This window comes from Cottoperca gobio, chromosome 15 (genome assembly GCF_900634415.1).
Source record: "Cottoperca gobio chromosome 15, fCotGob3.1, whole genome shotgun sequence".
Taxonomy (NCBI): Eukaryota; Metazoa; Chordata; class Actinopteri; order Perciformes; family Bovichtidae; genus Cottoperca; species Cottoperca gobio.
In genome coordinates, this window is record NC_041369.1 from 3,425,706 (window position 1) to 3,569,884 (window position 144,179).

Sequence of the window (144,179 nt, forward strand, 5' to 3'; positions counted from 1 at the left end):
AGCTTGTATGTACAGAACATGTAAGTTTTTTAGAAACATGTTAATGGATTCTGTGAAAATAACACACTTTGATTTATGGTATGGTCCACAACAGACAGATCTTTTGACAATGTGACTACAGATTGGACTAAAGGATGTTGGCAATTGTAGAAAAATATCAGTATTTTGTATGATCTAGCCTTGTCATGTCAGACCTGTCACCCTCACTTGTTACAAATATGTTTTCCCCACTACTTTTAACTCTCTAAATGTACAGTCACATTGGTCCTTGGGGACATGACATCACAGCTCTGATGTGTATAAACAAATGTTAAAGAGAGTGAGCCAAAGTCTTTGAGACTTAGTCTGGTAGCCTGAAGTTATGGTAATGAAACAAACTAGAACAATGTCTTCTCCATTGGGTTGTATCAATCGGCTGTGCACAGCTGCATGGTCAAAGCTGAAAGTGCACCAGAGATGGCTGAAGGCATAGAAACGACAGGGCGCCCCAGGTACAAATGCTACGTCCCTACTGCAGCGGACCAACTGTAACAAATTACTTAAACTAATCGTTTGGTCTAAAAAATATCATAAAATAGTGAAAAATGTAAAGTCCAAGGTGATGTCTTTAATCGTCTTGCTTCGTCAGTCCAAAACCAAAATATATTTACTTTACTATGATATAAAACAGAGAAAACAAGAATATCTCCATATTAGAGAGGCTGAAAATAAAATATAATATATAATATATTGTTAAAATAGTAGTCGATTATTTTTTGGCCGATGAACTAATCTTTGCTGTAGTGAATCTAAAAGAGAAGTTGAATAGGATTAGTCTATTTATAATACAGCCCTTCACATAGAATGCTTAAGTCAGTTGTAAGACTATAATGAAACGTACGATTTTATCATAATGTGTTATTTGCTGGATTTCTTTCCCCACCTCTGAATCTAAACCTATGAAATTGTTTGTGTCTCAGTATCTATAGTTTGTCTGTGTGTGTGTGTGTGTGTGTGTGTGTATGTGAAAATGCGTTGGTATGGTTGTACAGGAAGTAGAAGGTGGAAACTATGTCTTTATCGGTTGAGGGAGAGCACACACACACACACACACACACACACACACACACACACACACACACACACACACACACACACACACTCACACACACACTCTCTGAGCAGAGGCAGCGACGGCAGCTATGGCCTCTTCTCTCCACACACAGCATTCCAAAGGGAGATGTTTTCAATCCATTCATTATAGGGGGGTCGCACAGGGTCAAGTTCAATGCCACGAAAAAGAGAGCGACTGCACTGAGGGGAGTGCCACCCACACACATGCACTTACACACACACACACACACACACACACACACACACACACACAAACACACTCCCATGCAGTGAGCACAGTACAAGTACAATTACCACCAGCAGAGTTTGGGACTTTGGGTAAATACACCAAAATTAGCCTCATTGTGTTGTTTGCATTTAAGCAGAAGATAAGAATAAAAAGGATAAGAAGGAGAGATGGTGTAAACAAAAGGATCCAAGCAAATGGATGGATGGAAGGTCGGGGCAGGGCATTGGTGGCGAAAGGAAACTAGCTGGGCAGTAAACATGTCGGGTTGGGGTGGGGGTGTATTGATATCATTAGTATGCATCATGGCCTCTCTGTTTTACACACAACCATACACACACTCGTGCCTCTCTTTTTCTGTCTCTTTCTATTCGTCATACTATCTCTTCTTCTTCTTTTTTCCCTTTCCCTTCTTGCTTCCTTCTGAGAGTTGTAGACTCTATTCAAAGAAAGAGAATCCAGTAGTAGGATGTGTATGTGTGTGTGTGTGTGTATGCGTGTGTGTGTGTGTGTGTGTGTGTGTGTGTGTGTGTGTGTGTGTGTGTGAGAGCAGTAGAGCATGATTTGGAGAAAATGCACATCAGCAAATGGACTGTTTTGTCCGATGCCAGTGACATGTAGATGGTAATCTGACCTGCTGTTACAAACCTGAAAGAGAGAGCAACACTTTGTCTCCATCTCTGTTGGTCAAGCTTAAACGTATTATTAGATAGAGAGAAAGAGAGAGCAGGGGTGATAGAAAGTATAAATTAAATTGGTCATATCCTTTCAGTGTCCTATTAATGAGCCCTGTGAGTTGCATCTTAGCACACTCAAACAAAGTGTGTATAAAAGATATGAGGGTGGTATGTGTAGCAGTTTCATATTAGAAAAAACATTGCAATTACTGTAAACATACAAAGACAGTCACAGAGGAGATAAGCAGTTTTAGCAGATTGTTTTACAGCACAGACAGGCTAGATCATAGTTCAACAATCATAATCAAACTTTCTTAGCAAAGGTATATGATAGACAAAGTGCACGGCCAGTGTAACATAATGTCTGATATGGAGCTATTTAACATACTAATTGTCATATGTGTGGGAAGATGTTTGACCTGGGTGTGCTGCCATTGAATATGTAAGAAATGTTACGTCACTTTGTTCAATAACCTTGACTGCAGCGATAATTTAGCTCAATGGCACACATTTTCCCCTTAGAACTATATAATCTACACATTTACAATATCCAAACTGTCATTCTAACATACAAGAACGTCCTCTTGTAGAAACATGGACTGTGCATCCATGTTTCTCTTCATCTCTTCACATGGATTACAAAGGCGTCCGGTGACAGTGTATCAACCAGCCCAGATTAAAATAATTGAAACCAGAAATTTAGCGAATTGCAATAATGATGCAATTGAACACTGCAAGAGGACAAAGGGGAATGACAATGACAGGGGGAACATATTATAGACATATATATAATATATATATATATATATATATATATATATATATATATATATATATATTATATATATATGTTTATCTTTGACGGGAGGGACATGGTTTTGGAGAAGCTACCCCTCCCTCTCCCTTATGGCCATGGCAGAAACGTATGCTAGCGTATATGCAAACTAGCATATATAATGTATCTGAACGTATACAGAGCCTATTGATAGCGTATCACTTACTAATTAAAACGTATCAGAGCAAATGGCCAACGTATTCGACGAATGCCCAACGGATGCATAACATATTCCTAGCGTATTGGCCCTGTCACACAGTTCCGTATGGCGGAAACGTATGCCGATGTATACGAAATATCGGCAATACGCTGGTCTACGTTGTTGAACGCTGAGGCCGTGAACATTTTTTGAACATGCTCAAAACAGATTTGCTAAGTACTGCAGTTGTATAAAGCCTTTAGTGTCACCAGAGGGAGCTGTGTGAAATCTGGTAAACTGCCTCTACTGAAGTCACTTGAGTCAGCGTCGGTTGGGGGCTTAAAGTTTAAAATTAAAAGAATCTGTGGGGGTGTGGAGTTAGAAAGAACTGAGCTTAGCTACTCAGGACTGACACACCTGATTCTATGAAATATAGGCGGCAGGTATGACAAGGAAGAAGAATGCGTACAATAAAAACAGATGATATCTCTGGTTCTGCTGCATTGATTTTGATTCTATCTTTTAACTGTCCATCGTGAGTTTGACAATGGTATACAAGTTAAATGAACTGACGGAGTACTCCTTTACCATATTTATCTCCAATGCCTTGTCCTACACTGGTCGCATTGTGAAACCATCACATCAGTCCTCCATCAGTGTCTGTCCTGGATACATTCCTTAACTGTACTACTGTGCCATCCTAAGCGTTTTGGGACTAAAAAGATGCTTTGAGCAGAGTAGACAGATGTTTTGTTTAAAATAGAAGCCCTTCAGACCGACTGGATGTAAGACAGAAAGTCATGTGAGACATACATTCATACAAAAATATTTTCAAGATGGTTTTGAGAAGTTAAAAGAAACATAATAATCCCCCAGAATCCAAAATGCCATGAACATCATAAACACATAATTTAAACAGGTACATGCTCCAGGTTGGAAAACGAAAGTCCATCGAAAATCATCCCCCTCCTTCACCCTCTTATTCTTCTGCTGGCTGGATTTCACAGTTTCATTTGTCTTCAGACGGCTGTAATGTCATCTGGTCAAACATCTTGTTTCTCTGCTTGGTCCAGTAATAACAGTCCGCTGCCATAGGCACATCCCCAGCCACAGATGGTCAGTTTGAGCATCCAGCCGGTGGTCAACAGAATGGCCAGCGAGCAGCCCCGGCAGCAGCAGTCACTCTGGTGCTTTCTGAATAACCATTGTTGGTTTTGAGACGTCATTATGGTGACAAAGTCAACCACAGACTTGTGGGAAGCGTTTGGACGACTACCAGCATGTATAGAAAAAGGGAGTTCTGTTCTCTTGACATCTGTTAGGAATCTCTTGACCACAGTTGCTTTCAAATACTGGCTACAGCAGGCTATTAAGAGTCTTTGTTGTGGCCTTTTTGTGGTATTAAAACATGCAAAGCAGGTTTCTATTAAACAAGATTCATAAATAAAGGTGAAACACAATGGTTAAGCTTTCGAAAGTGCCCCAACAATAACCTGGGAAGGATTCATGCATGAGTTCACTGCTAAGGAGTGAGTCAAAATGTGCTTTACTCAGCCTCTGTGTGCTTTTCCAGATAGTTAATGGTCCATTTCCCTGCTCTCTGCTGCACCATCTCCATCAGAAACAGAAAAACAGGAGTAATTAAAATGTCTTAACTTGCAGCTTAATTACGAGCCAGCCACTGAATCTCTTTGTCAGTGGAACTCTTTTTTCCCAGTTCCCCCGTTTGCATAAAACAATAAAACCTCTGTTAAAAAAATGTAATTTGCTCTTTGTTAAGATTAGATTCTGCCTTTTTTTTCTTGTCTAAGTTGAAAAGTTAAATCAAATCAAAGAAGAATAACGCGTCTCTGCTTTTTCTTCCGACCACCCTCCCCTCCTCGAGATTCCCCTGCACTATAGACATGGAAATGGGACTTTGGGGATGAAAGGAAACCATAATTTTGTGGCGGGATTAATTTGGAGACATGAGCGATGCCAAATGAAATCCCTGTCAAAACCTCTGCTGATTCTTTTCATCGCCTGCAGATCCCTGAGAAATCTGTTCCCCATGGCGTTTATGATTTGACAGTCCAGTAGTTTTGGACTTAGTTCCCCCCTGATACCTCTGACATGTTGACATTAAGTGGTTTCCGAGACAGGCAGCACCCATATTTCAATCACCATTAAGCAGAGGAAATTTGGTGTTAGTTTGGATGGAAAGAAGAGCCGGTGACAAACAGACATTCACAGATACAACGGCAGACAAACAACTGTAATTACATTAGAGGGTGAGCGGCAGCCATTTGCTGGGAGTGCAGGAAGGTAAATATAGTTTATATCTGACCCTAAGATCTATCAAAAATGCGGAACTGATTGTTTACAGGTGTCCTTGTCGACTGTCCTTTTCTTCACTTCAGTCCTGTCACCTCTCGCTCTACTTTTTACTTTGACATAAACTAAAGGCACAGAACCCCACCGCAGTAAAGAGAAAATAAATACATATTGTCATCAAATAATGTCGCCTATACACACTGGTTACATGGAGCACGGTGAGTTTCACTCTCTGCTTGTTTTTTTAATTCAATTACTTGATCATTTTCTAGATAAATATATAAATTCAATAATTTGATTTAAATATTATCTTCTTGTTTTTTCTTTTTCAGCACAAACTGGTTTGTTTGAATATGTAAGCTAAATTGAGGTCACATGTTAGTATACAAAGTCCCTTTGGACTTTGGTCTTTACTAAAGAACCAAAAGTGCAAACTTAAGAGGAACGTATTGACATTTTTCAATATTTCATTTACATTACAAAACAACTATTTAAAGTATTTATTGTACTCAAATAGAGACCCAAAGCCTAAATATCAACATGGCAACATGTCACTTTTACAATGCATGGTTGGATTCCAATCTCCGTAATAAATGAGTAATGTAAAACACCATTTATTAATTATATTAGTTTTCAAAAGGATCACTAAATCTTTAAATAGATTACAGGTGTCAGTGATGCATTGTTGTAACAGGACCAGTGTAAGACAGTTTTTTAAAGTACGTCTCTACACAAGTGCAGAAATATTTATAGTCTTAGGTAAGAATTCCACACATGGGGGGTTTCCAGCTTCTTAAATATGACTATTTATGTTTTGTTTTTTTTGTTTCAAATGGGACATCTTTGGATTCGGAGTGATGGTTGGAAAAGATAAGAAATGTGTGGATATTTATAGAAAACAACTTATTGTAATAAGTATTGTGTGATATCATGTATATCAACAAAAATATGTTTATGTGTAGCACAAAGATCAATCCCTCAAATGTTCCAAGAGCTCATTGTTATCTTTAGGTTTGTCTAAAAATGTTGCAAGAAGAAATGCAGTTTTTCCAACTGAGAAATGTTCATATTGCCTTCCTCATCCCTGCGCAAGCCCCGGACGCCCACAAATCACACCTTGCATGAACATGTCCACCTTCTTGTTTTTGTACAAGAAAGAATTAGCATGATTCTCCCTGCTCACTACATTCAAATTCAACCTGCATTTTTGTGCACACAAACACACACACACACACACACACACACACACACACACACACACACACACACACACACACACATGCACCCAGACAGAGGAAACCCAAAAACAGAAACCCACAGCAACTGGGAGTTTATGAATCTCATATCTTCCGGATATACCTGCATACTAGATGGCTTACTGCCTATCCACCTGAAATCCAACCAAACAAAGAAATATATTCCCTCAGTAGAACTCACTCTTACTGGAGGCTTTGCAACCACCAGCTGAGCTCCATGTAAGCAAACTTCCAATGTACGAGCCCGCATTTAATTTGATACCTGGAGTAAACGGATCTAACAACTAGGCAAGGAAGCCATCGCTGTCAGAACTTTATGTGGTGGTTTAGCGGGGCGGCTGTGTGTGGATTCTGTTGTGATTTATTTATATTTTTTTATCCCCTGGGTCCTTGCTGCCTTGTCCAGCTGTGCTTTGCTGCCAGAAGACAGTTTTCTGTGAGGTGAAGGTGTCTGCTGTTCAGGAAAGAAAGTTACATGAAGAAAACTTCCATAGAGAGCTAGAGAAGAGTTCCTCAGTTGGGAACTCTGGGGGGAAAGTGGGACTCGAGGATAAAAGGTGATTGTTGTAGAAGATGGGAGAGTAAGGTCAGTCGAGAGCTCACCAACTCCTGAAATGTGTGGCAAGTTGCCCTCTTTATGCAAGATCAGAGCAGCTTTTTCTGAAAAGCCATCGCCTTCCCCATCCCTAAACTGACATCCAGCCCACCTTTACACACCCTCCTCCTAAACACAGATTAAAGATTTGCCTGTCAAGGGTGCACCGCCGGCGCTAGACAAGCCAACAACTCCCTTCGGATTTCATTTTCACAGCTTTTTACAAATCTGATGCGATACATTATTGATGATCTGGAAGGTCAGGACAAGATCACAAACGGGAAAACCACTGTCCACAAACTCATGTCACTCCCCGCACCGAAACACACACATACATATGGCGGATGGTCTATGTCTTCCGTTGCAAGACGGGAACTTTCAACTGGACTTTTTTTGTTCTGCGAGTGCAACTCTGTCCATTGGTATAGAGTTTGTAGGGTGAAGGGGGCTGTCTCTTTGAAATGATAAGTAAAGTCTTCCTACACTGAGGGACTATCATTGAAGTCTTTGTTTGCCCATTGGTGGCTCAAAGGCGTTTGTGAACTTGAGGGTCGGCACAGAATAGAAATGACCATGTAACCTACTTCGAGGTCACCTAATGAAGGAAAATGTATTCATATATTTTCCTGGTTGTATTAGTTGGTGCAATATGCTTCCCTTTGAAGCCCAAGGTTGCAGGTTCATTTTTGAAGTGGTTTTCAATCATGGCTTGGTATTGAAGTTTCTTTTGTGCTTGGAATCTGGGCTTCACAGGGCTACAGGTCCTGTTCATCCTTGGAATACCTACATACGATGCATAGCTCATGATATTGTTTTAATTGCTCTGTATGTCACAGATGAGTATGTTTCTAGGAATTCCAATACCTAGACATACAGGTGACCAGACAGAAATAACACTCAGAAACTCCAACAAGTGAATATTTACAGGATGCATCTGTGCAAGGCTCTTTTTTTTCTGTTCTACTGTCCATCCCTCGGGCTGCTGCGGTTCGTCCAGACCTGCTGCGGCACTGTTGCCTCAAGCTATTTTACCCCTCCATCACCACCTGAATTAAACACTCTCACACACCCCATCCCCGCTGATATACCACCCCCCGCTACCTCGCCACATCCCGGACCCATTTCCCCACATTTTCGAGGCTCGTCCTAGCTGGACCCCCCTGTCGGATTCACAGCGGGGACCCCTCCAGCCCATCAGAGAAGTAATTCACACTCTGCCTCATTTGAGTTATTTACTCTATTACCACTATGGCTGGCCCATTCCCCGTAGCTACCCACTGAGACCTGGAGCTCAGGCTGGGTACCCCTGTTTCTAGCAGGACTGGCAATGCCCTCCAACAGCCCCCCCACCCCCACCCCCCCAACACATTATGACGGGTGCTGCCACCTCAATCTGCAGCTGGCACAGTATGTGAGGGTTTAGGGAGGACATGAGTGTGAAGATTGCTCAGCAAGCTTGGGGTAGAGAGCTGTGGATGGTACATTTAGTGTGTGTTCATGTGCATGCATGTGTGTGTGTGTGTGTGTGTGTGTGTGTGTGTGTGTGTATGTGTATCAGGCACGTCCTCTCCCCATTGGTAGTCTTCTGTAAGTCATTATCACACCCAAAGCCTGTGCTTTTCTCAGATGACTAGATAGATTTACATGACTCCGTCTGGGGACCTGTGAACAAGACAGGGTCCAGTGGAGAGATGAGAGAGAAGACCGCACTATTATCCTCTCCAAAATAAAAAGAGGCAAAGCACAGTCACACCTTAATATAAAATGTCCCTTTTTGTGGGGGATGGATGGCGCTCCTCATACTTCACACAATAGGCACAAGTCTGAATTTCACCCATTTTAGAATTGAAATAGCCCTTCTCATCAAAGATCCCCTCGAGCTCATCTGCCTAGGGTAAGAAATGAGTGATTTTGTCCATCTTCTTCATCTCATTTCAATTTCAAATCATGTCACTTTCTTTCACATATTACTATTCAGTATTATTCCGGCTTTTATGGATTTACCTGACTAATACATTGTCTTTAGTGCTAACATGGTCCCAGAGATAGGCACATAGCCAAATGGTGAGACTAATTGTGATGCTGTTAATATATCTATTTGATAATATGGGGAAAAAAGTAATTTGCAGTCTATGAGTTTAGATACCTTTGACTTTTGTCTAACTGCCAGCATATACAACACACACTTGATTTTCAAGCCATCAAGAACCAATTCTAATATGCATGCTGCTGGGACCTGGTAGTGATATCAAGCTCAGCATACTTATCACTTTCCACAGATACAATAAATTCAACTGTATGGAAAGTCAAGAAGGAAAGAATTTCCATCACATCACTTATTGTATATGTATAATCGTATAGCTCTAGCTGACCGCCCCAGCTTCCACACACAGAACAAAGACAAGAGAATGTATTGTTGTCCCGTTAGACTTGAATATTGAACATTTCCCCAAATGTTCTAGAATTTTTTACCTTTTTAAAAAAAATCTGTGTCTTCTGAGTTGTCAAGCTAAAGGGGCACTCCTTTCATGTAGTGCTGCACTTCGATAAAGTTAGAAGATTGATGAAAGAGAGATGAAAAAAGGGAGTCTTGAGATATCCTTATTGTTAGTCCGTATTATGAGTCAAGACGCAAAAACACTGGATCTTACTGGATGTTACCCAACATCCAGTAAGATCCCCAACCCAACCCGCCGTGTAGACGCCAACTCCTTTCAAACTTCCTGTTTGTAACACTGGCTTTTTGATATACATTTTGTTCACAGGCTATATATATATATATACTGTAGTACAAACCAAGATTGGCAAACAAATATTTTACTGCAACAAGTTGTTTTCCCAAAAAGACCTGAGCCCTGTTTTTCGAAGTGTGTTCAATCAAAGATGATTTTAGCTCATAGACTTAGAATGGGACAAAGAATAAGTCATTCCTTTAAGACCTGAGCTTCCTGGTCTAAAATGAATGTATATTTTAGAGGTAAATGATATCAAAATAAGCAATTTGAGCAAGTATAATAAAAATGACAAATAAATATTGTATGTTTGAAAGAGAAACTAATAACTGTGCAAAACAGCTGAGTGTGTCCTCACTTTTTAAATGGTGTGAGCAACACTTTGAATAGAGGCAGCATCAACACCTGCTGCCACAACTCAACCAAGGAGAGTTGGAGAGACAAGAGGGCAAACACCAATTGTAACACTCTGGAGCTGTTCTGACACACCCCTGCACATACTGGCACACACACACACACACAGAAATACCATAACAAAAGTAGTTTTTTTCAGTTGATCCCATATGGAGTGACATGAATATGTCTTAAAAACAGAACAAATCTGTTACAGTCAGGATGGCACATAACACATTACTCTGAAATGAGATATGTGAGATAAAGTATTGTTTCTCTAGTTATATAATCAGTTATTAGTTTCTCTTTCCCGTTGTTTCTCTGCTTGAAACCCGTTGGGGTTCTGGGTTCTCAGTGCACTGAAGTCCGTCTGGGTGGGATTCGATCGTTGACACATCAAATTGACTTCCTAACAGTTTTTTGTGCTCTTTTTTTCTCGTTACATGTTTGCATATCTCCATCTTACACTCATTTATTATTATTATTTATGTCCATGTTTATAGTTGCGGAATATAATAATACATTTATATTAATATTGGAATATTGTGAAAGGTAAATCTACTTGTAATGTCCAATTATTATTGTTTTCATTGTAGATAAATGTGTGTGAAACATCTCCATCAATACAGACAGGAAGCAAAGAGGAGTTCATTTTTTCGTTATTAATTGTAATCACTCAAAAACAATTTATATTTATAGTAGGAGCAAAATAAAAAAACAAATAACAAAACATAACTTTAAAACAGTACTTATAGGGAACCCCTTTGTCTTAGGGTTTAAGAAGTATGAGTCCGCTGACATCTCTTCTCTATTGCTACCTAATAAAGGCAGAACATGCCCCAAAACTAATAGAAAATCAACAACAAAAAATGGAAGCTATTTATAATTAAAAAACAAAAACAAAAAACTTTTCCAAAAGTGAGGAGACCAGGCAGATTATTTTCATTATTGATTAATCTGCTGATTATTTCCTTGACTAATGAGATCATTATTTTGTCTAAAAATAGCAGAACATTTGTGAAAAAGTGTGGTTGAGTGTGTGTGTGTGTGTGTGTGTGTGTGTGTGTGTGTGTGTGCGTGTGTGTGTGTGTGTAACTCCCCTCTGAGGTATAACCCACCCTTTCATACCTGCCGCCCTGCTCCCTCCCTTTTTGAACAGGTTGAATACATTGAACCTCTCCCCTCACTGTCTCTGCTAGAAAACTCCAATGGGACCACCTCTCATCCTTCCCTTCATTATCCATTCTTTCCACTCCTCTTTTTTTTTCTCACAGCTCCTCATCATCTCTTCCCCTCCCTTCCTCCGTCTGTCGGTCTATCTGGCACCTCGAGCCCTGCTAAGCCTTCAACCAGTGTCAAAACGTACGGAGCTGGAACAGTGGCTCTGCTGTGTTTAGGTGGTGGCATTCACACACACATGCAGAAGCAAATGCGCACAAATACAGCCATTCTCACTATGAATACACACTTGTTTATACACACACGTACACTCACACATGAATACACACATGAACAACAAGTTCAGACTTGTACGAATATGATCTGTCACACACGTGGATAATAAACAGCAGAGCAGCAGAACATCAGTCACATGTGTTTGCATTAAGGCATGAAGACAGATATGACACAAACCAACCCCTTACCACATTTACACACACACACATATGGTGATACTGTGAGTTATTGAGTCAGACAAGTCAAAGCCTTCCAAAGTTGGTGTATGTGTGTGTGCGTGTGTGTGTGTGTGTGTGTGTGTGTGTGTGTGTGTGTGTGTGTGTAATAATCCATTGGTTCTGTTCTGTGCTGATTCCAGGCACTAAGCCCTGCCACAATTATTCAAATCCAGGCTTTTAGTTGCAGCACACCTCTCTCCATGGGCCTATGAGCCGGTAATCTTGCCTTTGGCCCTGCATTTCAAATGGCCTTAACTCCCATAAGGAATGCATATGAAGAGGAGCCACTAGTGGCTTAATCCGCCCTGTTTAAGTTGCTGAAACATACACCTGTCACGCCGTCTCGCGCCGAAGCTTGTGGCTACTGATAGCCGGGCTGTAAATCCAAAGGCATGTAGCTTTTTTAGCTCTTTAAAAAAATAAATATTACCATGCTGTTTTGGGGGAGGTGTGGGGAGTAGAGGCAGAACAGTCCCCCTCCTGTCCTTACACCATTTCATGTTTTCTCTCTATTTCTTGCTTTTTTTCTGACTCACTTATATCACTCTCTTCCTTTCAGATGTTTATCTCTCTTTTATACTGCTGTTGCCATTGTCTTCCTTTTTCTGATACTTTTCAAAAGAATACAATGAGTTATTGGCAACTTTTATTGTACAGCAAACAAGAAAACAATTCATCCATACAACATATTTGTATGTATATACAGTAGTTACAAAATACCTAAATAATAATTCTAACTCAAGTTCACTTACTAGTTTTTACAAGCTTTCAGCTGCATCTCATCTTTCTTTGAATGCATTTGGGTTTAACACTCAGTGTGCAGGAATTAATCTTATTTCAATAGATGAAAATGACAGCAAAAATGTGGAAAATAATTTTGTATAAGGATAACAGACATGGTTTAAGGAAGCAGAAAATATAATCTCCATGATAAGGCCGCAGCTGCCTATTGCATCTAAAAAGCAGCATACTCCCTGCTTGGCTCACACACACAGTCACACACATTAAGTCACACACTCAGTGTCTGTGGTAGGGACAGCGATCAGCTCAGGACAGCTGCACAGCAGCCTCAGGTAAGACAGAAACTCCCATCCTCTTACACAAGGGACCTGCATGTACTCGACATCTGTCGACACAAACACACGCACACACACAAACACAGACACACACACAAACACGGACACACACACACACACACACATACACACACACACACAGTCTTTCAACTTTTTTTTCTTCTTGGCTAACAACAAGCTTTTGTTTGAGCCGGCCAAAATATGCTTCAAGTAGACAACTTTGCAACTTCAAATCTCCCAAACTCTCACATGTGCTGATCAGAGCATGTGTTGCCCAGAGAAAGGGGAGTTCTCACTCACACAGTCAGCCTCCCAGCGCTCTTCAGCTGGCATGCGTGAGGCCCCGCGGCTGCTTGCTGCCAGGCTGTCTGCGCACTGCCGAAGCTCTACTCGTGGCCCAGGCCTGAAATAAGGCCTTCAGAGGTTTAGTCCCGCCGGTGTGTGTGTGTATGTGTGTGTCTTTAATATCACTGTATGTGTTGGCAGTAATGTGCTGGCCATCTGGTTATCTGGCCCCTCTAGGACCACACATAGCATTACAGTAGCGTTACAGCTGCCACAGCTATTTACAGGCCCACACACTCGCAGGGACACACATACAGTGCGACCACAACAGCCACCCGTATAGGTATACACACCCATACACTCAGAAACATGAATACACAGGGGGAGGCAAACTTTACTCTCTGAACACTGAGACATATGGCATAGGGATTCAAATGCACACACACACACACACACACACACACACACACATACACACACACACACACACACAAAGGTTTCTAAGACGACTGCCACAAGGATAAGGACACATGCACACAGATGTCTACACACACACAGATGCATGCACACTGAGATGCTCCCACTCTCTAACTCCGCTGCCCTACATTTTGCTCACTTCATTGTCCATATTCTTATGTAATTTATGAATATGCGATGTGCTTTTTGTGCTGCTATGTGATCCATGGCCACCTAATGTTCATAGCCACCTGCTCAGTGTTTGGAGTCGGGGTCTAAATGCAACAGCGTGGGCGACACCGGACAGATCGAGAGCTGTACAGCCAGTGACTCATCAGGCTTCAAAAAGTGATAAATAATTAAAAATAAGAGGCATTTGTGTAAGGTCAACGTGGCTAATAAAGACATGTAATTTCTTTCATTGGTATCTGCAAACCTTCTTTTGTTCCACTTCATGGCTTTCTGCTACTGTGTCTTTCTTTTTCTTCGTTACTTAAAATTGATGCTTTGGAGTTTGTTTTTTGGGGGTTTGGCAGCCAATACAGCATTTTGTGCACTGTAAGAGTTGGTTTGGCACCGGAGAACAGGGTGCAAGGGTGTATAACTATTGTGACTGTTGGCTGACTTCTTTCCTTTAGAATTGTTAGCGCAGTATAGTTTTCCCCAGCAGCACTTGTTCTTTACCAGGCTATTTGCAGTCATGTATACTTACAGATGGTTACTTATCATCTTGAAGTGTGCTTGCCTGGATGGAGGGCAGCTAACCCAAAATGGGAATACCATTCCATGAGAAATCCTGTTCTACTTCTTTACTCGGGGGCGTCCACACATTTACAACAAAGGGTGAGTTGAGATAAAAAAAAGATTCAAATGTTTCCATGTCACGTCATAGGGGTTGCATTGTTGATTTATATGTGTTAAAAGGCTACTTGATGAATTCAGATTCTGGTCGGGAGAGTCAGATTGTTATGGTTTCATGGATAAACAACTTCCCGATTTCTGCCTACGGAGATGTTTACAAGTATCTTTGGGAAAGTATAATTCAAGCTTGATTGTGAAGCATGGTGTTACTGCAGGAGAGCAGAACAACCTACCATTTGCGTGATTTCTTTTTTCTTGTTTCTTGTTTGATCTGCATTTTGTAATGGTCCTACTATCAATCAAATCAGTTGAGGATTTCAGTCACAGACAAGTCATTCTTAATTAATCGGTTAAATTACATTGTGCAAGGGCTGAGCTTTGTGTACAAAGTTTCACAAACAAACTAAATAAAGTCAAATATGTTTAATTGGAAGGTGGGATCACTGGTAGCTACACGTACAACTGGAGGTCTTTTTTTCTAGTCGTGTTCAGTTTCAGTCATCTGCCAGTACAATAATACCCCCCATAAAATTAACATTATGATTGAGCTATCATATAATGGCTGAAACTCCAAGTGACTGGATTTTCTCTCTTCCCAGGGATGAACATCCATTTGATTAGAGGAGATATGTGGACTGAGCGAGGGGATAATAGCCCAACCAAAGGAATCATCATACAAAATGAAACGTCTCACGCTTCTCTGACACACACTGGAAGCAAATGGTGTAAAGCCAAGGGCATATCGATTTTCAGCTATATCATATCCCTACTTCTCTGTATTTTCATTGCTCCGTAGCTGTGAAATGTCTTCCAGTTACAGTTTACCTTGGACACTGGAAACCTGCCAGATAGAGAGAAAGACAGAATAAACACTAGTGACCTTGTCAAAATTCATGAATCTCTAAAGTTTTGAGGAAATGGTAGCAGGCCTTGTGGTTAGAGAAATCAACCAGTAAATGACATGTTTCACATTCAATACCTAAGTTAAAGAAGTTAAAGTAACTCTAAAGGCCCACTTTCATCCTTTAGAAACCTGCTGGATGGAACAAACAACATTTCCTGTTCTTACAGTATTAAGAGTATAAAGTTCTGGTCACACCAGAAAATGGCCGAGTGTGTGTCCTCATGAAATAGCTTTATGGTTCCAGAAGCTAGATGATGTACCCACAGGGCTAGCCAACTGCTAATGCTAATATGAGAATATGCTACCTTAGTTAGTCACAATAGCTCTCTTAGCTAGCTAGCTTGCTAAATGTCAAGTTAAAATGGGTATTTGTACAAATTCACAAATGTTCTGCTGTGGAGTAGTTTATACAGAAGAGGATTGAATAAAAGTGGTGAGTGAAACAGGCTGTGCTAGCTTCCTATGTTTTGGACCCAAGATAGTTGGCTAATGGTGTATGTGTTGTGAAATATTCACTTAGAGACATTGCTCCCACAAGCAAATGTGCTTAATGTGGCCATTACATTGACTTGATTTAGCTTTAACGGGACTACAGATGTAAAGTCTGTGCTGACGGTTGGGCTACAGGATAGGGTCAAAAGTGACAAAGTCAAAAAGGTTTATTTACATGAGAGAATGTGTTAAGAACATGTCATGCAATCTTACACACACTGGTTACAAGAAGAGACTACATACATGCTTAGGTAATGTCCTAACTGAACTGTTCTGTTCTGTTTCATTTCTGGTCAAGATTTTTTGGGAATGTAAAGGGGTGTGATGACTCGTGACTAAAGCTGACTCATGATCATGTATTTCTAAAATTATGACTACAGCCTTGGTTAGAGGAAAGTTCATGGAGTGTCCGAAATGGAAAATGTTCATTAACTTGGGATCATGATTGTGCTAGGTAAATGTCATGGTAATCTGCCCATGAAATGTTTCCTTACTAAAGCATTGGTAAACCTATTTTCGTCCCTCTAGACAAATTAAGTTACGGTTACCTGACCTAACAGTAGGCAGAAAATCTATACATGCACACTGATTTTTTTTCCCCTGATGTAAATTTGACAATTTATAGTGGTATAGATTTTAGGTCATATCATTCAGCCTTATAACTATAGATGTGCTGATGAACACAAGAGTGTCAGGCTAATCCTAAAGGTAAAAATATAAAAAGTACTACTACTACTATGGTATCATTTGTGCATTTGTTTGGAAATGATCACCACCATCTGCTTTTCACAATTGGACAGCCAGTAGGATTTGTGCATTTTACTCCTCCCCCACAGCCATCACTACACACACACACACACAGTCCCTCACACAGTCCCACACTTCTATGTCCATACTATTATCCATTTTTCACGTCCAATTGCTCTGTTATGGTAATCGTCGAAGGCTTGCCATGGGCTGATTACTCACAGCTGACTTCAGAAGCTTCTCCCTCCTCTCTCCCGCCGTTCTCCTGCTGGCTCTTAATGCACTATTAACCCATTCCTGCTTATTAATTCCTTCCCAGTCATTGCAAGGCGTCCACTCCATGATATCTGTCATCATTCCATGCCTATTAGCTCCTCGGCCAACAGTTATTCCTAGCATGCCGCCACACCTCTTCATCCTCCCTTCCTCCCTCCCTCTCCTAACAGTCTGTTTAAGGAAGTGTAATTGCCGCGGGGGGGGCCTTAGTAAGTATGAATTTAAGATACTGCCACTATTAGGCCGAGCTACAATTGTATTCCTGTTACTCTTGTGTGATTATAGTGTCCATGATCCTTTATGATACTTGTGCTTTTGTATTGTTGTTGGCTACAGCAGCTAATTCTTCTTTGTGCAAGGTTGATGTTGGTGTTTAGTTATTTTCAGGACAGAACTAGCTTTCAACTGTCTTATTCAAATGTGAGTAAAATACCAAGATTACATTAAAAGCATGGTTTTCCGAAGGGTTCCGCATGACTTGAATGAATTTTCGAATGTTTGACATTTTCACAACTTAGTTTTTGGGTCCAGTTGTTTTGATAAACACGCCGTCGGTAACCAACGTTTTTAAAAGTTTTGTTCAGGTCCAGTGCTTTCCTTGGTGTACTGCTGCTGTCATAAGTCTGTCTGTTTGGACCTTTTCTGGACAGGGATTCTCTCGGAGTACTTTATGTTCCCCTGCTATAAATCCTAATGGAGCGCTCTTGGATAAAGAACAGGAATATTCCTCACAGTGGATCTTGGCAGCCAGCTCTGGAACCGCTGCTTGTGTCAGGGCCTGTGGTTTTGGACTATCCCGAGACATATGGAGGAATGCTGGAATCACACAAAGCCCTTTAGCTCGCATGGCTCAACCGCACATCGTCTCTGGTTTCCTTACGACCACAATAAAGTGGAGCGGTAGCGCTAAGTGTGGTCTTTTTGATGGAACTTTTACTGATTTTTATACAGGCTGGTCGCACATGACTCCAAAGCCGTCAATCAATCAAAAGCAGTGTTTGTTCTGCATTTTTTCACACAAATGTTAGTCCCAAAGCAAACTTGACTACGAGTGGCCCAAAAGTGCCAAAGCAATGCAAAACTAAATTAAAAAGACAGCTGTTACTGTAAATGATCTAAGACAATAACTACAGACTGGGTAGCAACCAAGATCTATTGGTTGTGTTGACATTATATGATCGTGCAGTCTACACAATCCAATTGTGGCTAAAACCAAGAAAACACTGTAAGACCAAGATATATCTCAGATAAGTCCACTACAGCTTTCATAGGGAAATGCTTATGACTTAAACATAAAGCTATGGTTTGCATGGTGAAATCTTCTGATGTAAATGTATCTCAGATGGTGCTGTAATGTCTGGAAGGCACAACAAAACGGTGGCGGAAGATTTTGGGAGTGTTAACTTGGCTGTATTAGCCCAGGGACCAGGGGCAAAGTTATGCTTTTGGGCACTTTTTGACCACAACCTGCTGCTTACTGTGCTTCATTTATGTACATAGAAGGCTTTACATGACCGTTACATTATTTACTTAGATGTTCCAGCTACACCCTGATTCTGACATCAGAAAGTTTAGGAAACTAATGGACGATTCTCAAGCGCTTCAATATAACCATACTGGGGCCTTAAGGGTCAACAGTCTGAAATTTATTTTTCACAAATTACTATACCATGTGATTCTATTCATCAGTTCATCTTGTGCTTGAAGCTAATTCTTCTCGGATCGAAAAAATCACAGACTCTCAGGCCATTAGGGTAAACGACTGTGATTTCTGGGCTAACCCAGCACTTTGCTGACTGTAGAGAGTTTTTAAAGTGTAAAGTAGATCTGTACTGTAATTGCTGACAGTATTTAAGCCTCATTACAATGAGACCCAGCCTGCTCTGAAACGGCTGAACACCATCCATTGTTTCCTTGCCCCCCTCCCCCCGTTCCCAGTTCCCTTTTTAGCTTTCCATCTTTTTCAATACTAACCCTGACAATTTGGCATTCACACCAATTTGCCATTCACAACTCCGCTAATAACTCCGGCCTTTTATTGCATTAGCAATTCACTGCTTGGCTGTGGAAGTCATAGCTTAGCTGTTTTCTCGCTAACGTGTTAGCCCCCTTTGATTTCCAGTTGCATATATCAACCTGCAATTACAGGACCTGGTCTGGAAACTGTCAAGCATGACTGCAGAGGTATTGGAGTTATTGCAATTACACTCAGGTAATTGAGCTGCTATGCGTGAAGATGTTAAACGCTGTGTCTATAGTGGGAGTCAATGTCGCCACTGTCTCATTCCATTTCACTCCTTTACTCAGCGTAACACACTGTGTGAAATGTTACTTTTTCCTCCAATAAGCCAGCGAGAGATTCTGAACTGCAAAACAATGTGTGAGTTTCAGTTATATGTCACTATTTGATACATTGTAATGCATTGGCATTATGAAAAGCTACTTTGTTCTTTAAGCTATGAAACTAGACAGTGAAATCAGCTCACAACTGAGAAATGAGTTTGTTTTCTAAATAAACTATAATAATAATAATAATAATAATAATAATAATAATAATAATAATAATAATAATAACAAAAATAAATTGTATTTATAAAGCACCTTTCAAAGCTAAAAGCAATCTCAAGGTGCTAAACTAGAATACATTCTAGTAAGATGTCAGAGAATACTGAAAATCTGATTCATAGTTCGGAGCTAAAACCTTCACACTGATATAAAGAAAGATTTAATGCTTTTGGAATATGTCAAATTATGAATTTAACATGAAAGCTATATGTTTATTCTACATGTTTACAGATAATTCAACAAATCAGTTAAACCTGGTAGATGTGTGGTGCACCATACGAATCACGGAAACTATGGATCATAGTTTATGTAAGTTACACCAGAAGCCAGCATCATAACAAACAAATAGCACAGATACAAATATTCAATCTTCAATAGCCAGTAATCTGTCTGACAAAAAAACAAACACTTCCTGTGCAGTTCAGCACCTGTTGAAGTGTCTAGCTTTTTTGCCCAAAGTCATAACTCTGGATAGTTTTTGCTTCTATATCAAAAATAATCAAGGTGATTATTGTCTGTACATCTATGGTTACATTAAAACTACAACTGCTAATGTCACATGACTTTTCAACGGTGCAAATTCATGTTAACAGTAATCACAGCTAACTCAATGGCAACACCACATCAATACAATGTTAGTACTGTCCTTAATAATGTCTTTATATACCCGGGATTTTATACACACTGACGCTCCATTCAAATAAAGATGGTTTGTAGGAAACCTGTCGATATGCAGGCAAAAAATATATATAGCCCAAGTGATGTGAAATTGTTTGAACCTTCGGCTTCTCTTTGCTGTACCATGGGGTAGAAGTGGGGAGGGGAGAGGAGAGCGGAGCGTAGAGGAGAGAGAGAGAGAGAAGAGAGAGATAGAGAGAGAGAGAGAGAGAAAGAGAAGAGAGAGAGAGAGAAAGGGAGAAGAGAGAAGAAAAGACGAGAAGAGGAGAGAGAATGAGCGAGGCGAAGAGAGAGCGAGCGACATAGACATCGTGAAAGATATGTAGCTGAAGGAGGAGAGAGACGAGAAGAGAGATCTCGCGCTAGATCGCCTGTGTCTTAGAGATATATCTCTTCGCGATCTCTCTATGCTATCTCTATCTCACTATCTCTCCCTCTCCCTCTCTCCCTCTCCCTTCTCTCCCTCTCTCTCTCTCTCTCTCCCTCTCCCTCTCGCTCTCTCGCTCTCTCTCTCTCTCCCTCTCCCTCTCTCACTCTCTCTTTCCTAGCTGCCTCATTCCAGATGTTTTGGATCTGGAACTTCTTCCTCCAGTGGAGTCAGCCTCTCCTCTTGACCCTCTCTCTCCCTTGAGTGCATGTTGTCCTTTTCTCTTCCTCCCTCTGTGTACTTGTTTTCTTCCTCCTATCTGAGTGAATGGTGTGCTTGACCTTTGCCTCTTGTTTGTTTGTGCAATCCGTGCTCTTTCCAGGTCTCCGTGGTGGGGGAGGAGGCTGGGTGACTCTGGTCAGTTTTGGAGACACCTGAAGCTGCTAGTCGTCTTCCCGGATCCATATTATTCCATAATTTTCCCTGTTAAAAGTATTTTTTTGAGGGGGAGTTTTTCTTTATCCAAATCAAGGATCTAAGGACAGAGGGTTGTCACATGATGTGCACATTGTAAAGCCCCATGAGACACATTCGTGATTTGTGATATTGGGCTATATAACTAAAATGAACTTGACTTGACTTGATCTTAAAACTGTCCTAAGTAATGTATAGTATAGTACCACTCAAAAGCTTAAAGATGGCTCTGCACAGCCTAACTTTTGTATACTGTGAAAAACAATTTAAAGTTGTCGTGACTATGCCATATCTGTAGATAAAGGGGATTAGAATAAGCAAAACCAACAAAGGGTTCAAAGGCTGAAACAGTAGGCGGATAGGGTTAATATGTGGCAAACTGTTAAAAGCATTAACACACATTTAGCAGAAACCCACATCTATTTTTGGTGTCCTCTCATGAACCCCCCCAACTTGTACAGTTCCACATCCTCTCACATGAGCCACAGTGTGAGGGAAGAAGTTGCTTAGCTCAGTACTTTCCCTTGTGAGGCTATCACTGCTGTAGAGTCCTCCTATCAGCTGGCTTCTGTCGACTTCTATCTCTACACTTCTCTTCCATTCTCACACTCTCCCTTTCTCCCTCTCTGAACCCGGCTTTACCTTTTTCGATGCATCTCTTTCGCTATGTCTCTCTGTCTTTCTCTCTCTCTCCTCTGCTCTGTCCTGTGTGTGCCTCTGTCGTTCAGTCTGTCTATGTACACTGACCCTGTCCTCATTACCGTCACAACACTGCAGCAGCTGGTTGCCTGAGTCACAGCCGCCATTGTCGATTCCTCACTCGTCCCACTTTCACCCACTTAATGAAGTGAGGTGGAGAAAGAGAGAGATAGATAGATAGAGAGGAAACAGGTGGAAAGAAGAGGGCAGGATAAAAAAATGAAGGAAGGTGAGAGAGTGGAAAGGAGGGAAAGAAGAAAGTTCTTCAAAGGTGTAGAATTATGGTGTTTTGTTTTAATATTAGAAATGTTTTTCTTTAACATCTTCACATGTATACATCTTTTTGGTATTCTCTACCTTCACAACGCAATAGCTAATTAATCCGCAGTCAGGGTCAGGGTTTTTTTTTTCTGGTAAGTCTTTTTGGAAGTATGCATACAAATCAATGTCTTCATAATAAGAAGAACTGAGTTAGAATTGCCATCATGACTGAGCAGACAGAGAAAAGAGCGCCACCTACTGAAAGTTCACCAACAGAATATTGAAGTTACCAAAGTACTTACACTCTGATTGACAGGTGTGCTTGAGTAAGTGAGGGGCAAAAACAGCACAGCAGTGAATGCTTCACTAATCATGTTTAGGAAAATTTACCAAATATTTTAGGAAACTGACAATCCAAAATCATTCCAATCATTTGAATTCTGCTGCTTTGGCATATTCCAGCATCATCATATTTTTCTTTAGTTAAATGTCTTATGGGTGTACTGTGCATGGCATGATTACACCTGCAGCATTGCAATGTGCTGAAAAGCAAAGACTTATTCAAACATCCCAATGAATAATGTTTTCTTTAGCTCGTGAGGAGCTTTGTCATCGATGGCAGTAGTTTTCCCATCAAAATTAGATTTGCACATGTATAACTCAAATCCTTACACCATAGTATATGACATTAAATATACTTCATACAAAAATATCTATATAAAACTTTTTTTTACATATATTTCTTGTTTTCACAAAAAAATAATAGGCTACTTAGTAGGCCACGCCTCTGACCTCTCAACATCTATGACCGCGCTGTCAATCACTTTCATCAGGTCAGCTAGCTAGCAGCTCATCCTCGTTTTTCCTCGAGTCAGAGCATCACTATTTATTGAATAGTTTTCTGAGAAACGTAAAAGTGCTTATGACTCGAAAATAAGGCTTTTGAGAGGAAAAAGCAGTTGGCACAATCAAAAAGATCCTCAGACATCAGAAAAGCATTTCAAAGAGCGAGCAGTTATTGTCAAAGGGTGATGATGTCACAAAATATGAAAATATGGCTAGCAGGTGGTGTTTGAAAGGCGTGTGTTCAGCAGGCATTGTGGGTCATTTAAAAAACGCATCTCATTGCATTATGGGAAATGTAGGAATTGATCAATACTGGAGGCTAAAAGTCACATTTATTTTTTTCTTGCAGACAGATACTAGATACAGTGTGATTCTAAAGCACCATTACACCATACTAAAGTAGCGTTGTAACATACAGTTACCAAGTGTTTATTAGAGGTAGCAGTGGTAGCAACAATGCAAGCACAAGCAAAAACCCTTTAAACTATGATTGTACATTTAGGGGTTTTGATCATACCGATAAAACAATTAGAATAATTTCTAAACAACTGGCACCGCTGCCTAGGTGCTATAGAACATCTCTCTATAAGGCTTCCTTATGCCACCAAAGCCTGATACAAAACTTACAGAGCCAACGTTGGTCTGGTAGAATCACCTTTATTAAGAGCGTAGGCTTGAAGCGAGCAGAAGAACAATGTAGATAGAGAAAGATAGTGAGAGAGCAGAGGAGATAAACTAGGTAAGGCTGCAGCGAAAGGCCGGTGAGATAGTGACTGTGTGTTCTTGTGTGTGTGTGTTCTTGTGTGTGTGTGTTGTGTGTGTGTGTGTGTGTGTGTGTGTGTGTGTCAGTGAGAGAGAGTAGGGGGGGGGGTGCGGGTCGAGCTTAGCCAATCCTGTGCGTGGCACTCTCATCTGAATTAAGCTGTGCAAAACAGGCCCCAGGGCTTGGTTGCTAAGCAGTGAGATGGGCTTGCCGATTTCCACAGAGACCTCAGTGGCGAGAGCCTCTCTGATGGCCTGAACCAGACACCCCATAATAATGAGCAGCGCCACTGCAACAATAGAGACCCCAAATAACGGGGTTCACACTGCTCGTTTGCTGTAACGAGGGGAATTATGCATGTAACGCAGGATAATTCCATTGTACTGGTACACCCCATGTAGGGATACTGACAGTGACCTCCCAAATATGCCATATGGAGAGTGTTATCTCAGTCTTTAGGCTCTTTATTTTTTAGCCAAAGATATATCCAGTGAAATGTTTCTTTATGTCAGTGCTGGGTAATCTACTCAGCAAGGGATACCAAGTTCAGTTCCTCTTCCTCTTTGTTTGCCTATCTAGCTGAGGGGGGGGGGCATTTCAAGCTATTTTGTAATTTGTAGCCATAGAGACATGTTGGTAAACTTGGTAACCGTGGCAGCAGGGAATCTATTTGTTTCCCTGAGAGCTCTCGAGGTCCGCTCGTAAGGGCATTTTCCTGAGGTCTTGTTTTTTTTCTTTTTCTTCTTTCGAGGGGGGTAAGGCTGGATGAGGAATTGCGGGTGACCTTTTGGATTTTAGAGAGTGGAGAAAGCTAAACAAGCCAAAGTCTGTTAGTCTGTCAACAAACACTTAAAGGTCTCAGGAGGAGTTGGGAGCCTCCGGGGGCCAGGGAATGCTATTCATCTGGAGTGTAGGCAAGCACGGCCAAGGATGCTTCAACAGGGCACGTAAACAAGGACAAATGCCTAGCCATTCTCGTAATAATCTGGTACCAATATGCAGACGCTGGCTGGGGCACTGTATGGGACTGCATGTTAAAGGTTAAGTGAAACATATGAATAATTATGTGCTGTCTCACTGATTCCCTTGTTTGGAGGTCCAGAAACATCCGCAAATGTTAGCAGTGGCATTGTAGATGTAGATGCTTTTGTAGATGCAACAGCAAAGTCATATACTATCTTTGTATGTGTGTGCGTGCTTGTGTGTGTATGCATGTGTGAGAGATGGGATGACTGACAGGGTTGCTGTGGCATTTTTGGTGTGATTATAATAGTTTTTGTTTTCATCTGATTAATATAGATTTGGACATTGCTGCCCGGAGGCAAACTAAAATGTCATAACTGAATCATAACTGTTATTTTTGCATTACTACAATTGTTTCCTTTTTGTTTTAAAGATTCTTCATTTATATTGGTTTATGTTTGAACAGAAGATTACAGATTTGTCTCTTCTCTATCTCTCATCTCTTTCTTAAAAATAGATAATTGTTTCTTTTTCAGGGTTACTTCCATGGATTCATTCATGTATTCATTGGCTCACTGATGATGCATTAGAAGGCACTTTTCCTAGCCTTAAATGATGCCTCTTATGTTGTAAGCAGCTGCTTTTATACCTTTAAGCATGAGCATTAGCATAATGCTGCATGTTCAAACCTCTCAAGAGCAAAGTTTAGTCTTTTAAAGTAAAAGTTTGTTGACCTTCACCTGCAACTCTCGCCACTTCTCCAAACACGAGCATGATCTGGCATGTACAGTGCACTAACTTTGCTACTATTTACAGTCTACCTTTAGAGACATGTTAATTAACCACATTTAAAACAGCAGAAATGGAAGAAAAGCACATTTTAAATGACAGTATTAGCGGTGGCCCGATGTGGCCAGGCAATTAGCTGCTGCCAAGGAAGGCGACTGTGGCGATTTTTCTTGCTTAACTCATTAGAGGGGTCTCCGGCAGTGTGCTCACTCATGTCAGGCCCACATAATTACTTTAAAACAAGGGGGAAAAAAATCAAAGTAGCCACTGTCTGGCATTGTTCGCTGCCCCCTCATCTTGGAATTTAATTAGGCGTTCATTTTAATAAAAGCCCATTTGGGATGAAACGTGGCGTTAATAGTATTCTGGTCCCCTAAAGGCTGTCACGTCTTCATCTGTGGCTTAGATGGACAGTGACAGGTGATATCATGGCTTTTTATAAGCAGATATCAAAGGGCTTTGATAAGGTGGAGGAACAATAATGTACAAATTAACAAAGAGCTGAAATTCACTGGGCATAAAGTAAAAAACCTAGGTTTAATCAGTAAGTGACTAAATTGGATTTAATAGGTGAAATCAATGAGATTGTAGCTTTTACTTCAGTGTATTTCTGGCCCTAATGGTTTGTACCACATGCACTTTAGAAATACCCTCAGACAGATTTAATTGTGCAACATCTTTTTTTTATTTTCTTTTTTACCATTTCTCACTGTTTGGATAGGGGAGTAATACTGTTTATCTGGTCTGACTGAAGGGTCATTTTTTAACATTTTGCTGCAGGTCAGTATACAATCAATTTGGAATTGGGTCTTCAGTGGGTTATTACTCCCTGATGCTGTGTGTTTGTGTGCTTCAGGAGGTCCAGAATCGTGACACACCTTCCTCTTAATGCCATCGCTGCGTCCTCGCACAGGTCCTCGCATCAACAAAAACTCGGCCACATGGGGTCTCACTAACCAATCAGGGCTTTTTATTTACCGCCCTGGAATCTCGTAACTAATTGGTCACTGGTGAGTTGCCCTCTTCCCAGGAATGCTGATGACCGTGGGATGGTCCTCTTTCTGTGAACCTTTGCTGATCTGTGAGGAATTCCAAACAACTTCCATCCTAACTTCCCCACCTAATACTCAGATAATAAATACACATTAGAGATGTGAACCAGGAGAGGCTTACCTCCATGATGACCCAAAACCTTTTATTTTCCTGACTTCTGCAGCCAGGTAAACAAGGAATGGAAGTTTAATTGCTGTGGTGAGAAGCAGGTTAGGGGGGTTGAGAGACGGGTTCATCAAATTCTCTTTTCATTGGGTTTTACTTCATCTCTGCTGAAGCAAATTCTTCTTGTACTTGTACTAAACGATTGAATTGCAAAACCATATTTGTTCTGGACAGAGCCAAATAGGAATAGTAAGCATTGATTGAGATATCTGTACATGAATGAAGAATCTGTAGGCAATCTATTGGTATAGAGAGCACTCTGGTTTCTGTTTGGTCAATACTACTTGGACTACAAACGGAAAACAATCACGTTTGAGCAGGTTTTGGTTGAATGCTGGCAAATGTCCTTGTGGTGAGAAAAAAAGGCGGAACGCATTGTCCGAAATGCAATCTCAGAACCCATCCTGACAAAGGTATCACTTTTTAGCTGAAAAATAAACAGTTAACTGAGTGTAAACTGCCTTTTTGTAGAACAATCCTGTCGTAGACGTCGTCTCTCAACTTCAACTCCATTCTCGTGTCTCAAGCTGCTAATCTAATTAACTAGCACACAGAAGAGGAAGTCTTGGCCCGGATATCTTTAACAACAGAAGGATACGTCCCCTACTGACCCAGAAGGCTTCTGGTCCAGGCCCTTGTCATCTCTTGCCTTGACTACTGCAACTCCCTCCGAGTGGGACCCAGATTCCCCTCAAATAAAACCCGCCTGTTTGCTATCCTGGCTCCAAAATGGTGGAACGACCTCCCCATTGATGTCAGGTCAGCAGACAGTCTTTACACCTTCCGTTGCAGACTGAAAACCCATCCCCTTTCGACTGCACCTTGGCCAAAAAGTGTCGGCTAAATGAATTTAATGTAATATCTGCTATACCCTATAATATTGACCATTTCCCCCAAAGGCTAAATTGTCGTCAGATCAATAACCGATGGCTTCCGAGATTGAGCAATTGGCATCTGTTTGCTAGACTTGTGTTTGGTCCTCGTGACTGCACACATGTCCAACGCACAACCACCTTCATTCACTACTCTCCCATCAGATTATGTGTGTATTTGTGCACACACACAAACCTTGCACACACTCACAAACACAGTGAATACAAAGAGAGAGGTGTACAATGAGGGTACCTTCGATCCATTCTGCAATATAGAAGAAGATTAAAGGTCAGAACATATTACAAATGGCCTTGCAAATTTACAAATCAAATGAATCATACAGTAATTATAGCACAGTTGAGGGTCACAGTGTTTGCAAAAAATATATTTGATTTGTTGTTGATTGTTGATCCACGATATGTCATTTCTGGCCGCGATCCATTGTTTGTCGGTGTAATGGACTTCATAGAGTGATTGAGAATGCAGACGAATAGAATAAGAATTAAGGTGATCCAAACTAAACAGAAAACAGAGAAGCAGACTTTATAGCTAGAGCCAGACTCACTGATATAATGATTTACTGATGTATTGAGCTGTTGCTGGACTTTCAATACAAAACAGGAAATCAGCCAGTCTTTGATACATTACATTACATTTAGCTGACACTTTTGTCCAAAGCAACTTACAATTTTTGCAAACAATCATGAGGCTACAACATTGAACAGCAAGAATCTTGCAAGTACATTATCTTCAAATTGGTAAAATCACTTTAAGTTCAGAACACTAGCTTCAAATAAGCCAAACCAATTGAAGTGCTACATACAGAAAGTATAGAATAAAAACTCAACCATTACCTTCAAATAAGCCAAACCAATTTGAGTGCTACATACAGAAATAAGATATTTTTTTACATATGTATTATTGGCCAAGGTACAGTCGAAACAGATGGGTTTTCAGTCTGTGACGGAAGGTGTGAAGACTTTCTGCTGACCTGATATCAACGGGGGGCTTGTTCCACCATTTTGGAGCCACGATAGCAAACAGGCGGGTTTTTTTGTAGGGTATCTGGGTCCCACTCGCAGTGAGCGAGCTTGTTGTCTGCCATTAAAGATCCTATGAAATGGGCACTTGAACTATAAGAAAACTGTTGCTTCATGGGAAACACTGCATCGTCAGGTTACCTCATGCTGTACTAATGGGTGCAACTAAAAAAGTCCAATCAATAAAAACTCACATATTATTAAACAAGCTTTTCTTTCTGTCTGTTCTATCACATCAAACTATCTTTATTCTCATTTAACAGCCAATTAGTTTATCCGTGGACCCAAAGTATGACTGAGCAGCCACAAACACAGCAGTGGAGGGAGAACTGGCCATAACAATGTGGGAAAAAGGGGAAATACATGTAGATGACGCTTCATTCACTTAGGATGGTTTTTGAAGGTACACATGGTCTGGGCCTATAAATGCACTTGCAAGAAAGTGCACCTGATAAGATTAGTTACTTTTTGTATTCTAAATGACCATACAATGGAGATGATGCCGTGTAATTAGTTATGTTTTGATTGAATACTTTATATATTGTCTTTAGGAGGCCTTTAACCTGAGTGGATTAATATGTTTAGTAACTGGATCCGATTCCACGCACCTATAGTTTTTGTAACCCTTTCTTATGATGGCAAAGTTCATTACAATGTGAAGGAGATGAGTGTGCAAAAGCAACATTTTCACGGAAATCTGCTCAGAATTAGTGATGGGGGAGAAAAGGGGGAAAACAGTGGGAGAAAGGGGAGTGCAGGGAGGCTGAGGAAAAAGCTAATTAAAAAGATAAGTGACCAGCAGTCGTGGCCTGTCAGGGTGCAGAGCCACCGCTGAAGTTAACCCGCTTTGTGCTGGATGGCAGTGGCTGACAGGCTCGACCGAGGCTTTGTATGGCCTCACCTGTGATGGAGGCGCTCTCTGTTCGCAGGTGAAGGGCTACACAGGCTGGGGTGGCACTTAAATACACTAATAGAAGGACACACACACACTTCTTCTCCGCCTTCCTCTTTCACACTGTCTCGAAACATCTCTCCCTCCTCTCTCTCTCCCTGTGTTTCTTCCTCTTTCTCGTCCCAGCCTCTTGTGACAGATCCAGGCGGTGGGTGGTGGCGCTGGCACATTGTTTCCTCCTCTCTCTCTCTCTCTCGCCTCTCTTTCTCCCTCTCCCTAACACACGCACACAGATCTACACCCACACATTGGGGTTATAATTAATACTTCTCCCATATCCATATTTCATACTGTTTGCTTAGAAAAAGCCAGGGCTGGGGAAGGTTGAGAGAGAAGGGATGCTAAAAAAGATCTCTAAGATTAATTAACGGTGGAAGAGGGGAAGGAAAGGGATGTGTCCCGGGAAAGCAGCAAGCTCTGCACAATGCGGCACACTTCATTTGAATAACGGAGCAGTGGGTTTTTCTTCTGTGTGTGTGTGTGTGTGTGTGTGTGTGTCACCGCGACACCACTCTACCTGAAATGAAGGATAACTAGCCCACTGGATTAGAAAACGCACCATCTATCCTCCGAGTCCCTCCCCTTCTCCCCATTATTTGTATTCAAGGTTTTTTGAAATGACATTGCAATCTGATGATGCACCAGCCCATTATATTGTCTAGCAGGACAAATACCCCGGCGTTTTTCTGTGTAGAACTAACACCATTTTTCCATGTCAGAGTGTATGTGTGTGTATGTGTGTGTGAGGGGGTGCATAGCGATAATATTCTGGCGGACCGGGGTGGAGGCGAGGCCCTAGGACTGCTGTCATTAATCCTGGAGGAGGGCCGTCGCGCACTCGGATTATTAGAGAAATAAATTTGCATGCTGCATATGAGCCAGGTGAAAAGCACTGAAGGCGCAAATTATATTTCCCTGACAGGCTGAGCGGGAGAACGGAGTCTGCCACTGTATCGTTCCAATACACACACACACACACACAGACACACACTCCTATGCATTGACATTGCTGCTGCTCTACACAGTCACTCAGGAAAGCTGTACAAATGCACATATACAGGACACACTCTGGGATTATACATGTATGCACATATTATGAAGAAGAATAGGTTGGAATGCATTGTGTAACTATCTCAAATTCTTATTCAGAGAGAAATGCGCACACACACACACACACACACACACACACACACACACACACACACACACACACACACACGCACACACACACACACGCACACACACATAGTACTTAGTTTGTGTGTAGGTATAGACAAACCATTAGGAAAGAATGCCAAGTGTGGATATCCTTTCCTTCCATGTGTGTAGACCTCATTTTTACGTGTGTGTGTGTTCTGCGGGGTCCTCTGGCTCTGGGCTGTCCTCTCACCCTGCCTGTAATGGTCCATGCTAGCCCAGCCTAATGGGGTGGACAGTGGTGTCAACTTCATTACTTTACATCTCCCGCCAAGATGAAAAGTCTCTCCCCTCTCGCACTTTGACCACGCTTCGTTAGCGTTCTCACCCCCTTTTGCCTTTCTCTAACCTCAACAGGAAATGTGAAATATTTCCTGAAATGTATTGATGAAATAATATTGTTTAAGAGGTGGCGGGGAGGAGAGTTGTAATCACTGAAAATGAGGCTACTCGGTGGTCCTGGCTGTCACTGAGGGCTTTTACAGTGTAGAAGATGTTTCTCCTGAAGTCCATGTTCTTCTTTTAAAGGGCTTTGATCAAGGTGGAAATGTTTGAAATAAAAAATCACACAAACTTAAAAAAGAAAAACATTTGAGACGTAATACATATCTTTATTATAGTATTAATGAAACTAAAATGGAAATCAATTAAGTAAGGCATTTCTTTAGAAGATATCATGCTACTTTAATAGGCTCCTGCGTAAGAAACACTGTATTCTTCTGTATTCCCTAACCCAACATCGCATATACATTTAGACACACGACTCTTAAAGTCCCAGCATGCTTCAAACTAACTAGAATTGTAGATTTGTTGTTCATTGTCTAAAATTAAAAAAGTGTTTATACCAGGGGGAAAAAGATTGCATCCCATTGCTTGCATGATCCCTTTTCAAGAATTATGTTTTTTTTTATTTTTGTGAGAGATTAAAAAACGTGTTCACACCCTCCCTTACCCTTCTCATCTTCTCACACCTGGTTAATCATTTCATAAGGTGGGTGGGCATGTTTGTAAGATTGTAAGTTTAAGAATGTTTGAAACATTTTGGGATGTAGTGACCCCGATTCCAACATCCAAAAGAAGGTTTCAGAACATTTTAGATTATGGCATCTGATCAAGTCCACTTTAGTTTGCTGTCCTCATTTATTTGCTGCTGGAAATCAGGTAGGACTTGTCAAAATAAAACCTTAATCGCCCATATGTAAAGCAGAATCAGTGTTTCTATAGTGTACTGGCAGCTCTTAGGATACAGTACAGATGTTTGATGTTCCTTCAGACTGTACAGATAGAGACACATAGTTCTATATGTCCACTGCAGCGTCTTTGTCAGTCAGCTTTCATCTTTTGGCCTGCGCCTATAGGCAGAGAGTGAGCAGCAGGCGGTGTAATTCTGTTCTAAAGCCCCTAGTTAGGCATGCATATATTCCTATTATAGTCAGCGCTCCCGGAACAAGACAACAGAGAGCAAACAGAATGACCTTGAAATATTTATCCCCAGCCTCGCTTCGGAGAATTAAGTTTGGTGTCAGGGGCAACTCGCAGCTATCCAGATCCACTTTGTGTGGAAGCACGCATGCCCATACACACTTGCGCACAAACTCACACGCACACGTCCTCCTTTAGCGGGTTATGTAGACTGAGACAAACGGCTCATGTACCATCTTGCAGTGTTGAATATTAAAGGCGGTCAGGGAGGCTAGGCTTTGATTGGGACAATAAAGGATCTTAGAGCATGGGAGAGGAGAGGGTGCGTGTGTGTGTGTGTGTCACAGTGCAAGGGATACAGCCAAAACCCTGAAGTGGAAGCCAGGAGCTGCCGGGCCCAGAATGCTGTGTGTGTGGAGGGAGAGGGGGAGGGTGAAGAAGGCTAAAAGTGACCCAGTCCGAGCAAATGTGGGTCAGAAAGGATGATAAGAATGAGGTAAATGTTAGTAAAGTTTATTTGCACTGTTCTCTGTTCTGTACTTCCTCATGCCTTCAGTTTATAACTTATAGTAAGTAGTGATGGCCGAGAATATCGTTAAACTGTTAGCCAAAACTATCGAACATGTTAGCAAACACTTGATCCAGCAGACACAGAGCAACATTTGCATTTATTTGGTGTCGTGTTTCTGGCCATCTGATGGAATTATGTTACTTTTATCTAACTTTGTCTTTGTGCTGTTTGGTGTTAAGCAGTTAGCGTATAATAGATTTATGAGAGCTTTTAGCTCAAAACAGCTGCCTGCTGGAGTTTGCAGGCTGGAAAACCAAAACTATTAATTAAAAGATACTGAAGGGCTTTGAAGATCTCAGGGGAGCTGCGGACATGGGTGGTAATTTTATTTCTTATTTGTATTTTAGCTTCATCACTCAGACAACATCTTTCACTTGACACATAGTTTTAATTTATACATTGTTAATCATTATATTTTATAACTAAAACATGGCCACTATCCAAAATATAAAGATGCCTTTCCATATTCAATATAAGCATCTACTTCTCCCAACTAAGTTTGACGTTTCTATTGTTCTTCTTCTTCAGCCAGAGATCAAAAAGAATCAAACACAACTTTTTGATTTATTTGGAGATATTCTGGTTAGTGATCCATTACAGAATATCTGAAGGGACTACTGTATGGGAGACATGATTGAGGCTTCGCCAAAAGCCTCTTTGTTGTACTTATGTAATTGTCATGTTCATAGGGAATTTTTATTGAAACAATAACAAAGCACATGTCCACAAATTAGCTTCACTTTCTCCCATTCAACTTCTCATTGTCTGCAATGCCTGTGAGGGCTTAGAATAATGGATGATTGGAGAGGAGAAAGGCAAAGCAATGGGCTGTGTGTGTGTGTGTGTGTGTGTGTGTGTGTGTGTGTGTGTGTGTGTGTGTGTGTGTGTGTGTGTGTGTGTGTGAGCATGTTGGCAGTGGGGTAAAGAGAAGCCTGCTGGATTGTTGGAGCACAGTGGAAGGATGCCTGCCAGTTTCTACGCCACCGGGACTCTCTGACCTGCGCTTGTGTTTGTGTGTGTGTTTTTGATTGCGTGTGGGCAACTGAACTCAAAAACAGAAAACCTCCGCCTGGTCCTGCAAGCGTTCAACACTGTGTACGTTTGCTCCTGGACTGTGTGTGAAACTGCGTGCGTGTGCTTCTGCCCTGTATTCAATGTGTGTTTCAGCGCATTGTGCGCGTGCATAAGTATGGTGTGGGAGGCAAGCAGATGAAGACGGTGCTTGCCTCATATTCGATGTGATCTGCAGCCTCACCTCTGTCATTATATATAGCATACGATCCAGCTCTGGGTTTCATTATGCATTCCCATCTACTGCTCTGTAATGTGAATCTTACATCTCAATTAGCCTCTCTGTTCTGGACATAAATTATATTATTTGTGGGAAGAAATGGAATAGCAAACTTGCAACTTAAGTGCACATGAATGACATATTATATTCTACTCAAACGCAGCAACAATACACAAGTGTAAGAACATTTTGTGAGGATTATTTCCTGACTGTACAAATGCACCTATGTGCAGATGATAAATTATCTTTCAAATGACACATTTAGGATTTCTAATTTCCGTGCAGATAATATTTATTTATGTGCAGGTTCCACTATCTACACTTTATTAGATCATTTGTAGCATAAGACTCATAACAGGTGACGCTTGAGGACTCACAATTGTGATTTGTACAGGAGCAGAAAGTAGGTTCTCTGTCAGTTTTTATCTTATTATTTATAAAGATATGTTTTGGCTCTGTTCTGTAGTTTAGGCAAACGTGTACTATACTAGATCTTTAGAGAACTGAACACAGAGCTTGATAAAATAAAGGCCTTAGAGAGAGAATGAAATGCTCTCTCATTGGAACACCCTGAATAAATAAGGCTCCAATAAATTAGAGAGGCAGTTCAAGGGTCAGTTCAACAGAAAACAAATTCTGAAGTTTTCATAGGAGCTATATCTTAAGCAGAAAGAAGTTCCAGTAACTGTGGCAGTTCTTGAAACAGATGTCACTTCTAAATTAGTTCCATTTTTCAATGCCCGGGAACACCCACAAATGAAACGTCATTCATTTCCATATGTTAGGTGTACGCAGAAATCTCAAAGACAGATATCTCCAAACCTGGACAAATGAAACCAAAACTATGTGCATGACGAGTTTCAGTCACAGTCACTGTTTAGTCTGTTGGGGCAGTGAACAGCTCCGACTGGAACTGCAGCAGGGGATTGACATCTTGATCAAGGGCACCTTGACAGTAGTTGTTCAAGGAGTGAACAGGCTTACTTACTCTCAGTTTAAAATGCTGCCCACATCATGTCAACATAATATTGGATACTTGCCCAGACAGTTTTCCTTAATCTTACATTACCATATCTGCTACACAGGGCCATATGAACCTCCTGTGAAATGGAATTGGAATCCTAGATCTTCATACACACACATTTAAACACATTTAGGCCCTGCCTCTTGCCTGTAAGTTGTCAGTGTTGTCCATACCTGGACAAACTGGGGAGGTATGATTTTAACCCGGCATTGTCATACAAATGACTGGACGCTCAGGCGTTCATACGGAACGCTGACTCTTGGCAGATCAAGTTAGTCAATCCCAGACTGACAGATCACTCCAAAACGTATCAGGATTCAAGGAGAAACCAGAGCATTGGTAGCAGTGTGGGCTTCTGTATGTAGAAGAACAATTTCTTTAGCCCAATGTCATAAACAACATCTCATATTCCTGCAACTGTAATGGTTTCTGACTCACTCACAAGTTATTTAAGTGTGTGTTCAAACATATTTCCCCTTGCGTTTTTAACACATATTTGACGGCTGGACTGTTTTGGAAGTGCCTATTTTCAGCCTAAACAGCTAAGATAATACTTAAAGGACAGATATAACTCCACACCTAATATATTTACCAATATAGGAAAAGAAGTTAAAATGTTCTACAAAAAAAGTCCAAATAAATAAGTCCAGTGGGAGTCCATTTAGGTCCAATACCCAGAAGTCCAGGAGAAAGGCTCCAATCTGGAAAGACCTGGCAACTCCAAACCGGCCACCTTATTATAATGCAAACGATTGCACTCCAGTATATTAGTTTAATTTTGTATTGACAGAGTGGAAGCTTCGGATTACTTTGTTACTATAGGAACATTACAATCCAAATTACTATATAAATATGACGATGCTAAATGTCACTACTCACTACTGAGGTCAATGGATACATGATCAGTACCTGTTGGAATATCCCTTGGAAAATTATGACCCAAAAATGTGAGATTGGAAAGTGAGAAGGTTACTGCCATAACCATCTAAATTACTGCTTTCACTCTTCCAACTCTACAGCAGTCGTCATGCATATTATGCAAAAGTTAGTGTTGCCATTTATTGGTTTCAAAAACAATGAAACGCATGCAGCTTGTTTGATGTCCAAGATCAATATTCTTAGGGGTGTGGAAAGAAGTCCATAAATTAAAGAATCTTTGATATGATTGTCCCCTGAAGGCCAGCACAGTGGCCACTTCCATTACTTTTGATACATGTACATATTTGATACACACTGCCCATGTGTGTTACTTTTTAAAGAAAGCTTAATAACTGTACTTTAATTTACGAAGCATGTCTTGTCAAGCACTTTCTTTGCAGTTTAGCATATATAAGTCAAATCACAACCTAGCCTCAAGGGGTTTTACAATCTGCACAAAGTCCCTGTATCCTTAGTCCCTCGATTTGGATAAGGAAAATGTCCACCAACTAACTCTTTAATGAAAACATTACAATTGGCAAACTTAAAATTTAGAGGTTCCAAGGAGCAAAATAATGCAGCCTATGTCTCCATTCACCCTCCTGAGCCTTTGGCTAGTGTTGTTCCCTGACCTGTCACATTAAGCCTGGCTTGCCTTCTCCAACAGGGCCGGACAGCTGACACTAGCGCTCCCCTCCCCTTCTCTTCCTAATGTGTTGTGATAAGGAGCTTATGTGAGGTTTCCCCAGCATATTACCCCCTCAAGCTATTCTAACAGTCTGGTGTATGTGGGCGTACATTTCCCGATCGCTTCCATGGAAAGGTGATGCTGGCAAGCAGAGACTTTGACCACGAGGGGGCGAATGTTTACGTGTTAACCTGGGCTAAAGACAAAGCTGGGAGAGGCCAAAGCCTGAGGACATGACAGCAGTGATTTCCATTGTTTTTCTGACATGGGGACATGTCGTAGCCTGTAGCCGGAGCAGGGATCAGCTGTCCTCATAGTTTTTTTATTGCATGAGCTTGCCAGTAGATGATATTGAGCAGGCTTTGATGAGGTGAATACAGTTATTGAATTGAATTGGGTGCATGCCTTTCCAAACCAAAAAATGACCAAAAGCAGATGTGTGGATGCAGAGAAGAGCTATTTTCCTAACTCCATGTCAATCACACACAATAGGAGGATATTGTAGAATTCTAATCTTTGACAACATTTCAGAAGAAATCAGTTCCACATGTGAGCTGTGGGACTAATGCAGTGTTTACATCAACTGATGCTGATGGCATTCTCCTTTGTCTATAGGTTCTCAGCAACTGGTTACTACCGTGTGTGTGCGTGTGTGTGTGTGTGTGTGTGTGTGTGTCTTGATGCAGCTACCTCACGTGTGTATGATGCTGGCATGTGCGTGTCAATCCCCTGAGCTCAGACTGTAAAACGTCGATAGCCAACCTGAAAATGACAGGCACAGAGGGAGTGTGTTTAGCAGTTTGGCTGGATCTTAAAAAGGTCACACGCACACACACAGACACTCACATATACAGAAAAGGAAATAAAAAGGCTGACCTCCTTTGTCACCTTCTTCTTAAGCTAAATATTGGAGCTTTGTACAGTTATCCAGGTAGTTCATTTTATCATTGCAAGTTTTACAGTTACTTCTTACAAAAGTGTATCATTCAAATTAATATCCCTTTACAAAGGTAAACATACATCTTTGTGCATTTCTACTGCAAATGTCAAAATTGCTGGTGTCAAGGGAGAATGTGATAGCTCAAATGTTGATGATTTGACTGCAATTGAAGGATTAGATGGTTAGTCCACTGGTTGAAAAAATGTGTCACCCTGGGGCGTATGGAAGTTTTTCAAAATCCACAGGTTGAGCACAAAAATGCATTCTTACTAAAACAAAACATACACACAGTTGTTCCTCCTGATGTCTATGTTCTTTCCAAAATGTTAACAATGTGAAACTACAAGTAAACTGGGGTTGCATAACAAGTAAGGGTTTAGGTAAGATATTCATCCTTGATTTGATGTACAATTTTGTTTCAAATAGGGCAACTTACTGATCCTCTGACTTTTCTTCCCATGAAGTTAAATCAACAGTTCAAAGTGAATGAATTCCCATCACCCTCCACTATACTTTATCTTGTGATAATTAGCTAATAGTGAACATAGTTTACAAGTTAGCATTTTCGCTAGCATGGCTGTAGAGCTCCTTTTAAAGACCTCCTCCAAACTAAATCACAATACAGGTTTGTCATTGGAGTATTTTCTGATTTGACGCCTCTTTAGTTAAGGTATGGTTAACTTTTGGCAACAAATGGTTGAGGTAGACAAGTCAAAATAGCGTTGTATTTCCCCCATCTCATATATGCTAAGACATATATGCATTTGTCTGTGTTTTCTCCCATGTTTTCCACGTGATAGCATATAACAAATGGAATTTGTGGCTGCTGCATTTGCTCATGTGTTTGCCCAATCACAGTACACGTATACTGAAGGTTCCTCTTGTGCTACGAGAGTACTTACTCTGAAATAGGAGCTAAAAAAGTCCATCAAGCGGCGTTCTGAGAACTACGACCATTCTTAGTTCTTGCAGTGCGGACAAGATAAAAAAGACGAGTTCTTAGAACTATGTTCTTTGAACTATGAAAAGGTTCTTCTGGCCAGAAAACCCAGATTGATAGCATTCATAATAGTCAGGTTTATAGGTGTACTTGGCATCTTTACTGTTTTGGTTCTGTCTCACCGCTCTCATCGTCTCATTTTCAGCAGCAGCAGGCAGCTATTTTCAATGACATAGATCTAAAAAACCCACTGTACACAACCTGCTTAGCACCAAAAGATAAACATACACATAACGAGATAAACATACAAGAGCCAGATATTTCCCCCAGGAGTTGGTGGAGACCAAAAACAGAGCGAAAAGAGATAAATAATGGACTTACATTAACCAGGTGGCCAGAATCATGGTTCTAAATAAATTATATATAAGCTCCTTAACTGCTGAATGTGTAACTAAGCAACTGTTTGCTTTCAAGTTCACCATATCAACTTGATAATGTTGATGATTTGTCTATGTTGTGTTGACAACTCGTATATGCTGACCCCATGTGGCCAAAAAAATCACTTATTGCAGGTTTAACAAAGTGAAAATGCTTGCCCTTGTTCCTAGCAACTCTATACTGGTAAGTATGTCGAGGGGTGGCATGTTAAACTTTGCTGCTAATTAAATAATAGAATATAAAGAAACAGCCGGCATCTACACCATTCAGCAGCCAGCAGAGGTAGCAGTGATTGTGAGGAAATTCCACTTTAAGTGAACATAATGTTCATCAGCTGCATTATTAATATATCTATTCACATCTTTTCCAGCATTTGAACTTGTGCTCCAATGTCCCACCACTGAACAATGGAAAGAGATAATTTTCCAGAACCAACACAGATAAGTAAGTGAGAACATTTAATCAAAATCAATATGAACCAATGTCAAATGATTTCATATGACAGTAGAGAACAGTACAGAACCCTCTTTTCACCTGCACTTGTGGCATAAACCTTTTACACTTCGCGGGTACCACATTTTACTCTTGGCCTCCTTTTGCCTCTGTTTCTTTCTCTTTGGATCTCCTTCTCTCACTTCACTATCCTCTCTCCATCTCGCTGGTGCCAGGCCTGCCAGATTGGAGGAAGAAAAACAGAAAGAAAAGAGTGAGAAAAAGAGTGAGGGAGAGGAAGATCGTATTTCCATTCCACGTTGGATCACTGGAGTGGAGTCTAAAACCACAGAGAGTGCTGGCACTGGACAAAGAGGCTGGATTCAATAAATATGTGGACTAAGCTCTCCTATTCAGACCACGCAGTATTGAATTCCTTATTTAGGTCATTTAGACTGGGCAAAATTGATACAGTATGCAGCTCAAATCTACGGCTCCGTTTTTTTCTTCTCTTTCTCGCTCTCTGTCTTTGCCCTTCTAAATAAAAAAAGATGAGAGGGACGCCAGTGTGAGTGGATGTGCAAGGATAGTGCGAGTGAAGGAGTAGTAAAAAATAAGCCTTGTATGGCTGCAAATGTTTGTGTATTTTGTCGGGAATGACAAAAAGGAAAGAGAGGCACCAAATTACAAAAGAGGGCATGAAAAAGCGAAAACAAATTAAATGAAAGAGATTGAGGAAGTTAGCATATTTAGAGACAAAGGACCCTTTAACACATGCAGTCTATCCCTGAAATGTGAGGAAACGTTTCCTGCATGGGCTCATGTGTGAATGGGATCGATAGTCAGGGAAATCTGTACCACTTATTTCCCACCTCAAGACTTCGTAACCTTTCAGGAAAACGCCTGTACGGTCGTGTTGTTAATGCAGGGACAAGCATGTAAAGGGTCACGTCTGTCTGACAGACAGACTTTTTTACGTGTAGTGAGTGAACCACGGTTGATACTGCACACGTGCGTCTGGGAGCCATATTGGAGCAGAGAAAAACGTGAGAAAATTAACGCGATACCATGCAGACATGTAGCGGCAACAAACACACATACATCCGGACTTGCACCATCATCTTCGGTTGAGTTTTATGGCGGTTTGCACCCATAAGTGTTGCATTACTGCCATACTGTGAAATAGCGCAAGTTGGAAATCTTCCTGAATGCAGTGCGTGTTTGAATAGTGAAAATCACTAGCGGTGAATGAAAGGTTATACCCAGTAATTTAATGGGAACTGTGTGTGAGCTAAAGTGTGTGTGTGTGTGTGTGTGTGTGTGTGTGTGTGTGTGTGTGTGTGTGTGTGTGTGTGTGTTTGTGCGTGTGTGAGAGAGAGAGAAAGAGGTGGTATTTTGACATTTTATTAGAGTCTCAATGAGGTCTGCACTAGACAATGCTCTCCTGCCTCCTCGTTTAGCCTGATCTTAATTGGCCATTAGATTGAAAAATAGCCTACACCTCCTCTCCTCCTCCTCTCCTCTTCTCCTCTGCAGCTTCAGAGCTGATTAGACCTTTGATTTACTAATAAACACAAAGAAACAGATTAGTGGCGGAGCTGAGGCAGCATCAGACATGCTTAACTGTGTCTAGAATAGGAAAATACCAGACGAGGCCTTAACACTTACTCAAGCCATCTGATCTTAGTTGAAAGTGTTCTATTTTTAATTTAAGGTGCCTTAACACTAAAAGCATTGCTGACAAAAGACATGCTTTTGTGTGCCTGGAATAGGGATAAACTGCTCTACACATCTAGTAGAAACTCATCTGGTTTTCTGTTTGAGTGTTCTACTTTCTCTATTCCATGTTTCTCGAAACTGTGAATTATTGACAATATGACAAAATAAAAGTATATTTTGGAACCTACCACACAGCAGTAAGTTACATTCCCTGATGCCAAGACATCCCAAGCTTATATTGACCCGGTGTTTTGTTTTTCAGCCCTTATCTTCCCTAGCTGCACATAACTACACTTTACGCCTGCTCTATATTTTTCTTTTTCTATAAAACTCACACTGGGCTCTTATGATAAATAAGACATTACGCACAATAAGAGGAACTCAATCAGTGCTTGTGTTGGCTGAGAGTGAGAAAGACAAGGATAATTAGTCACTAAATAGGCAATCACCGAGGTGGCACCCACACAATCAAGCCTGCATGTGTATTTTGTGGAGCTTCCACAGAAATGCCGGCCAAAAGCCTCAGAAAATAAAAAAACAGAGCAATAAAGTAGGCGAGCGTCGGTCCCGTCGGGCTAATGCTGTAGGCTGGGTCACAGGTAGAGTTTGGATCCGGTCAGTAAAGGCCCTGTAACACATATCTGTACAGACAGAAACATATGCCGGTGCATAAGAAATATCGGCAATAAATTGATATAAATTAAGGGTAAGTTGTGATCGTTTGAAGGACGCAGACGATACGACGAACACGCCAGACATACGGCCCTGTCGCACAGTTCCGTATGACAGAAACATGCTGGCATATATGAAAATTAGCTCAAAATGTGTTAGAGTCCAAATACGTCAACTTTTCCACAGCGGTGTTGTAGCTGACGTATACATAACGAATACATAACAAATTATTATGCGTATGTCAAACATTGATAGCTTATCACTTACCTATTTAAAACGTATCAGAGCCTCTGGCCAACGGAGCTGGAAAAGTGCCACTTGGTTGACGTCATGCTGATGTTGGAGATCGGCTAACATGCTGAACGCTAGCTGTACTGTAGAAACACGTTTAATAAGTGACTCCGTCGTCAGGCATAATCTTAACATAGGGTAGGAATAGGGTATCCACTCGTTATCAATAAATTGGCTGATTCACCGTCAGCCGACGTTGCCTTTATCTAATGTACCTCTAACGTAGTCACGTAGGTATTCACGTAGGTAAGTATTCACGTACCTATTCCGTATTCACGTATGTCTAACGTAACGTAACGTCTGCATATCTTATGAAGCACACGTCGGGTACATCCGGTAATTTTGAACATGCTCAAAACATCAGCGTTCAACAACGCACCCCAGCGTAACACAGTGAGCTCTTAATGAATACTACTTATACCTTACCTTATATCAACGTACACCAGCGTAACACAGTGAGCTCTTAATGAATACTACTTATACCTTACCTTATATCAACGTACACCAGCGTGTTGCCAATATTCTGTATACGCCATATTTGTGTATATCTTATGCATTTGTTGGGCATTCGTCTCTAAAGGGGTTAGACATGCGTATTTTTATATGTTCACTTTTCCGATCCGATCCGATGAAAAGTTGGATGTATTTGGACTCTGACAAATTTTCGTACGCGCCGGCATACGTTTCTGTCATACGGATATGTGTGACAGGGCCTTAAAGGGCTGTATTTCAAACTGAAATCACATGTCCTCTGCAAACTGAAAGGAGGCAATCCTGTGCCGTGAGTAATGAAAGAACAGTGCATGTTCTCACGTCATTTATTCCACAAGTATTCCCTCTTGGTTTTTTTGTTCATTTTCTTCTCTGACATCTACTGTAAATTAATTTGCTTTTGTGGTTTTGAAGGGATTTCTTTGAATCATAAACTTGACTCATGACCAGATTTGCTACTAAACTAAAACAAAAAGACATTCAGCTCAAAGAATGTAATGTGTGCAAAGTTACTGTCTGTTGATATTTGAATATGCTCTGAATCAAAAAGGTTTTGGGCTTTCCTATAGCTTTCAACATCTATGAAACACCAAGTAATTGTCAAGTCAACTCAATTTTATTTCAATAGCCCAACATGACAAATCACACATTTTTCTCGAAGGGATTTACAATCTTTTCAGCCGAAAACAACCCCCTCTGTCCTGAGACCGTCCAGATAAGGAAAATCTCCCCGAAACATATTTTAACAAGAAAGAAAGTGGAATAAACCCGTTGTGCAACAGAGCCATACGTCACAGAACAGACCAACATAATACAATTATAGTATGGACAGTCAGGATGTCAAAATAATAGATATATTGTAAACATATATGAAGTGTTTGATCTTTAAAACTATAGACAAAGTCATGTGAAATGACCTGGATTTGCACTTTACAACTCAAAACACATAACTGGCCTCTATTTATCTCAACAACAAAAAAACTGCTTGTGCTCGACACAACCTTTATCACACTAAAGTAAGACACCTCACTGTTTTCTGATGTGCTCCCATTTCACTTTGCTGCTGATGCTGTTTGCTGTTAATGCAAACTCAACACTTTCTTCATGTTTACCTGTTGCCTTGATAAATTCAGGATCATTTCACAGATGTTTCTCATTAAAAGCCTTCCAGTGGCTCAAAGGGCATAATCTAGTTCTTTGATAAGCTTTTAATGTGAAACACCTGCAGAAAGTGATCTGATCGAGAAAAAAACGGTAAAGTACATCTGACGGGAATTAATGATGGAAAAAAACATTTCTGTTAGAAAGAGAAACTCAGGACTCAGTGGTGAGTACGGCATAACTGTGTTGTACTGATTGATTTTGTGCTGACTAAAGGTACATTATGCTGAATTCCCCTTTATGAATACCAGCTTTTTCTTTCTTTTTCTTTTTTTTTATGATATTTGCATTGGTAGGAGGCATTATCATGAACATTTGAAAGTATAACTGTTCCCAATTTTGGCACCACACAAACATTGTTGTTCAACAAACCTTCGGAGAATCCAAAAGAAAAGTGAAACCTTGTATCCAGTGGAAATTATTTTCATTCACTATACAGCAAAGTCCATCTAATCAACTATAAATGGGGCTTAATTACTTTGACTAAAATATGAATCTATCAAATACAGACTCAATATCTGCCTTGAACAGATATTTAAGTGCACACAATTTAATGACAGTATCTGAACCGAAAACATATTTGCATACTGTAATATACATTGTTACTTAGCAATTATTAATTGGCATGTCGCCGGAGAAGACAAGCTCGTCAGTGTGGGCTGTAGTGGATGTTGCTCATTTAAGTCTGTAAGAGACATTACATTTGGCATGAACATATAATTCTCTAAATGGTTATTGATTTCAGAAAAGCTGTATCAGCAACAAAATACCTTTCAGTGAACTGCGACAATGCCGATGAAGTTTTGATTTGGACTTCAAAGCTGCTGACATAGAAAAAAACCTCAGTTCAAGGGTTTACATCTATGTTTAGCAAACGGGTTGGCAAAACTAATGAAATAATGAAATTACAATACTTTTCTTCATTCCGATAAATCACGCTTTGGAAATCTTGCTTCCAGCAGATAGACATAATTTACAAACCAACATAAGGTTTTCCATACAGCAGGAATAATGTGATATTTATGTGTTTTCTTTGCCTTTTCCCATCACTTTGCCTATTTATGTTTGTTATTATGAGACGTGCTGTCAAATGTTCTGTAATGATTGGATATAGCCCTCGGCAAGTACATCTGGTGTGTGTGTGTGTGCGTGCGTGCGTGTGTGTGTGTGTGTGTGTGTGTGCTGGAGGCTCTTATAAAGTAGCATCCTAGCTAAGCTTGTCTCAACGGTTGTTAAACAGGTGATTAGTTTTACAAGGCAACACCTTTTAAACTTTGATGACTGGAAAATCCTTGGGTTTAAATAGAGCAGCAATGTGGCAAATATAAGTCATACTCGTGTGTGTGTGTGTGTGTGTGTGTGTGTGTGTGTGTGTGTGTATGAATAATGTGTCTTTGTGCTTAAATCTAGCAACAGAAATGTGCAGCATAATGAAAAGAGATCTTGCCGTTGACTTTCAATAATTCAAAAGTCATGACATCATAGAGATGTGATGACTTCACGTACGGGCTAGTCTCTATTTCACTAGCTTCTTCAACTCTTCTTCAATCTCTAACTGAGCAGGATTTTAACAAAGTCAAAAAAAAAAAAACTAAAGATCCTATAAAGATTCTTCATCTGTCTGATAACTGCTGCCTCCCCTCTGGGACTGTCCTCTCGAGTGGTCAATCCGTGACCTTTAACCCGCGATGGTTATGGAACATATCAATAAAGGCTGCTAAAAACTGTAATGAATAAACAATCCTATAAGATGTTTGTGTTTTTATTACCAACCTTATGTGAAACACATGGCATACTTTTGAAAAAGATTCTGTTCTAAGGCTGGATTTTTTATTGTGTTACAAATGTGGGCTCTTGAATTGACTACTTCTGCTCTATATCAGCACCACACCTTTAATTCTGTTTTATTAATAATACAGAATATACTTACTATAAAGTAACGCACAACAACATTAATGTAACAAGCAGTCAGTGTTGTCCACCAGACATATTACAGACCCTTGTGTGTACAAACTGTATGTATATTTACCTGTGTGCATGTGCTAATGCTCCGTGTGTGTGTGTTGGAGAAAGGTACAGCTGCTATTGAGGAGATCCTTCCTGAGAAACAAAGGCCAGACCCTGGAATGGTTTAATCAATAAAGGAATGTTCTCTGTAATGAAGTGTGTCAGCTTCTTAACGGGACTAAAACCTTCATCAAGTCAATGAGGAGAGGAGAGTTAAACCTGAGGCCCATTGGAATAATCACCCTGCCTTATTGACTGGCAGCAAGTCTCGGTGAATGCCAAACACTGGCATGGTCAATCACACACACAAACAGACACAAAGGCAAACATTTAGAACTAATACCTCAATAAACACACAGAGAATAAGACGTTACACAGACACGTACTGTCTGCAGTAATCAGGATAGAAATAAAGAGATGCAGAACCTGGATGATACTTCCTAATTGCTTGTCACTCACTAACATTTTAGATTTAATGATATTCTTCAAAACAAACAATGACCACAAAGTGACTTATATCCAGATTTAAAGTATTATATCTGCATATACCTGAGGAATTTCATTACGTCACTGAAAGCCCACAATGACCACTTAGCGTAACTGATAATCAATCATTATAATGCAATATAAAAAGATGGAAATATCCTTGCAACCAAAACATTAAATTCAGTGACAATCATGAAGTATTATGATACTTGATCTTATAAGTCACTACACAATGCTTTATAATGTGTTATGATAAAGTATTATAAATATGTATCACTGCTTATAACTCAAATGATACAGTTCTATAAAGGGATAATAATGCATTACAAGTAAGTTTGTATTGCATTACAGACAAAACCAAACATTCCAGCAATATTGAAACTAATTCTGTGCTAAAAAAAAATTAAAAGAAACATATTTGTTATATTCCCCATGTACTGTACTGAACCCAGACCCCTAAACCAGGGAAACGATCCGTGTCGTCTGTCTGTTACAGTCAAGACGCTTTGTATGTCAAAGTTCAGTAAGTGAACATCTACTTCAAAGAACAACACAAACTGAACCACAACAATCACATTGATCATGGAAATGCCATTGAGATACATTGATTTTAGTGAGTACACACTGACAGTGTACTATGATAGTAGTCAGCATTCAAGAATTAAACATCAATTAAACGACACTGCCAATTTTAAATTTGAAAACGACAAAAAGCTTGTTGGAGCCGGAGCACCTTTTCTCAGTAATTGTGTCTATCAACACCATATTCCAAAATCATACAAATGTAGGTATCACACATTTTTTGAGTGAGGCTGGTATTGTTCTGTATGTGTCGTATTCTCAGCAAACGCCATAAGATGTGTAATATCAAACATCAACGCATCAGTTTGTCGTCCGTCCCTCTTCAGCTCCTCTTGGCTGCTTGAGGCACGCAGCTCCAACTTCCTTGGAACCCTCTGAGGACAAAGGGACATTTGTGGGGACTATGTGGAATAATCCACATTTGCACCTCCAGTGAGTATTTGGGGCAGCAGGACAGTGTATGTGGGAGTAAGTCAAAATAAACTACAGTGTGTGTCCATGGTAATGAAGGAACATGTCACCCAGTGCAACAGTCTGGCTCATTGGTGTGTTTTAATAGTGTTTGGACAAAAATAACGCTCTATGGCTCAAAGGAATAAGATATTCCAATGCTATGGAGACACACACACAAGAAAAAAACGGAGCATTGCCAACCTTGCTCCGTAAAAAGGGGTGGCACATGCTGCTGGCTAGTTAGCTAGATTCTTCCAGTCCTTCTTTTGATATTTATCACTCTTAATGCCGATATGTTAGCTTAGTGAGCAGATGGTAGTTATTCAGACCAAAATAAATCCACTGTCTAACCAGTGCTCTTCATAAACACAACCTGCCTGCTCAGGAGCAAACCTCCAACATGGCTGCCAGAGATGGTGTTGTGTGACATGAAAGCTTTAATCCACGACTGTATATTCACATAAATAAACATACACCAAAGCTTTTGAGCAGCGAACGATAACACCAACTGATCTGCATATGAAAACAGTGTAATACATAAGCTCTCACTTTCTCAGCATGCAGTGCACACACACACACACACACACACACACACACACACACACACAGACAAACACACACACACACACGTTCTGTTATCCACACATCCAGAAAAGCTGGTCATCACTCCCTCTGTCTTCACTCATCTTTCAGCACCCTCCCTCTCTCCTCTCTGTCTTTCATTGATCTCTCTCATTGGACTCATCACTCTGCATTCTCTGCAGACAAAGAGCAACCGCAGGATGACAATCACATTAGAGAACACAATCTATTTATGGTTTTGCCTCATATTTCAACTCCATTCTCCCTCACACACACACACACACACACACACACACACACACACACACACACACACACCCACACACACACACACACACACACACACACACACACACACAGTCCTTCCCTCTCTCTCTTTTCTCTCGTACTCTGTGATAATATAAACGCAGGGATTTTAGTGGTAATGAGTTTTTAATGAAAAATGAATTATTTACAGTGGCTGGGGGACAGAAGATAAAAATGAGAGAAGTGCAGGTGAAATCAAAGCTGTGAAAATAATGGTATCACAATGCAGTAAACTTTATTAGAGTTTATTTTAGATACACAGATGACTACATAGATTATATGTAGATACAATTGATACATTTAATTAAACAAAACACACATTTTTAATTGATATTTAACAGATATTTGGGTTCATCTAATCTTCAATCAAGTTAACTGCTGAGGTACTTGAACAGCCTTCCTCCGGAGACATCGCAGGTGCCAGGTGGTAAACGCCTGTCTATCAGAAGTGGCATGATTGTAGCCCTTCATGTTGCCGGGCAGCTTTTTAGGATTACACATGTTCAGTATGAACTAAATTGTTAGGCATAAAACTTTCCCTTGTCATATATGTACATATAACAAACACTGAAGTTCAGTCAAGGAGTCAGCTCAAAAATATGAACTCAAGCTGCTTTGTCAATTCCCAGCATATTAGTGTTAGCTTTAAGAGAAGGAAGGAAAGCAAGAACTCTGAACCAATGAGAGACCAGACCACATTGTGATGGTGTTATCTGGAAGCACATCACGTTTTTAAGTAAACTTCACACTTGAACTCCAAACTTCACGGAGGTCAGAGCTAGCTTTGATCCAGGACCTTATACCACGTGTCACGGTCCTGCATTGTTATCTGCTACAACTTTGCTATTTCAATCACAGATCCACTCATAAAAAATGTTAGGGGAAGAATGTCGATACAACATCAGGCGGATGTAAAGGAACAATAAAAGTGATTTATTCAGATAAAGAAAAGTCTTTTCTTCTAACCTCAATACAAACCATGCAAAGTCAAACGTGCTGCAGGACCTCTATCTCGCTCATTTCCATTTTACTATAAGCATTAGTATTACTGCAGATCTACTATTTAACTATCCATTTCAGTGTTTCCACACATTTGGGTAGAGGTAATTAAAAAATGAAGGATAAAAAACATACAATGAAATCCTAGGTGAGTGTTACAAACAAGTATCTTATGTACAGCAGAAGCCTACAGCCTATTGTGAGCGCTCTCTAGTGTATGCTGCAGCTGCAGACTTTGACTTTGATACTACCCCCGTATTTGTAGCAGCATGGTTAAATGGCTGCACGTTTAATGCACATGACGGATGACAATGTCCCATCTCGAGCAAGTCGCTTCCTGGTCTCAGTGTTGTCGAGGCCGATTAATGAGAACAGACGCTCTGAGTCAGCATTTGAGTGTGGTAAGCACAGTACTGGCTGCGCTACCTTCCAGAGACATGAGTTTACCTGTAACACGGCTTTTCCGCATACTCAAGTGTGCCCACACCATGTCCATGCAGTGGAACTTCCTCGCTCACATTGACCAAGGCACTTTTCCAAATGGTGTCAGATATGCCCTGCAGATTCTGGTAATCCAGGAACTCGTAATCCTGTCCTTGTCTCTTGGGTATTTGATTAAAGCGTAATATGATAGATGACATTAAACTAAATTGTGATAATGTTAAACCTGAATACATTTTCTTTACTGGATGACAATGTTTTTAATTTTTCTTTTTGCAGAAGCACACAGTTGTTCTAATGCACCGGTCTCATTGCAATGAATGAGGCTTTGCTGTCTGATGCCGTGCTAATGCCAGTGCTGAACACAGCCTTACTGACACAGAAGGAGTGCTGCCTTGTGGTTTCACTCGTGAAAAAACTCCAAAACTTTCCTTATAAATATTTTGTTATAGACAAAGAAGCATTTGGCCAGTAAACACAAGGTCAAGGGCAGAATGGGTGCATTATTAAATTGTATTTTTAAAAACTTTGTATTCTTCTTCACTGTAGCTGTGCACAAAAGGTCTTGACCTCCAATAATAGTGAGTGTGAAGAAAAAGATGTTTGAAGTTTTCCTCTGTTTTGGCCTTTGACTTTCAAGACTCGAACTTGCAACCTCACTTCTACACTGGCTCAGATGTGCTAACCTGCAGTCTGTTCTGTGTCAGGCTGCAGATCTGATCTGTATTCAAGTTCACAGGCTCTGGTTCCTCAGCCTGGAGTTCAGGGGGAGCGACCACGAGGGGAGATGAGTGATGGAGGTGTACAAGTGAGTGAGGAGGGGGTGTGGAAACGTTTAGGGATGTAATATTAATTCTAATATGTCAACAAATCTTGAGAAAAGACCAAAACCTGAAATAAATGTACTGCATTATTATAAACGCACAATTACTCATTTTGACCCAATCCAATACACCGTCCTGGTTCTTTAGAAATCCTAGTGGACCACGTTTAAACATTTGAAAAAGAAAAGTGCCCAGATGTTTGCACAAATGAAATGATATATTTGTGACTATTTAAAGCTGCACTATTCAATGTTTGTACATTAACAATGGATCAAATAACTATGTATAATATGAAACAAAGAGATAATTATCAACCATCAGTCCCCCTCAGCACTGCAGAGCGTTTTAGCATCTTTCAGATCATTGTTTTGGTTTTACTGCTGACACCTTCACGGTTTTGATTCACTCTCACCTTTCTGATCAACCTCGATTGCAGCAGACAGCATGAAATTGTTTTCAGAAGAAAAGCTGTGATAAACCCAATTGTACACTACCTGCCCAGCACCAAACAACAGACGGTTAAAGAGATGGTTCCAGTGCAGATCAAACTGAACCATGGTCCGGTTGGTTTCTAGTGTGAAAGTTCAGACTTTTAGACCCAATACAGAAAGTTCTGGCAGGCCAGCGTCATGGTATAATAGCAGGTCAGTGTGTCAGTACAGTGAGTTACAGAGAGAGCTGAATGCGCTGAGAGCAGAGGAGAAATTAGCAGTAAAGTTGTCAAGTGGTAGTAAATGTACCGTATATGAATAAACACTGCATCAACTTAAGACCCAAGTAAAGTTACTGTGTCTTGCTTCTCAACCGCTGGGTCAAGTGAAGTCGGCCCAGTTGGAGAAAACTTAGAACATATGAGAGCGCGTCTACAAACCTATCAATTGGGAGGTGCAGTAAGTGATACCAACAGGACGTAGTTTGTTTGGTTCTTTAGTGCGCTTGCTTCATCGCAATGTAAAAACCAAAACTAACCAGATAAAATGCCTCAAAACGTGACCCATGCTTTGGATTTCCAGCTGTGAAAAGGCCCTTACATTGTAATCTGTAGAAAATGTATTTAGTTGAAATTGCTTTGAAATGAAATTCCACTTGTGCGTGTATGTGAGGTTGTGTGTGTGTGTGTGTGTGTGTGTGTGGATGTATATATGTAATGGGGGGGACCATCAATTCCCTGCAGAAATGCCATGCGATGATGGTAATGGCAGGAGCAGAGAGTAATGAAGGAATTGATCTCCACTCGGCAGTAAGCGCTTGACATTTCAACCAAAGCCTAAAGCACCTAACCGTCCCCTGCACCCCCCCCCTCATCCCCCCCGCTTAAATACCTCCCCCCACTCCTCTTTCTTTCTTCCTTTGACTTGTTAACACTTAAGTACGCTCCACTTTTCCTTCTCTCTCTGTCTGCCTTTATTTCGATAATTTCTTTTTCTCTTGCTCTCTCAACCTGTCACACTTTCTCACTCTCTCCATCTTTCTCTATTTCTCATTCAGTCACACACACAAACACATATGTACACACACACACACACACACACACACACACACACACACACACACACACTCCAAGCCACTGGTCCCATGGGTCAGCCCATATTAGCTTACTTGTTAATACTTGGACAGCTCGGGATCAATACTTAATCAACAAGTAATGGGATTCCTCAGTCATCCCATATGATCTTTCAATAAAGACTTGAATCTGTCTCTCCCAGATCTCCTCACCACATCTCCCTCCCTATTGGGCATCACCTTGGACGGGGGAGGGTGAGAGAGTCAGTTCTGTCTCGTTCTCACCAGGCAGGTGGAGGAGGAGCCGGAGGCCAACTACACACTTTGCAAAAGCATTGATTAGGTAGATTTGTTAGGACTAATAAAATATTGCTCACAACAAATGTCACTGCAGTTAATCAGATATCAAGATGTTACTTGTTGATGTACATGTTAGGTAAATGAGATCGTGCCAGGGGCGAGGTAGGACTCAGCCCAGGAGTGAAGGGATGTAGTGACACACCAATGCGGTACATTTGGGTGGAGGAAGTGCAGAGGAGCCAGTTGCAATAGAATAGAAAACAATAGAACTTGTTTGTTTTTTAAATACTCTATATGTTTGCGAAATTAATTGAAATAACTTTACATTGTTATGGGAACTCACATTAACTGTAACTTCATGACAATCCTGACAAAAACTACTGTCACTTTGTTGTGCTTTTTCATGTATGTGATATAGTAGAACGTCTACAAGCAGCTAATATAATGACAATAAAAAACAATGTTGGGAAGTTTGAAATAATCTTGCCATTTAAGTTAGTATTTTGACAAAACGTCTTTAGTTTGATAATTTGCTAAACACATATTCGCTTTCGTTAAGTATTGATCCAGAGGCAGGAGTTGATTATGGAGCCTGGAAACAGGGACAACTGCCTGACTATATTTATATACTACAATAAATAAAATCACCTACCAGCATCTCTAAAGCTCTCTAATTACTATGTCCTACCTCATTTATTTGATTAGTTGACAATTGAAAAGTAAAAGTATTTCTTTAAAACATGTGATTTTACATGTTGCCGTTTGTATTTCTTACAAAAGTCTAACAACCACTTTACCCTAAGTGCTTTGTCACTCACACATTAACATAAACAGCTTGGCTGCAGCCTTCTCAGCTGTTTTGTTTTTGAATCAGTATTTAATCTGCACCATTTTCCTTTTGTTGTTTGAACATATAGTAATTGTATGTGTGCAAAAACAAACAGAATTTTAAATCATTATAACAAACTAAAAGCAATATATGCAGATATAAAGACGTATATAAGATATATGGACACAAATCTTACTTTCGTCTTCATACAATGATCTCTCAGGTGGCAGATGGTATCAGAAGTAAACTTGTAGTATTAGTACTAATCGACACAGCAGGCTGACATTTTAAAACAGACCTTATTCAACTTGTTTGGCCTTTGCAAGAGAAAATCGGTTTGGTTCAAAGTCCTCACAACAGAAAGTTGAAGGTCTTTGTGCATAGTCCAGCAGCTGAATCAGGTGCTTCTCCGTTTCAGAGGGAAACAATGTTTTCACTGCCAAACTCACTCGTTCTGCAGAAATGTTACAGATAAGTTCATTAAAGTGTGCTCTTTCTGTGGGCTTTCTTTTGATTATGGGTTATATGCAACTTTGTGCAGACATTCGGGGTCAGATGTACACATGTTCACAGGCCGTCATCAGTTCAGTATTTCAGCTTGTCCACCTATTTTGGATTCAACGCGGCACATTCTGTTGACAAGTTCTGTGAGCATTTTAAATGCTGACATGAGCAAAGCACTGCTGTGCCTTAGTACAGCCTCACAGAGACACTGGAGGGTGTTTTACAATGTTTAAGGTAATGGGGAAAGGTTCTTACTGGTGCTGCTTTGCAACACAGAGAATTAAAAGTGCAATCTTAGAGCGTCTGCTTCTTTCATACTAGATACATTTCTTTAGCTACAGTCACTTCACTCTTATGATGCTTATGATGCATGATGCTCCTGTAATTGCAGTAGTGATATTAAAACCTTTAAATCAGTGGTTCCCCAAATGCTGAAGTGAAAAAGTTATGAATAAATACAAATAAATATCGAAGTCACGTGCCTGGTGCACCACATGCACCTAACGCATTTACTCTGCCCTCGTGGTTATGGCCATGTTTTGCACGCAGCGTTGCTTGCTTGACTTCCTAAGCTCGGCCTGCATCTGAGTCATCTGCACATGCAGTTCCATTACCTCATTTTAAATGTGTGACCTGTCTTCTTTAAATGGGTGTGTTGCTGCTTTTATATCATTTTATAAAGTTTAAAATTAGATTTGAATTATCTTCCTAATACATATTTCATAGGTGATATAGTTGTTTTTTTGGCATGTATGAATACAGGTGTGTGTGTAGGTACAATTTGAAAACCACTGCACTAAACCCATGACCTTTAACCTTTCTTACTCTGTCTGCTTGTAATGTTTTAGGATGATCCAGGAGTGATTTCTAATTCTCCTTTCATTGTGAGATGCTCTGCATAAGCGCGTGAGCTAAATGCCTTGGGGGAAAAAAGTAAAATGTAAATGCACCTTACAAAAAGCTGTGTCGCTGTATTAAGTTGAACAGCCTCAGACATGGGTGCAGTGTGATAAATCCCAGCAGAGTCGCATGCTAAACAGCTTCAACCTGGCTGCAGTCAGCCAGCTCCCTGTAAACAGGCTTTGTGTCACCATTGTCATATCTCAGCACCATTAATATACATGAGAGTCTGAGGCCTTTAAGACGCTTCAGAGAGAAAGAGAGAGAGAGCTGGCAGCCTCTCTCTCTCCTCTTTGTTATTATCTCTCTTTCTCTACCCCCCCCCCACTTTCCTTTTCTACATTCTCTCTCTCCCCAGATTTATTTAGCACCTTAACTCAGCTCTTCTTACTATCTTGCTCTTTCTTTGCTCCTTCTCATTTTTTCTTTCTTCTCTTTTTTTCTCCTCTACCATTCTTTTGTCATTTTCTTGTTCTCTTTCCTTCTTCAACATTTTGGCTTTACTAAATAAAATCATTCATGTCCCTTGTGTACGGTCCCGACTCTCCTCCATCAACTTCTTGCTCTTATGTTCTTCCCTTTAGGCTAAATCTGAGTGTTTGGACTTTGACTTGTAGAATTGCCGATATTGCAGAGCGCTGTCCAAATCCTCAAGTCGACACATGGGTCTCGGGTCTAGAATATAGAAAGTGTATATATGTAGAATATTTTTCTTAATCTTTTTAGGCTTGCTATTACAAAGTGAGTCGTGTTCTGAACCGTTCAGAATAAGACACTACAGGGTCAAGATCTCAGCATCAGTCATATCCATGTCATCTGAAGTCCCATCTCAGAACACATGATATCCCCTCAGCACCATCGCAGGCTTCACTCAGGTCACAGTATACATGACCCAAGTCCACAAGAGCCCAATCTGCAAGTCTGCAGGGTGGATGTTTGGAGCCATTCCTTCTCTCCTCTCCTCACTTTTCAACTCCTTTTATTTCCTTTTCCTCAACACTTGACTCCTCTGCTCTTTGTTTTTTCTTCTCCTTTCCTCTCATCACTGCTGGTCTCTTGCTCCTTTCTTCTCATCTGGTCTCTTTCTAGTTTTCTCTGCCCTTCACTATTTCTCTGCATCTTTTCAATATCCTATATATTTTTATTGTATCTCTACTTCTCTCCTTTCTGCTGATGTGACTTCAGCAGCGTCTCCTTTCTCTCCATCACACACCAACCCATGTACCGTCTCCCTCTTTCCTCTCTCCCCTGTTTCTTCCTCACACGCCCTCATATTGTTTTCATACAACTCATCACCCTGAAACGTCTTGAAGCCTGGAACCTGTGTGCATATTTATGTGTGTATACAATATATATATCTATGAATGTGTGTGCGTTCAGAGAACACAGACAGAGAATACATTTTCACTGTGGACGCCCACTGTGGCTTGTCTGTGTTGTAGATGCATAAATGCATAAATATATGTGTGGCTGCATTTGTTTACAATGAATCCTACCAGTACACTACACTATGTTACATAACTCTGAATAATGTGGGAAAGAAATACTCTCTATCACATCATCTACTGCTCTCTCTCTCTTACCCGGCCCCATCCCCTCACCCTGTCAGAGAGAGTGATTTATACAGGGTGTGTTTCCCTCTCCTTATCTCTCCTCCCTCCCTCTTTTTCTTTCCTGCTTTCTTTCTATCAGTTGCCTGTTGACACTGTGGTCGCCTTCACTTCCTCAAGTGTGTGTGTGTGTGTGTGTGTGTGTGTGTGTGTGTGTGTGTGTGTGTGTGTGTGTGTGTGTGTGTTTTGTGTGTGTGTGAGTGTGCGCTGAATCAGGAAGTGTGTTTGGCCATATAGGAAGCATGGTCAGGTGCAGAAGTGGTGGAGGCGAGCTGCTGCTCTGACAGTGTTTCCCCTGCTGATGCCTGTTTAAAACAACGTTGTGTGTCAGTGTGTATGTATGGGACCTTTGTGACCTTACCTGTCACCACTCTATTGTGATCCTTCCTTTTTACTGATTTACAGACGTGTGCACTAAAGCACACACACACACGCACGCACGCACGCACGCACACACACACACACACACACACACAGACAAACTCCATTGTGTCTGTTTCGATGCAGTTAAAGGCACAAGTAGGATTCTGACTTATGACTTATTGTTTGGGACGTTTCTGTGCATCAACCTCTAAAAAACCTCCAGGTGCTAGATCATAAGCACAAATCCAAGAGGAAGCGCAAAGTGGGACACAACTCTCAAAAGCTATCGTTGAGCAGTAGCTGGGCTTGCCTTTAAGTGAGGGAATGGGAAGCCAAGTGGCAGTAGCAGAGCGTAGTGGAGGGGCTGGGGTATACGGTTTACCATGTCCTGAATAGGATGGAAGGGCCTGAGATGGCCCCAAAAGTGACAAGAGTCTGGATCAGGACCTGCAAAAAGAGACTGTATATACGAAGTGTCTGAACAAGATATTACTATGCGACAAAAATGTTACACTTAACTTCCATTAACTGAAAAGAGAGAGACAGAGAGAGAGAGAGAGAGGGAGAGACAGAGAGAGAGAGAGAGGGAGAAAGAGAGAGAGAGAGAGAGAGAGAGAGAGAGAGAGAGCGAGAGCGAGAGAGCGAGAGCGAGAGCGAGAGCGAGACAGAGCGCTCTGTTTCTTTATCCCCACAGAGTAAAGCAACACAGTTATTATGCAAAATGTGTTTAACTTTTGCATAAAGCTCTGGGAACCATCACCTTATCGTGGTGGAGAGGTTTGTGTGTCCCTATGAACCTGAGAGCTGTGTTGTCTGGAGCCTAGTGCTCCTGGTAGGGTCTCCCAAGGCAAATTGGTCTCAGGTGAGGGGCCAGACTAAGAATGGTAAAGAAAGGGAATGGAAAGGAGAGACCCTGCCCGGAGGAAGCCCGGGGCCCCCGTCTGTAGCCAGGCCCAGAGGGAGGGCCCGACAGCGAGCGCCTGGTGGCCGGGTTTGCCACGGAGCCCGGTCGGGCACAGCCCGAAGAAGCTACGTGGTGCCTCCCATCCATCCATCCTGTGGGCCCACCACTCATGGGAAAAACCGCTGGGGTCGGGTGCGCTGTCACATGGGTGGCAGTGATGGTCAGGGACCTCGACGGACCAGACCCGGGCAGCAGAGGCTGGCTCTGGGGACGTGGAACGTCACCTCTCTGTGGGGGAAGGAGCCGGAACTAGTGCGGGAGGTGGAGCGCTACCAGTTGGATCTGGTGGGGCTTACCTCCATGCACAGTCTTGGCTCTGGAACCGTACTCCTGGATAGGGGTTGGACTCTATTCTTCTCCGGAGTTGCCCAAGGTGTGAGGCGTCGGGCCGGGGTGGGGATACTCACTAGCCCCCGGCTGAGCGCCGCTACGTTGGAGTTTATCCCGGTGGACGAGAGGGTCGCCTCCCTACGTCTTCGGGTTATGGGGGGGAAAACTCTGACTGCTGTTTGTGCCTATGCCCCAAACCGCAGTTCTGAGTATTCGGCCTTCTTGGAGACCCTGAATGGAGCCCTGCAGGGGGCTCCAGTAGGGGACTCCGTAGTCTTGCTGGGAGACTTCAACGCACACGTGGGAAATGATGGAGACACCTGGAGAGGCGTGATTGGGAGGAAGGGCCTCCCTGATCTAAACCCGAATGGTCGTTTGTTGTTGGACTTCTGTGCTAGCCATGGAATGGCCATAACAAACACCATGTTCGAACATAAGGATGCTCATAAGTGCACGTGGTACCAGAGCACCCTAGGCCAAAGGTCAATGATCGATTTGGTAATCGTATCATCTGATCTGAGGCCGCATGTTTTGGACACTCGGGTGAAGAGAGGGGCGGAGCTGTCGACTGATCACCATCTGGTGGTGAGTTGGATCAAGGGGTGGGGGAAGACTCTGGACAGACCTGGTAAACCCAAACGGGTAGTGCGGGTGAACTGAGAACGTCTGGAGGAAGCCCCTGTCCTGGGGATCTTTAACTCACACCTCCGGCGGAGCTTTTCAGCCATCCCTGTGGAGGTTGGGGGCATTGAACCTGAGTGGGCGATGTTCAAAACCTCTATTGCTGAAGCTGCGGTGATGAGCTGTGGTCTTAAGGTCTTAGGTGCCTCAAAGGGTGGTAACCCTCGAGCACCGTGGTGGACCCCGGTGGTCAGGGAAGCCGTCCGACTGAAGAAGGAGTCCTTCCGGGTTATGTTATCCGGGAGGACTCCGGAAACAGTTGCAGGGTATCGAAGGACTAGAAGGGCGGCAGCTTCTGCCGTGTCAGAGGCAAAGCAGAAGTTGTGGGAGAAGTTCGGAGAAGCTATGGAGAAGGACTTTCGGTCGGCACCAAGGTGCTTCTGGAAAACCATCCGGCACCTCAGGAGGGGGAAGCGAGGAACCGTCCAAGCTGTGTACAGCAAGGGTGGGACCCTGCTGACTTCAACTGAGAAGGTTATCGGCCGGTGGAAGGAGCACTTTGAGGAACTCCTGAATCCGACTAACACGCCCTCTATGGTTGAGGCAGAGCTGGAAGCTGATGGGGGATCATCGTCAATTTCCCTGATGGAAGTCACTGTGGTAGTCAAACAACTCCACAGTGGCAAAGCCGCAGGGGTTCATGAGATCCGTCCAGAAATGCTGAAGGCTTTGGGTGTTGAGGGGCTGTCTTGGTTGACACGCCTCGTCAACATTGCGTGGAAGTCTGGGACAGTGCCTAGGGGTTGGCAGACCGGGGTGGTGGTTCCCCTATTTAAAAAGGGGGACCAGAGAGTGTGTGCCAACTACAGGGGTATCACACTTCTCAGCCTCCCTGGTAAAGTCTACTCCAAGGTACTGGAAAGGAGGGTTCGGCCGGTAGTCGAACCTCTGATCGTGGAACAACGGACCAACTCTTCACTCTCGCAAGGATCCTGGAGGGGGCCTGGGAGTACGCCCATCCGGTCTACATGTGTTTTGTGGATCTGGAGAAGGCGTATGACCGGGTCCCCTGGGTGATACTGTGGGAGGTGCTGCGGGAGTATGGGGTGAGGGGGTCACTTTTGAGGGCCATCCAATCCCTGTACGCCCAAAGCGAGAGTTGTGTCCGGATACTCGGCAGTAAGTCGGACTCGTTTCCCGTGAATGTTGGCCTCCACCAGGGCTGCGCTTTATCACCAATCCTGTTCGTGATTTTCATGGATAGGATATCGAGGCGTAGTCGTGGAGGAGAGGGGTTGCAGTTCGGTGACCTGAGGATCTCATCGCTGCTCTTTGCAGATGATGTGGTCCTTATGGCATCATCGGTCTGTGACCTTCAACAGTCACTGGATCGGTTCGCAGCCGAGTGTGAAGAGGTTGGGATGAGGATCAGCACCTCCAAATCTGAGGCCATGGCTCTCAGGAGCAAACCGGTGGATTGCCTACTCCGGGTAGGGAATGAGCCATTACCCCAAGTGAAGGAGTTCAAGCACCTCGGGGTCTTGTTCGCGAGTGAGGGGACAATGGAGCGAGAGATTGGCCGGAGAATCGGAGCAGCCGGGGCGGTACTGCAATCGCTTTACCGCACCGTTGTGACGAAAAGAGAGCTGAGCCAGAAGGCAAAGCTCTCAATCTACCGGTCGATCTTCGTTCCTACCCTCACCTATGGTCATGAGGCTGGGTCATGACCGAAAGAACGAGATCACGGGTACAAGCGGCCGAAATGGGTTTTCTCAGACGGGTGGCTGGCGTCTCCCTTAGAGATAGGGTGAGAAGCTCAGCCATCCGTGAGAGACTCGGAGTAGAGCCGCTGCTCCTTTACGTTGAAAGGAACCAGTTGAGGTGGTTCGGGCATCTAGTAAGGATGCCACCTGGGCGCCTCCCTAGGGAGGTGTTCCAGGCACGTCCAGCTGGGAGGAGACCCCGGGGAAGACCCAGGACTCGGTGGAGAGATTATATCTCCTCACTGGCCTGGGAACGCCTCAGGATCCCCCAGTCGGAGCTGGAGGATGTGGCCCGGCGAAGGGAAGATTGGGGTTCCTTACTGGAGCTGCTGCCCCCGCGACCCGATCCCGGATAAGCGGTAGACGATGGATGGATGGATGGATGTTTAACTTTTGTTTACAGTTCCTTATCTGGAATAAGTAAATTATTGAAGCCAATTTCTAAAAAAAAATTATTTTCTTAAATCTTGCCTATTATTGAAAGAAATAGATGAAAATGAACAACATATGTGTATAAATTACATTTCTGCAAGTGCTGATGCTGCTGCGGCAGGGGGTAAACATGACCCCAGTGTAAAAGTTCTAAGACGAAAGCATGGAGAGCACCCAAACCAGACATTGTGGTAGAGACCTGTCAATCACAAGGTAGCCCCGCCCTAAAGCATAACCTGTTTCTTTTGTCTTTTTTTCTCTAAATGGGACCATACTTTACAAAATGAACATCATGCTGTATGGAAGAAGACTTGAAACAAGCGATTGAGACAATAAACCTATTAGAAATGTTTATTGAGATGATAAATCAAGTGGAAAGTAGAGATTTTCATACTTTAGCATGGACTTCACTTTTCAGACGCGGAGGTTACCTCTTGGTGTGGAACGGACATAAAATTTATCTGCATACTGAAAAAACATAATTATTATATTACAAAGATGATTACATGTTGTTGTACTACAACTGAACTGCAAGAAAAGTACATGAAATAGATTCAATGCTGTTGTGCAAAACTGTTGCAATTGCGTTAAACCTAAACCGGAAGCGGAATGGCATTTTTAATCGAGGCGCCGACGAAAAGGTAAGTTTAGTACTCTAACATCATCGAACATTTCCAAAATAACTACAAGTAGATATTGTGATTTAAATATAGCAAGATAGTTTTTTCATAAAATACGTAATTATAAACTCTTAAGTTATTGTCGTATCAGTTCAAGCCGTGTCGTATCAAGCTAACTGTTGCATGCCCTTGACTCCTTGTGGCATTTTGTATAGTTGATAAATCAAATCAATCAATAAAGTATATATTATCATGATCTATAATAACATTATTGCAAGCTTAAGCCAAACGAATACGCTGTACACTGCTAAGTCAAGTTTTCGCGGACCGCACTCGGCCTGGCCAAGGTAAAATAGTAAATCAATCATGTGTGTGATAATGATATTAACAAAGCTCAGGCTTTCACAAATTGACAGCAGTGCAGAATTATATTTTTATGTTATGATTGCTAGATGAAGGCTAGAATGTACGTAACTCATGGCTATACGTAATGGATAAGTAATAACGTAAATTAAAATGGCGGCTAGTAAGTAAGTAAGTAAATAAGAGACCTTATTTTGTGTTTATACTAACTGTTGTTCCTTTATAAAGTAAAATTATTTCTTATCTGATTACTCGATTAATCAATGTTAGAATCTGTAGAGTTCTCCATTACTTAAATTAATCGATAGCTGCTGCCCTAAACAGTAGCATCAGAGGTTTCGGCCGCTATTATATCAGCAGTAGTAGCGCGGGGCGGTAGCCTTGACAATGGCAATGAGGGAGCCCCGGTCGCTCTTATTGGTTTATAAAGAGATATGGTGTTATGCTGAGTAAAGAATAACTGAATGAAAGTGTATGAGACATGAAAATCTCTGTGTACAGGATGGAAGAAGGAAACGCTTTGTAGTGATTGTGATCCTAAAGTGTTATTTTTGCATTTTGTAGACAATCTATATGAAATGTGTAGCACCAGATTGAGCCTGTGTGACATCATTCTGTGCACCGCTACAAGTGCATGGATTGTGATATTACTTGTGGCAGCTTTCTGGCATGTTCTTAAATAGAAATGTATATAAAATGTATTATGGTAAGATTTATAATTACACAATAGACGGTTTACCTTAAACCTCAGATGATAATAGCTTACTAGTAAAACAAAGGTTGATATTCCCTGTGTGGGTTGATATTTAATATTAAAATGCTTTCACTCACCACTACAGGTTGCCAGAAAACTCTCCATTTGATGTTCCATAACTACTCCAATGCTCTGTAGTGGTGAGTAAAATTATGCGCAACTGATTTTTGTATTATTCAAGTATTATATTTTGGGGAGTTTTTCAAATTATTTTTGTTTTATTTCAGTGAATGTGGCAGTGTGAGAGCTGTATCAAGTAGGTCCCAACTATTACACTATTATAAGGTCAAACACATACATTATGGGCGCAACCATCATTTTCTATATGTGTACTTGAGCTCTCCATGCACATTTAGAACCTGGAACATCCTTCTAATCTAAATATAATTTAAGGAGATTTCATGCAGCACAAACCAGTCAAAGACCATCAGAGTGTTGGATCTTCAGTTGCCATTTGTAGCCATGTAAAGATCTTGCAACTAAAAGGAGTTATTTTTAGTTTATCACATAAATACACATCTAAAAGGGCAAGGAGACTCTTGCATGTTCTTAGGTTGCAGTTTCCAAACAAATATCTATGGAATATTCAAATCACACACAAACAGAAAACACAATCCTCATACATTTATGGATTTTAAGCCTGGTATTGTTTCCACTACCAACGTAGCGTCTCAAGAGCCATTTGATAATTCTGTCAATGATTGTCCTGTAGATGAGGCTGATGTATTCCCAAATGTAGATCCTGGTGTCACAAAAGACAGCCCAGAGCCATTTGAGCAAAGATTTGCTGCACTTTTATTGAAGCTTGAACATTTTGTCCATGTGCCAAGTAAAGCTATTGATGAATTTCTACCAGAACTGCACCACTTAATTAGTTCTGTGCCCAGTCCCCTCACAGACAATGTTCTAAGTGACATCTTTCAGGATCATAATCTCCAGGTTGATGAGACGGTCATAAAAGAAATTACTAGAGCTGTGTGCATATCACAGCCCTTACAAAAAGCTATAGAGAAGGGCGGCCCAATGAGTACTGCCTATCAGCCTGAGCAGTATTATAGAGACCATTTCAATGTGTTAGAGTCATTACAATATATACTTAATGCTACGGGTAAATGAACATTTCAGTATGTCTCAATACTTAAGTCACTACAACAATTCCTAAGTAGGAAAGATATTTTGGACATGGTAATTGATAATCACTCAACACAGACGGGACAGGAGCAGCAGTGTAGGTCCTTTTGGGATGGCCTGCATTTTAAGGAAAATATATTTTTTTGTCTGGAGATGAGTTAAGAATATCCATATGTTGATGACTTTGAGAGCAACAACCCTCTGGGTACTTCTCGTAAGAAACACAAGACTTTGTGCTGTGTATTGACTGTTGAGTAACTTGGCTCCAGTGTCTCGTTCTTCTATTTGCTTGGCACTTCTTTGCAAGACGTGAAGACCTATGGTCATGACAAGATATTAGAGCCTCTTTTACAAGATATCTGTGGTACTCTTTGTACTTTAGAAGAACATGGAACTTCATGCCACATTTTCAAAGGTACGGTTGTAAATGTAGCAGCAGACAATTTAGGGGCTCATGGTATAGCTGGCTTTATCAAATGTTTTTCGGGGGATTATGTTTGTCGGTTTTGCACTTTAAAGACTTCAGACTTATATCAGAAGAGGTTAAATATGGTGCATTCAGCCCCAGAACAAAAGAATGAAGCTCATGTTAGATCTGCTGAGGAGAGGGGTACCATCTGCTTTGGAGTGAAAAAACACGTTTTTTACAAAAAAGTCTGTCTCATTTTCATGTCCTCTCTGGGTAGCTTTCTGACATTGCTCACAATTCTTTTGAGGGAATTGTACCAGTAGAGCTTGCTCAATGCCTCACAGTATTGCTGTCAAAGAAATATTTCACTTTAGAGGACCTCACAAGCTCCATTATCCATTTCCCTTACAAGTGGGCAGATAAGACCAACAGACATCATATTGTGCCACACGCTCTCTGAAGTAGAAAAACAATAGGAGGTAATGCTCATCAGAACTGGAGCTTGCTATGATTACTCCCATTTTTGATTCGGCTTCTGATACCTGTTGTTGTTCCTTGTGATAGAACTATGTGGATGGTACAGAGCGCACGACAGATCCTTTGAGCTGAGTCCATCTCCCACGACAACACTTGTTCTTGTAGAACTTGGTGAAATGTTTGATGGTTATCCATTGACTGACCATCTTGTTGGATCAATGTGAATGGCGACATTGACAAAGATGACCCATGTAACAGGTCAGGTAACAAACCAAACATGCTTAATGAACATCCTATCATGCGATACCATTTATTGTATAGAGTAAATGTGTTTGTAAGAGGGAGAGAGAGCACTGTATGGGTTTTTCAAAACTGATGGCCGATTTATAATGCATTATAACTTAATGTACAGGGCTAAAGGCTTACTTGTGCAAGGAGTACATGTGGTGTTAAATGGAAAAAATAAAGATTCACACAAAGAAATTTAGGAGCAGAAATGTTCAAGAATATAGTTACATGCTACAACCTCTTTAGTAGTATTGCACAGTGAGAGAGTCTTATGCTTTAACTGTAAGAACATTTCTGAACATGATCAGAGCAAAACATTTATCCATTCTGTTTAGGAGTGACCACTCAGATTGTCACTACAATAAGAACAGCTGTTCCAGTTTAAAGTTGAGCCGGGTTAGGTTGTGCTAGCGGTTAGCTGCTAAGCTTATTGTTGATAGGAGTTGGTTGATCAGCAGGTGGCAAGCTTCTCTCTTTCACTCACTCACTCTCTCTCAATCACACACACTTAAATAGTTTTCTGGTTCGCACATACAGTACATGTATCTTTTGTTAGAGGCAAATGCAACTGAAATACTCGCTCTGAATATCAATAAAAAAACTAATAATTAACATTGTTGCCCAGCAGCCACACTGACGAGGCTGTTTGCTGATGTGTCTGTAGATATTTCGGTTTAATCGGCCTCGTGATTGGCCTGTGCCAATTATCTCAAAATGCAAATAATCAGCCTGGTTAATTGTTCCATCACTAGAGAGAAGCACAGTAAAGGCCAAAATAAACCACTGTTGAAATGCACACATCAATACTTGACGCCACTGTTCTATTTCCGGCCTTGCCACCCTTAGAAAAACACATTTTTGCATTTCATGGTAGCTGTGGCAGCATCATTTGATTTTTGACCATAATCAGGAACAAGATCATTAAAATGCTTAAATTGACTCGAGACTCATTATGCTAATGCATTCATTGTCTGTGCTTTGTGTTCCATATAGAATAACATGTTGGAAAATGACCTCCCCAGCTGTGCTGAAAATCATCCTGGGTGAAAACAACAGCCAGATATTGACTCTTCACACAGGAATGCCAGGATCTGTTGGAGAACTTGAGACCGAGATAAAGTAGCAGTGTGGACTACAACATAGCATCAGACTTCAGTTCATGGATGCTTTATTTGGAAATGACTTCATGAACTTAACTTCCATTGACGAAATAAAGGATAAAGATACAATCAAAGTTATAAACACATCTGAGTGCCAAAGATCTTTGAATGTGAATGCCTGAATGCCTGTTGCAGCTTGAACATCTCTCCATTGAAACCAGGATATCATTCAACCCCGTGTCATCTTCATGACTCCTCCACCTTTTCTTCTGGTGACGACACTGTGATACTTTCCTCTGCTGAGTCCTTTTGCTCAAGATCTTCCTGGCCAGATATATTCCAATGTTCCTCGTTTCTCCTATGATGCAGAGCTGAAAGCTTGAGCGGGAAAATGCAGAGAAAATGTGACTCTACTTAATCCGCATTCAAAGCTAAAGTCAGCCATTCTTGAAGGATTGATTCAAGAGATCTGGTCTGGTTCAAAGTTTATGTCACCAACAGAGCATTTGAAAAAGTGGCTGAGGGGCTCATAATGAGACATCCATGACTTTCAGAGCAAGGGTCAGTGACTGGATATGGTGCATGGAAAACCAGTTTAAAGTATCGCACAATGCTTAAGAAACTTGAATGCCCTGAAGTGACAGTAAATACACTCAAGCACAAACCAGACAGAAAATCCAGTCCAGCCTATGATGTAAAGAAACCCAGGAAGGCTGAAGTGTGTATGTATGTGTGTGTGTGTATGTGTGTGTGCGTGTGTGTGTGTGTGTGTGAGTGTGTGTGGAGGCACAAGAGTGAACTGTTGGAATTTTCCATCAGATATACTTTTGTGATTCAAAATTAGTTTGCAGATAAATTCTGAGTTCAAGCGGAATACGACTCTCCCCTTATGGTCGAAATTTCTCACGGCTCAACCTGCACTCTGCTAATCTGCTAAAAGTATTTGAAATGACAGGTGGGCGACAAGACCAAACGCTCAAAAGCATGATGGCAGCCATCGCCCTAGTAAGATTGTTTTACCACAGTTGATTTTCAATTGTCTTTTCTGAATTACTTTTCATTGATGATTGCCTCGCTGGCTGAAGACAAGTGGCTATTCGCATTTATGTCATCATGTAATGTACTTGCACACTAAAGTGGTGCCTACTAATGCTTGGCTGAACACTTTATCCATTACTTCAGGATGACATCGATGCAAGGAGAGAGTGCATCATCAAGGGTCTCTGCATCCACCTCAATGAGGACACCGAGGAACTTGTTAAAGAGTATACAGTAAGTGAATGTAGCTTATATGTAAGTTAACAGGGAGTAATATTAGGGCTGTTCTCATTGATTTAGGCATTACAGGAGTAAGAGCGGGTAATCCACTTACCGCACGGTTGGCGGTTCAATTCCTCGGATCTTCCTATTCATGTGTCGAAGTATGCTTGAGCAAGACACTTGAACCCCAAGATACTCCTGATGGTCAGGCTAGCAAAAATAAAATAATAAAATATAATATATAAAAATGTTTTACTGTATGTAACTGTACATGTGTAACTTGACCGTTTAACAGACAATGTACATCTCCAAAGCACTGGGGAAAATGAGAAGAATGGTGTTTGAACGCGATGTATTTAGTTTATGTACTTCAGTAAAAATATTTTATCACTCAATCTGGAAGCTCTTTTTTCCTCATTGATATACTGTACATTTGGCCTGCTAAACTTCATTCTGACACATTGTTGTATCTCTTCATTCCCAAACTTTTAAATTAAGTTAAATTCCTATGAACACAAAAGGCTTAGCTCGATAAGTTTGCTTGCTAAAATGGAAATGGGTTTTTTTTTCCATGCTACTGTAGTTTTGAATTTCACATGAATGCTTCCTAGTGGTTGAAGCCAACACTGACCATTCCGTGCTAAAAGAGAGCCCCTCAGACATTCTGAGAGGAATCCGGCAGCTTTATCTTACTTGCCGGATTTAGCTTAGCCTTAGTTTAGCCATATTTTGAATTCATATTTTGAAGTAAATCTTTGTAAAATCCTGGAACTGAGTTACACTAGGGTGTGAAGGATGAAATGATTCAGTAAGACTAAACTAGGCAGGTGTAAAAGCCCCCAAGTGACATCATTTTGACCCCTTTTTTCTTTTAGGTACTGACCCAGAGAACCATTGAGGAGACAACTATGGGGATCTTTGTGATCAGAGAAGACTGTTAAAAGCAGTGGCGGGCCGTGCATTTCACACCTAGGCCTTCAGTGATGTCATACACCGTCCTACCTGAATTATTCCACCTCTTAATACCATCATTATGACGCCATGGCTCTAGAAGCTATACATTTAGACAGAAACACAGTATAACCGGGCGTTGCATCACCCTAACAACAGAGTTATATTAATATTTACGAAACATTTAGTTGTAAATAGCAGGCATTCCCAGCAGTACAATGTGCAGTGCCTCTCGGAGGCTGTGAGCCGGGGGTACCGCTCGTAGTTAGTGATTTGAAAGTGGCGGACAAACCCTTTTCCCGGCTGTGATAGACTCGCTAGCGTCGGGGTTGGCCGTTCTCTCCTCACGATGTCTATCTTTTCTTGAAAAGTTCGTCTTGAAAATGGCGTTGTAATTATATCTGCGACCAAATCGATCTCTTCTCCTCCTACAGACATTGTGGGTTGAAAAAACAGCGTGTAGAAATCTATACAAATTAGCTCGTTCAAGTTTGCTAGCTCTGCATAGCTCTGCCTCTCAATAAAAAGACGTGCGCGTACTGACGTTATCGTATGCCTGCTAGCTGGCCCCGGTGTCGCCAACTATGGGGAATAATTTAATACATATTTGTGGAAAAAATATATAAAAATTAAATGTATATTCTGATGATGTTTAGGCCAGCAGAGAAGGCCTTGCTGGCCCTGACGGCCTGCCACTGGTTAAAAGAGACAAGTTGTTAAAAGACAAAAGTAACTGATTCATATTTTTGCATTTCTTTTTTTATGAAAATGATGGCAGATTTCTTTTAGTATGATTACACACATTTCTGTGCTTGAAAATAGCTTGAGCATGCAGCCTTGGGACATTCAATTATCAGATATAGTTTGATTGGCCAGCAGAGTTATATGACTATAGGTCAGTTAAGGATTTATTTGGTTGAGGAAAGAACTAAGTGTTTCTTTGTGGACTTTGAAATGTGTAATTCAAAGACCATTTTTTCTTGACACAGTGCTCTAATTGCCACACTTTCACACTAAAATGGCATATTTTGCTCATAAAGTTCTTACCAATCAGAAAAAGTGATCAAGGTTAAAATATTCAAAAGTTGTGTTATTAACTAACACTGCCGAGTTTTAATGTTCAAGTTGAATGCTGAAGGTTTAACTTTGTGCCCAGGTTCAATGTCACTCCTTGAGAAGAATTGTGAGCCAAAACCAGCTATCTTGTTTTGGAACAAGTTACATCTAAGTAAACAAGTCTGCTCTTAATGTTTTTATATTTGTCCGATTCAATTTATTGGGTAAATAAAAAAATATAATTGTAAATATTGTCTTTAGAGCTTGTTATTCCTTACACAACACTCATGCACATGAAAGAACAATTTAAAACACAAGCATGTTAGCTTGAAATAAATCAATTGTGTGGAACCACTGTTCATAACTATATAATGTAATTCCAATACAATTGAAGACAGTTATATGAAAATTAGTCAATCCCGTTGTAAGAAAATAACTCAATCCATTTCCTTTTACATGATTGAATAATCTCAGACACCACATCCATGAATCAAGTTTGATTTAATTGACCTGTTCATGTTTAAACTACATAATGTTATCACATAGATCTGAAACAAGTAGAACACATTACAACTACATTATTAAATACTGTGGAACCACTGTCTACAATTCAATTAAGTAAATTGAAAGGATTTAGTTTTTTCTGTGGAGGATAGGTGGTCACACTGCGTCACACCCAGATTCCTTGTATTCCGACACGAGGACACCACAAGGTTGAGGTTAAGCTTCAGGTGGTGTGCAGACATCCATGCAGAGATGCTGCTTCCTGTTTCAGTCCAGAGAAAACACAAAATTAGTTAAGTGGCATCTCCATAGCTGTGGAAGGAAAAGCAATGTGAGTGAATAACAGAGACAAATGTCTTGGTGTAAAGAGAAAAGAGGACGGGACCCAGAACAGAACCCTGAGAGACCCCAGTAGTGAGGCTACAAGGTTCAGACATAGATTCTACCCAAGTTACCCTGGACATGTGGGCGAGGGAGGATGTGAACAAGGGGAGTGCAGAGCCTGAGACTCCCAGTTCTTGGAGAGTGGAGAGAAGGATCTGGTGGTTCACCGTGCCAAACGCTGCTGAAAGGTCCAGCAGGGTGACGATGGAGGAGAGGGATGCTGCTCTAGCACTTTTTGAAATGCCACCTGGTTCTCGTGCAGAAGTTGGTACTTGTTGATGCTTGTTCATATGCTCACATAAAATATCTCCTTTGGGTTTGAACATGGAATACAATATTCATCAATAAATACATTTAAATTAAATTAAAGATTTGTGAATGGCTGGATGGAGGTGTGTGTCAAAATATGGATTAAAAGTTTATTGTCTTTCTATTTTTACAAAACACTGACACGATGAGACACATAACATGCAGCGCATGACTGACTGTGAGCAGCTTCTAGGAGTCCTAAAGTTAGCACAGTGTCTCCTAGCTCAGCCAGTTAGGACCTATTATAAGCCTTAGGATATTTAGTGGAAGGGCTTCAGATGCTTTTCAGCTTTCCATCCCATGTGTGGAACATACTCACGTTTTATTAGAGCATAACTGTGAACATAAGTGCGGCCAAGACGGTGGTCCAGAGTCATACTTGTTTAGAACTATTGAAGCTTCAATAGATGTTGTCGGTAGGAGGAATGCGTCTGAGTGTTTCGGAGGATGCAGATTTGCTTCTGTAAATGAATACTACTACAGATCCTCTCACTTTTGCTCTGTTGATCTATCTGCAAATTACAACCCCAATCTCTCCACTCCAACGAGTGCTTGTACTGCATGATGGGTCTGTCCCCAGAAATAGGCAAAGAACTGACAAGTACACTTAGACTGAGAGTCGAATCTATTTTAAGTAAATGTAAGTGACTACATATGGTTGTTCATTAATGCAGCTTTTCTATGACAGTAAATGCCACAGAATATTATGCTGCCTATTTTATACAGACCTTACACACCAATTTGGGATTTTTCTGATACTTCATCACTCACTCTCTCCTTGTCCTCCACTATCGCGTGATCAACATGGTGTTTGCCTCAGTCTTATCATCCTGTTGAGCCTTCACTGTTGTGTTAGTAATATAGACCCATAATTGTAAAAGTAGTTATATATAATATGCAGAGCCACTTGAACACCCTTCCTCGCTTCACCTCCATCCCTCACCACTCACTCCCCCCCCCCCCCTCACGCTGGTGTCTAATGTTGCTTTAAAGACATGCTGCATATGCTGAGGTTCCAGTTAGAGCGGCTGCATGCGTCTTTCTGTATGCATGATTGATGTTTAGCGTGTGAAGTGTTGACATGAAGACAGACTGCATACTTTGACAGCTGTAGTTGAAATTAAAATCTTTATATTTAACTATGACAATCCCATATTTATTTGTTAGGGAAATAAATTAGTGTAAGATATTACTAAAAAGCTGTTCTAATACTGGCATTATAGAAGAAAAAAAGAGAATAAAACATTTTTTTTAATTGAGATAGAACAGGTTTAAAATAAAAACAAAATGTACAAAATAAGTGTTGATTATCCCCATCAATGATTTATTTGTTTGACAAAATACAAATAGTAGACATTCATTTTACTGCAGTAGAAACACATTAGTATTCACATGCAGCTCTCCAACATTGTTCTCTATTGCAACAAGGTAGTTTTTCCTTGGGCTTCAATTTATTTTCAGCATATACAAATGAATACACATATTACTTTGAGTGGAAACAGCTAAGGAGTTACATATCATTAACTGCTGTTATTTTCTTAGTTATTCTTAGAAATATTTTATTTCCTTGCTTTTGAGTATTGTAAATATTCTACGAGTATTTACAAGGTTGAGAAAATAACATTGGACTAGTAGAGAAACATTAAATGTAAATGTTAATTAAATAAAATCTTAATTCAATGTCCTTAGCTTTTTCATTTGTTGTGTATATTTGAATTATCTTACCAATAATTTACATAAAGCAAATTTAATGATGTATCTTAGCTGTATTAATAATTAAACACAAAGATACATATATAAACAGTAAACAATAACATTCTTTTTCATATAGATCACAAGATGGCAACTTCTAAGAGCGTTTTACTGCACACAACTGTCTATATGAGTTAGTCGTCATGGAGCGGCTTCAATCATCACATTACCAAACTTTGGAAAAAACATACATGCATCAAAACCAGAGTGCTAAACTTTATTCATAGAGCAATTATAATACAAAGTATAAAGTGGTTCACATGGTGAAATATAAAATAAAATACAAAAATAAAATGATTAAATACATGAAGGGCAAAAAAATTAACAATCTAGATAAAATCAGGGTATGCTTTCTGATAAAAGTGTGTTTTTAGAAGAGACTTAAAAGAAGACACTGAGTCAGAAAGCAATTTTTCCTCAGGTAGGTCATTGCTCAAGGATCCCAAACTACACAATGTATCAAGGGGTGGGCTAAAGGGCAGGACCCAAACGCAGTAAACAGGCTGAGGGTGATAACGAAAAGAGAGCTTTATTTAATAACAAAGCTTTAAAATACAAAAATAATTGTTTGAAGCAAACACTGAGTGAACAAACCAGGACGGAACGATGGCACGAGGGACCACTAGGATTCATAGACACAGCAACCACACCAAGTAACATAGAAGAAGACGAACCGACCAGGAACAATGGCACACACAGGTACTAATCACATGAACAGGACACAGCTGGAGGAGGCAGGCAAAGACACAAGGCAGCAGCTGATTGGACACAGGAGGATCAAGTCAGGGCGGGGCAAACACAAAGAAGTAAAACTAGGCATGAAACGAGGAGAGTGTACTTTACAAAATAAAACAGGAAAAAAAAAGCCAGAATCATGACACTGGTTCACAAAGGACTAAAAGGTCCAAAATATAGTCGGGATACAAGTCATGAAGAGCCTTAAAATAAATCAATAAGATCTTAAAATCAATCCCGAAACAAACAGGGAGCCAGTGTAAAGAGGCTAAAGGTGTGATGTGATCGTACCTCTTGGTTCTGGTTAAAAGCTTAGAATCTGAGTTATGGGCGCCACGGTCACTCACCCGGTAGCACGGGCGACCCATATACAAAGGCTGAGTCCTTGCCGCAGCGGCCCGTGGTTCGAGTCCGACCCGTGGCCATTTGCTGTATGTCGTTCCCCTTCTCTCTCTCTCCCCCATTCACAATCCTCACTACTCTCTATCATAAAGGCATGAAAAGAACAAAAAAATAAAAAAAGAATCTGAGTTCTGTACAATAAAAGACACTTGTTTGTTTTTCCACCTGTTATGTTACATCACACCATAAAAAACTGGGGGGTTTTTCTCTGCTATTCAAACGTAAGAAAACACCTTGAACATCTTGTCCTAATGTAATGTACATATAGACAATGTGTCTACACTCTACAACACAACTTTTATCATTCCTATTAGAGCATGCATTTCAATAACCTCACATCATTTCCAGCATTGCTGCACCCAAATTCAGGTAAAGGTCTAATCAGCTATAAGTGGAAGCACCTGTGTGAAGAGACAGATAAGAAGGTAGTTGTCTATGTGACGGGGTTGTGTTAGTGTTAAACTGGGTGAACCTTGTATACCTAAATGAGTCTGTGTGTGTGTAGACATTTCTGGAATAAAATAAAAATATTAAAACAACAAGAAAGATGCTTTTCTTTTGCTCCAAATTTTGCTTCGCTGCAACATTAAAGATAAAGGTTTATTAAACACAGGAATTGAACATGAGTCAAAAATAAGACAGAGCACTTCTTTGTAAAAATGGAACTACAACATTCTTCATAAAAGTAGCCTATAAGGCAGACCTGGGCATTGTATGACCCGCGGGCCACATCCTGCCCTCTGTCCGGCCCGTGTGAGGACAATCGTAAATTATAACATATGAAAAAGTATATATATTTTTTTTAAACAGCACCCTTTTCAAAATAAAAGCAACACCATTGTATTGCGTGCATGGTGTAAATAACTTTCTAACTGTGTTGCTATTATTTTGAAAAGGGTGCTGTTTTTCTTTATTTACGTACGCGCGCCGCACGCGTGAACAGCTACAAGTGATGCTGGCCGGCTAGCCCTCAAAATGTCCGCTCACGCCAAAATAAGAAAGATTGATACAGATTGACTGCTAAGTATTTATTTACAGAAGTGGAAGGTAAAGCCGTGTGCTTAGTTTGTGGTGCGCAGGTCGCTGTGTTCAAGGATTACAATTTGAGTCGCCGTTCAAGAATCTGTCCGATGAAGAGCGGGAAAAGGAGTCGGGTGCTTTGCTAGCTAAACTGCAAAACCAACAAGGACTTTTTACAAAACATTGCACATCCAGAGATGCAGCTGTCAATACAAGTTAAGTCTTATCTCACAAAATCGCTAGAAAAATTAAACTTCTGACGGAGAGTTTATCAAGGAGTGTTTGGTGGGTTCTGCAGCACTCATATGTCCGGAGAAAAAGGAGGCATTTGAGAAGCCATGCAGTCAATGAAAGGGACAACAACATGAGTGATGTGTTCACGGAGGTAAATGCATGTGTGGACAAGTTGGGACTGAAATGGGACAAGAGTGTCCGAGAGAAGAGAGTCAAGACTTCTGTGTGAAGAAAGGAAAAGATGTCCCACAGCTTTCAGATGCAGACTGGATGGCAGACCTTGGTTTTGCTGTTGATTTGACTGCACTAATGAATTAACTAAATGTCAAACTGCAATGCAAGGGCCTTTTTGTGCATGAAATGTACAGCGCAGTGAAGGCTTTCATGAGAAAGTTGCAGCTTCTCTCAAGCCAAATGGAGGACAACATTCTCACCCACTTGCCAACACTGAAGGAAGCCACACCATCAGCTGATCACCTCCACAGGTACTCATCCATGTTAGAAGCACTGCATGGTGAGTTTTGGAGGCGATGTCAAGACTTTAAAACAGTTGACAATGAAATGCACATGGTTTTGATGATCACCTGTCAGCTGTCCTGCGCATATCCACCTCAGACATTCAACCAGATTTCAGTGCACTTGTTCAAGCCCAAGACAGACTGGATTGTTCTCACTGAACAAGTAAAGTGAACTGAAAAACATGAAAAGCACTTATTGCTGAGTTGATTCATTGCTTATCTTTATACATACTGTAAAACACTTTTTCAGTATTGGTTTGTGAAGATTAACATGTTAAAAATAAAATACTGATGTAATGATTGTTTTTACTGTTTATTACTTCTCTAGGAGTATTTTCCTATTTGACCCACTCCACAATTTCATTTATATTATTGGAAGAGAATATATTTATTCTTTTGATTACCAGTCGCAGCTAATCAAAATATATAATGTACTGCTTTTTACAATTGGAGAAAATTAATATTGAGCAGAATTAAGTTCAATTTATTGTTGATTCGCCCTCCAACACAGCTCGGGTTTCTCATGTGGCCCCTTGTAAAAATGAATTGCCCACCCCTGCTATAAGGGAATTACAAAGTATTTTAAGGTTACAATACATAACTCTGCATAGCATTTGTATTTTTTCGTATGTCCAAGCAAGATAACTACTGGTGGGAGTAGATGGGTCAGATAGAAAGAGAGTAAATAAGACAACAAAAAAGTAAAACACAACATTATTTTTCATTATAAGTGTTAAGATTATAAGCGTAATAGTTTGGAAGTGAATTTTCCTTTGAAAAGACGTGTTAAAAAGGATAAACTTGCAGTTTTTCAGATTGTAATACTACAAAATCAATCCTCCAGGCAGTCTGGTAGCAGTGGTTATCAGTTTATGATCCCCAGCCGTAACCCTCCACCCCTCTCTGTGTTTGTATCATTGTCCTGTATCAGTGCAGTGTGTTGCACTGTGTGTGTCTACCATCTGTTATAATCATCCATGAATATTGCAAGGGCCCCGACACTTTAAACGGCTTATATACCCTATGGATGTTGACATGCATGAGAGAAGTCATGTGTGCCAGAGATGCACTCTGTGTGCGTTTTCAGTTGGCCCATTGATTTATAATTAACGCCGGGGTTACTGCTCCAGCACACACACAGCTGGCCTGCTCTCTTGGGTCACAGTGTGTGTGTGTGTGTGTGTGCGTGCATAAAGTTATTTCAGTGAAGGAAGTATTGTGCACTTGTTGAAATGTAGTGTGTATATGAAAGATGTTTGCAGAACACAGACTTCAGTTTCATCAGATGTATTGATGACAGTGCCCATGTGAATTAGATGGACACACCAACACCAACACCCATGTCCTCCAGTCAGCTGCTAACACCACTAGGCTGTATAAAAACAAGTCACACCAAACCCTTTGATACGTTTATCTTATAATTATTGTTAAATATTTATTATATTTCTTTATTGTCACACAAGAATGAATGACAGTAGATGTGAAGATGGGAGTAACGGTGTCAAACATTTGAAGAAGTTCTCTTTATTTCACTACCTTCACATTCTTCTCATCAATTTATTTGAATGTGCTGAACTAAACACCTTTTAAATTCAAACTAAAGTGTATTTAATCCTGAAGTGTCTGTGACCAGTAAGTGGAACCAACAGACTGATTTGTCATGAATGTACTCAGGGGCAAACTTGAACATAAACCTTTGAAAGAGCCACTGTTTTCATCCTTGGCATTACAGTTATTATGTAGACTTGAATATGAAAAAGGATACACTGTTATTGTTCCATAGATTTAGTATTGCACTTCAGTAAAGTTGCACTTCCATAAAGTTCATTCAACCCTGTCTTATAAAAATTACATTTCTATATTACTAAATAGTTGTTTCCAGTTACATAGATGCTTGGCAACATCTTTTTGAGGGAATCAAGCGATCAATTTATGAACCACACTGGAGTCATAGGGAGAAGAACGTACAAACCGGCAGATTTGACACCAGATACCAGAATATGCATCATGAGGGCCGCTTGTGGTGAGGATTAAATAACAAAAACACTTTGGTTAAACATTGCGGTTGTGTTTAAATAACACATTAATACAATATTAATAAACACGTGTATTGTGTGAGAACATTTTACTTTCATTATCAATATTTCTGACTGATTACTTTTTTCCAGTTCTCATTTATTCCTTCAACATTTATTTGCTTTTGCAAATTACTGTGGTTGTGTATGAACGGAAAGGGTTGTTTTTTACTAAAGGCCCTGTCACACATATCCATATGGCAGAAACGTATGCTGGCGTATATGAAAATTTGAGTCGAAATACGTCCAACTTTTCATCGGATCGGATCAGAAAAGTGAACATATACAGATACGCATGTCTAACCTATTAATAGCGCATCACTTACTAATACAAAATGTATCAGACGAATGCCCAACGAATGCATAAGATATACAAAAATATGGCGCATACAAAATATTGGCAACACCCTGGTTTTACGTAGATATAAGGTAAGGTACAAGTAGTATTTGTTAAGAGCTCACTGTGTTATGCTGGGGTGCGTTGTTGAACGCTGATGTTTTAAGCATGTTCAAAATTACCGGACATACCCAACGTGTGCTTCATAAGATATGCAGACGTTACGTTACGTTAGACATACGTGAATACGGAATACGTATGTGAATACAGTACGTGAATACTTACCTACATAAATATAGTACGTAAATAACTACGTGAATACCTACGTGACTACGTTAGAGGTACGTTAGATATAGGTTACGTCGGCTGACGGTGAATCCTACAGCCAATTTATTAATAACGAGTGGATAACCTATTCCGTATGTTAAGATAATGCCTGACGACGGAGTAACTTATTAAACGTGTTTCTACAGTACAGCTAGCGTTCAGCATTTTAGTCGTTCTCCAGCATCAGCATGACGTAAACCAAATGGCACTTTTCCAGCTCCGTGGGCCAGACGCTCTGACACTTTTTGTATAAGTAAGTGATACGCTATCAATATGTTTCACATGAGTATAATAATTTGTTATGTATTAGCTATGTATACGTCAGCTACAACACCGCTGTGGAAAAGTTGGACGTATTTGGACTCTGACAAATTTTGAGCTAATTTTCATATATGCCGGCATATGTTTCTGCCATACGGAACTGTGGGACAGGGCCGTATGTCTGGCGTGTTCGGCGTATCGTCTGCGTCCTTCAAACGATCACAATTTACCCTTAATTTATATCAACCTATTGCCGATATTTCGTATGCGCTGGCATACGTTTCTGTCATTCGGATATGTGTTACAGGGCCTTTAGATCCTTGCTTAATGTCAAAGTATTTTAAGGATTAAAGAAATGTTTGGTCATGTGCATTCAAATTTCAGCAGTCCATTTCCATACAATACGAGTTTTCTAGATCCATCCTCTCACCGTCTCAATCCCAAAATACGATACCGATCTGCTTTGCGTGGTTGGTAATCCAGCCCTGGTAGTACTGCCCGTAATCAACCAAACTGATTCGGATGTGTAAAATGGTGACACTTCCCTTTAAAAGTCGATTGAGCAGGAAAGAATTGTGGTCGATGGGGTCCACTATCGGAGTCCCAATTCTAAAATAGCCTTTTAGCAATGAGGTTTGGCCAAAATGTTCTTCTGTGGAAGATGCAAACATTAACCTATTCAACCTATTCTTTACAGAAAACTATTCAGAGAACCAATGTTTTTTTCCATTCAAAGGTGGAAAAATAGCAGCGTGACTGACCCCTGACAGTTTAATCTTTTTCTTTTAAGTCATGTATAAACCCTCTGCTTCCATTATGTTGAAAACACATCACCATACTGTACAGATAATGATAAAGAAGTCTGAACCATCTTCACCTCTTCATTGTAACTGTTAGAATAGAACAAACACCGTCTATTTTCCACAATCATCATTGTGGAGCTTGTTCAACAGGTTAGTTCAAGGAAACCTGACCTGAAAAATAACAGTTTAAAAATGATCTTCTCAAGGCCAAGATAAGTACAAAAAAAGCTGTTTTCCTTATGTTCACATCACAAACACAGTCTCAAATCGGGGCCTTATGGGTGAGAATCATTGAAGCGCCATGTGAGGTCCTTAAGGAGGTTCTTTAGGCAGTTTTAGGAGACCCAGTAGTTTCAATACACATTAAAATGTGCCAAAAGTTGTGTTGGGTTAAATTAGGTTTTCATTAGGCCAACCCAAGCAAAGAACATATACTTGGCAGCTTGATCTGACTTTAGATCTACATTGTTACTGCTCCGATTAAACTACAGACCCAACTGGATTGCAACTTCATCTGAATACTATCGCCTGCTCAGTTGTCCAACCATCATCACATTATAACTGCTTCCACTAGACTAACCAATAGTAAGCAACCACTCTGGTATGAGAAATTCATCCATCCATCGTCTACCGCTTATCCGGGGTCGGGTCACGGGGGCAGCAGCTCCAGTAAGGAACCCCAATCTTCCCTTCTCCGGGCCACATCCTCCAGCTCCGACTGAGGGATCCTGAGGTGTTCCCAGGCCGGTGAGGAGATATAATCTCTCCACCGAGTCCTGGGTCTTCCCTGGGGTCTCCTCCCAGCTGGACGTGCCAGGTGGCATCCTTACTAGATGCCCGAACCACCTCAACTGGCTCCTTTCAACGTAAAGGAGCAGCGGCTCTACTCCGAGTCTCTCACTGATGGCTGAGCTTCTCACCCTATCTCTAAGGGAGACGCCAGCCACCAGTCTGAGAAAACCCATTTTGGCCGCTTGTACCGTGATCTCATTCTTTCGGTCATGACCCAGCCTTCATGACCATAGGTGAGGGTAGGAACGAAGATTGATTGGTAGATTGAGAGCTTTGCCTTCTGAGTCAGCTCTCTTTTCGTCACAACGGTGCGGTAAAGTAACAGTAGTACCGCCCCCGCTGCTCCGATTCTCCGGCCAATCTCTCGCTCCATCGTCCCCTCACTCGCGAACAAGACCCCGAGGTACTTGAACTCCTTCACTTGGGGTAAAGGCTCATTCCCTATCCGGAGTAGGCAATCCACCGGTTTCCTGCTGAGAGCCATGGCCTCAGATTTTGAGGTGCTGCTCCTCATCCCAACCGCTTCACACTCGGCTGCGAACCGATCCAGTGACTGTTGAAGGTCACAGACCGATGATGCCATAAGGACCACATCATCTGCAAAGAGCAGCGATGAGATCCTCAGGTCACTGAACTGCAACCCCTCTCCTCCACGACTATGCCTCGATATCCTGTCCATGAAAATCACGAACAGGATTGGTGATAAAGCGCAGCCCTGGCGGATGCCAACATTCACTGGGAACGAGTCCGACTTACTGCCGAGTATCCGGACACAACTCTTGCTTTCGGCGTACAGGAATTGAATGGCCCTCAGAAGTGACCCCCTCACCCCATACTCCCGCAGCACCTCCCACAGTATCACCCGGGGGACCCGGTCATACGTCTTCTCCAGATCCACAAAACACATGTAGACTGGATGGGCTTACTCCCAGGCCCCGTCCAGGATCCTTGCGAGAGTGAAGAGTTGGTCCGTTGTTCCACGACCAGGACAGAATCCGCATTGTTCCTCTTCCATCAGAGGTTCGACTACTGGCCGAACCTTCCTTTCCAGTACCTTGGAGTAGATTTTACCAGGGAGAAGTGTGATACCCCTGTAGTTGGCACACACTCTCTGGTCCCCCTTTTTAAATAGGGGAACCACCACCCCGGTCTGCCAACCCCTAGGCACTGTCCCAGACTTCCACGCAATGTTGACGAGGCGTGTCAACCAAGACAGCCCCTCAACACCCAAAGCCTTCAGCATTTCTGGACGGATCTCATCAACTCCTGCGGCTTTGCCACTGTGGAGTTGTTTGACTACCTCAGTGACTTCCATCAGGGAAATTGACGATGATCCCCCATCAGCTTCCAGCTCTGCCTCAACCATAGAGGGCGTGTTAGTCGGATTCAGGAGTTCCTCAAAGTGCTCCTTCCACCGGCCGATAACCTTCTCAGTCAAAGTCAGCAGGGTCCCACCCTTGCTGTACACAGCTTGGATGGTTCCTCGCTTCCCCCTCCTGAGGTGCCGGATGGTTTTCCAGAAGCACCTTGGTGCCGACCGAAAGTCCTTCTCCATAGCTTCTCCGAACTTCTTCCACACCCGCTGCTTTGCCTCTGCCATGGCGGTCCTTCGGTACCCTGCAACTGTTTCCGGAGTCCTCCCGGATAACATAACCCGGAAGGACTCCTTCTTCAGTCGGACAGCTTCTCTGACCACCGGGGTCCACCACGGTGTTACCGCCCCTTGAGGCACCTAAGACCTTCAGACCACAGCTCATCACTGCAGCTTCAGCAATAGAGGTTTTGAACATCGCCCACTCAGGTTCAATGCCCCCAACCTCCACAGGGATGTCTGAAAAGCTCCGCCGGAGGTGTGAGTTGAAGATCCCCAGGACAGGGGCTTCCTCCAGATGTTCCCTGTTCACCCGCACTACCCGTTTGGGTTTACCTGGTCTGTCCAGAGTCTTCCCCCACCCCTTGATCCAACTCACCACCAGATGGTGATCAGTCGACAGCTCCACTCCTCTCTTCACCCGAGTGTCCAAAACATTCGGCCTCAGACCAGATGATACGATTACAAAATCAATCATTGAGCTTTGGCCTAGGGTGCTCTGGTACCACATACACTTATGAGCATCCTTATGTTCGAACATGGTGTTTGTTATGGCCATTCCATGACTAGCACAGAAGTCCAACAACAAACGACCATTCGGGTTTAGATCAGGGAGGCCCTTCCTCCCAATCACGCCTTTCCAGGTGTCTCCATCGTTTCCCACGTGTGCGTTGAAGTCTCCCAGCAAGACTACGGAGTCCCCTACTGGAGCTCCCTGCAGGGATCCATTCAGGATCTCCAAGAAGGCCGAATACTCGGAACTGCGGTTTGGGGCATAGGCACAAACGACAGTCAGAGTTTTCCCCCCCAAAACCCGAAGGCGTAGGGAGGCGACCCTCTTGTCCACCGGGGTAAACTCCAATGTAGCGGCGCTCAGCCGGGGACTTGTGAGTATCCCCACCCCGGCCCGACGCCTCACACCTTGGCCAACTCCAGAAAAGAATAGAGTCCAACCCCTATCCAGGAGTACGGTTCCAGACACAAGACTGTGAGTAGAGGTATGAGAAATGTTTATTTAAATAATTGGTCTGGACACGTCTTACCAAACTATGGAACATAGTATCAAAATAAATATGTGTGTGTGTGAGTGCAAGAGTGCCTCTGCTGTGAAATCTATATATCTATGCTTTTTCCTTTCTATTGCATCCTCCCATTGTACTGTCACCTCCATCAAATACTTCAGGTCTCCTCAGAGATGTTCAATTGGGTTCAAATCCAGGCTCTTCATGGGCCACTCAAGGACTGACAGAGAGTTGTTTCCCAGTCTGAGGTCCTGAGCGCTATGGATCCGGTATTCAGTAAGGATATTTCTGTACTTTGCGCTGTTCAGCTTTCCCTCAACTTTGACCAGTCCCCCAGTCCCTGCAGCTAAAACACACCCCCACATAATATGCTGCTACAACATTCTTCACCATAGGCATGGTATCACACAGGTGATTAGAGGTGTCTGGTTCTTAGAATTGAGACCAAACAGTTCAATATTGGTCTCATCAGCAAATAAAATCTTGTTTCTAACAGTCTGAGAGTCATTTAGGTGTTTCTTTCTGGTAAACTTCAAAGTAGACTTTCATGTGTCTTTCACTGAGGAGAGGTATCCGTCTGGCCAACCTGCCATAACGTTGTCCTTCTGAAACTTGTGTCTTAGGTTGGTCATAATAAAAGGCCAATCTAATGTGCAGTTGTATCTTGAAAAGAGACATTTATTAGGCACTGAACAGGGGGGGCAGAAAACCGGTCAGTATCTGGTGTGACAAATTGAGAAATTAACATTGAATTCACGGGCAACAGCTCTGGTGGACATTGCTGCAGTCAGCATGCCTGCAGCACGCTCCCTCAAACCCTGCGACACCTGTGGCATTGTGTTGTGTGATTTTTTTGACCATCCTAAGACACACCTGTGCAATAATCATGCTGTCTAATCAGTATCTTGATACGCCACACCTGTGAGGTGGATGGATTATCTCAGCAAAGGAGAAGTGCTCACCAACACAGATTTAAAAATATTTGTGAACAATATTTGAGAGAAATAAACCTTTTGTGTTAATCGAAAAAGTCTTAGATCTTTGATTTCAGCTCATGAAAAATGGGAGCAAAAACAAAAGTGTTGCGTTTATATTTCTGGTCAGTGTAAGAACAGTTACTGTAACAGAGACTCTAACAGAGTCTAACTTTATGCCAGTAGTGTATGTAGGAAACTCTTTCCATGTATTCCATGTGCTCTATACAGGAGAGTGAAATAGAAAGTATTCCTAAATGGTGTTTTGTAGATGTATGCACATTTTCTTTATATATACATATATCATTGTAGTTTTCACATATTTATATATAATTGTATTAATTTCTTTATTAAATACATATTTCTTCAGTTGAACACATAAATGCATGCTGTCCACTCAGTGGACATATAAATATCTCTTTGAAAAAACTGAATAAAAAAAACTAAAATTCAAATCTTGTTTTTTATGCCTAAAGAGCAAAAAAATAATCCTGACTGAGGTGGTCATAATTCATGCATGAAAGGGTTAAGGTCTCTTTAAGTTAAGGGCTTCCCACAGTAGGTATCATATAGTGTCTGTATATATTTTCATATGTCAGTTTGTGCATAGGTTGCCATCTTTGTTGAGACTGTGTCTTTACTGAAAATCCTTTTCAAGAACTCTTTTTCAACTCACTGAAGACAATTTCAATGAAACAAACTCACCACCACACACAGAAACATTTAAAAAAACCTGCCTCATCAATGCCGAAGTCAAGGAGCGCTCGTCCTATCCTAAATTGCTGTCATTGCAAATCTTTCCATTTCCTGTTGTTAACATCAGATATCGGTTTTGCTATGACAAAGTAAGTGCAGTAAGACTACTTACATGTTGCCTACATTACCCAGGAGCAGAAGGCAGTTGGTGGACAGTTGAGTTGATTTGTAAAGGTAATGTTGCTCAGGAACACCTAGTGCATTATTCACTTTTACAACTTTTATCAACGACTGTGTACTTATACTACTGTTACTCTATTTTATTCAATTTAATTATTGTGTACTCGCCACTTTACTTTCTTGTACTTTTGCTGTAACAACGTAAATTTTCCCATTGTGGGACAAATAAAGGATTTCGGATTCTGAATACTGACACTGGAGGAACCTTAGATTTAGGAGGAGCAATGCGGACCCTGTTTCTTATAATGGAACTGTTGACCAGCTCTAAAGACTAAAGTCTTGTGAAGAATTCTGGAGGGGTAATGGGAGCTTTCCCATTTGGTCTACAGGTGCTTTGTGAACTTGGTAAAGGCATATGATCCTTTACCAAGTTCCCTTCTTGTGTGGGGAATTTTGGGAATATAGGGCTTGGGATCTGCAGAACTGAGGTTAAGGTGGAGCATGAGTTTGATGGAAGGAGCAGTGTAGAGTTGGCAGTAATCAAGCCCAATCTCAGTGTGCTTTACAGACTGTACAGCATACGACACCCTCTGTCCTTAGACCCTCGCAGCGCACAAGGAAAAACTCCCGATGCATGATATTACCATACTGTAATGCTTAGAGGGAGCTAAGCACGAATATGAACTTTAGGTAAATTAGTTTCTTGTGCAAGAAGTGAGGGCTGGACGAGGAGTGCTGATATCTAGAAGGAGTTTGGATTAGCACTGTTGTTTCTTTGTGATCAAAGAAACCAGTTTAAGTGACATCTGATCAAGATGCCTTTTTGACGCCTTGTTCTGGAGGTTTTCCAGGGACTAGGCCCAGCTGGAGGGATTATAGATTCCATTTGACCTGGGAATACCTTGGAACTCCCCAGGAGGAGCTGGAAAAAGTAGATAGGAACCAGGGTGCCTGCTGCCACCACAACCTGGACTTTCATAAGTGTTAGAAATAGGACCAACTGCTTCTGGATAGTTTGAGAATGAACATTAATTAGATTTTAGGGTCTCAGAAGAATTGTAATGGAGTAAGTATTTTGCTTTTCCCAAGTGAAGAACTGCAATAGTTTGTACATGTAAGATAATTCAATTAAATTCAAAGATAATGTCTTTCAATTAGAGCTGTCTTTGGATTTGGCTTCGGTAAGACTTTCGTTTTGTTAAAAACTGGTTAAACTCTGAGAGTGAAGAGTTTGACAATGATATAATTAATGGAAGGTTCTTGTGAGTATATGACTACAAATACATGTTTGTGTGTTCATAGTAATCTCCTGCAGACTGCATGACGGCTAAATAACCCCATTGTAGCTTCTATTGTTCAACGAGACACACATACATAAACACACACATACACTGACACACAGAAGCCCAGCATGACCACTTAATCCGTCTCAGTCCCCACTCTCCACACTACATCGCTCTGCACTCACTGTTTGCCCTCACTGCCTCTTCTCTGCCCCACTTCTTTCCTTCTCCTAAACTCTCTCTTTCTCTCTCGCTTTTTTTTTTGCTTCTTCCTCCTCCACTTTCTTTGACCTGTCATCTCACTATCTGATCTCATCTGCTAGTTCTTATAAGGTCAGCTCTCCACTCTCCACTCCTGTATTTTCTTAGAGAGCGAGAGCAGCAAGAGGCCCTTTCTTTTCGATTCATCTCTTCATCGGGAGGTGAAGGCCTCAGGTATGTGAGGTGACACACTGGATTAGAGGGTTGCATTCAGTTTAGATGCGAGGTCATCCATGGGGGTCCTCTGGGGCCCCTTTGTGGATTGTCGACCACTGATCTGTCATGGTCAGCCAAAACACATTTCAAGGCCCTTTTGATACACCTCAACACTCTTCACAGGCTCATACGACCCACACATGCATGTACACGCACAATCATGCAAACCTTTTAATAAACTGGAGTTCTGGGAGACAATCCCATGACGCCATCCACCACTGTAACCATTATGTTGCTCCAATGAAGTACTTTTGAAACGAGACTTTGGGAGATCATGTGTCAAAACAAGCATTTCCTAATCAAGCAGAGTCAACTGGAGCAAAAGCACAAGCATATGCGGTATGCTCATGACAGGATTTATATAAAGAAGTATAAACAAAGGGCAGTTCTTCTTGTCAGAAAGAGAGGACATTGATATGCACTCAGCAAAGTGCAGACAAGAACGTGATTCAATGCAAGTAATGCGGTTGAAGATGAAGAGAATATAGGACCAACATAAAACCTCTCTTGAACAGTTGAATAAATAGTAAATGTATGGACACAATGGTCATTTGATTATTCCTACATGTGGGCCTAAACGGCAAACCACAATAAAAGTCCAACATTTTGGACCTTATTCTAAAGTGACCTGAGGAGAGTCACACCTGATTGAATAAACTCATGGATAAATAGACTTGATCCAAAATGTGGTCCATATGAACAGACCCAAAACAGAGACAGACCACTAACACATGACGCTCAAACCTTTAAAAAAAAGACACAGTTGAAAAGAGTAGGAACACATGTCATATTACTCTGCATTACAATTCAAGGTAATGAGTCTGCTTGGATCCATTCAGGGAGTAGACATATTGACACACAGACCAGTTACAATGGGAACAATACTGACAATAATGGACCTGATTAGACTGAATTTGAGCCTGACCCTACTCGAATGCAAGGGTCGATCAGGTCCCTAATTCTAGAAATTGAGAAGACCTGCATGTTCTTAGAGTTCTGTCTCATGGTTCAGGTACATTTCGATTTCTACAAATGTATCTCTCCACAGTGACTCCAAGAGACACGGCATTATGCCTCACCGTCTGTTCTTTACAGCTTTTTTCCCCTCTAAAATCACACAAAGCCCTTACTGACTAGATGGTATTAGCATGATACCTGGGATCATCAGTCAAGGCCCTCAGTTTCAATGTACGCTTTCTGGTTTTACTATGGGCATATACAGCTATAGTGTCCAGGGGGTCAGGAGGTCATTTAATTTATACAATACTGTTTTCATCCTTTATTTTTATAATTGAGCGTACTTGAGGGACTATGTGGCTACTCCTAATTAGCGAGTTATACATCAGCCACATCCATTATTAAAAGGCGCATTAAACCAACTAAAGAGTCATAGAATAGAAAGAGCTGAGTGACTTCAATGTGGGCCTGTCATAGGATGCCATCTTTCCATTAGCTGGGTCAAATTTCTGCCCTGATAGATTGTTCACGGTCAACTGGGCTGTTATTGTTGGAAGAAACTAGGTCTAAGTATAGCAACATCTCAGACCTGAAGTGGTAGCCCACACCAGCACACTAGGAAAGTTACTGCCTTGCTTAACTCATTAAGCTATACCTCAGCTTTACTAGCTGTGGCCTCTCTGATCTACCTTCCCTCTTCTTCTTCATAGCGTCTGTGTTGTTTTTGTGTCATCTATACTTTTCTGTGATGAATCCAATCTAAAAGATCCTGTCCTTGATCGCTCGGGAAGATTGTGTCCAGGCAGGTGGAGAGAGAGTTATAAAATAAATGATCACAGTTTATATTTAGATCATCAGAAGTGTACTTATAGTACGTAGAACTGTGAGTGTGTATGTGCAGTTGTGTGTTTATTTTTGTGCATGTTCATGATGTATTAAGCGTGTGACACGGTCAGTGTAAATCAGTGCCAATGTGTGTACATAAACGTGTGTGTCTGAATGCAATGTTTGGTTCTATTTGTTTAGATTTCTACACATAGATTGGTATCTTACACACATAATAAGACACAACTTTGTGTACATGCATTTACATAATGTGTGCGCTGTGTATTTTAAGCTTGTGTCCGTGTGTGTTCGTGAATATGGGTGTGAGTGTGGCTTGTGGCTTAAAAGGGCCCTGGCGTACTTATAGGTGCATTACAGGTCTCAGGCTAATCCACAGTGATAGCTAAAGTGCTCTGTGTCGACCACAGGAGACTGTGCGTGTGTGTGTGTGTGTGTGCGTGTGTGTGTGTGTGTGTGTGTGTGTGTGTGTGTGTTTTTTGTGCACGACTGTTTTTGGGGCGGCAGCGCAGAGAATACAGCCTACGATGTGACCATCATACACATTATTCTGCATTAATTTTGTATTGGGCCACGACTCCCTCGGTCTTCACATGTACAAAGAATGGAAAGAGATGGAGGCAGAGAAGAAGGGAGTGAGAGTTCATGGGAGGACGGAGCGAGGGACATGGAGGAAGGGTGGAGGGGCAAAGGATGGATATAGGAAAGAGGAAGGGATTAAGATAGGTGAAATAGTGGAAGGAAAGAATGAAGAGGAGAGGAAAAAGTGAGGGAGGATTTGAAAACAAAGGTTACAGGATTAGAGTTGGTGGAATAAAGCACAGAAAGGTGGACGTAGAGTCAGAGGTGGAGTGTGTATGGAGGAGTAGCTCTATGTGCCTTTACATGTCTCCTGCATTTATTATGCACTCTCCTGCTTCTTTCTTTTCTTACAGCTCCTATTTATTTTGATGTACTGTGTGTCTTAAGGGCCTATAGTAAATACTGCCACACCATCTGAGGTTGTGTTTGTGTATGTGTGTGTGTGTATGTGTACATTCAAATGTGTATCTGCACAGATGATGTGTGTATGTATTGTATATTTACTTGTGACTATAGGATGTTTACAGTTTGTGTTTGTGTACCACAAAGGGAATCTGTGTGTAGATTGTCTGTAGATGTGTGTTGGCATGTCTCAATGCTTGGCATGCGTATATATTTGCACGTTGTGTGTAACACACTTTCTGAGTATCATAAAAATGTCTTAATGCTATGCAAAACACAAACACACAAAAGTTACAAACTTGAATGCATTTATTTTTTTATCTCAATAATTGTTTTCATATCAGGCGGTAATAATAATACAGTATATCACTATTAATATACAGTATATCACAATATAAATCCAGTCACAATTTCTGTTGAGCTTAAAGATTCCCTTGAGTTTTAAATTGTGAAGTATAGTTTCAGAAGATCTTTGATTTATTTGCATAAATAAATAAAACAAAAATCTTGAATATAGTCAGAATTAACCAGAGTTTAATCTGTTTTTTCATCAGTTTGAATCCCTAATTGTAAAGTGAAGCTTCTGTTCCTTTAAGTTTCTATGAAGAACTCTTAACTGGTGTCCCAATGTCTCAATGTAATTCTGATGCCTCTATACGACCTACATAAATAAACAACACCATCAGCGAGAAGACAGCTGATTGATGGCTCCACTGCCGCTTTCGACCTGCAGCCGGCGGGAGGTGGAGAGCTCTGCGCCCGGCAGCAGTGGCCCATCCTCTGGTCAGGAGCAGAGCGTTGCCTTTCTACTCTGCCCGTCCCCGCTGGGAGCCAACACCGACACCACGAGGCCCCAGGCCATATTGCTAGCCCCACTGCAGGGAAGGGAGGCACGACGGAACCAGAACCCGGACCAAGCAGGGCAGTAAAATAAGAGGTTTTCTAAATGGACTCTGGCGCTCAGCAACACTAACATTTTGTCAACAGGGACTGCCAAAATCAACACAAAATAAAAGTTCCTCTCAGTAACTTTCATAAGGACTGTCACATGATTGACAGAGAGAGCTTCATTGATTGTTAGTACACTTTCAAGCAATGCATCTTTATCAAAGCTGTATCAAAGTTTCACATTTGAAACTTTAATTCAAATGTGTGAAAATATCTTTAATAATACTTTATGTGCACATTCTTCCATCTTATCTCAAATAAGTGAAACTCTGTTTGTGTTTGTGTGTATGGGAACAGATCATATGTGTTTCTGAAGTGTGCACATATACATATATATACAATTTGGTGAGACTATCTAGTATTATATGTGATATAAACACTCTATATATAGAAGCACGTTTGTGTGTACAGTATGTCTCCGTCATAAAATTGTGAGCAAAGATAATACATTTAGAAACACACTTTTTGTAGTTCTAATTAGTTGTGTGAATTCTTTGCAGATGCTATTTCAAGCGCAGTAGTAAGTATTTTATTCTGCTGTTAGAGACTAGAGATTAGCCTTCAGCGTTGTCCTTCTGTCAACGGATGAGGTCTGTTCTGTCTGGCTCTGTGGACATTTTCAGACATGATGTTGCTATGATCATCTGGAACATATCCAGAGACCAACACATCTTCAGTGACATGGCACTGATGTGCACATCAGCTGTTTTCAGGTCTCCCTATGTGGCCATATTGTGCACATTTTATTAAAATTGTATTCAATTTAAATCAAACCACATTTTGTAAACATCTTTTGTATGGATTACACAACGGTCACCTGTTCTGTAGTATCATCTTTCCATATTGCTTTTGCTGCAGCCTTTTCTTAGTATTCACACAGTTCTGTATCACTGAAATTCATTTTCTGTCACTATTTTCAATGGAATTTGGTCCCGAATTTAATATTGTCGATGTTGTCTGTTGCCTGATATGTAATTCAAGGAGGATGCCGTTATGCAAATGTTTTGATAATTACCATCAGGTGAACATACTTTGGAATTTATCGACAGACTCAGAATTTGAATGAAAATATACTGTTGAATATGGTGCTAGGAATATTATTTTCTTATGTGGCAACATATGTCTGTATATAATGCATGCATGTATGTGTGCACTGTAAATGTGTATGCACTCAGACTATATGATGTGTAGGATATGTTTCGCTATGTAAAGGTGCATATGAGAACATGTAGAAGTAATGTGTGTGTGCGTGTGTGTGTGCGTGTGCGTGCAGAGACTGGGCTGTGGAGGTTGGCTCGGGCTGCAGCGGTGGTGGAGACCTATTTTAATTCTTAACTAGATGTCCATGATTTATTAATCTGTGTTTGAAATAACAATTACCGTGTCAGAAGGGATCAGGCCAAAGCCTTAATTGCAATGGAAAACCCACTTAATATGGAACTTGCCCCAACCAAAGAACACGCATGGCATCCCCAACAGGCCCGAGAAAATGTCTCTCTTTCTGCATCCATGAGTGTGCATTATACAGTGTGTATGTAAATCTGAGCATGAATGTCAATGCTGTTCCTGCATCAACGTGTGTGACTAAGTTATATGTTGCCATATGTGCATTATTCAGCAACAGTCTCATCCTAACATGAACCATTATCCCCCTCGTTCAAACATGCAACTGCAGCTTTCTTCTATTTCTGCAGGCTTTTCCCCCATCAATATAACTGTTATGACAGGATAGGACTACACCATCATCTGATGTAGTCACTGTGTCAGATTAGGCGATTGTTGATTTAGAAATTCTTCCCATAATTTGTGGACCTTGCCAACTTTGACAAAATAAACGTCACGTATATACTGTAGGTGATCAGAACAGAGAGGCCAGGCACAGACTTCACAAATATTATTCCTATTTCAGCTTGTTCTGCGTGGAAAACCTCTGTGCTCCAATTGAACGGATCATAGAACACATTGTAAATGAATTGATTTGTTTGGCTAACAAGACACTGGACATGTACAACAACCAGGATGACCACATGACCAACCATAAGAGAACATTTCAAAACAATCAATAACTAATGATATATTACCATGAAAAAATAAGTTTTATTATTTTTGGATACAGTGTTGTCTGTCTTAGTTGCCATGCATTTTCTAAAGATTTTGCTAAAACAAAAATCTCCGCATTAAACAGCCAAATCTACATATTACCTTCAGATAACCAAAAACAAATCAGGGTTCTTCAACTGATATTTTTTCAGACCAATGATTTTACAAGTCACTGTACATGGGGCAATGGTACACAACGAAATACATGCTGCTCTTCTGGACTATCTTTGCATCCGCCTCCCTCCATTGCCAGCAGTCAGTGACATGCGGTGAGGTTCATGGCTTGGGAGGCACTATCTCTTTCAGATTTACAAATATATGAACCCAACTGAGTAGCTTATTTACCATTTTCTTGGCAGCATGAACATTGACCACTGGTTATTTTTCATTTCTCATATCAGCATTCTTTATACACACACAGGTAAGGGACATATTTGGCCAAAAAAGAACATTACATTTATAGCTCAGAGAGGTACGTGTATTGGGCTCATGTGCGCCCTCTTCAGTGTGGGATCACGTGTCTGTAAACATAATTTTGCCGACATACAGAGAGATAGCAACAGATACGCACCAAATGCATGCGCTCAACCTAGTTTGCAAGGGATTGCGCAATCCGAGGGGAGGCTCAGCTCGTCGCTGCCTCAGCTCGCATCTCTCCTGTATCTGAACAGAGAGCAAATTCATCGATTTTGAGTATAAAAATGATCAAAATTATTGGAAACATACATAAAATGCAGTTATAGCACAGACCAGTGGACAAATATACATTTATATTTATTTTATTGTTATTTGTATTTTAATGATACATGACGGGGGAGGCTCGGCCTCCCCTGGCTCCTCTGACCGCACGTCCCTGCCAGCAGTAGGGTACCTGTTCTTAACTGAGCACATCGGGACCTCTGCCCTCTGTAAATTACATTTTATAAGTGTAGTCTTCTTTTATCTGAATGTAGTTACTGATCTATATTGCACTGCAACTTTTTCCTGAAAATAAAATGTAAATCAGAAAGAGAACATATTTCAGAAACCACTCGAGCAAGGATAACTTTGTGCTCTGTCCCAGTCAAAGATCTCTTTGGTCAGCCTTTCCTCTGGAAACTAGACCAAGTGCTCAACTGACAAACTTTTTCACATCTCTGCTTTACATGACACGACACCCATCCCATGTCCCCTTCAAAAGCTCACTTAGCAGTTTGTTTATGCCCTCAAAGAAAACACCTCTAGGATGTTTCCTTGATTTGTACATATCTTCTATATTCACCTTTTAAAAGCTACATGCATTTTACATGATGCATTAGATTACAGGTCATTTAACAGACGCTCTTATCCAGAGCAACTTACAGTGAACTAACTACAGGGACAGTCTCCCTGGAGCAGCTCAGGATTAAGTGCCTTGCTCAGGGGTACAATGGTGGCAGCCTGGTATTGAACTCACAACCATCTGGTAGGGGCATACCACCAGGCCACTAGGCCCACACCCAAATGTTACATAACAAAAACTCAGGTCAATATATTTTGGGCTCCCATCAGTCCTATAGCATTGTTAAAAGAGATCATTTGGCCATAAAGCTGAAAAGTTGAATTCCGCTCCCTTTCCCTGGTTTTCCTGTCTATTAATCTGTGAGAAATTATAAAAGAGCTTTGTTCTCCTTCTGTTTTGTCCTGTAAAGCAGTTAGTATATGAGCTGTATGCTTGTGATATACTTGACAGATATGTTTTTGCGAAGACATATGCATATAGCAGCTGTGACACAAGCAGCATGGTTCACATACTTGCCTGCATACTTTGATACTACGTGAGACTAAAAAGTATATCCACTAGAGGCAGATCAAAGCAGAATCATCCCTGGCTGAAAGTGTAGAGCAGGGGTCTTCAATGTTTTTCGGGCCAAGGACCCACAAACCGGTGTAGCGTGGTGCAGGGACCCCCTACTGTATATATATATAAGAGACTTCAAGAGCTCCGTTTTTTTTTAATTGCTTTATCTACAAACAATTTTGCGACCCCCCCATGCAGTACCTCCGCCATTCCCCCTGGGGGTCGAGGACCCCCTATTGAAGACCTGTGGTGTAGAGCGTAACATTTTTTGACATTGTAACAACTAAAGCTGGTGACACTCGAGAAGGTAACTATGTCAGCGGCAGTGGCTCAGTTAGTAGGGGCTTGGACTGTGAGCTGTAGGGTTGCTGGTTCAAGTCACCAACTTGCTCTGCATGTGTGACCGTTAGAAAGAGGGCTTAATAAACTTAAATGTTGTTAGAGATCACAGTTAAAATAAAACAATTTTTAACAATGTTATTGACATTGTCTTTTGCATCTAGCAGCATTTATTTCTTAGAACAACTATTAAAAGCAGGTTGCTATCAGATGTAAAGCAGTGCCGGTTGGGGATATGCTCAAGCCGCTGCTTGTTGGGTTTTGAAGTGAGTCTATGCACGTGTTTATGCTAGCAACGCTACAGTGTACGTATCTTGCAAAAGCTGCCAGGAAGAATGTTGAAGTACAGACTGGCCAACACCATAGAGCAGGGCTCTTCCACTGTATTGTTCAGGAACATTTTCAGAAAGATAAGGGCTCGAGGGCCGGACATTTACCTGAGCCATTATTCTCGGGGGGGAGGCCACTCAATATCTCTCTGGCCTTCTGTAAAACTAGATAAATAAGACGGACAACCTTCTCTTTTGCTATTTGTGTTTATTCGGTAGCAGTTTTGATATGCACTCCGGATATAAGACATATTTTCTGGGGGTTGTCCGAGATACTTGGACAGATTCAGAAAGAGATGCTGAATTGTATTGGTATATTTGTTCGGTAATTAGAGCAGTATTTTTATTTTCCTTGTTTTTTTGCCGAGAGAAAGAGAGGCTTGGTTTATGCCAGAAAAGCCGCTGACTGAGATTACTCTGAGCAACATGCATGGGAATAAATTACATTGTAATAGATCTGTGTATATTACTCGCTTTCCCCATGATGGTCTCTGCACGGTGCTACACATTCCATTCTGTGCACTTGTACCGTAACAGTACAGATAAACGTTTAACGTGTTTAACACACACACACACGCACACACACACACACACACATAGACACACACATGCACACACACAGACGCACACGTTGATGCTCGTCTGCAGTGCATTCGCTAACCAAAGTCCGGCCGGAACCACTGATCTAAATAACTTCACGCGGGGCACTGCACTCCCTCAGGTCCTCAGGAACACACACGCAAAGCGTGAAGTAGATCGGTCCGAGGGTTGGCGAGGTAATCAAAACTCGGACGCACACAAACACACACAGACACACACACACACACACACACACACACACACAGATGTCTGTCATTATAGTATGAAGCGTATCGGCTTAAGCATATGTTGATAGAGAAGTATGATTCGCATACTTGGCATATACAATTAATTAAGACTCAAAGCTGGTCTTTTTCTTACCTGTTTTATTGTAGACAGAATAAAAACTTTTTATTTAAAATAGACATGCTGTAAATTCTCATATGAAGCCTCTTCCTCTTTGATTCTTGGTCAACTATTCTCTGATCGATTAAGTTCTTTATTTAAGTTCTTCTTCACCCATCCTCTGTATTTTTCTGATTCAGATTTACATTTCAATATTAAGCCCAGAATGACGCATATGAAACAGAAATACATATGGTTGTATACTGAGAAAGACCCAATTGATAAGATTAATATCACTTCCTGCTAAATAGAATTATCCTCATACTCAAAGCAACACCACTAGAATGAGGAAATGTCTCATTTGGGCCATTTGGTTAGCATTCATCTTTACGAGGATTACCCACTATCACTTAGTGGCCCTTAAACAACGATTTCCTTGTACAGCCTTAGTGCATGGTTGCTAATGGCATCTGTAATGAGGCTGACCTGTAGGCCTTGTCTAATTTAAAGAGCCTGTTAAGTGTCTCAGTGATTTTAAAGGTAATCTTTAAAAGCCATGTAAAGCTTGAAGAAAGTTGGTGGGAGGCGTGTGAGAGTGCTTTTAAATAGTTGGAGAAGAGAATCTGCAGTGAGACTTTTCAATAACTTCCGTAGGATGTATCACAGGTTTGTATTATCCATACTCAGTCAAAGAAGAATGTTTCCACAAAAAAAAGAAGTTTGTGTGTACATCTCTGCTCGCTTTTCTGTCACTTGCTCACGTCCTGTAACACACATGCACACGCACACACACACACACACACACACACACACACACACACACACACACACACACACACACACACACACACACACACACTCAATAACACTCAAAAATCCCCTTTCCTTTTCTCATAACTCTCTTTTCTGTCTCTCCTCTGTCTGTATTTCTGAAGGAATTCTCCATCCATCTAATTCCCCTCCTGGTTCTTTTATATTGAGGCTGGGCCCCGCTCGTATTCCATGTCAAAGGCTTTCTCTTTTATTGAACATCAAATCCTCTGTGTCTCGCCTGATGCTCTCTTCTCACTGCTCGGCACCATGCATATTCAGGAGCCGGCGGCCGCGCTATAAGGCCGACTAGCCCTCCAAAATCCGCGATTGTGGGCTTTAGCGTTGCAATAACACTACATGAATAGCCGGCATGCTCTATATTTAGGTGTTAAGTCGACCGTGCTGTAGCTAAGATTGAGGCTGCTGGATGGAAGTGCGTGGGGAGAAGCAGACTCCTTTCTGGTGATATACTCTCTGTTCCTTCTTTTTTTAATTCTCTCTCTATCTGTTTCAGGGGCCTTGGATCTGGAGGCGGTGCTTGGTGTCCAAAAGTTCCAGCAAAGCTCGGGATGTTTTGCAGTGAGGAGCCGCCCCACTGTGACACTTTGCATATTGATTTGAGCTTTAATGCTGACTTGAAGGGAGTAAAAAAAGAGTAAAGACCTACTGTGAATGTGGCTCCAATGTGATCGGCTCACTCTCTCAAAAATAAAAGACACAGTGGTGATAATATAAGCATAGAAAAGGTTGCTTCTCTGCAACTTGTTTATTTACTTTTTATATTCCTTTAGTCCAAATTTGAACTTGTGATGTTACTCATATTCAATCAGAGACATGTAGTTCGTCTTCATTATTTATAAATCGTATTGCGATTATTTCGGGCTACATCAAGATTCCACAGTTTGGCGCCCACAGAGCGTGCACACTGGAGTCCTTCTCTGACTTTCTGCTGGCAACTCATTTACCTACATATACAGCTCTTTGAGATCCAATTGTGATAATTCAAAGAGTCAGAGTCATTGTTCCCTTTGTAATGATTATATGTGCAAAAAAATGGCTAGTTTATAAATGACTAAAGGTCAGAATGTCCCATCAAAGTCTGACGCTGTTCTCTATCCCTTACATTTGAATTGGTTTCATAAAAACCTCTACAATAACGTGTTCTGAATGATGGCATGTGTGAGTTAGGCAAGAAATATATAACTTGCCAAACTCACACATCCCTTGTGAACTACTAACAGACAGTAAATAAAGGGACTGACAACTGATAGAAAACTATTTAAAGATTTACTAAGTTGCTAAAAGTAACGGTGTAATATTGTGCAACATAAATCTAATGAGAGGAACATGCTGTTATGTTTTGCAGTGCATTGCTAGTGCTCCCCGATCTATTTCACATGCTGCATCTATATTATGATATGTACATTGTAATATATACTCCCCAATGTCTTTATCTTTATCTGGTGTATTTCACCATCCCTCTGCCTATTCTATGAGTGTGCCTTTTCAAAATACTGTTGAATGATACAAGTTAACTGGACCTGACTGGGAACGAGGGGAATCCAGTCATCAGTAGAGGAAGAAAATGTAGAATGAGTGGTAGGAAGCCAGATGAGGCAAGAGAATGAAGACTGGAAGGATAATAAATGCAGAGAAGAAGAAAAAGGAAGGACCATCTTTTGGATGGAACTGATAGAGAGACTGAATAGGCAAAGAGGGAAAGGAGAAGGGAGAATGAATGGATAGACAAAATGACAGAAGGATGCAGGAAAGACAGCATAGTTGAAAGTATCTAAGGAAAGAGAAAATGACTGAGTGGATGGATGTATGCATGAATGGTGGGCAAAGTAACAAAATGAGGCAGCATAGAAGCAATGGTAGGAAGGGCGGCAGCAAAGGGGAAGGAGAGGAGGAAGAAAAGCAGGAAAGGTTGGACAAAGGTAACGCTAAGAAATATAAAAGAGAGCTAAAGAGAAGGCTTGTGTTGATGAGGATACCTGCTTATTTTAGTGCCTTTTTCAAACTGCATCCCTGCTAAATCTCTCCTGAATCTGTATGTGTGTGTGCAGTGATGTTGTGACGGCATCCAGCAACCTGGCATGCCTTTTTGCCTTTTTAATTCTGCTGAGTAAATAATGCATCCACCACAGTCCATAATTTATGTAAGTGGACATGCAATCAGTTCAGATTAACGTGCACGATGCCCCTTGTGTGTGTGTGTGTGTGTGTGTGTGTGTGTGTGTGTGTGTGTGTGTGTGTGTGTGTGTGTGTGTGTGTGTGTGTGTGTGTGTGTGTGCTTGAGGGTGGGGCAAAGGGATAGCTACAATATGACATGTTCCTGAATTTCCCACTTTGTCTCTTTTGGTTCCTCTCTCTCTCTTTCTTATGCTTTCTCTCAGGTTAAAGGAGCAATCTGCAATGTTGTCACAAAATAAAAAAACTATTTTTAAATTTAGTTTTCAATTTGTCCAGTGTTAATAGTAAAAGAAAATATTTTAATGTTAAAATGGGAGAAGCCATTCAATATTTCCTATATAATATACAATAGTCTCTACTAGTCAGCAGTACATTGAGATCATTTGGCATCACTGACAGCTGTATTTTTGCATAGCTCTAATATACATAAGAGCACCTATATTTAAATTGCATTAGTGCAAATGTGGATTCCATCCTGATCATACAACAGAGGATCACCTTTGACAATTCAGTTTACAATGGTGTTTTGTGCTCTTGGAGAAGGCTGTCTAAAGCTGCCTTCACATGACAGGAAATGTTCTCTGCGTTCACCTCGAGGCTGGTTACAAAGCTTGCGGTGAAGGCAGCTTTTTTTTTTTTTTTGGTTACCTTCCTCGCTTTATGCAGCTGTTATGTCATTGCCGCTTTGAAAGGTCAGCGGCAATCAAAGTCAAAGTTGAAATAATTAGAACTTTTAGCGCAGTTTCTGCCTAGTCGGTAAATCAATCACATTTACATTGGGAGTCGGACTCCGCCAAAGTTGTCCCTCACCGATTTAAATTTTAAGGTCCAGTTTTGGGACCTCAGAACTGCTTTTCTGTTCTTTGCAGATGATGTGGTTCTGTTGGCTTTATCAGACCGTGATCTTCAGCACAAACTGGGGCGGTGTGCAGTCGTATGTTAAGTGGGCGAAATGAGAGTCTAAGTCTGAGATTCTTTGATGGGAATCAGTGGATTGCTTAGAAGTGAGTTTATGACCTAAGTGGAAGAGTTCAAGTAGTACTAGTGAGGATGAAATGGAGTGTTAGCTCATCAGGGGGATGGGTCCGGCCTCGGCAAAAATGCTGGTGTAGTACCAGACCGTTGTTCTGAAGACGAATGTTCCAACCCCCACCTGTGGACAAGAGCTTTGGATAGTGGCGGAAAGAATAAGATCCCAGATACCTCTTCTCCTTCGAGTCAAAAGGAGCCAGGCGAGTGAGCCAACAAACCTATTGTATGGGATTAATGGCAAGTGGAATCACACACCGTACAAACCCCACTAGACGTACTTGTAAACCCTCCTTGTGTGTTGCTATGGTGATCCAAGTAACATGTGCACAATATGGTTGGTAGTGTCCCCTGAAGTTGGTAGATGGCTGTGACGTGTCATCGTGCCATTATTAAGAAAGAAATGCCTATGTTATTTATTGGTATTGATGCTGTAGTAAATATTTTACATTCTAACCTTGTTGACCTTTGACCCCTTTACAGCTGAAAGTTACATGGTTTTACTGGAATAAAATAAATATTGAATTTGAGTAAATGTTTGTTAAAATAAATGTAAAATATATAAATCTAAAATGGTCATGCATTATCAAAAACGAGACTGATCACCTTATCTGACACAGTCATTTAGAATCTTTTTTACAAAAGTGAGCTTCAGTCAAAAGCCTTCAAAAAATAAATAAATAAAAGATCATCACATAATCAGCCAGCTGAGGCTGTCCCTCTGAGGAGTACAGCCAACTTCCCTGACTATCACACTTCAAATCACTGAACCAGTTCCAACCAAGCACCAATCGCTCTCTGTGCTCCACATCCAGTCCTTCTCCCAACACCAGCTCCATACGCTCCTCTCTCCCACCGTCTCTCATTCCAGTGCCATTCTAGAGATAGCTCTCTACCGAGCATTTGATTTAATCCAGACCAAATGCTAATAGGGCTGTTTGGTTGCTGGCCATCTGCCTGGGCTGCCGGTCAACTATGGCAAGCTGTGCCGAGCTGTGTGGTGCCGGGCCGCTCTGCCAAAGTCTGTGCTTCCCAGAGCCCACTTCATAACCAGAGGACACTTCACGACCAATCGTCCACACTTACTGGGGATAGACTCCTCGATGGGTAATATGTTCAAATTGATCTTTTCATGATTTTTGCGGCAGCTTGTCCATCTCTCATGTCTTCTAGAAAATGGAGTATTTGGCTTTGACTAATGAATTTAGCTCGGAAGGTTTATTTATCCAAGGAAAGCCAACTGAGCTAATCTTACATCTACTCATGAGACTCGCCTTCTACTGTACAACTGTAGGTCTGCACTTTTGGCCATTGAACAGTTCTACTCGGGTCCAGCAATTGGTGATCTGACACTTAACAACCAGGTAATAAAAAGTTTGAGCAATATTTGATGCTGAGGATGTTGAAATTAAATATGTTATATATTGTCAATAAATAATCAAAGTACAATTCTGAGGTCATTTTTGAGTACTTAACTTGAATAATTCAATTTCATACTACTTGACACTTCTTCTCCACACATTGCAGAGGAGAACATTACACTTTTTAAATTATTATCATTATATTATCATGACAGCTATATATACTTAAAAACTTATAATGAGCATAGAAAATACGCATTGTTACACAGTACACACAACTACCCTACAATATATAAAGAAATGTAAATCCATCTCAACTACATTAAAATGTTGCTTACACAGCATCATAATAATCTAATACAAATATAATAATACAACACTCACAGGGGCCATTCTATATTATAAGTCTACATGTCATTTTATTTACCTATCATACTTGCCATAGTTGCACAACCACACTGTTTTCCTGCACAATACTGGATTGTTATTGACATTATAGATTCAGATAATCTATAGATAAGATTTTTATGGCAACTGTCCTCAGCCTCGAGCCTCTGCATCTCAGTCTCAGGCCACATATCCAATGCCACCAGAGAAGACCTTTCAGCTTTTACAGTGCTCTACCTACTGGAGTACGTCATCCTGTAAAGCAGGGGTAGCCAACGTGGTGCCCGCGACTTGTCGCCCGCAGGGACTACGTGAGTTGCCCGCAGAGCATGTTCTAAAAATAGCACTAGTCACCATGAATCTCCGTCTAAAATTTGTATTTAATTGTTTTGCTGTTACTTGAATTATTCTTTATTTTAAAATGACAATATTGAATATAGAATTTAAAAAACTAAAATGTTTTATGTATATATGAACTCTGACCCTGTAGGGGCAAGCTAAATCTCCATTTCCCTTTTCGCTGAGACAAGCTAGCGGGAGCAGCTACGATGGGCGCGAGGTGCGTTGTTTACGCTAAACATGGCAGAAAAGCAAAAGAAACAAACTATTTTCACAATGATTGGGAGGAAGAATTATTTCTTTACAACAGTGAAAGAAAAGTGTGTATGTCTCATTTACGGAGCAACGGCAAAGCGGCAGATTGTGGAGACACTGGTACGTGTCACAGAAGCTACCATGCTAACTAACTAACTACCTAAAGGCCCTGTAACACATATCCGTATGACAGAAACGTATGCTGGTGCATAAGAAATATCGGCAATAGGTTGATATAAATTACGGGTAAGTTGTGATCATTTGAAAGATGCAGACGATACGCCGAACACGCCAGACATACGGCCCTGTCACACAGTTCTGTATGGCAGAACCATGTCGCCGTATATGAAAATTAGTTCAAAATGTGTCAGAGTCCAAATACGTCCAACTTTTCCACAGCGGTGTTGTAGCTAACATATATATAACAAATACATAATGAATTATTATACGTATGTCAAACATTGATAGCGTATCACTTAATTATACAAAACGTATCAGAGCGTCTGGCCAATGGACCTGGAAAAGTGCCATCTGGTTCACGTCATGCTGATGCTGGAGAACGGCTAGAATGCTGAACGCTAGCTGTACTGTAGAAACACGTTTAATAAGTTACTCCGTCGCCAGGCATCATCTTAACATAGGGTAGGAATAGGTTATTCACTCGTTATCAATAACTTGGCTGTAGGGTTCACTGTCAGCCGTCGTAGCCTATATCTAATGTACCTCTAACGTAGTCACGTAGGTATTCACGTAGGTATTTACGTACTATATTTACGTAGGTAAGTATTCACATACTGTATTCCGTATTCACGTATGTCTAACGTCACGTAACGTCTGCATATCTTATGAAGCACACGTCGGGTACGTCCGGTAATTTTGAACATGCTCAAAACATCAGCGTTTAACAACGCACCCCAGCGTAACACAGTGAGCTCTTAATGAATACTACTTATACCTTACCTTATATCAACGTACACCAGCATAACAAAGTGAGCTCTTAACGAATACTACTTATACCTTACCTTATATCAACGTAAACCAGCGTGTTGCCAATATTTTATATACGCCATATTTTTGTACACGTTATGCATTTGTTGGGCATTCGTCTGATACATTTTGTATTAGTAAGTGATGCGCTATCAATAGGTTAGACATGCGTATCTGTATATGTTCACTTTTCGATCCGATCCAATGAAAGTTGGACGTATTTGGACTTTGACAAATATTCGTATGCGCCGGCATACGTTTCTGTCATATGGATATGTGTGACAGGGCCTTAACTACCCACCTGCAGCACTGCGGGCAGAACAAGCCGTGAGTTAAAGGCCGCTTTGGGCAGCAGCATCTCTTTTCACGAGGCCGGTAAACAAGTCACACAAAGCAACGGAAGCTTCATTTAGAGCTGCACATTTTAAATAAAGTACAAGAAAGCCTTTTCGGATGGAGAGGTCTTGAAAGGTGCAATGATGGTTAATGAAAACACTGTTTGAAGAAAGGTTCCGATGTGATCTCCACTCTCTCTGATGTTACAAAGTTAGTGTTTGTACAAACAGGATATGATTTGAAGATGTAACCGTTAATGAGTTCCTTAATGTTTTTACAGAAGTGATACTTTGTACTAAAATATAACTGGTGTGATTTTGAACAAAATGCTACAAATGTGGTCATTCTTACAAAACTGTCAAAGATATTTACAAAAATATCAGAGATGTGATAACTCTGACTTTCAAATGTTGAAATAGATTGAGAACATAAATAAATAATGTTGCATGTTTAAATATATCTGTGTTTCCTATCATGATAAATCAATCAAAATAATCATTGTGAGGAATAATTAACATTAACATGTGATCAGACAGTCTCTTCACATATATGAATATTTATTATGATTATTATTAATAATGATAATATCATTAAAGGTGAACCGTGCAACTATATTATTCAGGGGGTTTGTGTCAAACAAGTAGCCCTTCGTATTGTTCAGTACCCTTGAAGTAGCTCTCAGTATCAAAAAGGTTGGTGACCCCTGCTGTAAGATGTTCTTTCCACCCTTTCCAACAAGGAGACATTGTATTAGTTATGAGTGATTTCTCGTAAAGTGGAGGCTAGTTAGCCTAGCTTGTTGATGTTGGCACTGATCCCTACGAAACGTCACTTTTCGTTCAAGCTATTTCAACCACTGCTCTGTACAGCTGAGTACTGTGATTCAATTCACAGAGTAAGTAAAGTATGAATCAACATCCAGAGTGCCCCTCACATATGGTCCCCTTAAAATGTTGTTCCCCTACAACAAAACCGCATTGTCAATTACTTTTCAATGGAAGCATATTTTCTCCCGGATTACGTTTGTTTTTGACAAATACGTTTCTAATCCAAATCTGTGTAGAGAGTCAGACAGGGTTGATGAATTGTTCAAACAAACATGGGACTTTTACCCAGAAGGCCGCTGTTTGTGTCCCGTGTGAAACCAAAAGTCAACAACGTATTTTAATTTACGTACATAATTTAAGCCAAACCATGACTTTTTTACGAAACCTAAACGAATGGATTTGTTGCCGTTTTGTTTTGTTTTAATTCACAATGTTAACCACCTGTTTAAAAAAGCTAGCGTAGGCCTACTTCAATCGTATTGTAAGGGGAACATTTGTATTCCTCAAAACACAATTGAGGATGCAATTTGTTTCTTGGGAGACAGGGTTGGGTATCCATCCACTTTATAATCACACATTTGATACAATTTACTGTGGATATCTATTGTATGCATCTTCCACCTGCATGAAACACCACTCACAGGTGGAGGTGAGAGCTTGCCAACATATAACTGGGCACTCAGTCTGTCAAATGCTTTCATTTTTTTGTATATGTTTTCTAACCAACTCGTACCTTGACCTTGTGGTACAGGCTATGACTACAGTACTTCCAGCCACTCAGCGGTGATGCTGTAAGCTAAAAACAAAAAGAGAAAAAAGTATGTTTTTCACTGAAAATAGATCTCCAACTGGTCTTGTTTCATTCAATATGCAGAACACTGACTCTGTCCTCAGAGAGATTGAGAGCTGTGCATCTTTTGTGCTTGTTGTGTTGGGTGCTCACACAGCCCCATCTTTTGTGTATTTCGTTTTTTTTTCCTGCGCTCTGTCTCTCAACCTTGTCCTCATTATCCATTCTCCTCCAGCATAATGGTACATGGGTTGTTAAACTTCTTCAGCCCAGGAACCAAATTTAGAAAATTCAGTCTTACACCAGGACCTGGTCTAATGACTACTAGTACTTACTGAACAAACTACTATTCCTGGCACACAGGGACTCAGCAATAGGCTCCTTCGCCATTTCATGTCCTGACCCATGATATAGTTGAAGAAAAACTCGCTTAAAGACACATAATCATGATAAAAAGAAATACGGACATGTAGATGTAGTTGCATGTTCTCTGTGTGCATGTTCCTACATAGGCTCTCCTTGCATATATGTGTGGGTGTGGGGCTCTGACATTGTGTACATATGGGGGCATTCTCCAGCACAAACAGCTGCATTAATTGCTCTAAAGAGACTTCTATGTGAGGACATCATTAACTAAGACCATGCTTACATTTATAATTGATATGTAACGGTGCCCTTGCAGGCTCTGGCAACCATATTGCTGGAGGCATCCCTGTATGAAGATATCTGTGCTCTGCTCTGCCGCCCACTCCAGCTCCGGTGACCTCTGACCCCGGGAGTGTGAGGGTTACAAACACAGGTGTGCTGGAGGGATTGAAGCTCAACATGTTCTACATCTGGGCTGTGTCGGACAGGATGTATTTCTCCCCCGATTAATTGCTTTGTTTTAATTGCATTGCCTATTCTGCTAATTACGAGGCATGCCGTTCAACCTTTGAATGTTAACTGGCTGCCCTCTGACTGCAATATAATTTTTTTATAAAAAGCCCTCGGACTCATAAGGGTTATTTCTTTGTTCTACTCATGATCACATGTGGCTCTTTGCATACCTACAAATATGAAGACAGGAGAATGACAGACAGCCCCAGAATAAACAAGCAGGGAGGGAGGATGAAGAATATCACCTTGTGGAAGTGTTACAGTAGCTTTTTCATGAGGGGCTATGACACAAGACTACCTTTAATACCTCTGTGGAACTCATTAGCCCAGACCTTTGGGAAATTCATTTTCATATATCTACACAATCTCAATTATGCCACTTAATTGATATCTTTATTTGCTTAATTAGTGGCTTTATTCCTCGTTGGGTCAAAGAGAAGCTTCAAACTTCAAATGCTGCTTTCTTTAATTTTTACATCGCATGGTTATTTCCAACCAGCTGGGAAGTCACAACACATCTGATGCAGTTTTAATAAAGAATGACTGACGTGTGCTCAATGCGTTGCTTTTCTTCCGTCAGAAAAGGTGAATGAATGAGTTATTATATTGAATCAAGCACAACAAACAATTAGCATGATGAGTTTTTATGCAGGAGGTATAAAATAAATAATACTGACAAATATGCTGATAGAAGGTGGAGTTTTTAGGAAGATCAAAATACAGTTTACTCAGAGTTCGCAGTGTTGAGTGAATGAGAAGAATCCAAATGTGAACGTGCTTTCGCATTTAACAGGACATTTAATTAGAATTTTTGATTAATCGGTTGACAAACTGCTCCACATCTCACATCTCTCTCTGCTGCTGGGTTAGAAAGCAGCTTAGTGCAATTAAGCGCTGACACCTTTGGCCATGAAGTGTTGCAGAGTAACCCCTGGACATGTTTCCTTTTCTGCCAGTGCCAGAGCCTCCCTTACAATACACAGCAGCCAAGGCCTACTCCACAGTCTTTTATCCTCAGCGTGTAGTTTCACCCACTCCTATTGATTCTTTATTGACCTAAGGTGTCCTCCAGTGCCACCGCTCCTCATCCTCCCTGCTATCCACCACCACCGCCTCAGCTACCCCCCTCCTTCTCCAAGTGCAAGGTGAAAAGGAAGGCCGAGCTTGACATCGATTTCTTCGCCGACTTTTCTCTCCCTGTCTCTCTATTTCTGTTCTCGTGTTGACCCTGCCTCCCTCTCTCGTATGGCCAAGCTCTCTGAAAAGGCTGCAGCGCGGTTGACGCCTCGCTGCGGTGAGGAAAGGTGCTGAGGCAGTTTCTGAATAACAGCTCCTACATATGAAAAGAGATGTAATTCTACCTTTGATCTGCAACTAGAAGCCATAATAGTGCAGGTTCAAAAGTACAAGAAAAGACTTGAGTGCCAAAAAAGAAAAAAAAAACTGATTTGTCGGCTGGAAGGAACCTTTCAGAAAGAGCAAGTACATAGCAGTTAGAGTTTTGCCATACAGTCAATAACACTGCAGGAGGAACAAACTGTACTCATGCATGTGATGTACAACTTAGAGTCAAGTCTGAATTAGAAGAAACCTGTGTAGATTCTGACATTATAACAATAATGATAAAAAGAATAATCAACAATTACTCACACTGTCAAGCCAATTATAGCTCAGCCTATTTCCTCTATGGAAATATGGGGAATATAATTACAAAAACAAAGACACACACACACACACAATAATAATAAGTCGACCCCCCAGAAGGCCCCACCCCCCCTCCATCCCGCCCCTTTGTACAACACATGAGAAACCAAATCTCTCAAATGGAGAAGTAAACAAAACAAACAAAAATACACAAGATGAAAGTAGAAGAGAGACAATAAAGGAAAAGTGTCCCTGATGGATTGTCCTATCCCTCCTCTTTGCTGTATTTTTTTCTTCTCTTATTATTTTATTTGTTTGTTGCCTGGCCATGCATTACATTTTCTCTTTCTTATTGTTGTTGTTGTTTGTGTCTTCCAGATCTTAGTAATTCTTAAATGGTTTCGACTCTTGCTTTGATCTCATTTAGAAAGTGAAAGAAGCCAAAGCTTTGGAAGTTATTTTGATTAGACTTTTATTAACTTCTGTCTGCGTTCCTAATACCGTCTCTGAAGAATTCATTGAAAATCCTGTGATACTGAGAGAAGAGAGAACAAACTAATATTGCAGTAATTTCCAGGACTGTGTGCGTGAAAGTGTGTAGAGTTGTTTGCTCACAGCTCTGACATCTAACTTCAACATACATATGCTTCTAAATGAGTGCTCAATGTTAATGTCATTATTAAAGAAAATGTCATCAGTGCATTTGTTATCAGAGAAGGTGCGCTGAAATGTTGACATGCTGAAATCTGCATGTCTGAAATCACATTCAAGCTTAACACAGAAGCAATATGAGCTGTGTTTCCATCACAGGACACACACTCTTTAAAGCTATAACCACAGTCACTGCACTTTAAATCATTATGCAAACTCACAAAGCAGTGATCTCATTTAGGGCCCAAGTGGCCTGAGGGTAGGAGCTCCTCCTGAGCCTCTGGCTGGCTCACTGTATCCGGTTCTTTCTGTTAACCAGGTGGTTTGGATCCTCACTGATTCTCCTCACCTTATTCCTGCATCATCTGCTGTAAATATCCTTTACAGCAGGCCCACCCTGTTGTGCCTTGGTACCAGGCGGTTCTGTTCCCTGCAGGACACTCTCAGTGTTTGAGGGGAATCCCTGGAATTCCCTCTCAGGTCTGAGGTGAAGTAGTCTCTGCCTTTCTCAGTGTGCAGCTCCTAGGTCAGGCCTTCTGTGTGTCAGTCCACTATCAGCTCTATAGACTTGCTGATGTTGTTCTCCTGACACCTGTGGGTATTTAGTATTTACTGCCTCTAATTTGAGCTTTTTCATGCTTTATTTGTATATACCCATAATATAAAAAGTTTTTTATTTTTAAATAAAGTTTTTTATGTTCTCTTACTTCTGTTGCTGATTCTAATATCCCTGCGTAGGATAAATAAAGTACACTTTATGATATTTTATCGTATCCAGAAGAGGTTAAAACATAATTCTTTGGCATGTTTTGACAAAAAGAGTTGTCTTTGCTTGTTATTATGAATAAGACTTTCCCACTTCAAGGCTTTCAAGACATCTGTAACGTGGTCTAACGCCCAAGCTTCATGACTGCGGCACAAAACAGACGCAGCATTTTACACGTCGGCTGGAAATTTGTGAAAATCTTCGGTGAATTTTACTCCAAAACATCACCAAAACTAAAGTACAAAAGATGTACAGTATAACGTAAGAAATAAGTATTTTTCTGCTCTAAATTCCAGTCCGACTAAAACTTCTGTCCTTCATTTCCATGTGCAGTGAAGTAACAGAGCAGCACACATATCCCCTTTTACACTGTGATGAGTCTTTGCTCCTCAGTGGATATTTATGAGGGTCTAAATGGCCAGGGCTGCTTATTAAAGCACCTTATTTGAACTAGATAATGTGATTACGATAAGATCAATTAACGCCCGGCGATAACGGCAACTGCGTTTTGATGACATTTGCGTTTGGTCTGGTAATGTATGTCCTATGGTGATAATTAAGACAGTGGCTTCAGAGGCAGGCACGCTGAATGGGAGGGAAGGCATTACACCCGGACCTTTTGGCGATTAGCATCTTCAGTCCATCTCGCCCGCCACCAGCTTCAAGTGGGGCTTTTGAAGAAGCCCAAATTGATTCTGCATCCCACCGCCGCCGCCGTGCTTGACTGATAATTTCTTGATGTCTTGATGTGTATAATGTTTACAGAGCATTAAAGAGGGAAAGCCTGGTGCAGCAGACCGTTGTGGAGAGGGTGTTCTGTTCTGCTTTAAGGTTTATACTCTCATGTGTCACAATACCAACTTTGGGATTTTATTTTGGAGGTGATCAATAATTTCCTCCCTTCTTTTTAAGAGTGATTGAAAATGTCCTCAAGGTATAAGTGAGGATGGGAGAGGGGAAACAGGAAAGCTGAAAGAAAAGAATGAAGGAAGAAGGATACAAGGAAAGAAGAATTAATGGACGATAAATTACAATTATGTGTAATCGGGGAATACTATACTATAAAAAAATGCATATTTTCAGCAGGGACTTGGACTTGAAGACAAAAAAGGTGAAAGTGTCCCTGCAACCAAAGATGTTGTGTTAGTTGAGCTGCCTCACACCTGTTTCAGTAAACAAGACCAACTTCCTGTGAAAAGCAGGTGTGTGTATGAGTGTGTGAGTGTGTGTGTGTGTGTGTGTGTGTGTGTGTGTGTGTGTGTGTGTGTGTGTGTGTGTGTGCGTGGGGGGGGGGGCAGTGGGGAGCTGTTCACCAGAGAGTGTTGTTGTTTTGACTAGAGCACCTTCTGCATTAAGGATAGTTAATTTGTTTTGACAGTGCTACACACTAGACACTACAGCCATCAAAGGGAATTACAAGACAAAGAAACCCTAGAAAAGTTAGTCTCCAAGTTCTATTTAGCTCCACTTTTTCTTTTCATTCGCTCATTTTACCGCCATGATGATAAACATGACCAATCATCTCTGGCAGTATTCTGGACTAATTACAGGTTTTGTTCTTATTGCTGACCATACTGCTGCAACAAATCTTTGAATCTCCAGTAAAGCTTGCTTGGCTTTGATTTACATGGAAACCCAATGATTTGTGAACGTCTCCTGGTGGCTTTAGAGTCCAGTATTCTTCAGAAATGACATTTTCTGAAAAAATAAATGTATTCATTCGAGAATGAGTGCAGAGTTAAGTTTTACAATGGTAGACACAGTGGTAGCATGTTCTCCCCATACTGGGAATAATAATAATTGTGACTCATGTGTCACAGTACAACAATATAAAACAATGAAAAAATGCTTTTGGGGATTCCAGTAATTGAATTTCCCCCTTATCATTGTTGACAACAAAAGGTATTTCATCCAGAATGTTCAATAAAACATTATATATATATATATATATATATATATATATATATATATATATATATATATATATATAAATATATATTATATATATATATATATACAATTCTTTGGACGTTCTTCACATTGGTCTCATTAGATCTTCTCGAGTGTTGCAGTTTTCGTTGAGAACCTTTATCTTAGATTTCATGTTTTAATATAAGCTGCATAAGAGATGGTTGAGAAGTGTTTCTGCCAATATGGACAGGAGGAATGATTACACCCACCAATAACTCCACCAACATATGGTGTTTGAATAGGCTATTGTATTAGAACAAACATGAAACAAGCTCTCGTTTCTCCCCCTCAGGCTCATTAAACTCTCTGAAAAACATTATTTTGCTTTTCTGTTTTAGGTAAAAGTTAATGATATGTTTGTGAAACCTCTTTCTTGCAGAATGTATCCACAGCTTGCATCAAAAGCATCAACATCTGCAGCCTTAGTGTATATATATGGAAGCATCTTTACATTGATCTAGGCTGGCCCTCATACACAAACAGCAATCACTGTTCCTGATGTTGTCACGCAGCTTCAGTGTCTTCTGCAGTCTTAATGAATATCTCTGAGCATCTTGAGATTGATCTCAGCTGTCCCCTGGGGGGTCTCCATGGGGCAGGTTTAGGGAGAATAGACGCCATGTAGAAAAAAGATAATGATGAGATGAACGGGGGGAGGGGGGGGGGGGAGGGGATTGTTTGATTGACAACCGCAGACTGCAATTAGTGTTCTCTCAAAGCATCTGTGTATTGGTGGGGTATGTGATGTGTATGTGTGTTTATTTTTGGTGATGTTTGGTGTGTGCAGTGATCTGGATCCGTGATCCGGCGGTTCTGATCCGACGAGTAGCGCTGGGTGTGAGGTGCCACTACCAGATGGCATCCTTTATACCCAACACTGTCTCTCATGCACGCACATGCATGCACACACACACACACACACACACACACACACACACACACACACACACACATACACACGCATACACACACACACACACATGTCTGACCGCACCAGTGGTCTGATGGAATGGTCTTGATTCTGTCAACCTGCCATACTTCACATCAAACGCATGCTGTGAAACCAGTGTAAATTAATTACTCTTTGTTTGTTTGAGAGCTGTGAAATCACGTTGAATTTTAAGTGTAAATGGATAGCCCTGTATCATGTTCTGCTCCATGTAAAACATTACTCCTATATGCAAGCATATTGCAGAAAGAAACATGACATCAATACACACTGATCATTGTGTTTTTGTCATGTTTTTTAGGGTACATTGTCTAACTGTACAGTATTAAATCAAAAGCAAAAAATCACAGGTTGGAGATAGAAATTTAAATTACGTGATGACAAGCTCTGCACACATGTGTCGCAACACACAATTATTATCACATTACGCACACTCTTAAAATTGAAAGTAAATACAAAATATTTTAAATGTAGAAACTTAAAATAGTACAGTAAGCACCTGAGGAGCACCTGACTGCGTCATTATTGCTGCGCTTAGGGACGTCCGACTTTGATTATTTTATAAGATTACTGCAAACTAACATTTTTACCCCAAAATAGACGGACGAATTTGGGTTCTTTACTTATTCATACGTACATGGCCTAAACTAGTATTATCAGAGGGCATGTCAGAAGATGAAAAAATCATGGAAATCCTCTTGTTCCCCTGTGCTTCCCTTTAAATCAGAATCACAGTCAGGCACAGATCATACATATGTACAGGACTCCTTACTCCCCGACGCATGCTGCAGGTCCATCGCTGCAAATGAACGCGCCCCTTGATATAATTCTCATCAAGGTTCAATCAATTTTCTCTTCCTTTGCCTGCAGCGGTGTATCAAAAGGGTTCTTCATCAATTTCTTTCCCTCTATTCTGCTCCGCACCCCCCTGCTGCTCCTCATCTTCAGATTGAGACAGGGGACTTCAGGGGGACTTCAGGGGGAGGAGGGTTGGTGGGCGGGGAATCATGGAGCTGTAAGTGGTTGTACGTGGAAGTTGAAAGTTTCCACAAGACTCCTTTGGGGAGAATCTCGGCCAACACGGGAGAGGTAGAAGGGGTAGAGGTAGGAATGCAGATGCAGCAGTGTGATGGGTGTTACATTGTGATGACAGCTTCATGTATGCATCTGCACCCACGCAGAAGAAGAGTGGATCAGAGCCTTTGGGGACGACTCTTTGGTTTACGGGTCGGCTGGCTGGTGGAGGGGGCTGCTAACAGGAGAGATTGCCTGGTTTCAGAGCATGAACGGTGGATCAAAGGTCACCTTTGCCTGGGTTATATCTCAATTGGGATCACCGCTCCTAAACCGTCACACAAACATCCTGCTTCAGTGCTGTGGGAGGCGATGGTTAAATGTTTTGGCAGCCAGGTCAGGAGACGGTCGTCTGCTGACCCGCTGGTGAATGGTGGAGTTATCTGAAGCTCTTCCAGTGATAAATGACCACTTAGTGCAAGGAGTTGCAACCTTTCACCGGCGCGCCGGCTGGGGTCCCACACTGCTGCAGTAATGCACACACATACACACAATAAATAGCTACACACTAAAGCTAGAGGCGACAGGTCATTTGGGGCAGAGGCCCACCTGCTGGCAGCTTCAAGTGTTGTTTCAGTGGTACTGTCGTCATTAACTACCTTCGTAGTTGGCAGAAATTAGTATTTATTTTAAAGAAGATAATAACTGTGGTCGCCATGACATGAACCATGTAGTTTATCTTCCACCGCACAAATGTGAAAGTCTGCCTTTTGAAGACAAACACCTCAGTACCCTCAAAGATTGTTTGCTTCCTGTGTGTGTTATTGGGAGGGGATGGTACCTGGTCAAGAACAGGTTCTCAGGATCTTAAACCAAAACATGAAAGCAGCAGGACAACACGGTACAAACATAGCTACACACATTGACAGTGCACACAAACAGGGACTTGAGCAGTATTAGAGCAAATTGAGGAGAACAGGTATCTCCCCGGTCGGATTATCACTTCTGTTATCTTTTCTGTAATTCATTTTCAAAATAGGAGTAACCAAAGTCATTTTAATTTTGAATATAAAAAAAAAAAAAATTATACAGAATCAACATGAAAATATAAAAATACCATTTACAGTGTGAATATTTTACTTAATTAGGTAATTAATATATATGTAATAATAATAATCAAGTGTAATAACATAAGTGTTGTTTGTGTTTTCCATTGTTTTCTTACCTAATATATGCAACTGTAATTAAACTCCAAATTAAAGCTGCGATACATGTACAGGCCTACATTTAGATTTCTGGTTGACTCTATGACTTAATGAATACAAGAGATTTACAGACACACACAGTATACATTCTGTGTTTATGCTCTATTTAGTCATCTGTGGGCATTGGGACCGAGACAACCTGCTGCGTTGCGTCCCGATCTGTTGGGACCCAGATGGGAATATGAGTCCGACGGTGTTTGTCAGCGAGCCCAGATAGGCTCCCTAACCTCCTGCACCTCCTCTTTCCTTCCTTCCTATTCTCCCATCACCACATCCCAATCACTCGCCCAACCCAAAAAGCAATACTAAACACAGTAATACCTCTGTTGGTCCCCACTGCGTGTGGTGTTGCTGAGGTGAGCCACTCAGAAGCCTCAAACAGTGTCTCAGAGATGAGGTATAGATAGAGTTTGATTGAAAGAAGTGAGAGAAAGAGAATCGGATGGGGAGTCCCAGGGTGACTGTGTTGTGCCCGTCCACCGACTACTGATGTGACTTCATTTAGATTTATATCAGCTGCGAATTTAGAATAATCACTTCCAGAGCACTCCGGGCTTTACCTAATTTCTTTCTCTCTTTGATTTATTTTGGGATTATTTTTCACTGTTTCAGAGGCCTCTCTTCTTTCTTTCTCTTATTGTAATAAGTATATATATGTAATTTGCTCTTTCTTAAAGACACTTCACTTCACACTTTGTTACCACCTTCTTGATAACCCTTCTCATATTAAGCCAAATCTGGGCCAAAGGTTTTTACCTTGAAATTTGAAAAAATCTAATAATATATACAAACTAAAAATAAGTGTATGAAAATGTTTTCAGGTTGAATATTATTTTGATTCAGTTCTGTAATTCTTTTAAATAAATTGTTTATTTTCATGTATATTTAGTTATTTGAGCTCTTGTTTTTTGTTTCAAATTGTATTTTTCCGGTTTCAGACTTGGCGTGGGGGGCGTGGCTTCAACTGAGAGGGCCGTTGAAATGTGAGTGACAGCAAAACAAAGAAGTCCGACGACCTTCCTCAATCATGTGGCCTTCAAGAAACGTAGGTTCAACACTTTCTATATACCATGTTCCCGTGACTGGCAGTAAAAGTAAAGGTCTGTGGGCTCTGGAACATTTTAATACCAATATTCCAGCATATACTGTACACTCATCTTATTTTATTGCATATTGTATTGAGTTTGCCTACCTGATTGTAAAAATAGTAGTGAACTTATTGTAAAGGAAAATGAGACTTCTTACGGCCTGTACATAGATATTAATATTTAAAAAGGACATTTAACCCATAAGAACCCACGGTGACACAGATGTTACACAACCTTTAAATGTTCTGGAAAGTTCCCTATACAGCTTTACCCTTGATTTTAACTCACAAAGTCCCTAAGTGACACATACTGAACATCCTGGTGGGATGTTGCCATAACGACATTTCCAAGATGGCCATGTGCCATGACAACACATGTGACAGAACTAGCTAAAATTAAAAAGCTTGTTTGTTGCTAAAGGTAAGATTTAAGCCATTTAAGAAATATAATTCTTACATAACATGTCTTTTATTACATTCAACCTGTTGTGAAAACATTTCTTGATCAAATTCATATGAAACAAATAAGATAAATATCGCTGTGAGATAAATGTCACATCGGGACTTTAACCTTAAAATCTCTCAGAAAATCTAATGTGACATATTAGTCACAATAAGAAATATGATTATGATCTGCTCAGTTAATTTAGCTGATTCAAAGATATTTAGTGATTACATTTTATATTGTTCAATTCAAAGAATATTAAAACAGACAAACAAGATTTTACACTATAACGGTCATATTTCAATGTCATTTCATTCTTTTTCTGTTGTATGCATAAGAAGAAGTAATACAGTGTTCAGGATGCCCACCGTATGATACAAGGTGTGCCATAGTGGCTGACAACATGTCACACAACCATTTTCAGACCCTGCTGACATTTCATTGATAACACTAATTTGTCAAACAGGCAAGAAAATGACAAGTGCTGGAAGATCCATCCATGACTTGATATGTTTCGCAAACAATGCCTCGAGATAACCCCAGAGGAGCACAACTCCATTAATGAGTAAATGGTGTCTTTCAGAGGGACTCACAGCCCAATAAGGCAGTATGTCATAGGCAAGCCCCAACCTTGGGGATTGAACATTTGAGGTCGCTGCACTGTCCCTGGAATCCTCTGTAATTTTGTGGTCTATGAAAGTGCCACTGGGAAAAAAACCTCACTTGGCATGGGAGGTGACGTTGTGGTCAAGCTGTGTGAAACTCTACCATCAAACCAAAACTACACGTATTTACATACAACTTCTTTTCTTCAGCACCACTGGTGCTTGAGCTTCTTCAGCGACAGATCTACTTTGTAGGAACACTTCGCAAAAATCGCTTAGCTGGTTGTCAGCTGGAAGATGAGTAAAGTCTTGCCAAGAGAGGCAGAGGATCTGTTGATGCGAGAGTGGTGAAAGAGGAACGCATGGCCATTGTCAAGTGGTATGACAACAGATCTGTTACCCTGATCTCATCCTACTGTGTAGTTGAACCTCAAGACAAAGCTCGACGCCGGAGCAAGTCAGACAAAGCATTTGTGGAAGTCCACAGGCCACACATTGTCAAAGAGTAAAACACAATCATGGGGGGGATAGATCTCCTAGATGCATGCGTCGCAAGGCACAAGTACCACATGAGGTCACGGAGGTGGTACCTCTACATGTTCTGGCAAACCATAATGCTGGGCCTTGTTAACGCATGGCTGATCTACCGCTGTGATCGTAAACAACTTGGTAACCACAAGCCACTGAAACAAAGGAGCTTCCAGGCAGAGATCGCAACTAGCCTTATTCTTCTGCATTCACAAAGGGGCCGCCCATCACTCAATGCTACATCTCCACCATCACCTCCCTAGAGGGTTCATGCTGGAGTTCCAGATGATGTTCGCACAGACCAGGTTGCACACTGGCCTGTGAAGCGTGACAAGTGTGACCGTTGCAAATTCTGCAATGTCAATCCAACCACCAAACTCTATCAGAAATGCGATGTGCGTCTTAGCTTAGGAAAGAAAATGCTTCAAATGTTTCCACTTGGCCTAGGCTAAACTGCCACACATGCTGGAAACAATGGTTCTGATAATAAATATTTTCCCTGTTTGTCTCTGAGTTACAAAAATGATCCATTATCATAATGTTTAGCATCATTTCAAAGAGTATCTATTAAAAATAGGGAGAAGGTGGAGCGGATGACATCGCAAGTAGCAAGCGAATATTACGCTGCGTTCACAGTGCTATGTGGCAGTGGGAAACGTCACTCCTTAAAGTGTGGCTGTTGAACTGCACAATCCGTCACAGTTTATTGCTCTTATGCTGCTGTTGGTACCGACTACGGGCAGCTTGCTTAACAGAACTTTGTCGCTGGCGTCAGTTTCTTTTACTGCTAATCACGGTAACATGGTGTATAGACAGTGTTGAACCTACGTTAAGGATTTAGCTCTATATTCTCATGGCCTTCTCTCTACTTATTTTACGTATTTTGGACTATTGAACGGATGAAACAAGCTTTTTGACCAGTAATTGTTATTGTTAAGAAACTGACAACCTAACAAATGGGCATAAATTAATCAACCAGACAACCAGTCCATTTGTCGAATGTGTGAGGTGAAACTTTGTACCACGCTGTTGTCAATTCTTTCTGTTGTATATTCAGTATGTGTTGTATTTTTTATATCAGACCTTCCTAGCAGGAAACACCATCTGAGTGTTGGATGTTCAAGTTAAAAGTAACTAATCTAAATCCAATTAGCTTGATTGACCAAAAAGAGGAAGATTACGAAGTAATATCTACTTTTTGTTCTACTAGCTTATTTTGTATCGGACATTACGTTTTTTTTGGTCCGATGTACCACTTGAAAAGTACATCGGACGTGCACATGAACGCACCATTAGCCATTATTTGCGCACCACTGATCCCCCACCGAGTCATCCGAAAGGGTGCCAGATGCGATCGTTCTGAGTTTTGCGACAGAGTTCGACAGACTGGATGGGCTACGGCCAAAATGTTTCTGGGTCATTCCCTAAAGGAGCCCAGTGGATGTTTGTTTTATGACTTGTGAGGTTTAGTTCTTGGGAATTTGCGCACAAGCGAACAACAAGGACAAAAAAGTCATAAACGGAAACTGACACACACAGACATATTACACACTTAGTGGGAGCTAGGCACACACATGCAATCTTAAACACACATGGGAAGTAAACACTCAAGTACATCAATGAGCACACACACACATACACACACACACACGCACACTCACACGCACACGCACACGCACATGCACACGCACACGCACACACACGTATATCATAAAGACAACCCTCCAAAGATACAGAAACATACATACATGGAGACACACACAAAAGCATGGACAGCCCTCCCTTCTAAGCACTCCCTTTCTCTCTCTCTCTCTTTCTCTCTCACACACACACATGCACATACACACAGAAGAATTCTCAATAGTGCTACTAGTCCTAATAATGCTGGAGTGTTGTGGCAACTAGGCTTTAAGCTACAAATTGACTGCGAGCCGCGGGTGGGCTCATGTAGCTGCTTACTACTGCTACTCCACCACTGTCCATTCAGCCAGAGGAGACTGTTAGACAGATATATGGCCACTTAATTGGCCCATGATGGCAGTGTGGCGGAATGGTGATCGCCAGCGGAGTGCTAGACACCAGGATGATTAGGGGCCTGGGTGTGTGTGTTTTTGTGTGAGAAAGTGTGTGTGTGTGCATGGGATAGGAAGCCAAGCTTAGGGTCTGGGCTCTCTTTTGGTACATCTGTGTGTGTGTATAAAGAGACTGCTCAGCCCAGCAGGACAGCGCCAGGCCTGGACTTATTAGTCACTCGTCTCGAGCTGTCATCCCACACAAAAGGCATCAGACGATTAAAGAAATGAACAGCCGCAAACATATTCTGCACACTGCTAGTCTTCTGCTATGTGTCAGGTGTGTGTGTGGGTGTGTGTGTGTTTGTGTGTGTGTGTGTGTGTGTGTGGGTGTGAGGTTTATGGTTGTCTTTGTGTGTGTGTGTGTGTGTGTGTGTGTGTGTGTGTGTGTGTGTGTGTAGATGGTGGGTAAATGTGTTTGTGAGCGTTTTGATGGAAGCCTATTTTCCCTCAGAGTCCACTCCTCTAAGTGGGGAAATCAATGCAAATAAAGGAAGCGGGAGGACGGGAGGAGTGAAAAGAATGACGAAAAAGGGGCTGAAAAAATGAAAAACAAACAAAGGCCTAGATTTAAGGAAATAAAAAAAGAGAGAAGAAGCGAGGGGGAAAATGGGATGAGAATGCCCATTAAGGTGGGAAATTGGAGCCCTTTGCTGTTAAGCATTCTGCTTGTGCCCATATTTCCCTGATGGTGGTGCGAGATTCGCCGGGCCCCGAGTTATCCAGATGAGACCGGCAAGAATTAAAACGCCATATGTTCAGGACGGCTCCTCGGCGCAAATCAAACGCTCCTGTAATTTCTCTCAATACAGAAGAGGCCCCTAACATTAGACTCTCTCCGCTTTGCTGGTTTGTTTATTTCCACCCTCTTTTTGTCATGTTGATGTGGCGATTTATTCTAACTTAGTGACGGCTTCTGCTGCTCTATAGCTTCTGTGTAAGTACGTGTGTAGACAGCATGTTAGGTTGCAGGTGATTGACATCAGTGTGGGAATCTCACTTTGGCCCAATGACCTTTTCATAATGAGTTCTACACATTAGAGAGCTTCAATAGACAGGTATTCTCTTTGTTTATGTCATTTAACTAAAGGGAAAAGTCACTTTTATAACTCGTTTTGGTTTTTGTATACATATACATACATACATATTGTATATATATAATATATTTTATATAAATGTACAGTATATAACAAAGCAAGTATACTACATTTTGGACCCATTTGTAACATTCCTTGATATGACCTGAACCCCTTCATTAAAGTAAATGTTTGTTTTGTTCACCAGTTAAGGTCTCAGTTTGCTTTAAACAAAGGAAGGTCATTCGTTTAAGTGTTTATATGTTCTGCTTGTTGCCATAATTACCTGAACAAATAGTTGTCCTTGTGTTAGTTGATCAAGTTTGATGCCTTGGTCTAAAGAATAAAATAATGCAGCGTTTGGATTATAGTGAATGATCAAACACAGTGTAACATAGGTACAAGTAAGAAGTAACATATGATCAGCAACCTGATTCGGTAATGACAGTTACGGAGCAAAGTTGACTAATAGCCACCAAAACTGATGGTCGTCCCAGACCAATGGAAAAACCCTGACTGTGTGAAATTAAGCCTCTTACTGTATTGCTTATGAAAACTTCTATTTCTTTGTATATTATTTCTTTGTTATTTCTAATTTCCCTTTTAGGAGTCTTTTACGTTGTCTCTTTATAAATAATAGCAGAGGGATGAAACTGGATTTCATGCCACCACATCAGGGAGGTTGTTCTTCATTAGCTCTTAGTTGTAACGTGGAAACAACACCCACAGTAACAAAGAAGATGCTTTGGATTTTATTGGACAGAGCGTTTAAAGATTTATTGTGTAGTTCCGAGCCACCGGAAGTGGTAGTGCCGACTTGAGGGGATGTTCACATGAATTTTCCCAGTTGGGAATTCCTTGTTCAGATTATTCCAACACCACATGAATGCATCACAAATGCCCAATTTGCACTGATAACAGAAGTGAAACATAATGTATTTCCGGATCTGCTCCAAAATGTAATGGGTTCTTCCTTGGCTCATACTACACCCTTCCACAAAGTTTCATAAAAATCTGTGTTTTTCCGAAACCCTGTTGTGAGGCTGCGGGAACAGACAAGCAGACGGACAACCCGAGCAGGAAACATAACCTCTCTGTTGGAGGCAATTAATGGTTTTGCATGTTGGAGGTCTTCGCAGGTTACAAGGGAAACACGGCTCTTAGTTCTGAAGTTACCCCTGACAGCACCTTTTCAAAACTGTGACCACAAGCTCTCTTTCCAAAACTCTCCAACCTGCATGCCCCCCCACTGCCCACCATCAGCCCTTTCAATAATGTCTCCATCTATCACTATCTGTTTTTTTAAATGTTACCCCTGCCTCGTCAGTCCCCATCGGCCCGACACGCACCAATAATTGTGTGTTTTCAACCTCTGCTGCCTTGGGCTAATTTAACCATAGATTGAAATGGAATGACCCCCCCAACCCCCCTCACCAGCACCACGCCCCACTACCTCCACACACACACTCATACACACACCACGCCGGGTGGCAATCAAGAGTCTGAATGGACTGTGTTTCCTCGGCAGACACAAGGCTGATTCCAAAGCTAATAGTCATTGTTTGAAGTGACACCGCTGCCCTGGCATTTGCTTAACCTTCTGTCTTATGCACAAGGCAGAGTCAATGCACAATCCCTGCTTAATTAATATCTTCCCTCTCTTTCCACTTTCCTACTCCTTCCTCCACCTCCTTTTCATCTCTGGAGAAGCAGACGGAGAAAAAGAGAGATGGATAGAGTGTATTCTACTTTTTAGGGATAAGAAAGAGGTTTGTAAACGTGTCTCCTTTGTGTCGTTAGCAGATCAACAAACTGTTTAAGTGACTTTTTATATATATGTAACATCATTATAATATATATATATGGAAAAAGACATGTATTGACTATACTATAAGTATGTTAATAAAGTAAGTGAAAAGTAAGCAGAAACAGACAAGTTGCTCTTCCTCTGCCGTAAACACGCCTTGAGTTTTAAATGGAACTTTGATACCTGTGAAATCAATATTAAAAGTGACTTATCGTTAGCACCATTAACCACATGTGTTGCTAAATCAACAAGGACTGAATCCTTAAGGAGGAGAGGATGAACAGCAGCCTTGCCTGAGTTTTAGGGATCGGTAAATGGAATTTCACAAATACATACTGTACATACCTGGAGCAAAATATAAAGTCATGGATTTGGATGCATTGATCAACATCTTCCAATGCCTCCACACACACACACACACACACACACACACACACACACACACACACACACACACACACGTACACACACACGTCTGCCAATTTAGCAGGCCGTTATGTTAAATGCACCTTTTTTTTTTTTACAACCTTCGTCCTCGAGACTACACACTCCTAAATAAGAATCAATGCCTAGTTAAGACTGAAGCCCTGCCAATAAGCCCGAGCATAAACCAGGAGGTAAACAATGCCACGACTCCTAATCCCTCTTCTCTCAAGCTTTCTTCTCTCACTTAATTCTACCCGATTCTTTTTTTTTTGCCCTCTTGTGATGTTTTATGAATGCTCTATCAGACCAAAGGGCAGACCTAATCTACTCAGTGAGTGGGAGTGAGTGCAGCAGTGACAATGTGACTAATCAAAGAGGGGAACATATGACTTGAAACTGCATTATAAACAAACACATTATATGCATTATTCCTACAATGAAATTAAATTACTCATTCACATACACTGTAATATGAATATGATTATAACCAGTTGTGCTGAGCTTTCAACCCTTGGAGTTGCTATGTTTACGAGTACATTGTCCTGATTATAGGGATCATAATGCAGCAGTTTTATAATGCTGTTGTTATTACAGTTTGACAGAAATGGGCACACACACACACCTACACACACACACACACACACGCACACGCACACACACACACACACACACACACACACACACACACACACACACACACATTCATACTTTGAATTGAAGCTGATGATAGCTAGTTGTTAGAAAATAGAAAGGCCTTATTTTAATGTGGAATTAGATTTATTTATTTTTTGTTATGTTGGCACACATTTAAAACTGTATTTAGCTCTTAACTACTCTTCCCTTTTTTGGTTCACTCAAATAATATCATAACATAGTGGACTATGTTTAATTTGTGAGACCTTGCAATGGACATACAGGCGGCTTCCATTTGGCGGACTCAGTAACAGTCACAGATTAAAAGGAAAACACCAGGGGCACGAAGTAAAAACAATACGTACGCACCAAAAACCAGCCATCATCCAAAAACCATGCATCACCAACACATGAACTGGTATTTAGAAAAGAGATGCAACCTTCGTAAAACATTGTTTTTAGGTTGTTTGCTAATTTCACTGTTATTATTCTTGTAGGCATTTTTGTAAAATGTCAATCAAAAGGCGGATTTTTAAACCTAATTCACAAATTATTTATGAGTGATGAATATCATAATTTCTTTTATTGACATTTGAGCCATAGTCTCCCTGTTAATGATTGTTTAATTGTATCCCGAATTGCGAAGCATTTTGTAAAGTCTGTTTCAATATGAGTGCTCCATCATCCTGGTGACGTTTAATAACGTTGAGATAATAGCGAGTTGATGGTTCACAGATACATGTGATGAATAAGTGATAGGATGCCACAGAAAGCCGCAGCAGTGCGTAGTGACAGTTGTTCTGGTGCTGTCGGAGAACCTCGCCGATGCAACACAGTCAGTGCAGTTGCACTTCTTTGCTATTCTTCTCGTTGACAGTTGTAATGAGTGCTGCAATGGGCACAAACATCCACACGCAAACAACTGTTGATGGACGTTTCTACATCCATTGATGTCAAACTGTGTGAGTGGAAATAAGACTTGTGCATCTGCGACCACTTCCACAATTTTTTTGATTTATAAAACAGAAACATAAATTTTATAAATCTGATGAAAATAATGTGTATGCATATTTCTGCCTTTGTGCGTACTGGAGTTAAATTTGTTCAGAAATATGTATATATATTTCCTCTGCTGCGCGTGCCGTCAGGAGGACTCTGAGTAACTTACTTACTCTACTAAAGTTAACAATGACATCAGCAGGGCTGGGCAGGAAGAAACATGGTGATAATGTGGCTCAAATTTATTGACAGGAATTGAAATAAGAAAATAATCTGATGACTGAAAAAGACTAAAATGTCCAACTATATTAAAATAGTGACGGTTTTCTTTGACTAAGATGAGACTAAAATGCAAAGTCAGCTAAAGCTCAACTTAAATAAAACAAGATGATTTTGACTAAATATGATAAAAACTAAAAGGGACATTTGTAACTGGACTAAGACTAAATAAAATAATACCTACTCACAGTTTTATGCATTAGGCCCCGGATGTTTATGATTGTTGCTCCAATACAGATTTTAGATCTATTGTGTTACAGAATAGAAATTAATAAAGGTAATTAAAATATGTTTATTACTTTAACAACAATATGGATATGAGAGAACAATAACAAAACAGCTATAAATAGTGTAAAGAAATGTATAGGCTAATTACCAGAGGTACGGTCTGACATCTTTTCATGCTCAGCTTGATATAATAACTGAAACTTTTTATCCGTGTATTTTCCCTAAATGAGCCAATAAGCACTTGAAAGGGGAAATAAGAAAAGAGGAAAAAGAGAAAAGTGTTATGGCTTGTGAAGAGATAAGTAGACCAAGTTACATTAGTTTTTTTACCATGATTAAATTATGATTTAGATTCTACCCATATGTAATAGGCTACTTTTTATTTTATAAATACGTATGAGTTATGTGCTGTCAAACCTGTTTCCAAGAGTAGTTTCTCTAATCTGCAGCATCACCATCATGCACACTTGGCTGTTCCTTTGACTGTCCTGTCAGATCACCTCACAAATCAATGATCACCCTTTAATTAAAGGATGATTGGTGTCCAGTAAAGAAGCCTTTGTGCAGGATACTCCTGTGGTTCCTCGCTCCAAGGTCCTCTGTAAACCTCGCGGGATGGTGGACCTCTATCCATTACCATGGCACAGGGATTTATTACAATGTTGGACTGCCAGACTGCTTTTAAGTAGGGAGACAACATATTTTGAAGTTTTCAGTTTTGCCGTGTATTCCACCGGCATTCTGGCATTTTTATTCACAAGAGACAAAAGCACAACAGAAACAAACTAACTACGCAAATACACATGAACAAATAAAAAAAACTCCTCTATACGGGAAACCACACAATAGCTGCAGAGTGGAAATGTCAATATTTGATGTCATGAACATAAAACGGTTCTGCCTCTATTTCTGTGTTGTGTGCTGTCTGGACAGAGAGGTCAGTTGTTTGCTTGTCTTACTGTCTCTCTCTCTCTATCTCTCTCTCTCTCTCTCTCTCTCTCCCTCTCTCTCTCTTCCGTCCTCTCTCTCTCTCTCTCTCTCTCTCTCTCTCTCTCTCTCTCTCTCTCTCTCTCTCTCTCTCTCTATATTTCTCTCTCTCTGGGTGTCCAATGAAGTGGTCAGCAGTTGACATGTGCTGCCATGGCTGACAGGCCAAACACAGCATGTGTGTGTGTGCGCGTGTGTGTGTGTGTGTGTGTGTGTGTGTGTGTGTGTGTCTGCGAGAGACAGACGCTGCTTGAGGGCATATCGGCCCTGTGCTGCAGAGCATGGCAGGAACAAAGCCACAGGGACACAGAGTCAATGACATCTTTCTCTCTCTCTCTCTCTCTCTCTCTCTCTCTCTCTCTCTCTCTCACCTGCTTTCCTCCAGTCACCCTCTCCAAACGTTTTGCCTCATCCTCTCCCCCCCAAAAGAAAAGAGAAAGTAGCTGAACTCATTGTTTGTTCTTGTAATAGAAGGGGCCATTACGAGTGTGTGTGTGGTGTAACTCCAGGCAGAGAGGGATTGGAGTGTCATGGTGGGAGGACAACTCACTGGGTGGGCCTGACAATCATGACATGGAAACTCTCAAGGGGCCGCTGAGATTTGCAAGGTAAGGGTCATGTCACTGACCGAGGCATCCAAAGGCTGCAGTCGGCTGCTTTTGGTAGTTTTGTTCGGTTATCTACATGAACTGTTACAATACGAGAGTGAGGCTGTATTTAAACTAAATGCTAACTAATGGCCAACGGTTAACGTTGTGAAATCAAACAGAACTACTTGGTTATGTTTAGGGAACAAAACAACTATTAGGTTTAGGGAAAAACATTGTTTTGGGTTAAAATAAGGATGTGTGTGGGTTTTACAGACTGTATAGGACACGACACCTTCTGTCCCCAGACGCTCGCAGCGCACAGGGAAAAACATTTGCCGTAGACGGACTTTGTCGCTCTTTAGCCTACGAAGTCACCTGACCTCTGGAGCTCTTGCTCTGAGCATCTAATACTGCTGCAGAAGGGTTTACATTGGAGTTTGTTGAAAGCCCGGTGCATCTCACACAGACAGTAGAGGGTGCCTCATGTGTTGGTATCAGACGCCGAGAGCCGTTACAAGGAGTCGGTGTGTGAAGAACGGAGAATGAGACCAGACAAGATGCTCAAAATGACAATTTTGAATTTTTACAACATACGTCATACAACTTTATTGCTGCTATTTGGTGCCTGTATCATTCAGTACAAACATTTTTGATTTCAATGTTACAGTTCTGCTTTCACATCATTTTCTGGATTGAAGCTTCCACGGACTCTCTGCAAAATGCATGCTGGAGCATCGAATAATGAAGGAACAGTCGAAACACAAAGTATAAAGATAACAGACATCCTTTTTAATACAATAAATGACTTACTGGACATCCTACATACAGTATGTCACATGACCCGAGCCTTTATGATGCAGAGCAGATTTCTTTTGCCTTCCATTTGCCTTGTCACATTCTCATTCCAACTTGAATAAGGTTTGACTGGTTGTATGAGTGGATCCTGATCAGGATTGACCAAGAGAGAGAGTGTGTGTGTGTGTGTGTCTGTGTGTCTGTGTGTGTCCACGCTGCTCATCCTCATGTTGGTATCTAAATTAAATTGTCTTTATCTCCTCCAGAAAAAAAGGGAAAAGGAAGGATGGGGAGGACTAGGGAGTGGGTGTGAAAATTAATTTGTTAGATCAAAAAATATTTAATTTTGCTGCACATCAAACAAACTTTGTCTTCAGACAGGGTGTACTGAGGCGGGCCTGCCTTTTTCTTCTTCTTCCTCTTCTTTTTCTTCATCTGCTTCCTCTTTTTTTCTTTAATTAAAACAGCATTCTATTATTACAGCAGATGAAAAGGAAACATCTATTCAAACAGTACAGTCGTACAGGACTACCACTAATCTTTTGGTAATTATTTTTTAATTGAATCTTTTGAGCACAAAAGCCCTGAGCAGATGCTTGCATTACAGCGGTCCCACATCGCGCAGCACGCCATGTATACGAGATGACGCCTGCCTTGCCACGAGCGAACGAACGGCAGGACAACACGGGAATGAAAGAGGGAAGTTGGAAAAAAAAGAATTAAGGCAGGATTGGAATGAAGTAGGGGAGAAAGAAGTGTGCATGAGATGAAAGGTTATGTATGGATGAACAGCTCAGCAGCTCTTTAGATGTCTGAACATGAGGTGTTAGCACATACACACTTTCTAATCATTTCTGCTGATGCACACACTTGGATGTAAACTGAGAGGTCAAGCAGCTTGAATCTAAACTCCGCTTTCTTACCTCCACCATTCCTCCTCGCAATCCCTCTTTCGTCTGGACGCCTCAGAACTTCTTCAGTATCTGCAGAGTGCTGATTACAAGCACATAATGATCGGTCTTAAGGGAATGGAGGGGGTGCTTTACTTATATAAAGAAGCTCCAAAAGATGAACCCAGCCTAAACTTTCCAGCGTTTTGCCTCCCAGAAAGGACCTTAAAAACACCTTATTACCACAGAGCTCCCCATTTCACTGACATTTGATATGCTTCCACGTCTGAGTGAGGGATCCTGGATGATGTGTGTGTAAAGTTCTCCCTCTGAGATGCCTCATAAGTGCTTAAAAGACATGTAGAGGGAGATGCAAAGAGGGGCTTAAGGAGCAGGCAAATAGGAGCGGCTCCTAGAAAGAGACATCTTTAGCTTGGCTGTATGCAACAGCATATTGGCTCTTAATCATGTCGAGTACCCGTCAGAGCTCGCCAAAGCCGGTTAAATCACATTACTCATGCATTGTGCATGTATGTGTGAGTGCAAAGGAGTGTGTGACCACGCTTTTATGTGTGTGTATGTGTGTCTGCAGCAAGGGAAGTGCAGGACATAGTGTGTGAAGGTGTTAGCCCAAACTACACATCGGCTTGGTTCTGTCACTACATTTTTTGCTTTTTGGGACCATAATCATCAAGCATGTCAGAGTGAGAAATCAATCCTAACTTGCAAAAATTCTAAGTGACACATATTAAGTCCTTTTCTATAGGCCTAAAAGTAAAAGCATTTTCTCAAATAAATTCAAATTGGTGTGCTGGTCAAGCAGAGACGCGTACAGCATCTCAGTAACGACTAGCAAATCCACTGTGTAGTATTTCCCCAGTGTGTGGAAGCCGGACCACAAGGTTATCAGAGTTTAGGCAAACATCAGTTTCTCTGTCCTGCTCCTGGGATTTGGGGAAGCTTAAACTACAGCAGATCCAGAACAACATTACCTATGTTCTGTTGTACATTTCAAAGTGAAAAGATGCTGTTCAAAGATGCATAAGTATATAAGGTAGGCAGCTAAACAGTTACAATAGTCTAATCTTACATTGTTCAGTATAATACACGTATCACGTAGTACTAAGACTAACAAGCTCTGCACTGCATTGAACAATGCTGCTCCATTTTCATTTGCTACATGGATCATCAGCTGCCTAGTTTGCTGTATTGTTTGCCTGAGACACATTAAGCCTCCATCTTTAAGTACAATATTACGTATGTAGCCATCAAGTGTGTATTTCAGACTATTTTACATGGATCCCATTTAAAACTATTCAGCTGGAAACATTAAGTTAGAAGGAGACAGTGTTACCAACCGATGGAGTCAACATTAGCTTGAATAGCTAGCCATCAACAGCTAGCCATCAACAGCTAGCCATCAACAGCTAGCCATCAACAGCTAGCCATCAACAGCTAGCCATCAACAGCTAGCCATCAACAGCTAGCCATCAACAGCTAGCCATCAACAGCTAGCCATCAACAGCTAGCCATCAACAGCTCATAAAATCTGCTAGTTGTCATTTTTGCCAGTAAAATCGACAGTTGCGCAAGAGAAATGAAAAACCTGCTTTCGGTTTTGATCGCGACTGCAGGGGTATGAAGCGATTGCTGCCCATGTGAACGTGCACAGATTTAGCCTAGCTTTGGCCTGGCTCTTCTCCAGAAAGTCTTTTGGAAGCGCCTACCTGTCATTGCGGCCTTGAACCGCAGCGACAGCTGGCGCTTTTCAAAAACACGCTTTTCTTTTTAGGGGAATGCGGGTTGAGAGCTCCTTTAGTCTTCCTGTTTGCAATCAGGAACCTATTATTGAAAAAAATAATATTAAGAATTTTATGAGGTCATCACTGTTGCAGTTTCAAAATTGCATATTTGCAGCATGAGAACAGAACGTTTTTACAGCCTAGTGCTTAGCGAATGGTCAAATAGATGGCGGAGGAGGAGATAGCATGTTATCCACACACACGTTGGAGTGTGTTTGTAACATCTTTGCTGAATGTGCAATATCACACAACACAACACATCTCACTGTCTCCCGTAGAGGAAGAACCAGAGGGGGCAAAGAAGCATAATATTGGTGAATATAATTATATTCTTGGCTGTTTAATAGTTTTCTCATCATAGTTTTGCATACCTAATCATTAAAGGTATAGCCTATATGGTCACAAAGTGGTGCTACATCCTGCACTTTTAACTTTTTATTTGTTAAATACTTCAACTTGCAGTTCTCTTTCAGCTTCAAAAAAGTGAGTCTTGTAGTTTAATGAATACTAGTTTAACAGTGGGATGCTGGAGACAAAGGTGGAACTGTCCTTGTGTGCAGTCACATTAAGAAAAACATGGACTCATCAATATTCGGACTGATCAAATCTGGCTAATGAAAACATGAAGTGAAGACGTGGAGACAGATAAATGGGGAGAAAAAGAGAGGGATGCTGGATGGCGAAGGAAGGGAGGGGGGGCGGATGGGCGGGGGGATTGGGCAACAACAAGGACCAACCCTGAGAATGAGAGATCAACAATGCCATAAATAACCTTGGGAGAAGTCACCTCTCCTCCCGCAGGCGACAGCTCGTCAGGGAAATGAATGGGTTGTCACTGTCGTCTTTGTGCCCATGGCTGAGGGCACTGAAGCTGGCACTGCCGCACTCGCACACAAATGGAAAAAAAAGGATTTCTTTCCTCTTTTAATGTCTTTGCAAACCCCCCCACCTCCACCACTGCAACTAACACACAAACAGACACCCAGGTTCACAAACACTCTTTGAAAGCGTGCATCCACTTAAGCTAAGACGACACTCCGAAGAGAGGAGGGGCGTTGATGGTGTGCATGGGAATGATGTAGAAGCGCACAAACACATGCGGGCATACACACACACACACACTCTCAAACATTCACAGCTCACACACCTCTCAATCTCTCCGTCTGTCTTTCTCGCTCCCCATATCTCCATTTGTTTCTCTCTGGACTCCAGGTGTGCTTGGTGGATTTCATCCCCGCAGCATTTTATTCTCATTCAACACAATATTTACCCACAGTTCAATAGGCTCTGATGCTGCGTCCTACAAGCGCTGCGAGGGGAACAAAGTGTTTGTGTGTGTGTGTGTGTGTGTGTGTGTGTGTGTGTGTGTGTGTGTGTGTGTGTGGGTGTGTGTGTGTGTGTGTGCGTGCGTGCTGTGTCTCTTTGTGCTTCTTGTGCCATGTGGATAAAACAGATCAACGGCTTTGAGCTATGTGCACATTGTTCATCAAATTACAAACTCTTTTATTACCCCACTGGATTCAATGAAATGGATTCAAACATATTGTGAAATTAGCACAAATGCTGTCATTATTTGATTGACTACCTGATATTTTTTATTCATTATAATAACAAGGGTGTCATTTCTGTTGGGGATTTGGTGACATGCCGCTCATTTATGCCCCCACTCTCACTCTTACAGGTCCAGTTTTATTATTTTACAAAAACTCTTCTTTATCTTGGTCAGGTCAGTGATCTGTAATGGTGAACGCATCATAACGCATGGACGGATTCAGAAGTTAAGAGAGGGAGATTCTCTACTTTAAACTTATTTAATATCACATTTTACAAAGAGAAACACAAACTCACTACTTGACAGATTTGTGCCTTGTTCCTTACAACTAATCAGAACAGAATAGTCACTATCTGAGGGTGTTTCATTTAAAATTCAAAAATGTCTTTGTGGGCGAGGACAAGGAGACAGCAGTTCAGAGGTGTGTGGTCATGAAGGATTCGGCCATCACTGCTGGTAGACAGTGATATACTCTCAGGATGGGGAGGCTACTGAACTGGATGCAGTTAGCACATCATCAGTCCTTAAGTACAAATGTGTAGATACTTTTCACATGAAAACTTTGCAGCCCAGCAGTCAACACTGCATGGACTGGAACATCCAAGTTGTAGCCCAGTCAATGAGAATCACTTATTTATCTAACACCAAATCCACATGTAAGAATCATGCGAAACAAGATAAAAACAGCCTAAACCTGTGACACACAATCATTAAGAGTGCATATTCAGATTTTTCCGTCTAACAACATTGAGTCAAAGAAGATTTAAGGTTTATTTTTTGACACTGAATAACAGAAATATAATCTTTAAAATCTAAGTGAAAACAGGACTTGGCCACTCCAGCACATATTTGTATTGAGGCTAATATAATACTCTCCTAACAATCAGAGACATGGCAGTTAATGACTTCTTTTTAGTAAAGATGTAAAACATTAATTGTCAGGTCAGATCTCAGTTAACCCAAATAAACTTAATTTTAAGTGGGGTTAGTGTATTCATAATACAGAAATCCACTAAGCATTACTGTCCCTTTGTTAGGCTATTATTATTATGCACATCATAATACCTATCACTTGGTATTAGGCTGATATAAATGTCTATAACTGCACTGCCTCCACATTGTTTAAGTTTTCTTTTTTGAAAAAACAAACCTGCAATGTAGACCATGTGACAAAAACACTTGTCTTAAATCCACAAAGCTGAGTGTGTGTGTCGGTGTGTGTGTGTGTGTGTGTGTGTGTGTGTGTGTGTGTGTGTGTGTGTGTGTGTGTGTGTGTGTGTGCGCGCATGCCTGCGTGCTTGGATGTGTGTGTGAGATAGCTGCTTTGTCAGTGTCAAGCTGACGTGTTGAAAATACATGACTCCAGCACTATTCCACATTTTCACATTTTTTTTTTTTAAATGCTCCTTTTATACAGAGAATGGCTTCACAATTCATTTCAATTTCCTGCAGGGCCCAAGTGACTTCAGAGAGCGAGTAATCTGACGAAGAACTCCATTTAGCCTCGCACTTACATCTTAACCCCAAACCCGACATTTCACAAACATGACTCTATTGCGTGTGAAGAATGCTGCCTGTCGAGTTTATTTAATTTGAGAAAGGCCTAGGCGTAACGTATTACAACCCCTCCTTCTTGGACATCAAACCCTCGCCTAAAGTGGCGCTGCCACACAAGTAACAGGACTACTTACATCACAAAATGGACTCTAAATGCAAACAGGCATAACTAGGGACAGCCAAATCATACTTTCTTTTCCCTTTTTTTATTCATCTGGAAGAGAGTTCGGGGGGCTTTTTTCTTCTAATTTCACACTGCGTAGTATTGTGCTTGGATAAAAATTAAGCGGAGAAATGAGGAGAAAGGGACAGTGCGAGAGAAGGGATGGAAGAAGAGAGAGAAAAATCAATAGTGAGGACATAGCTGGGGGGTTTCCATATTACATTTTGCATAGACGTCGGCTGTAATTTGCCTTTGATCTTGGTCCCAAGATGACTCACTGAAGCCATCTTCCACAGCCAATTGGGGTTGGGGGGATGGAGGGGAGGGCACAGGAGAGAGGGGGAGGGATGGAAGGAGTGGGTGTAGGGGGATAAGGATGGAGAGAAGGGGGGGGGGTAGTCGACCACAGAGCCTGCGTGCCAGGCCCAGGCATTCGTCTCCGGTTCATACATTCTGCTGAGGTGTCTTTTCTGCTGCAGACTGGATCTAATGCAGACTCTCATGGCTGCACACAGAGGGGACAGAAGTCCAGTATGTCCAGTTTTTCCAGACAGACTGATGCACTGTGTCAGACATGCAAGGAGGGGGGTCCCAGGCATTCATATGTTCATGTATGATCACAAAATGATCTCTTAATGCTGCTTTACTTTCATGCTGTGTAATAGTCCTCAGAGCAGCAACCGGGATTCAAATCTGACCTGTGGCCCTTTGCTGCATGTTGTCTCCGCGCCTTCTCCCTGACTCGCTTGTAAATATTATATTAGTAGTATACATTAGGGCCCAGATGGATCAACTCCACGTGAAGATTATCAGACAGCAGAGTTTTCTGACTGGCTCTCAGAGTTTCTGCAGTTTGGTCGAACTTCTTATTCTACCCACTGACTGACAGGAGTAAACTACTGCAACTAAAATATGAACATTAGAGATTGTATGGACCCAGTTTAGAGGGGAAATAATTACCCCTGTTTCTTTGGAGCAGGTGGCTCTGAATTACACGTTGAACCATTGTGATGTATATGAATGTTAAAATAAAACAAAACAAAAAGTTACTTATTAGTAAACTTTTTGGGCTAACTGTAGTGTTTATCAGTTGTTCTGCACTGTTATTGTTATACATTGAATACAAGATGAAATATACATAAAATATGTCACGTTACTCAGGGGTCGTAAGTTTAATCAGAGTTTTTTCTCTTAAGGATAAAGGTTGGTGACCGCTGCTCTAGGCCACCATGACACTCTGGCACTACTTTCCACTTAACAAATATTCCCTGTTTACAGTGAGGTCTGGGGATTATCAAAAATAAGGGAGCGTTTATAAAATGTCATATTTTTCGGTTGTGAGCCGCACAAATGAATTCCATTCACCTCCAGTGATGTTGCGCATGTTACAAATACCACGGAAAAAGTGCACAAATGATTCATTTGAGGAGTTTATTTATTTAGGACTAAAATACTATTAGTATAAATTAAGATATTAGACAAAGGGATTTATCAAAAATCTTCCCCACTGACACCTACAGGGACCCATAAAATGTTCTAGGTGAAGCAAATAAATGAATTGTGATCCAAATAAGTAATTAGAGCGATTAATGGTCTAAGTTAACGTCATAGTCCACAAGATTCATGTTTCTCCTATGTCCTATGTTCAAAATAAAGCAATTATGCACCATTTCCCCTGTGTTATGTTGTGTTATGTTATGTTATCAGTTATGTTTTCAAACTACTGGATGATTATAACTATTTCATTAACATATAGTTGCATTTTAATGCCGCAGCTGGTAGCGGTGGAACCAATTTGAACTATTTTCACATGTTGTTTGGTAGTTTAATCTATAAAATACGTCACTTTTTATAAACTGATCAAATGTTTTGCAAAAAACTAGTAACTACCTATCAGATAAATAAAGTGCGGCAACAAGTAGGGAACACTCCAGCAACAACAATTTATTAGTAAATGTAGTGATGCACTTTCAACTGGTCACCACATACAGACCAGTGGCCGTACAACTGTATTGCTGTAACACTGTATCGAACCTCTTGTGGTGAACTGTACTGCCACAGGCGATTAAAAATCACTCTGGGCGTTGTAATGGTACAAAATAATGAATGAAGACATAAAACTAATTAATAGATAGAGCCGTCTCCGAGAGAAAAGAGAGGAGGATTCGTCATCTCTTCTCTACACAATGCCATTGTTCCTGCGACATTCACTAGTCACTGTGTTATTAATGATCCCGCCTTGCAGAACATCCATTTTTGTCTTTTGGCATCGCTCGCCATTTCTGGAAACTTTTTTGGAGCTTTTTGTCCCTCCTCCCCCACCACCATCACCATCCTTTTTGCATGTTGAGTTGTGCATGTTTTGTGTCACTGTACTGTACATGCTCTCCAGAGAGATGTGCAGGTACTGTTGTGCGAGGAGCAGGGGATTTGCGTAGAAGTCTTTTTCAGACACAAGACAAGTTTATCAGGTGTGTATCCCGCTGTTGAATCTTCCATCATAACTATGGACCTATGAGTAAAAAGGACGCTTCCGCTCACATCTGGCATTCATAAGGTACACGCTTTTGTCTTGGTATACAAAAAAACAAAACAAACAAAGAATGATCACCTTTTAGAGATCTTCACTTCTCAAATAGCAAAGATAGTCAAACCACTTGTTCAACACATGCAAGCCTTTATAATTACAAGTATGGTAGATTTGCTTGACATTTAAATGAAACACACTTCACTTGAATACCTCTCAGTGATGTTATTTGACACAGACTGCTGTCCTGGGAATTACAAATAAGAGTCTTTAAACCTAAAAAAGTGCACTCAAAGTTAAATTGGCAACTAATGATTTTCCAGTAAGTTTCCACCTATGCTGCATTTCTGTCATAATTTGGCCCCCACTGTCAAGCATACTGGATGGTGTTTTTGTTCTCATGCTAGCACCCAGTTTCTTTGTACGAGTAGCAGAATTTGATATTATTTGAGGCTTATTCCTAATCGTCCAGACGGTAAATATTGCACACTTCTTCTGCGGTGTCCTAATGGGCATGTAACTTTATAGGCAAACATGTGAAGTGGTATTCCTCCAGTGACTGGGAGCTTAGAGAGAGTGCCAGGCACTCCCTGAAGATGAAAGACTTGTCAGATGGCACCGTCTAGCTCTGTGCAGACACTTATGAGAAACAGACCTTCAGGAGAGGCTAAGTGTCCAATCTCTTGTGACTAAGAACAGTAATAGAGCACAATCGCCAGTAAATGGAAGACTCTTTCAAAGCCAGAAGCGCAGCTCTCCTTGTGTTTTGGCGACGTCCCTTGTTGAAACATACACCTTCACCATCCCTCACCAGGAGTGCACTGCAGATTATTGCTATTACTACACTTCATAAATCCCCTCAGTTCACATGATTGATGATTTTCCACCCCATGCTTAACACGATGGGGTGGATTTAAAAAAAAAAAAGGTGGTTCTTGTTCTGAAGTTTCAACTCTAAGTGATAGTTTTCCGCTGAATTCCATTTGGCTGTCCATCTTCTTCCGCTGGGCTGAATTAGCATGCAGCTTCCATAAGATACCCCCTCATCTCTCCTGGCCCAGTCCGCAATCCCTAATGATGAAATGAATTACACCGTCTATTGTCAGAGTGCTTTAATCATATTAGCTTCTGCTAAAATGACAGAGCATTGTTCGGGGCCCCAGACAAAAGAAGACACATCTAAGGTACAATGGACCTCGGATCTCTCTCAGTGAATTACATTAATTCTAAATAACGTCTCGTTAAGCTGCCTGTCCAACAGAGGTGCTAAAAGAGGTTTGGCTGGAATGGCATTTGCACCTTCATCATTGCTCCTAATGAAACAGTAGAATACTGATAGATGTTCACTGACATGAGGGAGGTTTTTTTTACCCACATGGGAATGGGTTCATTACATCTGCCTGTCTTATTCTAGGGTTGAATATTGCATCGGTTTTGCTATATCTGCTTTCAGATGATTTTACAACGAAAATCTAATTAAAAGTGTGATTAAAGTGTAAGAATGTAAGACGTGTAAGGCCCCAGATCTGCCAAACTAAGTCAAGATGAAAACCAAATCCACTATATGGCCAAAGGTATGTGGACACTCCTTTCCAAATACATTTGTGTTCTTTTGGTTTGGGGTTATCATGGTTTGGGCTTGCTGAGTACCAATTAAGGGACATCTTAATGCTACTTAGATGAGATCCTAACTGATACAAACTTATCATTTTTTTTTTTTTTTTATTAAAAGAAACCCAATCTGAGGATAGACAGACCAAATGAAAATAGCCATAAGGTCTATTAAACTTGTTGACCTGAGGAACACAAACTAAACCAAGTGGACACCCTTGTCTACAGAATTCTGTGTGGGAATGTTTTTCATGGTTCCATTTAAGGGCAATCTTAAAGTTACATAACAGAGGTATTTACAAGTCCTGTGGGTCTAAAGCAAAAGGGATCCATGGACAGTAAAATCCAATCCTAAAACACCCAACTGTGGTCGACGCTAAAGGACCCAAATGGAGAAAGAACACCAACACTGGCAATGGAATGATGCTCCAGCAACCAAATGTGCAATACGTATCAATATTTCCATCACTTTATACTTCATACTCTTTGTCTTGCATCAAAATAAAATGTTCTCCTATGATGATTATGATGCACTTTGTGAATAGAGTTGATGAAGTGCATTCTTTGTACCTGTATGCATGCACATTTTCAATTTGGGCCTAAAGCAATGTAGGACAAAAAAAAAGGACAAAAAAGGTGGAAAAGTTGGTTGATTTCTGTTGACTGCTACCCCAAATTTAATTTGGCCTGAATTGGGTCTAGAGTTTAAGACAGTATTCTTCCTCCAAATTTGTGTCAACAGTTTGTGTCAACGTCACAATTTCACAGGCTCCATAGAGAAATGCTTTTCCCAGTTCGGTGTGGAAGAGCTTAACTGGCCTGCAAAGAGCTCTGACCTCAACCCCATCCAACACCTTAGGGATGAACTGGAATGCCGATCGTGGGCCAGATTTAATCTTTCAACATCAGGGCTGGTCTTCACTAACGCTGCAGGTTCCAACATCTGGTGGAAAGCCTGAAGTGGTTGAGAAATGCTGTTACAACAGCAGATCAATGCTCAAGATGTTGGAATGAGGACGGTGTTGTTTGTCAGGTGTCCACATACTTTTGGCTATAAAGAGTTTATCTAGTCATTATTCTGGTATTTTCATTCTATAATCTCAGTTTTCTATTACATGTTTTATACATTTAAACAACACACACATTCTACATTTAAACCTGATGCTATAAATAAAAAACTCAGTTCAACATACATGTATAGCAGACACACACACACACACACACACACACACACACTCATGATTGTGGGCGGGCTGCAGCTCCGGCTGTGGGGGAATTGCTAAACGATTGGCCGAGTCCTTAATTCAATAATTTTTACGAGGTACCAGCCCACCCCGTCGCTGTTCATTGATGAAGGCGCTTTAAAGAGAGAAATATTTAGCATATCTGGCTAAATGGTCCTAACAAGCCCCAGCTTGCACTGTGTTAAAAATTAATAAATTATAAAAGAAGGAGAAAGTGTGATGTTGCCAGGGATATAATTTGCCTCTCTTGAACCGATGATGGCATGCACTTTATGTAAATTGGTGTCTGGGGACAACAAAATCCCTCTTATTACATATGCAGAATTCATAAAATAGAGAGAAAGGGAGAGAGTAAGAGAGAGAGAGAGAGAGAGAGAGAGAGAGAGAGAGAGAGAGACAGAGAGAGAGAGAGAGAGAGAGAGAGAGAGAGAGAGACAGAGAGAGAGAGAGAGAGAGACAGACAGAGAGAGAGAGCAGGGGAAAGAGGGGAGAGATGGGGAGAGGGAAAGATAGAAGGTAGGAGGTTAAAAGAGAGGGGAAGATGATAAATAGCATGTCAGCACAAAATTGGATGTATTTGAATGTTATGTCCACAAAATTAATGTAGAGGTTCAACTTTTCTGATAGTAACATTGAGTGTGTGTGTGTGTGTGTGTGTGTGTGTGTTTGCATCAAGCCTGCAGTGCTTCACACAGTGTGATGTACTGTACGTGATTAACTCACAGATAACTGTAGGAATACGATGTATTTGATCAAAGGCTTCTTAAAAACACCTCATACTGTTATAAATACTTCATATCTGAATATGTAAAGATGATTATTTGGCATGCATTTCCAACAATAAATTAACATATTAACTGTCATTTTAACTATTCATTAAAAAAGGCTTTAATCTTGTATTTAAATGTTTATGTGTGTCCCTGTCTGGCCCGTTTAACAGAAGTCTGGACGCATCCCTGCTCACCATGGCTTCCACTCCAAATAATACAAAGATGTTATATGAACTGTATTGCACAAGAATACATATTATAACAGAAAGTCAGTTTTAAGGTGTTTCATATTCAAACTACATTTTTATGAAGCAATGGTTGTGTAGATCAGCCATATGTCTTTGTGCAGGAAGTGCAAAATCACGACACACATATGGCACCTTAAACTGAATTAGCGTCAAAGTACATAATATTTGTTTTACATGCTGCTTGTTTTAGGGGGCTCTTCACCCAATGAAGTCAATAGTAATGTTAGGCAAACAGGTAATGCAGTGAACTGAGCACAGGAAGGCTTCTGATAAAAAATGACACTTGAAAAATTGCTGATGAATAATAATCATCTTTAAAAGTAATGCAGATAAAGGAAAATATAATTTCAAACTAAAATATAGAGATTTCCATGGAGGGGCAGTGTGGAGTGAGCAAACAAGTGCATGGATGTAAACACACACATGCACACACACACACACTCTACATACACGAACATGTACACTTGCTCCATTTCGTTGTCCCCCCCTCCACTCCAAACCCTCCACACCCGAGCTCACCACCACATCCCGCTCGCTCTCTGAGGAAGTTTTGAATCCTGTCATTCGGGCTCGGAGTTCAGCACTTCTTTCATGTGTGCCTCGACAGCGGGCCTCTCCTCCTTTTGTATTGTTTTATTATTTATGCATGGGGACGGGTTGGTGGTTGTTGGTGGTGGGGGGGCAGAGCTTCTTAGGCATAAGCAGCAGAAGCATTGGGACAGATGGGGGGGTGAGAGACAGGGACTAATTCATATTCTGTTTCAGCAACATCTTAGCGAGCCGAAGAGTTCAAACATTTTCCAAGCAAATGCGGAGAGTGAGGGAATGAAAGGGAAAGGCAAGAAGAGAGGGAGGACAAGTCACTAGAGGAAGGTGTGTGTGTGTGTGTGTGTGTGTGTGTGTGTGTGTGTGTGTGTGTGTGTGTTTGGGAGTGTGATTTTGCATTAACTTGTCCATATGCCTGTGTGTGTTTGTGTGTGTGTATATATAGCATACACAGTATGTGTTAGTATTCAAGATGGAGATAAGAAGAAATGTGTAAGGGAGCGGGTGTAAGAAGGCAGCGGGATGAAAACAGGAGAAAAAGAAGGGGGAGACAGTACACAGATATAGAGTTAATAAAAAAAGAACAAAACTTTCTCCCTGAAAAGAGATTAAAAATAGATTTTGCTTTTGGTGTGAAAGAGGCATTAGGGGGTATAAAGGGAGAGGTGGGCTGTGTGAGTGTGTGTGTGTGTGTGTGTGTGTGTGTGTGTGTGTGTGTGTGTGTGTGTGTGTGTGTGTGAGCGCACATGAATTACATTGTCTCAGTCTCAGACATTATCACACCATTTTCTTTGTGAAAAAGTACAGCTATGCAGGATGGGATCCGAAGCACAAATTTCACCAAAAAAAGTATATTTGGGGCACTTTTAGTTTGCATCATAAGCACCAGGCGTAGAACCCACAGACATTATGTCATAGTATTTAGTTATAGTGGAAGTTTGATACGTTACTGAAGTTACAGACGTAAATGAAAATAATTTAAGTCTGATAAACGCATAAACGCATACATCCACCTCGGTCTCCGCCCTATGGCATTTGGCATTTGGAAGCATGACATTTGCTAATGATGTTTTTCATTTTGGAATAAATGTTACTCAAAATGCAACAGAAATACATAACGCTGGCTCATCACACCACATCAGTTAAAACCAGCATGCAGCCCGTACTAAACATTGTCACTCCTCATACGTTGGCTGTTCTCTGGCCAGTTATGGCTGCACTTAACTAAAGCTGAAGCCTGCTGAGGCCTCGGGATGCCCCTGTCTGTGCCAGCCATATCAATACTCACCACAGCTGGGCTCGGCTCTGACACTGTGCAGGAGACTATTGCACCACTGCCTTAACACCCAAACCATCCAGGCCAATCACAATCAGTGGATGTATGTTAGAGCGTGTGTGTGTGTGTGTGTGTGTGTGTTTCCCCGCTCTTCCTCCACATCTTCAGTACATGCCCTTGAGCATGTGCAAAATGGCTCAGTATCAAAGAGTGATGATTGAACTGAAAACATACTCCACTCTGAGAAAAATGAGCCCTCAGTCTGCGCCTGTGTGTAAGCGTGTGAATGTTTGTGTGTGTGTATTTGAAATGGTAGATGTGTGTTTCATGAACTAACTTATGTGTGTGTGTGTGTGTGTGTGTGTGTGTGTGTGTGTGTGTGTGTGTGTGTGTGTGTGTGTCTGTGTGTGTGTGTGTGTGTGTGTGTGTGTGTGTGTGTGTGTGTCTGTGTCTGTGTGTGTGTGTGTGTGTGTGTGTCCACTGTAAAAACAAAGAGAGGCAGAGAGGCAAGGAGACATTGGTTGAGATGTATTGAATTTCAATAAAAACTGCAATGAGGAGTATGAGGCTTGGGCGATTTTTCAATCTCTCATTGCTCTGTCTTGAATTAGTCGTGGTACACTCCATTTTCACCATGCCCAGCTAATCAGATCTCCTCCCGTCCCCTGGGTCTTCCCTCATTTGGTACGTCCCATGAGTCGTGTGCCAATCAAAATGCTCATCAATGTCTGCCTCTTTCTATTTTCTTGGTCTCCTGCTCCCCTCCTTTTAAACCATTTTATGAGACTGCACCATGAAACGAGTTATTGAAGCTGAGCAGCCATGTTATGTTGAATATCCTGTAGCCAGGTGAATCCAGTGGTGGTGATCCGCCGGTTTTACATTCAATTAAGACTCACATGTGGGTCGACCAAATTCTACCACACTCATTTGTATAAACCCAACCCCTGCTTACAGTTGAATTAAAAAGGTGGCAGTATTGTAAACCGGCCGCTTGCTCACACGTGCAACATTTAATGGAAAGAATCATGCACAAGACTTGACGATTGTATATTTCAATGTTTTGCTCATTTGTACTTCAGCTCCACTGCGTTTCATTTACTCCACTAAGTGTACACCCCCTGTGGTTACTAGTTACTTTTTGCTGAGTACAATTTTACACTCATAACATAAGAAGAATGCATTGTTATAAATCAAAATATACTCCACAGTATGTTAGTGCCATACAAGTACAATGCTACATAAACATTGATGCTTCAGTATTAACAATCCAATATCACAACACTTACATTGTTCTGCATAATGTCTCCTTTTACTTTGGAAACTTGAGCTATTTCACTGAAAATACCTTTGCTTATGTATGATTTCAAATTCATGACTTCCACTTGTAATGGGTTATACTTACATTGCTGTAGTTCTACTTAAACACATGATGTGAATACTTCTTCCACCACTGCTCACATGTTTGCCTCAGGTTGCTCAGGTTTGTACATCATGCGTACATACGCTTTAGGAAGTAGAGGGGCTGAGGCAGCTTTCATTCACTTCACGATAACTCGATGAAACTGCTTTTATTTCACTTTATTCAATTTCACTCAACATTGTTCAAATCCACAGAACTTTATTTTACACTGTGGGGCTATCCCAAAGTTTCCAAAGATAACAGAATGTAAAAGTTTGATGAAATAGAATTTAATTTAGATCACTTTCCCGGCCGTAGAGGTAAGAAAAAAGGCGAGGATAAGCTTGAATTGTATCTTGCAACAGAGTGTGTAGTGTCCCACAGTATCGTAGTGTTTGTGTTGATCAGCTGTGTAAAAATAGTTTGGACGGGATTTAGACTGCACCCCGAGAAGAGACAAACATTAAAGTTCAAATGCAGTTTTCAACCAACGTCAGTGAATGTGTGGCATTGTCATGAGGTTTTACGTTTTATAGGTTTATTGTGTCAGTTTTAATATTGTCATATTGTTTAGCTGACATCAAAGGTCATCTAATAACATGAAGGTGTGGTCAGTTGTTTTCTTTTAAACAGAAGTCTCACCTCTCACACTGTTCCAATAGTTTCAGATTGATTCCCTGGTTTCTTATCAGTTTCCTGGACAAAGAAAAAAAGAAAGTTTTTTCTCCACAATTATACTGTTGGAGGGAACAATGTCCCATTTGGGATTTTAAGCCATTACACAGATGATTCCAGTAATGCCATGCAAATAGATTTTAATTCAAAGTTAATTCGCCCGCATTACTTTTTAATAAAGAAATGATAAATTATAATCTCTTCTGCAATTTAATCTATTTATGCTGCTTCCGTCGCGGGAAAGTGTCCACTGCTTGTCTCTCCATTAATTGGGAGAGAGAAGAGAAAAAGAGAGCGAAAGAATGAAAGAAGTGGGAAAATAAAGGAGGTAGCAGGTAAATGTGTTATCTCAGCTCCGGACAGTGTTTGAGAAAGAAATAAAGGGTGTAATGAATTGATTTCATATTTAGACTCAGGCGTGTTGATACACATAGATCTCTAGTGGTCTTTCAGTGCCTGTAGCCTGCAGTATTTTCTTTCCTTTCATTAAGGTTGAGATTCTGCCCTTTGATAGTGTTATCGATTCTGCCTCCGAACACTGTGGCACCCCTGTGAAGTTGCTCTTCAGGTAGAAAAAAAAGAAGAAGAAGATCTATTATCTTTGGTGCTATCCTGTACCAGTGTAGTGGCGATTCACAAAACGGCTTTACTTAACAGTGAACTGTTTTTCTCGCTCTTTGTTCTTCCTCGCTTTTATTGAATTCAAGGGATAATTACAGATTCCGTAGCTGCTGCTGCGGCTGCGGCGGCTCGGGCCCGCCGTAATTTCAGCAGACTGAGAATTTATTGCTTAAATCATTATAATTCTCTCCCCCCGTCTCTATGTTTAATTCTATCTCCCCTTCAATCTGCTCAAATGTGTATGAAGAGCTGCAGAACTTGGCTTACTTCAGCTTGAGTCCAAATTTGACCTTGTAGTTTTTATCATTATAATGGGGAGCAAATATCAAGTGAGCACTGGCTCCTTCCAGTCGGATACTTTGGTGACCTACATCTAATAATTCATCACCTTCAACAAATAATATCCTCTCTGTCCTCAGTCGAGGCTCCACTTCCTCTTCAGAAGGAAGCTGGCGTGAGAGAAGATCCACCCTGCCATCCGCCCAAACTGTGAAGACAAGTTCTCAGCTGCCGTGGTGCCCTTCTGTTAATTAGTGTCAGAATGCATAATAGACAATATAAAGGTGAGATAAGTTTCAAGTAATGCAAAGTACAAAAGCCAGTTTCTCTAAAAACAATATGAATATTAGAGGTGGACCGTGGATAAATCTTATACTTACACTTATTCTAATGATGGACAATAGAAACAGAACGATAAAGTGCTGGATTTGATTGAAACCACAGACTGGCCGAAAATGAATTCTCGGGGCCGATACTTGTTGTGTTGTGTATATGTCGGTAGATCAGTAACAATAAATTGCTGTGTAGAAATATCAAAGATCTCTTTGAGAATATTAAAAAAAACAGTGTAACGGTTACATTGTCAGCATTTCTTTTATTTTATAGGTTAAAAAAAATCTAATGTTTCCCAATATATAATTATCAGATTTCTTCAGAAGTCTTAAATATCAATATTGATATCGGCCCCGAGAATTCATTTTCGGCCAGTCTGTGGTTTCAATCAAATCCAGCACTTTATCGTTCTGTTTCTATTGTCCATCATTAGAATAAATGTAAATGCTGACGTGGTTAAGGGCCACAAAATGCAGGAATTGTGTTTTGCACATGAAAGGTAATTATGAGAATTACCAACTGGGCAAAGTGGGCAGATCCAGACCCTCCGGGTCCTTGAACGCCCCGTATTCATTCAGTCAGTTAACCTTTTTCACAGCAGATATTTGAACTTGTTTAAGTTAACTTGTTACTAATAATATTAACAATGACTATTATATTCAAGTGTGCCAGTCAGATATGCCATTGTGAGAGCAGGCATGCACAGTACCCTGGAATGGAAGAAGCCACCATTGGTTTTATTACTTACATTATTGCTTTTATTCTACTGTGTCATGTCAAAAGGCCTTAAAATGATTAAATTAAATT